Source organism: Phaenicophaeus curvirostris, chromosome 3 (assembly GCF_032191515.1).
Source record: "Phaenicophaeus curvirostris isolate KB17595 chromosome 3, BPBGC_Pcur_1.0, whole genome shotgun sequence".
Taxonomy (NCBI): Eukaryota; Metazoa; Chordata; class Aves; order Cuculiformes; family Cuculidae; genus Phaenicophaeus; species Phaenicophaeus curvirostris.
This window is the reverse complement of record NC_091394.1, coordinates 33164096-33308274: the sequence shown is the minus strand read 5'-3', so window position 1 is coordinate 33308274 and position 144179 is coordinate 33164096. Positions and strand designations below refer to the sequence as shown.

The 144179-nt window shown below is 41.7% G+C and overlaps 1 protein-coding gene across 2 annotated transcripts; it reads left to right on the top strand.

Annotated features, from left to right (window-relative positions):
* The first annotated feature begins 64530 nt into the window (after positions 1–64530).
* On the top strand, positions 64531–140936 carry F13A1 (coagulation factor XIII A chain). 2 transcript variants are annotated; one of them, XM_069853587.1, is made up of 15 exons: positions 64531–66397; positions 76580–76728; positions 82522–82710; positions 95669–95920; positions 102536–102654; positions 108102–108209; positions 111272–111446; positions 115137–115275; positions 123097–123200; positions 124008–124096; positions 125030–125183; positions 125748–126035; positions 130067–130227; positions 133188–133324; positions 137223–140936. In XM_069853587.1, the coding sequence occupies exons 1-15, from the start codon at positions 66168–66170 to the stop codon at positions 137365–137367; spliced, it is 2439 nt and encodes an 812-aa protein (XP_069709688.1). In that variant the 5' UTR covers positions 64531–66167; the 3' UTR covers positions 137368–140936. The 2 variants fall into 2 exon arrangements, with proteins under 2 accessions (XP_069709688.1, XP_069709689.1); XM_069853588.1 differs by lacking the exon at positions 64531–66397 and adding an exon at positions 75439–75639.
* Positions 140937–144179: the final 3243 nt, after the last annotated feature.

Genomic DNA, 144179 nt, shown 5'->3' with positions numbered 1-144179 from the left:
TGTATGTTTCCTTTTGATAATGATTCCTTCCATCAACCTATTAATAGTAGAAGCAATGTTTAATGAACAGCTTTCCTACAGCCCCTGTCCTGCTCCAGTCTAACTCTGAGCTCAGTCACGGTGGCTTTCTCTCCTTTGTCCACTGAGACAGTGGTCTCTCACCATTCATTTGCCCTTCTGCAAATGAATGGTGAGCTATTGTTTCTATTAATATAATTTCTACCAGTATTTTGGCATCAGCTAAGGAGATAAACATGTAAGACAGTCCTCAGCCTCCTGGGTTTACTTCTCAAAGGTTAAAAATCGTCAGAAGTGTGTAAATAACACAGGCTACAAATTAAGGAAGTTGAGGTACTTAGAAGTCCAGATTTCACTGACAGTTGAAAACGAGGCTTCCAATTTTTTTTCAGGATACTGTACCTAATTGTAGATGTTTCTCCCATTCTCTAATCACAGGAAGGTGCAGACAAGTTTCACGTGTCCTCCACAAGGCGCAAAGACCTTTTCAGCAGTAGATTAATTTCATGGTGTAGACTATGCATTCTCTTTATTTTCTCCAATTTTCCCCTTTCAAAGTGTGCTGTTATAAATCCTGTGCAGTTCTGGATGTCGTTCCTTCAAGGGGCTGAATACTTATGTGAGGAACCCATCTGCAGTTACTGATCCTCAGATGCCTCCTTGTAAGATTCATGCGGCTTAGTGCATTCATGGTCACATTTTACCTCCTGTTTTGATTAACTCTCCCACTTTTTACTTTCTAGGTTGTGCTCTAAGTTTCAGGAATATTTGCTATTTGTGTCTATGCTGGTCCTACATTAAACTTAATTTTGTATAGATTTATTTCATTACCTTTTCCAGAAAACCTGCTATCCAATTTGTAATTGATAATGACCAGATAAAACCTCTCATTCTACTGATTAACTTTAGGCTTTCATAGTTTTACATGCAGACAGTTGTGGTTTGGAATCACCAATTTCCATGATAAATAATTTTTTCTACGTTGACGTTGCAAGTAACAATTGAAAAAGTTTGGAGACCTCATCTGTGCCTATAAGTATACCAAATGAATCTCTCTCAGCCTTTCTGAGGTCTTGTAACTTAAACTGTATGGTAAAATCCAACCACTGAGGATTTATGAAGCTTGGGTGATGGTAATTTATTGACTTCAGTGTTCTTGCTCATTTACAAAGACAGTCAGCTGAAGGAGAAGCATTCATACTTTATTACTCTTCCTTGAACAATGACATTTTTATTTCTCAAGAATTGTTTTTCATTTTAATTTAAAGGAAAAAAACACAATTTCCCTTAATATGACGTGTAACACAGGATGGGCCCGAGGTGCTTTGAACTCATTTTTTTTAATAATTACAAAATTCACCATCCAATCTTACTTTCTAATAACTGTAGGATTAAAAGTTGAAAAACAGACCACTGAGGAGTAGAAGTAATTGCTGAGATGTCACCATTACATTTTCTTCTACAATAAAATAGGTATTTTTGACTACTTCACAAATTATCTTAATTCTAGTCAATGCTCTACTATTTGCTGGGTCCTGCACTTGGGACACAACAACCCTGTGCAGTTCTACAGGCTCAGAGAAGCCTGGCTAAAAAGCTGCCTGGAGGAGAAGGACCTGGGGGTGTTGGTTGACAGCGACTGAACATGAGCCAGCAGTGTGCCCAGGTGGCCAAGAAGGCCAGTGGCATCTTGACTTGTGTCAGAAATGGCATGGCCAGCAGGTCCAGGGAGGTTATTCTGCCCCTGTAGTGGTCACACTGGTGAGACGGCACCTTGAATCCTGTGTTCAGTTCTGGGCCCCTCACCACAAGAAGGATGTTGAGGCTGTGGAGCGAGTCCAGAGAAGAGCAACAAAGCTGGTGAAGGGGCTGGAGAACAAGTCTTACGAGGAGAGGCTGAGGGAGCTGGGGTTGTTTAGCCTTGAGAGGAGGAGGCTGAGGGGAGACCTCATTGCTCTTTACAACTATCTGAAAGGAGGTTGTGGAGAGGAGGGAGCTGACCTCTTCTCCTAAGTGACAGGGGACAGGATGAGAGGGAATGGCCTCAAGCTCCGCCAGGGGAGGTTCAGGCTGGACATTAGAAAAAAATTTTTCATGGAAAGGGTCATTGGACACTGGAACAGGCTGCCCAAGGAGGTGGTTGAGTCACCATCCCTGGAGGTATTTAAAAGACAGGTGGATGAGGTGCTGAGGGGCATGGTTTAGTGATTGATAGGAATGGCTGGGCTTGATGATCCTGGGGGTCTTTTCCAACCTAATGATTCGGTGATTCTGTCATTACCAATACTTTAACAGAACAATAGAAACTGTTACAAGAATAGCAGAACTAAGTAAGCCCGGATGCCTATGAGTTTGTATCCTAATATTCTTTTGCAAAAATACCAGTTCATCTCTGTGTCCTTCTTAACTCTCTTGGGCAAGAAAAATTACCAGCTGTGCTAGTCTGCTGCTGAAAGTGTACGGGTTTGTTCCTTGTCTCAGGCCCGCTGGAATATATAGCGGCTGAATATTGTCTACTTTCCCTCAATGGAAAGTACTAATTTTGGTCTTTCTTCTCTCTCCAGCTGTCAGATCCTTGAAACTCATAGAAATATAATTATCTGTGAGATTCCAGCCCTTTCAAATTTGGTTAGAATTAGCTAAGGAGAAAATTCACTAAAGGGAGCTGACAGACAGGAATCAGGCCAAAAATATATCAGCCATCATGACATTTGTATGTGTCATGGGTAGCTGTTAAATTAATACTGAATTTCAACCAGACCAGCCTGTGGGGACAGCTACTCCATAGTCCAGGAGGTGTGATTATTCTGTGTCTATTGCAGTGAAGTGTTCCTTGGAAATGTTCAGGTCTCTCCCTTCCAAGCAGCACTCAGCACTAAGTATCATTGCACACTCTCAGAGGTGCTTGGCAGCCCAAGATTTTCCTATTCCTTGTGAATTTGAGGCAGTTCTGCACAAGGCAGATGGGAGTGCCCCATGGGCTTGTTTGTGGCTGTAGGTAAAACCAGCAACCAGGCTGTAACAGCAGAGGACTCCTCTCCGGAGGAAGACCTCAGTCCTCAGTGGGCAACAACCCTCTGTGCACAAGTAGGTGTTGCACTGTTGTTATGGGCAGAAAAAACCTTTCTCTCTGCATCAGAGCTAACACATTAAGTCCCTCTGCTCCAGCTATATTTTTCACTGTGCAAAATTCAGTCCAGCTCTTCTGTTTTGTGCCTGTGTGGAGTAAGGTGCATTCAAGTGTGCAGTAAGTGCTGTATCCAAGGTACAACACCCACTTGTGTTTGGCACTGTCACCCCAATAGCACAATATCTTGCACAGGCTCTGTTGAAAAGCTAGTTTTCGTTGTGTGGGGGCAGTACCAATTTAGGCCCTACTGATGCAGAAGACCCATATGCCTGGATTTAACTTTGTGCCTGAGAGCACTTCTGTGGAAAATTGGAGGCATATTCATCCATGCACATTTAAGCTGCGTAGGTTGTCCTGGCTGGGGTCTTTCTTTCTGCAAGGTATATTTAACACCCTATGTTTTCAAGGGTTCCACAGCCGCTATTCCATGGGTATAAGGGAGGTAAGAGTGTGTTACCTGCCTTTTCAAGGTGCCCCGCAGTGCTGAAGACTAAAAAAATATTTCTCCATTGCATAGTCCAATTTGGTGATGAGATTTCAGAGAGAGCTCTAAACTAGTTAGCTGTAAGTACCGTAAGCAATATAGCTGCATTAGCACAGAGCTCAGCTGGGTAAATTAGCATTGTGCAGCATAGACATACCCTAAATTTCTGGTATGGTTTCCTCAGTAACATTTTTTCAAGCCACAGCTTGAAAATAAACTATTTTTTTTGCATCTCCAAAACACTGTGCTAGGGAAGCTTGCATACATTTTTCTTTTTTATTATCTCACTATCTCCTCTTTTAAAATAAATTCTAACCTGACTGCCTCATTTTATTTCATTTTATTTTTTCGCTTTTATTGGTGGCATCCTCTCATTCATCTGAGCCTGGATCCCCTGTAACCAAAGCTGTTTCAGCTGGGACACAGAAGATAGTGCCTCTGCATTTTAAGAGCTATTGTTTCAGTTCCCTCATGACCTCATGGTGGAAGGCTAGACATAATCAGAAAGGGAACAGAGATCTAGCATAATTATGTTCCTATATAAATCTGTGCAGTTCAGATCACGCCATCTCAAACAGGAAGACCGGAAAGTGTTCAGAAAAGGGCAAGAAGGATGATAGATCCTGTAGCTTTTATAGCATGAGAATAAGTTGTGTTCTCCAGTCTAGGAAAAAAGGGTGACCGTGGAGAGATGGTTGAGGGGTGCTACAGAGGTCTGCTATGAATGGCATGAATACCACAATGCAAGAATACCAAGTGAAATTCACTGGGGGGGTCAGGTTTAAAGGTCTTTAAGGGACAATTCTCCTCATAGTGATTAATAAGGAGTGGAACTCATTGCCACAGCATGTGTGCAAGACCACATGTTTCAAAGGAGTTAAAGTGACATGGATGAAGGTAATTACCTTGATGGTAGTTCAGCAATAATTAAGAGGTTTGTAAGTGAAAATAAGGAAAGTAATAATTGGTTATTCAGCTCAAAGGGAGAATAAGAAGTTATTATCCTTTGTCCTTCTAAGAGTGTTTGCTGGAATCACTGTGTAACCCACTATGTTATTCTAGATACTAAGCTGGCTCTGCCTGTGGCAGCCAAACTACCATTTTATACAGTGTGGATTCCTAAGCTAAAGTGTTGAAGAGCAAAGGAGAGGCATAAACCAACACTGGCTGAGATATATTTTGCTCTCTCAATCTCCCAAAGGAAACGTAGCATCATAACCATACCTTTTTGAAAAGGCTGTAAGAAAATGAAAACTGCTATGATGTGTCAGAGATTGATGCTTACCTGGACATACCTCCCCTCACACAATCAGGCACTTAGGGAATTCCTGAGATTAAAGTTATATCAGGATTGCTCTGTTTAATCAATTACAGTGGCTATTTTAAACCAGGATCATAAGAACTTATATGATGCTTCAGTTCTGCCATTGTTTAAACATCCTGAACAAGTTTCTCTTTCAAGAAACGTGCTAAGGAGAAGGTATTTTTGCAAGGACAGAGAATGGACTACATTCAGCATTTGTTGAAGTGTTATGTTGCAGTTTTCAAGGGCATTTGTTTAATGGCTACATGGTGATTTTCTTCTTCCCAGCTCCATCATCCCAAGAATATGATGAAATAATAGAGTGAAAATCCTTGATTGTTGGTGTTTTTCCATCCTCCAAATTGATATAAGCAAAATTTTATGATTGATAAATGGATTTTGAAGTTGGTTTCACATTTGAGGAAGTATATAAGCAAAATTTTATGATCGATAAATGGATTTTGAAGTTGGTTTCACATTTGAGGAAGTAAATACGAAGGTTCTGGGATCAGATAATTTCTGGTGTCTGAATGCGCATTCTGGGGCGGAAAAATTACCAGGAACTGGCCTGCAGTCAGTGAAATATAGGTTTTGATGCACAGAGTCTGGAGTTGGCTGAAAAGGTAACATGACTGACATAAGAAATCTGATCCCTGTTCTTGGCTATGTTGCAAGCAATCAAAAATAGTGTTATTTTTGCTAGAAGAGTTTGTTCTGTCTCTGTCTTTATACCTGGCAGAGAGGCAGTAACTCCAAGGCACAAATCAGGAGCTCCCACGCACAGCCCTTGATTGCTTCTTTTTCAACTCACCATGCAGTTGCCATATGTGAATCTAGCAAGTGACACTTTCTAATGTAAAGCGCTATCACTTTCCTAAAAGTACAAGCTTAAATAGTCTATGTGATTGTGAAAACGAAATCAATACTAAGCCTAGAATGTGAAGAAGGACGGGCTTCTAATATGACAAGTGATTTCTTCTAATAACAAATGGTAGTTATTGGTACCGGTGGCAAAATACTTTGGATGTCACAGAAACCTGGACTCCTGTGTGCATGTGAAATGAAACCTGGTGAATTAAGGTTGTATTGAAACTCTGCTATAATGGTCAGGTGGTTCTTGTCCTTTTCTGTTTTCATCCTCTTTCTGTTCTGCTATTGACATAGTTAAAACACAGATCAGGGCAGAGCAGCAGGTAATCCCATCTGATCTTTCACTTAGTGCATCTTTTCCAGTACCTTAAGACCCATCTTTCACAGATCCTCTGTGCATCCCAGCAATTCACGTACAACATATAGAGGCTGTTTGCAGAAAGTAGAGAAAAAAAGTGAGGCAACCGGGGAAATGTCTGTCTTAGTCACCTACACGTTGAAACAACAGCCCTTCTTCAGAAAAGATCTAAAGCCAGCATGCACAGGCACTGCAGGGATAAGTAAAATGGATTTGAGTCTGGATCTCCAAAGCATGGCAAGTAAATTACAAAGGGCAGAATCTTCATTACTGATGATTTAGGAGGCATAAAGAGACACAACTTGATCTGTGGATTCCAAGTGTAGTTTTCAAGGCTGACAATTAATAATACAAAATCAAGTTGGAAATGGAATTAATCTGGCACAGGGTCATGGAGAGAAAATTAAATTTGAAATCACCAGTGCCATTTTTCTAGTCACTTGTGAAGAGTGTGGAACTGTGTTTGCAGATATTTTCCTGCTTCCCTCCTTCTGTGCTTTTCTCCTGCCCTCCCACCACAAAATTCAAGACTTTCTTTGAGGTTTTAAGTATTTAACTTCTTAATCTTGTAATCTGAAGTAACAAGACAGTTGGGTGACATTTTACAAGACGAAAACCATTGAGTCACCCTCTCAACTACACAACTGTTAAAATCCCCATATGACTAATCTCTAATTCCCAGCAGTCTACTGCAAATAAAATTATGTATTGAACTGTGCTACTTTAATATCCCAAATAAAGCTCCCACACAAATTCCAGTTCAGCTCAGAGGTTGGTTAGCTTAATACCATGGTGATGTTTATACATATTGCAGACTACATTAAATAAAACTCTCCCCATAAATGTTTGTGTGAGAGTACATTAAGATAAACAGTCCGTGATATCTCCTTAAAAATGCACGGTGCCTGGCATCTTGTGAAATGGAATTTAGGAAGATTAAGCCACAAGAGCACTTCTGAAAGTGCATCTTGACTCCTCCACAACTGATGGGAAAAAAGATTCTGACAAATTCTGGGAAAAATAAAAAAAAAGAGATTCCTTTGCCTATGCTGATTTTCAGCCCTGTACTTTCCAATTTGCATGCAAAGGGCCCTTTGGGAAGAGTCTTACTAGGTTTTCTCTCAGACACATATCCCTGGGCCCAGGAGATCTCCTTTGTGGATTCCTTTCCAACTAGCCGCTCACAGGTGATACTAGAGGATATGTGCTCTTTGCACCCTCTCAGTTTCTCCATTAGCTTTTAAAGTGATAGTACAATTTCTGAATTGGAGGTAAATGAAAAGATAGCAAGAATCAAATCTATGCTTCTGCAAAGAAAAGATGGGGCATGCCTATTTTTAGTAGCATCCAACTCAGAGGTGAGTAAGAAGCTGCTTCTGGGCTTCCTGGGCATTGCAAATTGTCACAGCGTATCTCCTCTGGGAAACAGGAACTTTCTTCTGTGTGAGAGAGCAAAGCATGGATTCTCTGCCTGCTTTTGGAAGGACAGGCAGCATCTTCATAAGAGCTGTGGCAAGGCTGGAATCCTCCAGGTCCCCAAAGGAGAGGGGATTGGGGATGGATCCAGCCTCTCAGGCATGGAGGCGTTTGATCGTGCGGTCCTGTGAGTGGGAGGCAGAACAAGAAGTAGGAGGTTGAAACATGGTAAATGAAGATTTTGCTAGGTGACTGGAGGGCCAGATCAGGAAGTCTGGCCCTTTCCTTTACCCACCTTTCACAGAATAGGTGTGGGTACAATGGTGGCACATTCTGGCCCTATAATACACACTGTATTTTCAAAAACAGATTGTGTTCACCTAAACCATAATTTTAGCACTTGGTAACACTCAATTTTTTTTACTAGTTACTGCACCAAGGAGGCTTCCAGCATGCAGTCAGAGCTGCCCTGGATGATACTACATGAGGCCCTGTGCATTTCTCTTCATTTAGCAAACACTGCTACTTGGAAGATGATGCCCTGTGCCTCTGTGGATTTTTGTAGTATTTTTATTGTGAAAAATACAAAAGGTGATCTTGGAAATGCTGCGCAATGTGCAGCCTACATGACTGCCTCAGTGATATGTTCCCATTACCCGAGGCAGGAAAGGGATATGCAAATAAAACATTTGTCTTCTCAGAAAATTCTCAGAACTGCTTGAATCAGAGGGAGAGGCTGGGTCTGCTCTGCAGATCAGAGCTCTCCTCTACTGATGCAGCAGAGAGCAGAATCTGCCTTTGCACTTCTTTACTGTTGGAACAAATTTGTAGTGCCTGCTCACCAGCTGATGACATGAGATGGTGGCTCCTGCCCCTGCCCGGGGGAGAGACCCTGCATATAATTAACTGATGGCTGCAAACATGGCACCTTTCAGCAGAGAAGATAAAAAAGGCAATGGCTCTGAGACCAAGCTCCACCTTCTGAGGTCCCTTTTCATCAGGCTGGTGTGGGGAGTGATACGCAGCACTGGTCACTGTGCTGCAGCTGCTCCGATTTCCAGCAAAGTGCTGCTTTGGGGTCCAGCACTTGTCATGGTCCCTGCATGGATGCAGACTTTTAAAAGGAGCTGTAAAATGTCAGGGATTTTATCCATGTGACCTTCTGCTGCTGTGCAGATCAGAGTCAATGTACAGTACAGAAATGCAGGTAATATGCAAATAAGCACACAGCATCACACAAGAACTTTTGTTGAATTTAATTATGAGAAAATGGTATTTTTAGGACAGATGTTTATTTCTAATGGCTATGCATATACCTGACCTCCTTGTGACAGAGAAGACCCCCTGATCTATCCAGGGTAGCTGCAGGGTTTTCATTCACTCTAGGCTGCTATGTTAGTATTTTTGTCTTAGCACCCCACCTGGCTATAGTGCTCAGCTGGAATTGTGTTCTCTTGTAAGGTGTATTGCCAATACTGTTCTGTAGATGACCAAGACAGGCAGCAGGACCACAGGCTGGAGAGGAGCACCTCTTCTCGTATCATTTTAAAAATTCTTACGAATTAACTTTCCAATGATTCCATTCTCCCACAAAACAGACCCCAGTTTATTGGTAATTGTAGTGAAATGCTGAGACAATCAAGAGGTGCCTGCAGAAAGAAAGGGAAAAACTTTGAAGTATGAAGTGACGTAAACATTTCGATTCCAGTCCTCTGTGTCTTTTCAGGTTTTTACTTTGTTTTTGTCACTCACACATTTTTTTTCTGAGACCACTTACGCTGCTAGTGAAAACTTAACTTGTTTTTCTTGGAAGCAAATATAGCCTAGTTTGATCAACACCGGTTGGATGTTTCTAGGTAGAAGGAAAATGGAAAAGGAAAAAATCTTTTTTGTTATTTAAAACATATTGTGTTCCCCACCCTCTGGCTTTTTAACAGATAAAATTGCTTAGAGAAGGAATATATTATTTGGCATGACTATAGACAACAAGAATAAGAAGAATAGCACCTTGAGTTTTTCCAAAATCTGAAGTCAGTTTTTACATGGCAGAGTTTTACGACCTGTGCATCTAGTGTATTTTCTGAGACACCAAGTCTTAGGTCTGTGTACACATTTCCACTTCTTAGGCTCAAAGACAACAATCAAAATTTTGTCCGTCACTTAGAGAAAGGCATCTGGCTTCATTGAAATTGGAATTTAAGGACTAAGCGTAATGCTTATTGACCTCATGCCATAGTGGCAAAAGATGCCATTTGTCCCCTGTATCTCAGTAGGGTGCTCATGTGAAAAGTCATAGTTCCAGTAGTACCTGCTGCTTTTCCTATCCCCAAAGGCAGGGACCTCTCACCCAACTGCTGCTTCTTGACTCTCAAAAAACCAAGAATAGCCTAAGTCTGGTCTTGACGTTTTGCCCTAGATCATCTACAAAGCTTTTATGCATAGAAACTATTAACATTTATATATAGACTATATAACATGGACTTCTGGAGCCCAGTTATTTCTTATGATGTAGGATTCTGATGTTGGTGGCTACAAAGAAGAGTTTGAGAATCAAAACTCATCAATGTAAAAAATCTGAAGACAAACAAATCTCCTCAGGATTCAGAAATGTTTTAAAACCTGTTCTATTTCTAAAGCAGTATGAGGAATGGAGTAATTAATTTTGAATGCTAATGGTTAGTGAATACTGGTGAGAAGACTGGGCATGCATTCCAATAAATTGGATATGGTTGAGTTTGATACTGATCAGAAGATCTAGAAACTGAAGGAAAACTGCTGCACATTTGGATTTTATTATAGGAAACCCTGCCATTATCCTATTGAGAAGTTTTTCAGCTGAAGAAGTGAGTGGGATGTTTTCATGGTGTCTCGCCAGACATGTAAAATACTGTATGAAAGAGCAGGGTAGAGGTAGGTAAAGACCAAGGAGTTGTTAATCATGTATATATGTTTCCTGGGGCAGTAAAAGTGAGGTGAGGGATCCCCTTTTGTTCTTGCCTGTGATTATGTCTAGGTTAAGGTGTGTGTTTAAACAGCTCTCAGTTTCTGGTATTGTTGAGCATTGCTTTTTAAAATTCTTTTTACAGTTTGCACGTGCTTTTACCTGGTTCTTTTCAAGCACATGAGTCCTCAAAAGCACAAAAAAATCTAATGCTTCTTTTAAGGTCCTAATGTTTTTTTTTGGGTTTTTTTTTTTTTTTTCAAAATAACAACAGAAAATACTGCAAGGAAATCCCATCTTGTGAAGTCTTTGGTTCAACTCATTTGCTGTTCCCTGATACGTTTTGTGAGGAACTACTATGAGTCATCTGATGACATCAAAGTGTATTTTCAAGCAACATTCATACAAAGGATCCCAATCAGACATAAGTGTGCCTGACTTTCTGTGCTAAGCTTAACAGCATAGAACAGCAGCTGCTCCAAAACAGAAGACTCCTTTGCATTTTTCCCATGTTTTTCCTTATGTCTTTGAAATGTAGAAAGTCATACTTCTTAACATGTTGAGAGATGTTTTAACTGAGATGTTTGAGGTAAGTGCGGTTAGAAGTGGAAACCTACCCAGGTGTCAATGCAGTACTTATCATACACAAGTTCCACAGAGTAGTTCATCCTTAATTTCGGGGTAGCTTTCGTAGTATGGATGTAATATGGACAATATTGGATCCATTATCAATCCATTCTTTGGATTGATGGGCTTAGTCCAGACTGCAGGATAAAGGTAATATTAAGGCCTAAGCTGTGGACCTCCAAAATCTTCCAGCATGCCAAGATTAAGTCAAGCACAGGGCAGAGGGATGGAAACCTGGAGGGAGATCCAGTGTGGCAAGTCTGGCAGCACAAAAGGAGAAAAATAATTTTTTTTGGTGATCAGGTGCACATAAGGAGTGGTGGGATTTATATAGATATTAGCACCTACCTAGGTTCCCAGGCAGAAGCTGAGCGTGCAGTATTTTTTCAATCTGTTCTGCTAAAGAATGATCTTGGCAGAGATACCACGTGCATGACATTGTATTAGAAGTAGGTTTGATTAATTCTTATGGCAATGGTAGAGCAATAGTTGCGGCAGTAGGAAGAAAAACAGTAAAATAAGTGTAAATGGAGGTTCATTTCAGTGATGTTCCTATTCTGCTGCTGCTTCTGCTTCTGGAGTAAAGGTGACTGAGAGATAACACAGGCATCACAGCAGCCTGTCAGCTACCTTTCTTCATTAACTTAGACTGCAATAAAACACAGCTTTTAAAAACAAAGTTCAAGTAGCCAGAGCCTCTCTGTGGAAATTAATTTGCTCTGGAAGCTAGTTTCATGTAACTCATCACCTACTTCATTGAACATTATTCAGCCCTGTCACTGGTAACAGAGCTGCTGGAAACTGGGTCATGTGGTGGATAAAACATAGCCTGCTTTCCTGGGCTGCTTTTAGCGTGGACCTCCTGAGATCATAGTAAATAATAAATACCTGTAGGCCACCAAAGGCACTTTGTGTGATGTTGCAGAGCTCATTTTCGGTCTACAAGTACAGGAAATCATATAGCAATATAAATCCATGAAGCAGGTATGCAGAGAGAAACTTTTGGCTGCCCATCTCCATTTCTGAGCTGTTACTGTACTGATTTTTTCCCCAAGTATGGGTAGGTGTATGCTATTGGATGATATAATTTGTGCCCTCATAGGCCTTCTTCATGGGTTAGGGATGACTATTGGATTAGGGATGATTATTGAGGACTTCTTTGTTGTGGTGATAGCAACTGTTGGTCATCAATGCCTCAGCAGTCAGTCGCACTGACAAGAGGAGTCCTGTGAGCACGGCTCCTGGGTAAACACACACCTATGCTTGATTGAAGAGAGAAACATTTAGCTGTGACAGCAGTGGTCTCTGCCAGAACAACCATTTCACGTCTTCCCCATAAGAAAAGGTTGTGAGCCATATGGAAGTTAATGTTTTTAAGAAGTCCCTATTAAAAGTGCAAAGCAGTGCTGTTACAGGCTTTTTAAAAGTTGTGTCTTTTACTTGAAAAGCAATCTGAAAAGAACGAAAAAAAAATTTAAATTTGTGATCTATTTTTGTGGTGCATAATGGTCTATTCCTCTCTTTTCCCTTTCCCTTTCCTATTCCTCCCTAAAAAGGTTAGGAGTTTTCCCAGTTACTGTTTAACAGCTTGTTATCCAGCCTGTAAATGCTGCATGTCAGTGCTTCCTCTCAGTGGAAGAACCAAATCACTGAATCATTAGCAAGGCTATCTTTTGTGCCAAATGATTGTTTGTGATCAGTGTTAAGCAGATTTTAAAAAAAAAAAATCCTCTCTACTAATACTGCAATTTTCTTCCACAAAAATGCATGTTTGGACAGCTCTATTCACATACAATTTTCTTTTTTCTGTCAGAGTACAGTCCAAAGAATTTTTACTCTTACTTCCTCACCATTCTGCTTGGATGTCTTCATAGTGATGGGAAACAACATCCGTGTGATCCCAAAGGTGAAGTTGCATGTTATGGCTGAGTCTTAAAATCAACTTACATCTTCAGAGGGGGAAAGGTCCTCTTTCTTCCTGTCCTCCCTTCCCTTGCTCTTGTTTTTTCTGAGATCATTTGCTCTTGGATTACTGGGTTGTATAAATTCCCAGAGGCTCCCAGCAAGCACCAGAACTGGTGGAAGGTAGGCAAGGGAGCACGCCTAAGAGTGATGGAGAGGGTGTAGAACTTCTCCTTTACAACAGCCACCGCAAAATGTTGGATGGGCTCAGCTGTCCTGTGCTGCGTCTCCATCAAGACAGAGTTACTCATCACGTGAGCCATAGTGACTCACTGTTTGTGGACTCCTAGGCTGCCTCAGAAGTGAAAGCTGGATGTGTTCACACAGAAATACTGTCCTGAACGTTCAGATGAGATAAGTGTTCCTGCTGTCTCTCAAGCCACATTTCATCAGGATGAGAGCTGTGGCCATTGATGTGAATGGGAGTATTCCTTCAGGAGATTTCTCAGGGTAAAGAAGGATGTGGATTTTGTGCTTCCAGAGGTTTTTTTGACAGTGATTGGTCCATGGTTAGCCTTGAGATGATGCTAGTCAGAAGAAAAAATGAAGAAGAGAACTGCCCATGTTGCAAGTGGAAAATAGAACTAGCAAATACAGATTGCAAAGGACTGCAGAGGTATGAAAGGCAATGCCTGTGGATCAGCTCCCATTAATCTTGCCATGCTATCAGCATTTCATCTCCATTGCCTGGCAGTTGCATCCAGATGTCTCCCAGTTCCCTGCGTATAGACAAGTGAGGAAGTAGAGATCCCTCCTGGGAAATGACACCTTTGATAGGCTTCTGTCTTGGTTGGTGCTACACAAAAGAAAAAAGCAGGAAGGGCTTTAACAACAAAACAGAGAGCACGAGCAGTCCGAGCAGCATGAACATTATGTTGGTAGATGGGCCCTGTTGCCTTTAATAGGTTATCTTTTTCCATTAGAAGACTGTTTAAATTTTTAAGTGGTGCACAAGCTCATAAGGGCTTTTACTGTGTGGGTTCCAATTTTCATTTGGATTTTGAATGTGCGGGAAAAGCTGATGCATTAAGAACTGCTCATGAATCTCCTCTATTTCCAGCCTTCCCCCTGGGAACTATTGATGGTCATTTCATCTTTCTTATGTGACTTTTAAGATCCTTTAAAAAAAGAAAAAGGAAATGGTTTTCTGGATACTTCCCAGTGGGATGTCTTACAAAGAAATACCAGGGCTGCAAATGAGAAGGAGAACATATATTCCAAACAGCTTATATTCAACTAAACCCACAGTCAAGATCCTGAGAATTTATTTCAATATAAGTTCCAAATAGAGTTAAAGTCCTGGAAAAGTAAAGAAAACAATAGCAGAAATGAATGTCAATTTTTATATCATGATGCTTAGTTGTGCTAATGTTCAGTATATCCAGCGATATAACTGGCTTTCAGGCAGGAGGTGAGGAAATGTATGAATGAATTATGGGTTTGATGAAAGGTCATTTTTTTTTCCTAACATATAGACTTCAGATCAGTCAGTGTGTCTCACTTGCTCTTTCTTCTAATCAGAATGCTGAATATTCAAAAATCTCTTTTCCCTGGTGTTTTGCAGCTAAAGTAGTTCCTAATTTGCTTTAAAAGTTGTTATAGGTATGGAGAGAAACTTAGTCATATTGAGAAAAACTGCTCACTTTGAAGATCTCATTTGAAGGGCTGATAGAGAAATGCCCTGAAAGTAAAGATATTTTCAGTTTCAGAGAACAAAGACGGGAGGCACACAGACCCGAGAAAGAAAGGTAAGAAACTTATCAGTTGGAGAAATTGCCTTGAAGTAAAGTGAAATTATTTCCCCAGAGATAATTTGGTCTTAGGAATCAAATTGTCGCTAAACAAAAAGCCAAATCAAGAGCAGCAAATTGATTTTTCTTCCAGTGTCTTTCCTTAATTTTTTCCCTAATTAAAAAGTTAAGAAAGGTGTGATAAATCCAACTATTTTTTTCCGCACTGTTACAGTCTGCCCTGAAGAATCTCTTCACTGTAACCATTTGACTGGGGAAGGTTGGTGGGGATGGAATGAAAGATCCTCAGTTATGTTTTCAGAGGTGAGCAGCCACATTTGGTTTAATTAGAAAAACAGTGGTTTTACAGACCATGAACACCTGCATCTCTGCCTGTAGTTAGGGAAAGCTGTAGGTCCAGCATCTATGAGAAAAGGGTCACATACATAGATGTGAAGTGTAAGTACACAGATCTGTGGTTTTGGTTTGAGTCATCTAGTCAAACATGTATGGAAACTCATGGTAGGAAGGGGAAATGAAAAGGGTTTTTAAAAAAAAATTAAAGGAATTCAAGTCTCTCTCTTCTTGACAGAAGTTTGCATGCGTGTCTTTTGTGATCATCTGTTTCCTCTCCCAGCACACATAGGGACTGCGTGTTTCTTCCTGCTTTTTATTCTTGCACAACTTTCCTTCACTGCTGCTGGACACCCAAAAGCATTTTGCAAAATACTTCCCTTTTGGCTTCTCATTTTCCTATATCTGATGCTAGCATTTCTCACCAGGTTCCTTCTTTCTGTTATTAATTTGTTAAATGAACACTTTCTCCTTTGAGTTAATCTTTTTTTCTTTTCTTGGAGGATGGATGGCAGGCACGCACAAAATACATCCAAGTGTTGCTTGTGTGTTCAGAGACAAGAAAAGCAAGGTGCCAACTCTAGGGGAAAGTCTAGGGGTTGTGCTGAGTAATTTATGTTTAATGCTGCAGCAGAATCTGTATTTTTTGTGTCTAGTTCTTCAAAGATGTAACTTCTGTGACAGGTTTTGCAGCTTCTCTTGTGCGTGAGAGGGTAAAGTACACTTTGACTCACTTGAGATCCGTAAAAAAGTTAAAAAAGAAAGATAAGAATAAAGTACAAGAAACACACTCATGGAACTGGTGAGGTGATGGAAGCAGCTGTCTTTTCATGTGTATCCTTTATTTTCCCTTCTCTCTTATAAAATTTAAAAGATCTAATCTTGTGAAGGATTAAAGCTGTAACGTCTCCATGCCATGTTTCCGTGTTCTGGGCTTTGCTCATGGATTAGCATTTAGAGCTGTAATGAGCTTTCAGGTTTGGTGGAAGCAAAGGATGCAACTATTTACACCTGAAATGGTAGAAGGTAGTGTTCATCTTACTTCAGTCATGATGAAATCCCTTCAGTCAGTAATATGACCCCTTGTAACACCTGGGAAATAGGATGTTTCATTTGAGTTCACTGAGACCTGATTTGCTTTTTCTGAGGGGGGGAACAGTGCTGATGCTGGAGAAGAGATGACAAGGACCCCGTTCTTATTCAGCATACCAAAAGCAATTCTGCTCTGCAGAGGCAATGGGTACACCTCTGTGTGGTGGTGTGCAAATCTCAATGGTTACTTCTTTAGCAATGCACAGGGGCTGGCACAGATAGTGCTTGTGCTGGGGCAGCTGGGGTCTCCTGCTATCCTTGCTGCCAAAAAGGGTGGCATTTGAGTTTCAGTGGGAACAAGGAACAACCTGGAGAGAATAAGACAAGGTACACAGAAAATTAGTGGACCGTTAGAGATGTGGAGAACATCATGCAGTGACCTGCTCTGGCAGTGAGCAGAAGAAACTTGTGCTGATGGAATAATCAGGAGCAATGCCTCCCCGGGAGGAGGAAAGAGAGTAAGAACAACATCAGGCAGACAGGAAATAACACCTATGATTTCTGGAGATGTGAAACAGTTTGCTGTGGGACTGGTTGGCTTGACTTTAGCCAGGGAAGGAAGTTACATCTTCTGGTTGTATTAGGGTCAAGAAGCTTCGTGTTGTAGCCTTCCTGTTACTACATAATGGGCTTCTTGGTGTTTGCATGTGTCTTGCAAAGTGAACATGAAACCTGCACATGGAAGATGCAGGGCTTTTTGACAGCCCTGCTCTACAGTGCCTATGATTTCTGCCCCAGTGATTGCCCAGTTGCTCCTTGCCCTGGCCATGCTGCATGCACAGAGCAGTCCCAGTTCCCCAAGTTTACATCACGGTGGTGACCAGGTCTATCATGCTAACAGGAGAGGAAGTCAGGAAACATGCCTGTGTTTCTGTTGTTGGTTAACAGTTTTTATAAACACCTTGGAGTCCATCCAAATCACACTGAAGTCAATAGAGTTCTTTTGAATCTGAGGAGCTGGGCCCATCCTGTTTGTAGCCACATACTATGAAAAGCCAGAAAGCCACATTCAGAGTGCACCTCCCTTGCACTCTAATACTTGTGAAACAAAGAAACTTATGCTTAACAGTTTAATTTAACCATTAAGCAGGTACACTTTATTCAGCACTGGAGAAGACTCGAGATTTATCCTCAGAGTGCTTCTGCCAAGCAGTGATTTCACAGAAAATTTATATACAGAATTGTTTTCAAATTAATATTCCCCCCCACCCCGAAATGACAAGCATACTTTATTCCTGGAACCTCATTGCATATCCAGGGGGAATGAAATCAAATCAGCTCAGAGTCGTTAAGGTATGGCCATATCTGTGTGGTCAATCTCAACGACGCTGGGTGACAAGAAGATAAGGGTCGTTATAGTTATCTTAGTGGTTTTATTGTTTCTAACACATTACAGTTGATGTTCCATCCCACCATTTACAAATCACCATTTCACTTGCTTCCATTATGAATTTCATTCAGTGTGTCTCTGTTTTCAGGCATGATAATTTGGCCCATGGTCCCTGCCTGAAGCCCTTTGCAATCCAGTATCGACCTAGTAATTTCCTGCTGTGACTAAGTTCAAAGAGCAGGCCTTAATCCGTCCTCTGTTCCATACTCTGTTGGGTTTACTCTGGGTTGAAATTGTCCTGAGTATAAATGTGTTGGTCATGAGGAGTCTGAACAATTCTCCGTAATGAGAGTGAATTGGCTGTGTCCTGCTCTGTAGGATTAAATATTCACATAGAGAAGTCCCTGAATTGAAATCCTCTCTTCCTGCAAGTACACAGCACAGACTCTGGCATCACAGCCTTCTTAACTGCTCCATGTGGGGAGAAGAGTTCACCCCTTTTTTGCAGTCCTTGTAGAAGTAGCTTGCAAAAAGTGACATTGAGTTCTAAGTGTAATGTGCTTAGAGGTCAGACATGGAAAGTACTGGCTCCTGAAACTGGCATTTAAAGGTCTCACTCACTCTGGTCTGACCTTCCTAGTTATTTGCAAGTGCAGTTTGACATTTGGATAATTAAGCACATAATTTATGGATGAAAAGGGAGGGAAGGGTTTTTTTTTCCTGGGATCTGACCCAAGATATGGATAGGTCACACTAATAGGAGTCCTTATATCTCTTTCTTGAGTAAACCCACCCAGAATAAGGTTATAAAACTTATATCAATAAATCTTGGCTCTGAGAAATAGCAGGTATGAACAATTTCTACTAAACTGAGTTGGTACTTGTAGTTAGCATGCTTCGTGATAGTCTCAAAGGGGACCCCACTATCCTTCTACTTGAAGATAATGCTTGTATTAAATATTTATATGGGTGGAAATATTTTCTTTGTGGTTGGCACAGTGGTTATACAATAGTAAGATAACCCGTGCAGTTCCTGTGAAACCACTGGTCTATCTAATTGACACAATATCCGCTGGGGTGAATATTAAGGATGGTCTGAATCTTAAATGGCTTGACAGATCATGGCTTTATCAGTCATGGCATGACCACATAGCTGGGATGGGGGGGGAACATTTCAGCATGCAACGGGAGCACAACAGCACAAGTAAACAAGCATCTCTTTTGTCATGAGAAGTCAGTTTTCTGGAGAGAACTTTCAACTTGCAGAAAGCCACTTTTTGCTGTATTTCGTAAGTTCCCACAATTTCTCTAAATTTAACAAGTATACACACGCAAAGACAAAATTAGTCCCTGCTGTAGCTTTATGGGAGCAGGAGAAGCTTTCATAAGTGATGAGCTGCCTCATACACAGCTCACCAACAGCAGCATGGCTGTGTGATGCTCACTCTTTTGTGCTGGTAATGGTCAGTATCTGCTGTGTGGCACTTGGCTGTGAGATGGTCTTGACTTCTGTCTCTGAGTGCCCTAGGTGGGTGCAAGGCAGTTGTTCTGCTGGAGCTGGAAGTAGCGTGTTTCAAAAGAAGACATCTACATTATGCTTGTCAGAAAAAGCTTTCTTGCTTACAACTTTTTGTATTGAACCCTCTTCGTATTAGTTTAGATTACAGTTGTACCGTGTGTGTCAGTGGTTGTAGAGAGGTGGGTGCTGGTCTCTTTGTGACAGGACAAAGGGGAATGGCTTCAAGGTCCACCAGGGGAGGTTCAGACCAGACATTAGGAAAAAAATTTTTCACCGAAAGGGTCATCAGGCATCAGGACTCGGGATTCATCCTCAGAATGCTTCTACCCAACAGTGATTTCAGAGAACTTTATATACATAGAGATGTTTTCATATTTTCCCCAAGAAGTGACAAACACACCTTATTCCTGGAACCTCATTGCATATCGAGGGGGTATGAAATCAATCCCATCCAGAGTCATAGAATCATAGAATCATAGAATAACCAGGTTGGAAGAGACCCACCGGATCATTGAGTCCAACCATTCCTATCAAACACTAAACCATGCCCCTTAGCACCTCGGACACCCGTGCCTTAAACACCTCCAGGGAAGGGGACTCAACCACCTCCCTGGGCAGCCTGTTCCAGTGCCCAATGACCCTTTCTGTGAAGAAATTTTTCCTAATGTCCAGCCTAAACCTCCCCTGGTGGAGCTTGAGGCCATTCCCTCTTGTCCTGTCCCCTGTCATTTGGGAGAAGAGGCCAGCACCCTCCTCTCTACAACCTCCTTTCAGGTAGTTGTAGAGAGCAATGAGGTCTCCCCTCAGCCTCCTCTTCTCCAGGCTAAACAACCCCAGCTCTCTCAGCCGCTCCTCATAAGACTTGTTCTCCAGCCCCTTCACCAGCTTTGTTGCTCTTCTCTGGACTCGCTCCAGAGCCTCAACATCCTTCTTGTGGTAGAGGGGCCCAGAACTGAACACAGTATTCGAGGAGCGGTCTCACCAGTGCCGAGTACAGAGAATAATCTCCCTGGACCTGCTGGTCACGCTGTTTCTGATGCAAGCCAAGATGCTCTTGGCCTTCTTGGCCACCTGGGCACACTGCTGGCTCATATTCAGTCGGCTGTCAACCAACACCCCCAGGTCCCTCTCCTCCAGGCAGCTTTCTAGACAGACTTCTCCTAGTATGTAGCACTGCACAGGGTTGTTGTGCTCCAAGTGCAGGACCCGGCATTTGGCCTTGTTAAACCTCATGCCATTGGACTCTGCCCAGCGGTCCAGCCTGTTCAGATCCCTTTGCAGAGCCTCCCTACCCTCCAGCAGATCAACACTTCCACCCAGCTTAGTGTCATCCGCAAACTTGCTAAGGGTGCACTCGATGCCTTCATCCAGGTCATTGATAAAGACATTGAACAGGGCTGGACCCAGCACCGAGCCCTGGGGAACCCCACTTGTCACTGGCCTCCAGCTGGATTTCACACCATTTACCACCACTCTCTGGGCCCAGCCATCCAACCAGTTTTCCACTCAGGAGAGTGTGCGCCTGTCCAGGCCAGAGGCTGACAGTTTCCAAAGCAGAATGCTGTGAGAAACTGTGTCAAAGGCTTTACTGAAGTCCAGGAAGACCACATCCACAGCCTTTCCCTCATCCAGCAGCCGAGTCACTTTGTCATAGAAGGCGATCAGGTTAGTTTGGCAAGACCTGCCTTTTGTGAACCCATGTTGTCATTAAGGTGTAGCCATATCTGAGTGGTTAATTTCAAGACTCTGGGTGACAAGGGTCCTTATCGTTGTCTTAGTCGTTAATCTTGTTTTAACACATTGCAGTTGACATTTGATCTTACCATTCACAAATCACGATTTCCATTGCATAAAAGATATAGATGTACTTGAATACCCAGATAGTTCACTCTGTGCCCACTGCTCAGAAGCATGTTTCTGTCACCACTTTGAATACAGTAGCTGTGTTTTTCCTGAGACCCTGTAAATTTCCTGCGATGACATCCAGGAAGATTTCTTAATCCAGACCTATAACGTCCGATGCTCTGTTTTGTGATACAGCTGTTATTTCATATGTTCCCAGTAGTGCAACTGGTTCCCCTCTCCCCATATTCCAGCAAGGAACCAGTCTTGTAAAACTTGCCACCAGAGTTTCTGCTTTCCCACTAGGATCATTTCAAGTAAAGGAAAAATGGGCTGGTTTAGGAGAATGGAGTGTTTTCTGCCACTCTAGAGGAAGAAAATGTTCCTGCCTTTCATAAGCGATGTTTTTTTGTAGCCAGTTTGGAGTCTCCTCTTTCTTGACCTGTCAGTGCATAAAGGTTAGAATGGAAAGAAAAAGTGGTGAGAATGAACTTTCTTCGCAGTATCTATTAAAGCTACAGTCTGGCCTTCTTACCAGTCCATGCTTTGCTTTGTGGGACCTGATCCTGTACTGACCTGCTGAACAAATATGATCAGGTCAAATGAAGGTCAAGATATGCCTCTTTGAAGAGTCATTTGCTTTGCAGGGACACGGAATATCTAGGTCTCAGCTGAAGGCTATTTTGAAGCATGCTGGTCTGGAGAAAGCACAACAGTTTCTCTCTTTTTCTGTTTTTCCCTTCTTATATTTCTCATCACCTGGAAAACCTGCAACTAGCTGAATGGTATTGAGTGTTTTTTAGACTCTAGAACTGAAAACACCCTCTGTAGTTGATGGTTTGTTTTAAGACCACAAGAAACTACTTGTCACTATCCATTAATGAGCACTTTGCTAGCTGTTTGCCATCTTAAGAAAAATAGATGATGAAGCAGAAAACCCCATCATCCACAGTCTGCTGTTTAGTCCCTCCATCAAACTAATCCTAAACTCTCTGCATAAAACACCATTTCCATTATCTGCACTATTTTTTCCCATCCTCATTAAAAGAGGAATAAGAAAAAATGAGCTGAATCTGCAGTGAACTCATTCTGTCTTGGGAGCAGGGAGACTGTTGCTCCTCTGGTGGTGGCCATGCAAGGCTGGACCCTATAGAGTGCAAGAGGAGGAATAGCTACCCTGGCATATCAGTAGGCATTTGTGGTGCCGGATGGGCTGTTTATTCTAGCTCATACGGGAAAGAGTGGTGGAAAAGACAGGAGCAGGAGACCTCAACCTGTGTTCACAACCTGAGCTTGCAGGCAGCATGGCAGCAACCTGATCCCAGCCCAACTGGTGTGTCTGGCTGCAACAGTGATGGAAATAATTTAACAGTGAGATTTATGGGCTTCTTTCTCATTGTGGTGTCTTAGATTGCATTTAATCATATTCACAAAGATAATGCCTTGAACTCACGTGTTAATGGCACGTTAATGTTTAAGACTGGAGATGACATCTTCAGGTCACTGATTAAAATGGAAAACCCCCCTTCTCTGAAAAAAGTGTGAAAGACTTTTTGGGGGGGAGAGAGTGTCAGCTTTTAAAAGACACAGTGGAATATCTCTATAGGTTGAATTGGCATCTGTTCAAATCCGAGGCTCTTTGGCTTTAGAAGCTCATTCTCACAGTAATCAGACCAGTGTCAGACTTGATAGTATACTCATACAGAGGAGGATATAACAATTGCTTTGTGAGTGGGAAAAATGGGGCTCTTGCTTGCGGATAACCTTTTTCTTTTTAAAAATTGGAAAAATTCCCTTTTTGTTTATTTGCTGCTCTGAATAATTGATGTTTTTCTGTTTTCCACAACCATTTTCTGACATGCAAACAGCAATTTATTTTTATGTCAGATAAATCCTTCCTGTGTGCTTCCCACTCTGTGAAATGGGATTGGGGGAAAATATGCCTTTTTCCATGAAAATACTAATGACTGAATTAAAGCATGACTCAAGTGGGCACTGTTCTAAGCAATAATATCAAAGTTGTCACAATTGTGTGTGGGCTTTAATTTTCCTGGATGGTACTTGCAATTAGTCTGCAGATCTATGAGTCAAAGCAACTGTTAAAATCTCTCTGAACCTTAGGTGGGGCCCAAATGACTTATTTTGAGGTGCTAATAGAGTCATTTGGAGATATAAGAGAGAACTGACTGCAAAACAGAGCCAGCTGGGAGCATAGGTGATACAGGCTGTTGCCTTGGGCAGCAAAAGCCTGCCAAGGGCATAGCAAAATGGTCACGTCTTCATTGCTTGCTCTGCCTCTGCCAGCAGCCAGGGAAATCAGGTTTGCTGCTCCTGCCAGGGCAGGGATCAGGATGTGTGAGATTGGGGCCAGCTGTTTTCGCTGGTGCTCCTGCCTGACAGCAGGAGCAGCCTGAGATGAGATGTAATGTATGGGTTCATGATCTAAGGGGATGCTTTCTCTTGATGGGCACATATATAATCCTTACCAGCCACAGTGCCTTGTTCAAATCCTGCAAGATTCGTAGTATTTGTGGGCCTGGGTCTCTGGTATGTCCCTGCTACCAGCTTGTGGTGGAGCCTGGCTGGATGCCATAATGTTTTTCATCCTTCTCTGTCCTCTGAGCTGGATTTTGTACAAGCCCCTGGTGTGGGATGGGATGTGATGATGCAGTTTGGAGCTCTGCTAATTCTGCAATGCATGCAGGGTAGTTATGTTTTCGAGTGCGTGGAGGTAAGGGTATGATTGTAACATTTTACAGTGAATTTCATTTGCAGTGCATAGAATTTGTCGTGCGAAGAAACTTCTAGTAAAGTTCAGGCCCCCAAGGACATGGGTCTGAGGCTCTGGAGTCAGTGTCTCTTGTGACTGAGAGGCTCCTTATTGCTTTGAGCCTCTCCATTCAGCTGATAAATCTCAATGATTTATCACGCTGATAAATCTCAATCAAATCAACTGCTTGACACACACCCCCCCCCTTTACAAAATGGTTGTGTCCTTCAGAAATGACAACATTGGGACTGTGCAGCAAGCAAGAGTTAAGGGAAATCTCTTCGTGGTTTCTGGAAACAGAAACCTCTGCAAAACATAAGCATTCAGTTCAGAGTGGCTTTCTAAAGTATGTGCCCAACTTTCACTACCTCCTTTCATGATTTCTCCCTTCAGTAAGGACTCTTAGTGAAACAGAAGTACAGTCCCAGCAGTGTCCTCAGAGGCTGAAGCAGAAAGCTAAACAGAACTGGGCAGAAAAGCATCATGTTCCAACTGGAAATGTGTTGCTTTTGGGTAGTTCTTATCCAGTGCCTACACATACTCTTCAGGCAGTTGTATTAGAAATAGTTGTGGATACTACAATATTGATTGCTTTCAGGAATAAAATGGAAAGCATTTCTTTGAGAGTTTGAAAGGTGGTAGTAAATAGCTCCTTTTCAAACTAGCAACCTGTCGTAAGTAGGGTTCTCCAGGGATCAATAGTGGGCCTAATGTGGTTTAGTATCTTCATAAGTGATCTGGAGGATGGGATCAAGCATACCCTGATGAAGTCTGCTGATGATACCAAACTGAGTGGGAAGTGGACACTTTGGAAGGGAGAGTCACCTCGCATATGAAGTTCATCAAGGACAAGTGTAAAGCTTTGCACCTTACAGCGCAAGACTGCACAGGTTGGAATCTACCTGGCTGGTGAGTGCTCTGTGGAAAAGGACCTTAAGGTGCTGGTGGAAAACAAGCTCAGTATCAGTGAAGGGGATGCTGCTGCAACAGAGAAAGCCAACAGGATGCTGGGTTGCATCAACAAAGGCATCACCAGCAGAGAGAAAGAAGTCATTATCCCACTCTACTCAGTGCTTGTCAGGCCACACTTAGTGTGTTTGGGTTTTGTCCCTGTTGTACAAAAGAGAAGTGGACAGGCTGGAGAGAATCCAGAGAAGGGCCACAAAGACGATAAAGAGTTGGAAGCTTACCATATAAGGAAAGGCTGAGAGAAGTGAGTTTGTTCAGCCTTGAGAAAAGAAGGCTCAGGGGGACCTAATCAACGTATTCCTGTATTTTAAAGGTGGTTACAAAGAAGATAAAGACTCCCTTTTTACAAGGAGTCATATAGAAAAGACAAGAAGTAATGGGTACAAGTTACTACTGGAAGATTCTGATTGGACACGAGGAAATTTTTTCACAATATGAACAATTAGCTGTTTTAATAATCTCCCCAGGGTAGTGGTGGATTCTGTAATGTTGGACCCTTTTAAGATACAGCTGGACAAGCAGCTGGGCCATCTTGTCTAGACCATGCTTTTGCCAGGGAAAGTTGGACCATTGGACCAGGTCATCCTTGAGGTCAATTCCAGCCTGGTATTCTATGATTTTATGCTTGGCTGCAGGATGGGTGTCATTACTTCTGAAAGCTGCAGCACAGGGCTATGTGACTAGCTTAGTGCAAACATCCCATGCAAGCTTAGTTCAGGTGATGATCGTTATAAGCACTTCCCATTTTTTCTCAGGATTGCAGATGTATATATACGGGGCAATGTGTTGGCCATTTTTAACCCAGATTCCTTTAATTACTGTCACAATAGTCATCTGACATTGCCATAGCGGTTTCACTGGCAGAAAGTGCTGTCGGTTTACCAGAGACTGGCAAATACAGGGTTATAAGTTAATTTCTTCTAGTAGTTAGAAAATGCAAAGATTCTTCCTTTGCTGTTCTAAAAGACAATGTTAGAGCCAGCATTGTTTTTAACCATCTTATGCTTCTGTGTTTTTGAGATGTATCTGTACAAGTGCAAATTATTATTTTTTTTGGCTGACCAAGTAAGCTCTGTCTTCTGTGTGTGACACTTCAGATATGAAGTGAAAAATTCAGGTCACTGAGGCTGTGTTGTTGACTATGGTGAGATTTCAGATTTAAGTGCTTCAGGGTTCTTGTATTTAAGTGGCTGAAGTAAGACCTTGTTCGGATCTGATCCATGATAGTAAACTCTCTGGTTTTGAATGTGACTGAGTAAACCCCACAAGAAAAAGAACTTTGGAAAAAATGTCTCTGTAGGATAACTAAAACTTGGCACCAATGTTTCCAGGCTCTCCAGCTACATGGTTAGCTCCCAATCCAGCACAAAGGCATTATCTTCCACTGACGCTCTATGACATGCCTATGCATTTATTAGTACCTCAGTAGTGAGAGAGGCAGTATATGTTTTTAAGTACATACATACATTTTTTTTACACAAAAAGGAACATATTTGATCTGTTACTTTGCAAAACTGGAGATTATAATATGCAAGGCTGAGACGCACTTACTTTTGAATGTGCAAGTGTTTTATAGTAGGAAGTGAGTATCTGGCTCAAAGTGGTTCCTCAAGCAAGTGGATGTCTCCTCTTAAAAAGTCTGTATACTTACAATGATCATACATAGAGCCTGCAAGCCCTCTGGAGTGCTGCAGATTGGAAGTTGACCTATCCTAGGAGCAAACTATTATTGACGACTATAGCATTGAAGGGGCTTCGGTACCTGGTGGTGAGCTTTAGGTCAAAGTGCTGCTTTAAATGAAAAGCAAGTGATTTTTCAAAGTATATATTCCTGGAAAATAAGTTCTGATTTATTGCCTTATTGCAGAGAGAAAGCTACTTTCAGTAATTCTAAGGCATTCTAAGCACTGGTACTGCCACTGCATTGTCTTATGGCAGCAGGAGCAAACCAATGAATGATGAATATTTAATGAAAAGCTTGACATAGATCTACAGTGAATTATTTGCTACAGAATTGTAAATAAAACAATATTTTTAATTCACTGCCTAGCGCTATTGAAGTATACCATGTATGAGTTATGTCCATAGGGGAGAGAAGCTCAGGTTAGAGTAACATGGGTTACATATTTGGTAGCATATAAATATATATTTCTATCTGGTGGCAGTAGCAGGTGTCTGGATCAATTTTTAACGTAGGTACGTGTGTGTTTGTGTGTCTTTGCACTGAAGGCTAAATGTTTACATGTTCCTGATTGAAATTCAGCTGTCCAAACCCCTGATTTGTCTCCTTATCCTTTTCCTCTGTTGTGTATGTCTTTGCTTTAAAGCATGCTGTATTTTCTCACTTTGGATTTCTCACCTCAGTCAAGATGAATGGTGCTTTTTCATTTCCGTTTATTCTCCTTTGCATTGCCTCTGAACCCTGCACTGAATACAGACTTTCCTCAGGGACTGCAAATACTCTGAGCAGAGTTCCTAAGCTGTTTGTGAACACAGGTGCCATTTCTGCCTGCAGCTAGCACTCCATGAGGTGAAGAGGTGCTAGCCCCATCCTATATATGGGCCTCTGAGGTGCAGGTGTTAAAGCCATTACTGCCTGATGTACCCAATCCTTTTGGATTCTGTATCTGGGCTATGGAGGACCAGGGTATGTAGCATTTGTTCTCTTCTTGTATTTGGATTTAAAATACAGCTCCCATTGACCTCCAGTGGGAAGTGGGTATTCTTATGCATTATCCATATACCGAATGTCCCAAACTGGGCACATGTAAAATAAACCATGGGTACATTTAAGATGCTGGCTTAGGAAAAGTCTTGGATGATTCAGTGATGTAGGAAAGCTGTGCCCAGAGAAGGGTGAAGAACTTGTTCTCCAGGGTAGCATAGAATTGCCATTACCACAAACCCACCCCTTTAAACCAGCATGCAAGACAGCTCAATCTTTCTGCCAAGCCTGCAGTTAGAATTACAGCTTGTCTCCATGTTAGTTGTGTTAGCTTTTTACTTTCAGCCCCTCTTTCCATTGCACAGTTTGAGCATGAGGACCTCTGGGCCTGAACACGAGAAGCTCCTCTGCAAAACCTAAAGCATTTCCATATCTTTCCTGTGGATTCCTTTCATACTTTTACCATCAGCCCTGGTGTTTCCAGTCTACTAGGGGTTTCTTAGTGCATAGGCAGTTTTTCCTTCCTGCTCTGAATAACCTTGCAAGATTTAGGGCAAGAAGAGGGGCTCTTGCTCTACACTGTGAAGTCTCCATCTCCTGTGTGGGTGTGCAGGAAGGCAATCCCTGATGCCTTCCACTTCTAAAACCAGCTTATCTCTAGGTTTATGATCAAAGGCAAGCACCACACATCTCCAGACTTCTTTAGCTGTGTGTCCTATTAGACTGGAGACCACTTTAATATGTCCTCTTTGTGCTCATTCTATATGCTGAACAAGGCTGGAAACTGGGGGAAAATACTGTAAAACTAAATATTGGATCCTGGAGTACAGAATCCATAGACATGAATTAACGTTTGCACAGACATCTCCTGTCTTTTGGGGGCTAGAATTTGCAACATGCTATTTCTTCGGACTGAGGATTATAGACTGTATGCCTAGTCTTTCTGAAAGGGAAGGGACTGCAGTCAGCAGAAAATGAGTCTTTGGTTCATTTTTTTTCTCTCTTTGGTTACGTGATTTCTTAAGACTGACTCTACTCCTGAACTTGAGCACCTTCCTTGACAAGTAGCCTCACAAGTTCAAAGCCATGTGCTACAAAACATCACCAGTATGGAGATTAGTGTCTGGGAAGACTGTTTTTTTTTTAAGTGCTGTAGAAAAGTAGCAAGAAAATAAGCATATGTGAGACCATAAGGCCATTTATCCTACTAACAATTCTCATATGTGCTCACTCAAGCTTACTGTGACATACCCTGGGGATTCAGCCTAATGGTAGAAATATTAAACTTTGGCATTAAGGGAATGGACTGTGTAAGTTGGTTGGAAGGATACCCGGGAGGTTTTATTATTTTTGCCTATGATATTTATGGTGACGCAGCTTCAGTTTTCTAGGAATGCATCTTATTTCCATTCCTTCTGAGATCTCTCTGTTATAAGAAGTGTTGATTTAAAGAAACTATACAGAAATAAGTAAACAGTAAATCTCTCAGAAGAGTTTCCATTCTGTTTTTCCAAATTTTGTAGGCATCTAAAAATCTCACATTGTTCTCAGAGACAGGATAAAAACTGAGCTGAAAACCAGTTTGGGGTTTTGGCAAAAAATACGTACTCACAGGGCCAAAGAGAGTGAGAATAACTTGATATCATACCAGCCAGAGCTCTCAGTTGTGAACAGAGATGCCCAGTTTAAATATGTTAGTTGAGGAGGAACCAAGTGAGATTCAAAAGCCAGAACCTCAGAGTTATCTAGCAAATGAGGAGGTTCCAGTCCTGCTCCTATTTCATTAGAAAGGAAAACACTGATCTGTAGTGTCCTAGATGGCTATCTTCATCACTGGAACTAGTGGGAAAAAGTCAGACTGCTCCCCTCTGCTGCTTTGGTGGTAAGTACATGTGTGAAAAGTTCCCCTTCCTCATTTTCAGAGTCCTCCAGCTTGGTTTCAGACATTAAGCCTGATTCCAGATTGATTCAATTTTCCTTTTTCCTGAATTTCAAAGTCTTTTCAAGGGGATTCCATAGCATTGTAATTGACTATCACTTCCTCAAGCCACTGACACAAGCCATTCCAGCACAGTTCCTTGCAGGGTTTGCTGAGCCCAGACAGGGTGGCAGTAAGAAAATCAACCAAAGCTGCCTTACACAACACTGCCTTTGAGCTATTACTGCTTCAGCTCTCAGCCTGACAGAATAACAAAGTGGAAATTAATCAGGAGTGTGAAGAAAAGTGGAGGTGCTCCTGGTACTGGCGGAAGAGGCAACCCAGGAGTCTTTGTCAGAGTATTAGAAATGTCAGCTTTTGTGTTTCCTCAGTGAATGCATCACTGTGGCTCTGTGCCCTCCCTTTTCACAAACAGCATTTTTTCCCTTTTCATAAGACTCCATGCAAATACTAACTTCAGATACATCCAAGTGGGCTTCTGCAAATCTGTATGAACTCTCTCTGCTTTGCTAGATGGAAGCCAGCTCTGACCCAGCAGCTATTTAGGCATGTTAGCATGGTCCAAAACATGGCCTGATCTCTCTGGCAGGGTTTAAAAGCTCAGGGTTGGGGTTTGCTAGCTGGTCTTTCATTATAATGGGGGATTCTTATGCATATGGATCAAACTAGAGGCAGATTGAGCTTGCAGTTACTTGAAGACAGACTTTATACCCTGAATTTGAAGTATAAGAGACAACAAACCTAAATAGTATGTCAGTTCCTGACTCCATTTTTCATGGCTTCTCCTGTTCTGAGGGAGCTGCTACCCTGTCAAAACACGATGTGTACAGGAGAAAATACCAAAAAGAAAATCAAGCAACATGTGGGATGTTCTCATCATGTTGAATTTTGTGATGAAAGATGTGACTGTTCCCTGTGATGCCACATAGTAGACGACACGCCATGGTGTACAACTTCAACTTCAGCTGCCAATTTTGTTGTGTCAGTGTTTGAGTGCTCTGCTGAGTTGGCACTGCCAGATGCAGATTGTTCCTTATCAAGTGCTGACAGGAAATGTTGCACCGGAAGGGTGGACACTGATACCCTAGCTGCTGAGCGCTTGCAAGGGGAGATAATTTTCTGAGAGGCATGAGAGAGCATGGTTTTTTCATCATATAAAAAGTCCAGCTCTTGCGGCATTTTCTTCTGATTGCTAAGTCCACTGCAGAAGGCTAGAAACATACGATGCTTAAAAATAGGATATATCCTGAAACATTACAAATGCCATCTGTTCTCAGAGAAACAACTGGTAGAAAAAAAAAATAACCTTTGGTTTAAACCCTGCATGAAGTTGCCATTTAAAATAAGTGGGGTTGGCTTTGTCATTTTTATGTTTTGGAGGTGTGGAGAAAGGGCTGTTTCATGGCAACTAAAAGAAAACAGAAATGTTGAACCAGAGTATGTTTGTTTCAGACATGTAGAGGAGTCGTGTTGTGAAGATCTGTTACATAGCAAACTCTGGGATCTAAAATCATAGTGACATTGGAAGGAATCCATGTACTGTTTTAAATCAGCTCATGCAGATGAATGTGGTAAGGTGTCTGCCCACCACCAGAAGGAGGTTTCTAGCAAAAATATCTGTATTACTAGTCACAAACAGAGAAAGCCCTAATTTTTCTATTGTGCCTGTTTCTCCAGTGAATAAAACGGCTTCCTCACCCACTCAAGCCCATGCAGTTTGGCAGTGAGGGGTGGATCAGTAGCTTAGGGAATACTGACTCCATCTCTATATGCTGCTCCCATCCCCAGAGCCATCACCTGTGGGAAAGTGTCTTTGGGCTTTGGCTGTTCCCAGCAGTCAGCAATGCTGCTTCTGGCCCCATTAATGTGTGATTACATGCTCAAAAAGAACTGAATTTTCACAGATGGGCAAGTTGCTGTGCCCTATGGAGCTGCACCAACCAGCCGTGCCACCTCCCCCAGGTCTGATGCAAAGTTCTGAAACTCCATTAGCAGTCTTGGTTGCTTGTGCTGGTTTTGGGTACCCTGCTGAGGAGTAAAGTGGGATACCTTTAATGCATTCCCATAATTTACTTTGGTACTGGGAAAGCCTGAAGGTGAACAGCCAGTTACCAAACTGAGGAGAGATTCACTTGCCTCCTTTTGCATGACCTCATGATTTCAGAGCATCTATGGGCTACTTGCCAATGTGGCAGCATATGAAATCAGCAGGCCACAGCAGGAGTCTTATACTGGTTAGAGATCTGACAATGGGATACTTGCTTTCCAAGGAGTTTGCTCATGTTCTACACTGATGTGAAGAGCAGCAGACTTGTACCGAAGACACGTGCCAGGAAACTGTACTTGAAGTAAAGGGAACAAACGCTTTAAGGTGTTTCTTTTAACATGATAGTTATGTTCAAAAGGAGCGTCCTAGTCCTGTCAACCTCACTGTTTTTACTAATCCCAAGTGGGACAGTGTGGTGAGGTAAGAAAAGGGTATTTTAATGAATAGATTTGATAGTGATATTTCTGATTCTCTCCTTTTCTTGCACCTCACAGCCTAAGAATAGCTGCATTTATGTAATGTTTCTATTTAGATTTTTTTTCAAAGCATGTTTTGAGTTTGGTGTCTCTGGCGTTGATAATTTTGCTTTGGAAATGAGTGCAGCTAAGGTAAAGACTGTGTGCGTGCATTTTCAGGCTCTGTCAGTCTCTCTGAATTTGGCCTGCTGTACTTCCAATCTTCCTACCTCCAGTCTGAGTGCTGGAAATTTTGAACAATACCAGCTAGTGCTCAGCCATTGATAAGCCGCTGAGGGATGGGGCAAATTAACAAATCACATCCTCTGCTGTGTGGGGGAATAAAACAATAACCTTCTTGCCAGTGTTTGGTCCTAGTAGACCTTATTCCTGAAGTTAGGACCTTTTAGTACTTGCCCCAGGGAAAGAGTGATTCTTTTGTGATGTGCTGTTACAGCACATTTCTGCATTCTGGGAATGTGTCTTCACTATGCTGCAGCAAAACCATGCCACATTGCCCCACAGTAGAGTCACAAAAAACTGCGATCTTGAGGATAAAACTCCCTGGAAGCACAAGGAGTGATGTGCCTGGCATAGTTCACAGTGGGTGGGAGAGCAGGCTTCTGGTTTCATGACTAACAGCAAGACAAATCCCTCAGTTTTGCAAATACTCTATTTTCTTGTTGAAAGTTTCATACTGGAATGGAGCAGCTAATTTACCAGCCCACAGGCAGAGGTAATGCTGAGCCCTTTTTAAAGAAAATACACCATTCTTGAAGCACATCTTGTATTTCTGGTTTCAAGCATTGCATGTGGGTCATTTAGAGTTAATGTTTTAATAATCTAGTAATAGTTCAGAAACACTCTGCTTTTGTCTACCAGCTTTTTCCATCTCTTGGCAATGATGGTCTTGATCCCCCATGACAGAAGTTTGATATCTCTCTGAAGTTGAGGTAAAATCTTCTGTGTTCTAGAATGCTAAATCAGCCTAACTTTTTTGTAACTGTTGAACTTAATGCATTTTTAAAGCATCTTCCTCCTACTTTAAGGTACAGCTAAAGTTGTGAAAAGTGAATATGTAATCATGCATATATATTTATTGTACATGTATCTGTTCATGAGAGACCTGGACTGAAAGCTAAGTTCTACCACCCCTATATTTGGTGGCCATTCAGCCCTGCTCACAGGTTTAGATATAACTGTGAAATTTGTAGCTTTGTGTATCTTTATGATGATTAAATAAAACCTGTGTTTTTAGGCAATACTAAATTTTGTCCCACAACATATGAGTTGGCTCACAGTATATTCCCACCATGGATTTCTATGCCTGTATCCTATCACGTTCTCTTCTGTGACTTCCACCTCATGTTTTCTGTGATGCTTAATATTTAAACAAGTTCATTAGATACGTCCGTGTTTTAAAAATATAAACCACATTTTTCAGGCTATGGACCAACATGTTAAAAACCATCTGTGATATCAATTGCTCAACTTATGCTCTCAAAAGAGCCTACTTTACTTAAGGCGAGTGCTCTGAGCTTACAGAAAATTAAGATGGTCATTAAGTATCTCAACTCACTTTTGAATATTTCAGCTAAGACTCTACCATTACGGATTTTATTGTACCTAATCCCGTGGGCCCTTTTGAAAATGTGTCAGAGTTCAGTGCTTCTGTCATTCATCTCTATTGTTTGTGAGCCCAAACATGGAGTTAGGTAACCGATTTCAAACACGTAACCTTGAAAACAGGTGCTGAAAGTGGTGAGTAAAAACTAAATGAAATTCCACAGACTGAGACTTAGGTAAAATGTCCCTTTGTCTGTTCAGGTTAATGTGATTATGAGGAGAGGCTTCTTTTCTTGTGAGGCATTTATTCCAGATCTGTTTCTTTAGTCCTCTGCTTTGCCTGGCTGACTGCAGCTCATCCTTGCTCTTCTGTATATAAATAAGTCAAATTGTTAGATGTCAAATTAGAAATTCTCTTCTGCTATTGGAATGGTCTCTAAAGAGGGTAAGAATACTTATGAGAAGAAAAAAATATTTATTTATAGGTTGGATTTTGTAAGCCATGCTGGTATGACCATGCTAGAGGTTACCTAAAATTGTAACCATTTAAAATGCATCCAGGCTAACATAAAAGTGCAGGGGGAAATGCATGTCATACAAAAATTCTGTTTACAAAGTGACTTTCTGCACTGCAGGGACACTTTAAAGAGGAACATTAAGGGAGATTAACCTTACTTCTAGAGCTCTTGTGAATTTTAGTTCTTTAATCATTTTTGATGATCAGTACTTTATGCAATGTGGGAACAGCAAAGAACTCCTCAAAACAGCAACGCTAAATACTGCCAGCTTGAGGTAAAAGATCTCTAACGCTTTCTCATTTCTTGCTCAGTTTGTGCCTCTCCGGCCTTCAGCCACTACAAGTGGTGTGCATCTTGATGTAACCATTCCGGTAGATGGGCTTTCTGCAGGTCACTAGGGGTTTCTACTCTGTCATTTAGTTCAGAGAGGGAAAAAGTAAAACCTCCCTCCTTTCCCCCAGCCTGGGCTTTGAGCTTTTTAGATTAATGCTTGGATGTACCCGTTGGCTAATGTAACCCTACATTCAGGTTCTTTGGTTGTGTCTTTTTTTTCCACCTAGAATTTGAAGACTTCTGACTTCTTCAAGAATTTCAAGTGGGTTTGTAGCTTTGCTGGAGCAAAAGCAATTGCAGCAACAAAAAGAGTTGTAACAGTTCCAACAAGACTGTGGACCGCGTGGAAATCTGCTGTGTGTCCTCTGTGGATGTGTAGACCCCTTATAGCAGCAGCACTGTTGCTCACTGTTCTGCCCGGATGCATCTCTGTGCATCCTGAAAGTGCTGTAATCATAATGCATGCCTCATGTTGTGTACATGCAAGTACCTCTGCTTGGGGAAGGTCTACCCTCTGCCCAAGCTTCCGAGTATGTGGCCATGAACACACATATTGTAAATTAATTTTCTTGTATTACAGCTGCTACAGTAAAAAATACTAATTCTCTGCTGGTCAGAAACCAAGACTGACCATAAAGATTTGTAGACTCACTTCTTATTTTTACACAGACCCTTTTCAATCCACTTGATAGGTTATCATCAACAGCTAAGGCCCTTTGCCCTTGCAAGAATGCTGCAATGAGTTTTGACATAACTAAGAACCAGGAGCTGAGTATCTCAGAGTGCTGAATGATTTATGAACATTTAGTTAAAGGAGAGATGACCACAGTGTTTACTGTTTCTCTAATGCATAGGTTTTTTTTACATTCAAAGAGTAAAATGTTGAATGAGGCAGGGTGTTTGAGGTCACACCTACATAAACTGGGCCTGACACCCTCACCTTCTCTGCCCACACTGAGCATGATGTAAATTCCATGCTGCTCCATGTCCAGCCAATGTGGAGTGTGGGCAGTGAAGTTTGAGTCTGCAACAGTCCGTGTACATATGCCCTTCTACATTTCTGAATTCACATCACGGCCTGGATTGCTCTCTTGCAAAGCTGCTGTCAGTCACTCAAAGAGGCCCATTCTTCCAGTTAATATTTTAAGTGACCAGAATATATGTCTTTTTATGCTGACTATTTCTTCTTGCAATTCTGGAAAATTCCAGTGTCTTTGTGCAAGCTCTACAGACCATTAAGGTTTGCGCAAGTTGTTGATTCATACTGTACCGGCTGTCCTCGGTCATGTCAGCTCTTGGCTGTTGCCTGGACTTTGCTCAAACACCTACTTCCACCAGTTTCTTTCTCGGAACTTCTCCTCAGGTTATCGCTTTGGTCAAGCAAGACTCTAGGCTTGTTTCTGTTCTTCTAGCTCTTCCTAAAAATACCGTTTTTCATGTGTGATTAGTCTGTAGTCAGTGTTCTGTGATTTGTTGTTAGTATCTTGTCATGTGGGAGACGAGCATTTTTTTGGCTCAGATTGGTCCATCGTTGATGGAATACAAAAATTAACACAATAATGTAAAACAGCTCTGTGCCAGGATTGGGATGGTTCCCACACTTTAAGTTATTATGATTGATGCGTACTTCTGTAGAAAAGAAACAGCTGAAAAATTTCACTAGCATACTTATTTCAGTTCTTACTTGCTACGTTTATTTCTCATGTGTTGGTTTGGATCACCTTAAAAACTCCGTTTTCCCTCTGGGTTCTCACCTTGCCATGTGAATATATCAGGATCAATAATAAGATACAAAGACATCATTTACACACTTTTCTTTATAAAATACTTGAGATTGTCAAATTCTGATGGTATAGTTGGTGATTGAGTTCCCAAGACAGCAAAGTTTCTCTAGAACAGATGTCTGCTGCTGTGCTTGGCTGATTAGCTCTCCCATTCTATGGCCACATAGTCATAGCTGAAATTAAAAAAGTTAAAGGAAAAATTTCCTCCTTCACTTAGCAAGCTCTTGTGGCAGAGTTAATCAGCTGCATGGATCTGCTGCATGGCACACACAAGGCACATCTGCCTGTTGTCACCTTTCAGGCCAGTGACGCTGCAGAGATACTGAACATCATTGTTGATAATGTTCCTACATTTGTTGCCATTATCACATTATCCTGCATACTGAACCGCATGTCAAACGTAACAGAAACATAAACCTCCTTTTATTAGCTGATGAAGTTGCCCAGGGTTCCCAGAAATAAAGGGGAATCTGAGAGTGTGATATTGCTAAGGAGGAGAAAAAACATAAGACTCAACCTATGCTCAGCTATGCTTTACCTAAGCAGCTGTTTCCATGTCTCTTTTAGTGTGGGCTGGAAAAACAGATTCTGGATAAAGATCTTAATTTTCCAAATTTTTTTTTTTTCGTCTAGTAAAAATCTGTATCCTTTGAAATTTGGATTATTTTTTTTGATGCTAATACATTTTCCAATAAAATATACAAAATGCTTTTTCTTAAATCAGCTTTGTTCCCTTCCAAATATGAATAAGGGAAATCACATGGTTCCAATGAAAAGATGGGAATAGGGCACTTGGTTGAAGTTGAATATGGTGTGGAAGCCCATTTCAGTAAAAGCATGAGAAAAAGTGTATTCCACTCAGCTCCTAGCCAGGAAAGAATGCCTTTGCAGAGAATCCCCTTTTCTTTTCACCTGCAGTATACAGTTTCAGATGATACTAATGACTCTTTACTACTTCTAGCTGGGAAGTGGAGACTTTAATATTATCCCAGAGAACTCACATCAGTGACTATAAATTACATGGTACTCTGGAAACACAGGAGAAGGTGTTGCCTTCCTTGGGCAGTTTAATACAGCACCTTCATGCCATACCGTGTTACCCACATTTAACTTGTGGTTTGAGTAATATCATTGTGTCAAGTGCCACTGCTGTGGAAGCTGTAGGACATGTCCTCCTGGATGGAGGGATGGCAGGAATACCTGTCCTTGTAGATGAACTGTCCCTCGTGGTTTGGGGCTTATCCTGTGTGAGAGCAATGAGACATAAGGTCTGCACTGAAATTTTTAGTCTCCCTAGGTTTTTACCTACTGTTTTTAACAAGATTTGTAGGGATTAACCCCTTCTCAGTCTTGACAAGATCTACTCTATTGCTTTTACTCACAGCAATATCAAAGGGTCAGAGAAGTTTCTTTTGCTTTATCTGGAGCCATTGTTTTAGGTGTGGGATGTTATCATTGGCAGTATGGGATTTTTTATAAATAACCATAGTATCATATTAAATACTTCATAGGTATTAAAAAAGGGCTTTGTCTGGACATCCTGTGTTCAATCTTAGGGAAAATGGTAGTTCAGCCAGGATTTTTGTTTTACTGGGGACCCTTGTAGGAGTTACTTCACCTAACAGTGGTGAACAGTGATGACTGTTATGCAATCAGGACAAATTAAGACCCATTTGCATAATGAGGATGTATTCAGCTGGAGCCAAGTCATTAACTGGTACTTAAATTCATATTACAGGATAAACTTTCACAATTTTCCAAATAAGTGCTAAATGAAGGTGCAAGGCAACAAATGTAATCTTTAATTGTTGATGATTTTTTTGCCATATTTATATCTCTCAACAACAATTTAGACCAAGATTTTTAGAAGATTTTCTTTTTTACAACTGTTAAAATAGAACAATTTACTGTTCATCAAGGTGCCTCAGTTCAGGTGATTTTATTGTATTGTTACTGTCAGGTAAAAGTACAGATTTTTTTTTTTTTTAAGTTGAGGGTTTTCTTTTGTGGGCAGTTTTCCCACACATTCTTGCAAAAGCTGTGACACAGTAGTGTTGTCTGATGTCTGTCACCTGGTAACCTCAGGCACCGGCTGGAGTAGTGGGTAGAGGAGACGATGTTCTCAGGTGCTGACTTGGGCTCCACATGTGGTCCCAGAAAACAATACCCAGCCTTTCCCTGGAATGGCGCTCATCTCATGGGGATGAGATGGGGGTGGGGAGGTACCTCAATGCACGTGGAAACAGAGGCACCAGAACACTGGGTCTGGGTGAAAAAGCTCTCAGAGAACTGGAGGAGTTGGTGCATCACACTGTATTTTCTTGAGGAGTGGCTACAGGGGTGGGACCTTCTCCACTGTTGCTTCTGTATCTCCAAGACAGATGGGGACAGAGCTGAGGTCTTAATGATGAAGTCGCTCAGCACTTCTACTACTTTTATCACCACCTAGATGTTGCCTGTGAAAAAACAAATCTTCCTGTTAAGACATCAACAGCTACCTGAAGCCTTTGAGTTTAAGGTAAAGAGAAACACAGAAGTTGTGTGTACGTGCACAGGTAAGGGCAGGGCTGTTGGGTAATCACAGTCTGTGTGATAAAATGAGTTCCAAGAAAAGTTACTGTGAAAAGTCTGACTTCGAACAGACCTGTGATGCCTCTCAAGTGGAATGTTCAGGTAACAGATGGTTTTGGCCACAAATATTTTCTGGCTGATATTTAGGATCAGGTACATTGGCTAATCATGAATAAGAACCATGAAACATCTTTTAAAAGATCATACATGTAGTCAGAGAAAAAGAGCCATAGTCTCTGTCTGCCACCTTAGATCAACAGCTTTGTTTTGAAGTACCACAGGTACAGCTCTGTGCCACCCTGAGACATCAGTCTTGTTTGGCTGATATTACTGAATTAGCCTCTATTTTGCCCTCAGAAGTTACTTGATTTGGTTTAACAAATAAAAAGTTTAGATAGATGGGTGCACTTGTTATATTGCTACTTGTATGCCGGTGAGGGCTTGTAAGCCCTTGCCCTTTTTAGGTTTTGGAAGATGCTGAGACAAAGGAAAAAAGATTTCCATCAAACATGCATCTCCATGGCACTTTGTTATGAGGTCAGTAGTGCTCCTATTTTTATTTACTGCGTCTTAATACTATAAAGCCATCCCAACTCTGAGTTACAAAAACAGGAGCCTGAGACCTGTGCTTGTCTCCCTGACAGGACAGGGCAAGGCTGGGTGTCCCCGTGGTCTAGGAGGATACACATAGGATGACATTTCTCAGCCTTGTTGCAGTGTGGTATCAGCTGGCAGAGCAGAGTGTTGCCAAAGGGCAGCATACCAGGTCTGAGGATTTTACACCCTCCTTCTCAGCCTGTGCTTTCGTTTATACATGTAGACGAACTACAGCCAAATGCTGCATTGCGGGTGGACACAGGGTCTCTCTGGGAGGCCCCGGAGGAAGGTGAGTAGGAGCCGAGGCATGGCTCTGAGTGTGTGCCAATAAATCGAGCTTCTCAGATCACCAGAGTTTATACCTGTGGCTAATAAATGAATGAGGCCAATAAATGAATAAATTCCATCTACACTGTGACAGGCAGTGACTGATTTCCTGCACTGTTTTGTTTTTCCACCTTGTAGTCTCTCTGCTGTATTGCCTGCTGCTGGTATCAAGGACCATAAACAAAGTGCAGGTCAGTCACTCAATTAGTCATGTTTTAAATGCAGCATGGAGAGAGTTTTTATCTGTCCAAATACCTTAACAGCTTCCTGAGCAAGCTCCTTAAAATACTGGAATTTACCTTGCTCAATGCATGTGGAACGTGACATGTAATTTAGAATGGAAACTCCTCTTTCTCCTTGACTGGAACCTCTTTAAAATCTCAGCACACCTACACACTGAAGGTCAGGCTCATTTGATGCATAACCAAGATCTCCCTGGGTGTTACAACACATTGCTGCCTCTGCACAGCTCTCCTTTTCATCTGCTGTGCTGGGCTTCTCAGCAGTGAAGTTATTGCAGTCTCTTAGAAGTACTTTACACTATTTCTGGAAGAGAAAGGGTGAGTTTAAAAAAAAGGATGTGCTGTCTGTCTTTCTAAACCAACATGGGATTTTGCTCCTGATGTGAATCTGCAGCCTTCACTGGAGTATATGTAATACGATACAGATATGAAGAGAGACATTTCCTATTATGAAACACAGACTGTCTTCTGTTTCTCCCTGTTATGGCAAGCCTTAAGTCCTGAAGTCCTGTTCAAATCCCCATTCTGGTTATCCAGCCTCCTTCTCAAAAATGCAATAATGTCAGAATACAGTAGAGGTAAATTGTTTTATAGCTGTCATAATGGAGGGCACTGTAAGTACTGTAATAATACAGTGATTCCTAGTTAGCAGAGTCAACACCTTCAGGGCTGAAATACAGCCTCTCTTGATAATATCTTCAAAGAGTGGATGAAGGATGAGGAAATGCCTTTATTTGGGTGAATTTCTTGCTAATTCTTTTTGCTGGAAGAGGACTATCTTAGCACTTTCTGTTTTGATTCAGTTTCATGGCTTGCTGCTTCTTGGTGCTCGCTCTCTGTTGGTGTTTTGGCACTGTTAACTGAGATAAATAAGTTATAGAAGAGAGAAAAGGAGAATGTAGCTGCTAGGGAACTTTGAAAATACATCAAGTCTTCAAAGCAAGTAAATCATGGAGAAGGAGGAGTTACAGAATATGGAAATGAGCAAAATGGGAAAAGGTGGTTAATTAATGGGGTTTATATTATATCCAAGGTTCACTAGATTCTGACCACATCAGTTTGTTTCCCTTGGTCCTTCACAAGTCAGAATAAAGTTCAGCCAATAAATTAAAGACTTAAGACAAGCCTACTAAAATGAAGTCTAAATGAAAAGAGAAATTTCTGTCATTCAGGATATCTGAATCTCCTTTTGTGTCCAGATCTACTTTGAGTCACATCACTCTCAAATCCAAGTATCTTTGTAATTACTAGGAGTCAGTGATGTAAATTTCCTTAGTCTGAAACTTTCTTGAAACTTGAGGGCTCTACTAGGTGTTCCAAGGTCTTTGCTTTAACCTTTCACAAGAATCTTATTGTATTGGCAGTCTTTGTGTTATATCTGTACCTACAAGTACTGAATTTTTTAAATATGTTATTGCTGGAGAAAAAAAAACCAAAGCCTTTTCCAGTGCAGCGCCATTTTTCAGTTCACTTGCAATGGTAATACTTCTCATGGTCACAAAGGAGAATTCAGCATCCCTTATCCTCTTCCTCAGATAATGAGTGGCCTGTTGGACTAAAGGACTTATGAAGGGCATCCATGGTAAAGTTCCTGTTCTGTGGCTCTCTCATGTCTATGTTGATTTCTCTGAAAATCAGCAAACAACTCCTACTCTCGAAGTCAAGAAATCCCACATGAGAAACCTTGATCGTTATTTTGTCAGAACTGGCATTTTCCTCTGAAATAGTTTTTGATGATCAGTTTGGTATATTCAAATAACGGGCCTTGTTCTGGAGAACTTTCTGGTAATCTCTCATATAAATAGCTTGTGTAAAGAGTTCTGGCCATAAATGGAAGGTGAGTTATAGTACCAGAAGATGAGAGATGTGGGGATGGATTGTAGTGGTTTTGGAGTGAGTTAGAATCAAATGCCCTGTACTCATTCCAAAGCAGACCTTTGCAATCCCAGCATTTGCTCACCTCTGAAGAAAAATAACAATTTCTGTCCTGATCAAACTCTTGTTCCAGCATGGCAGCATATCTCTAAATAATGCAAGCCGTGGAAGGTCTGAGCGTATCTTCAAACAATATCAAGCAGCATTGCCCCATGGAATAGCTGTGATTTAATGGCTTCTAGTTTCTAATTCAAGTCTCAGATATTTTGAAGATATTGACATCATTGAAGATGAAAGTTATAAATAATTTTGGGAGGAGCAGATTTAAAGTAAAGAAATGTTCTCTGAGGAGACAAATTTAGGAACATAAAATTGATAAACAGTGTCAAATGGATCTGAAATGTCTAAGCATATCCTGTTGAGTTTCCTCTTCTTGTATGAAATATAATCTTGTTTTTCTAGAATGCAGTAGCAAGGTAAAGAAAGCATGGCTACGGCATTTCTTAGTCTGGTAGTAACATAATAGCCTGAAGTCCCAATGGTGGCCACTGAATTGCTTCTTCAAACTTCTCTTTGGAACAGCTCTGCCTGTAATGACTGTAACAATCACACCTGGAGGTCTATGTGAGGGAAATACATCTATATAATAGATCAAATTGGAGTTCTGCTTCTCACATCTCTTCTAAATACACTTTAGAGCAGTAGTCACTGGGTAAATTTATCATGATAATCTATTAGTAAGAACCAGTAGATTATTGATACGAATGTTGCTTGATAAGGCTAGCTTTGTAGGGCTGGATTTCTGGTTGACCAAGTGATATTGTGTTAATGAAAAGAGTTCTTTTTACAGAAATTACATCTCTTGGCCTTTTGAGTGAAGAAAATAACAGGCTTCAAAGATTAGGCAAAAAAAAAAAGCAATTATCACAATGTGCAAGACTGCATTATTTAATATTACAATGTTCCACAGATGGAGAAAAATTACTGTCATGGATTGCTGAAAGAAAAAAACCAGATCTCTGCCACCTCTTCTGATCAACAATAATTTTTATCAAATCTCAGACAGGCAAAAATGTTGTCTCCAAAAGCTAAAGGAAAATAAGTAGGTGGTGAAATGAGGTAGCTTAGGTTTTCTGGAATTCTGTGGTAACACTTGTGTCTTAAATATTACTTATAAGCACCATATGTCAAGTCTCTTTGAGCAGCATCCTGTTACTGTCTCAATAAGTGTATTAGCCATGCTGTTATGCCTCTTCAGAGCAAAGGCACCTTCACAGACTTTACATGTCTCTTTTGAGTGGTGGCTTTGCAACACTATACACAGCTGCAGCCACAAGAGGTTTCCCTCAATCTTATTAACACCATGCCATTCAAAAAGTGTGTTTTTTTTCAGAAGCCACTGAAAGGAGCAGATTCAACCCTTGTCTAGAAGGTTGAGCTCAGCCGGGTTACATGTGGGACTAGGTGTTGTTAATGCTAGCATAGGCAAAAAGTCTCCATACCTTCTCACATCTGTTCTCTTAACCTCTCACAGGATGCTACCAGGCTTCTGACCAGCTAGCTTTCGTGGTGACTGTTTCCTTAACTCATGCTCTTATTTTTGGCAGATTCCAGGCCTTTTTCCTAAAATAACCTTCTCAATGCAGCCTGCCATTTCTTTCCTTCATGTCAAACCAAACTCTTAGCTCTAATATGTTACAGGTCCAAGCCCTCTCACCTCTCTGCATTTCAGTTCTGTTCCAGTGAAGCTGAGCAGTAAGCATGGCATAGGCTTTAGTATGCTTGCTCTTACATTTGACATAGCACTCCTTGCATTAAGGAGCTGTTTCCAGTGATGGCCTACATAGGGAATCTTTCGAAGAATTTGAAAAAGCATTTGACAAGGTGAAGCGAAAAACACTTCACGCTCTTCTGAGCAACAGAACTATAGCTTTTTTTCTTTAAGAGAGGTTATTTTAGAAAGTTTTCCTTTCGGTATCTTTAGATATTTGTATTGAAAATCAGACTCCAACATTATCTGTCTCTCTAAAAAAATCGATTTTGAATTTGAAAAAATATTTAAAGTGTTCTCTCACTTTTTTCCTGTGCTATCCTCTCTGTACATACATACATATATACATATGAAAATGAGAATGGAAAAATAAGCCTGAATCTTTTTGGTTTGGTTTCTTTTTCAATTTGAAGGAATGATGTCCATTTGACAAGATCTCTATTAAGATAAGAACTGATAAAAAAGGAATATTTTTCTTTATTAGTTCAAGTTCTTCTCATGAGAACATGAAACAAAATGTTTTTATAGTCTAGAGATTTTTGCAAAAGCCTATTTTTACAAATTCCCAAGAACGGAATAACAATAATTTGGCAATATTTCTTCAGAACTGAACAGTTGAAGGAATAAAAATGGGCTTATGTTATCTTTGGGTTTTAACTGTTACTTTGCCTAGGGATTAATTTATAAAATTCAGTTACCTTAAGAAGGTCTCACAATCATTATTAATTGCTCATCTGTTGTTACATGAACTGTTCATTCTGGCAGGTGTTAGTTATTATCCAGTATCTTTCATAAGTAATACTTGATCTTATTAAAAAACACAAAACAAAACAGAGATTCAAATCTTAAAACGTGGGGCGTTTAGGAACTGAAATTTCAATTCCACAGGAAATTCCATTATTTTTAATGCATCTGTTTGAACTTCAAAATAAAAGCCAAATATTGTGTATTTCTTGGAAAAAAAATTCTTGGTTTTCAGGTAAAGTGTATGAAAATATTTAGATATGACAATGCCAGATGTATCAAATTTTTACAGTGTTTTTGTTCATTCTGTATGTGTTTACTCTTAAGTTATAATCAGAGAGCAGTAATATTAGATGTATAGTAATAAAATAACCTAAATTAGGCTCTTTAAAATGAAAACTGTGTACGCACTTCACCAGCGCACTTCTTTCGGGATGCGACTACAGAAACAGTGTGGGTTGTTTTGGAACTTGATTTCATGGGCATTAGGAGCAGGAAAAGGGTCTTCCATGGACTAATGACATCTGGTAAAAATCTATGACTTGTAACAGAGAGGTGAGCAGATAGCTGCATCACTGGAGATCAGAAAGTAATTTGTGACATGCATATGAACTCATAATATGGTGTTTAAAATGACATGTTCATCCTGAAGTAAAAGATATTTCAGTAGTGTGCTGAAGAAATATTTCCATTCTCCTGCTGTAAAATATCTATAAACCAGCACTTTCTTATTTCTATGTGTCTTTTGAAATTTCTCTGTTCAGAACATCCCACAGCAGGAAAGGCACAGGTATGCCTACAACCCTCCAGAGGAGACAGAGTGATTCAGAGGCCCTTCTTAGACTGTGATGGGAACCAGACTTTAGGTGTAAACTGGAGAGGACTTTGCTGCCAGCAAGACGTCCTTTGAGGCAGTTGCAGCTCAAAGATTGTTGAAATGAGCAAAGCCAGAGTTTGACTAGAAGCCAAGAAAAAGAGTAGCTCAGGTCAGTCAATCTACTATGTTGCATGTGGGGGATCTATGATATGAGACTGTCTCTGACTGCTCTGAAATAGCATAATTGAAGGGTTAGAGTCTTCAAACAGATCTTTGCCTGAACGGTAGCTATTAGGTCTTGCTAGACACCACTGATGTAGGACTTGGGAAACTACCCCAGCAAAAACCACAGAACTCATGAGAGAAGTAGTTTGTGTAGCAGCTTGCAGAGCTCACAGGGAGGGGTCTTTGGAGAGAGATAAGAAAAGTATGGAGAGGGAGATCAAGCTGTTCAAAGGCATGAAACGGTTCTTGTACAAGCAGTAGCTGAATAGAGTTGAACTCCACCCTGTCAGTGATGTTGTACCAGGACAGATAATCATAAAATCATGAGTTTGAGCTTCTTGATGACTTGAAGGTGACTTCAATGTTTTTAATCTTAATTAACATTTAGACACCCCAAAACCAGAGCAAACCTCTCCTGTGTTTTACCCACAGCTTTCTCAACTCATCTCAGATACCGCTGAAGATACTTACTTTGCAGATACTTGTAAAATCATGTTAGGAAGGGATGAAGGAAGCAGAAATTTTCAAAACTAAAGGGACAATGGGGCTTGGAATAACAAGCATTCAAAGAGTTGAACTGAAACCATGGGCAACACATCTCAGTTCTGAAGAGATTTCAGTGCCACAGTGGTGGTATTTCAGTTCTCTGCTGATATGACAAAAACAAGCAGAGAGAACTGTATTTATTGAAAGAGGAAATGCCATGTGAGATTTTCTAGAAAAAAACCTCACTTTCTTGGAAATTATCCTTTCTGTATTTTACCCCCTTTCATCACACACTCACATCTACCTGCAGTCTCCTTTCCCAAATCCTAAAGGGTGAAGTCCTGAATGAATGATGAAGAAATGAAGAAGTTTGAGCCCAGTTGCGCAAAAGGATATTAGCTTGTGTCAAAATTCTTGTCTGGCATCCCAGCAAGGGTACAGGGTTGATGTATTTCTGGAAGATACCTCTGTGTTTTTCCTTTAACCTCCTGTGACTTCTGAGAACTCTTACATAATTGCTCATTTCACAAATCTCTGGCTGTACCAGAAAAATTTGTTGCCCTGAGGTCAAGATTCAGTTGTGTCGTGTCATTGTTGAAGCCTGTTCTCATTTCTGGTTCTGGCAGGCTGGCTACCTGCCTTCAATGAAGGTTATCTTTGTGAGCTCCAGTCCAGATCCAAAGACATAAGCAGAAAACTCACAGTGGTGAAACTGGATCATCTGAATGCAAACCTGAACCACACAACTACATTGCCATAGCTTATTCCACAGATTTTGTAAATGTGATAGATGTTTCCACTGAAAATTTCAGCTGATTCATAATGGTTACTGCTGTGGCTAACCAGGTTTGGAGTAGATTTGCTGACTGGATTTGTTGATCCCTTGAGCAATAAGCCTTGCACTAGAAACAAGCAGAAAGCAGAAGGATTCTAACAGAATTTCCACCTAGAAAATTTCATTTGAGTCAGGGAGACATGCACAGCCATGGAGAACCTGATCTTACAAAGAGCCCACTCCCTGTTTCCTTCCATTGTACTTGATGGTACCCAGCACTTTGTGTGTTCAGGTAATCATGGATTTCTTCATGTAAGTAAGAGACATCACTAGCCAAAATTCTCTTTCATAAGGAGTAATGTAGCTCAGAGTCCAAAATTAATCCCTTAATAACTGATGATCCAGTTGAAGTTGCTCTTTCAATGTTATTGTTACTGGTCCCATATTGGTGAAGCGAGCATTTACTCTGAACAAAATGACTCAGCTCCTTACAGACAAAAAATAAGAGCTCTGCCTGCCCTGTCATATGCAGGGGTTGTCATGGTGTGTCAAAAGATACAGGAGAATCTGTAACTCCTAAGTCATTTAGCAATAAGGAAACTGTCCTTTTAACATTACATTTTTTCTTAGCACTCTAGAACAAGCTCCACACATCTGAGAAATAGTTGCTTCTAATTTAAGAGTGAGAGGCAGGTTCATATTTATTTTATTAAACTCCTTTTAAATATGATGCAATTTCTTTTTCCAGTGTGGAGATAATAAGGCAAGGTGTGTTTCTTACAAAGTATATCTGTCCCAAGTCCCACTCTTGGGACATGTTAACCACGTCTGAATTGAATTCACATGGACTTTTCTCCTCTGTGAGTACTGGAATACATCACACTGAAATGTCAACAGCTGGAATTATACTTAATTTTCATCAAACATATTTCAATGATCTTCCCTAGCTTGGCGACAGCATCAACGCTCCTTGTTAGTCCCCACAAAACAATTTCTTCTATTGTGGTTTCATGGCTCCTTCACTTGTAAATCAGGCTAGGCCAAATTCTTACTCAGCTTTCATTTGGGAAAACACTCCCACAGAAATATCTTTGTGAACTTTTATAAATAAGGGCTCAGTAAAAATGTAAGCCAAAAGATTGGTCTGGTTAAAGAGCTGTAGAAATCTTCTTCTCTTAGTAGTCCCAACTCTCTACTATTACTGTTTTTCCTGAATTGCTAGTGATGAGCTTTTTTTTTGCATGCCCACTCTTTAAACTCTGGCATTCTTCCTTGAGTTCCTTCATAGCTGAGCATCAAGCTGAAACTTCTCCTATTCAAGACCCTTTACTACTACACTGCTGCTGATGTTACTGACCTTGCATCTCACTAACTGTCCTGCGCACTTCCATCCTCTTCTTAGGTGCTGTATTTGTAGGTCTCTTCTGGTCAGTACAATCTTATTGAAGCTGCTGAAGACTGTCTCTCCATGACTTCTTGTCTCTCAAGTCCTCTGTATTTTTTCCTCTGTGCCTCCAATTAGAGGACACAATAACTTCCTTTTTCATGTGTGCAGCAAGAGCTGTGGACTTATGGAATGGATGGCATCCACCAGGATAGGAAGATATCTGTCTCTCTTTGTCTATCTGTTCAAGGTGCCCTGATTTCCTGAGATACCCTGACTGCTGTCACACGAGTGTATCTCAGGAGGGCTCTGAAAGAGAAGCCAAGATGAGGTCACTGTGGGTTAGTCACCAGCCATGCATTTATATGTGGTCTGTATGGAAAGAGTTTTGATGCTGGGGTACTTTTCTCCTGTGTGTGTGTGTGCATGCAAACACAATTAATCAGAGACTGCATGGTGCTGTGGTTGGTGTAGCATTGTATGTATTATTTGGGCTGTGGCTTTGCCAGTTGTATGGCTTATGTGAATTTTCCTAGAACATAATTCATTAGAAGTAATCAAGAACTAATTTAGACAGATTTGGGAAAATACGTTGGAACTGTTTTTATCTGTTCATAAAGACAAATGCTTTAGTTAGAAGTTCTAATTTGTAGAATTAAAAGGTGACCATAAATTCCCAGAAAAAGTTAAATAACCTCATGATACTAAATGGAAGCCTCAGGACTTTCCAGAGCTTCAACTAAGTCCTTGATGCTCCCTGGAAAAACTGAAGATTTCCCATATCTTTTGTCACAGCGCTCTTATTTTGGTGTTGGCAGGATGAGAGAAGAAGAAGCAGCTACAAAATAGTCCTGTAGGTAGCTAATTTACAGCAAGAAGGAGATCTTTACCAAGTAGGTTGATTTATAAACTGCTGCTGTTTGGAGTTACCTGTAGGATAGGGATGTGTTATCCTGTAAATCCTGGAAAGATGGATGACTAGACAGAGGGCAGGGAAGCTGCAGGAGACATTCACTTATTAAAAATCTCTACGATTTATTATGTTTTGATCCCAGCTAAATTGATTGACATCACCTTCACATGGTAGCAAGGGTTGTGTAGTATGCAACTAGAAGGTTCCTGGGAATCTGAAAGGGAATGTTACTGGCAATTTTTCTCTCTCATTTACAAACACTTGTCCAAGAAAAGGAACTAAATATCTTTAAGTGAAGGCCTTTCATCTCTGGCAAAATATTTTAAAAAAACATATTTTGGGCAAATGCTATTCTAAATCTCCCTGGGTTATTTTCTTTCTTGTTTTGTGAGATTACTTTTTTATCTTTGTGGGCTTTTGTCAGTATAGGGTTTGTAGTTATAGTGAGGTAAGTGTCCTATGGTTAATACTTAATTCTGGCAAAGCTCAGATCAATTTGTTGTGCTCTCTCTTTTGTTTTTTTTTAATTTAATTTACTATAGGCTGTTTCTTTTCCAGGGTTAACAATTGGCTCCACAGTCTTTCTATCTAGAGGTCTTTGAAACTGATATAGTTTGTCTCTCATAACTTTTGACTTAATATTGACATTGTGACTTAGAACCAGAGCTCCAGGAGACGGCAAGATGAGGTGTCCAGCCTTTATTTGCTGTGCAGCCTATTTTGGCCTCTGTGTCTCAGCTCTTGTAACCTATGTGGATTCTGATTTGACCCCAGCTTGTCAGGAAAGCTGTAACCTTCCTGCACATCTTCAACCCCTCAAAGAATACTCAGGAGGAAACACAAGTAGGGAAAGAGAGTAAGGAATTTTTTAAAGGCAGGTACCTGGTGGAAAACTTCCTGTTGCAATGTTCAGCTGACAATTTGAAACATTTAACAGAAACATATATTGGCTTTATTGACATTTTCATTTCAGATATATTATATTATATTCCATTAATTTACGTAAAAATCAAAAAGATAATGATTTTATTTAAACAGTCCTTTCAGGCTTTCTGAAAAGCATTCAAATGAAATATTTATAGAGGATTTAGTTTCATGAAATATTTTAAGTATTGACTTTGAAAAGTTGTGTTTAAAGGGTTGGGTTATTTTGTCTTGAAGGAAAACTAGATGTTGGTATCTTGGAATTTATTGCATAATGGAAAAATCCATCTTTTAATTAACTATATTTATAATGAGGAAATTTCCCATCTCTTTTTTTTTTATAAGAATACCAGTGTTCCCGCTAGCTAAGTGACTACATTCCACTCTGCAGCTTTCACTAATTGAATGTGATACTCTTCTCTGCTTCTTTATCCATGATTATGTGTAGTTAAACAATGGTGGTATTTTGCCCATGAATTGAATGCATTTCAACTGAAGAGTAAATGAGTTGTTCTACATGGTGACACAGAAATTTTAGTATTCTATAGATGTTAAGAATACTGATGTACTAAAATTCAGAGCTGTGTAATTATGTGCATTTATTCTGTACCATTAAATACCCAATTTCTACTCAGTCTGAAACCTTCCAAGTCTCTCAAGAATCTTCGAATATCCAGAGTAAGAGCCAGAAATGGAAGTGTAATACAGCTGAAAAGCAGGGATTACCAGCATTACAACGTGTTGTACAGCTTTCGAATCATACTAGAATATTCTGAAACAGAATCTTAGTTGAGTCATTATTTTCTGATGTTTCTTCTATATCTTCCTCTTGCTCCTGCTAAGATCTGTAGAGTTGGTAAAACAAGCAGCATGTTGCAGAAATCATCCCAGTAAAACAAAAGTGATACTCTAAAAGACTTTCTTTGCTTAGTTCTTCTAGTTATGTATCTGGAATGTGCATATAAATTCTGGGGCATCTTAAAAGCTTTGCTGCAGATGCTTAGGGTGTTCTTCCTAATGGGTTGCACTTTTTGTGAGGAACATGATCAGATATCATAAACTGATTGCCGGTATAATTTTTCTGAGACTCTTGGTCTCAGGGATCCTGCAGCCCTCTGAATTGTGCTACAAGAAGAAGGGATCCAATGGGGGTCTCTTCGCCTGGGAAGGTACCATTGAAGAGAATTCAACTGTGGAAAAAAATGAGGGCTGATGCTTTCCAAAACCCCAAGCAGCATGACTGAAGGGATTGAAAAGCTCTCAGGAATGTAGGTCTTGACAGTTTTTGTGTTTTTTCATCATAAAGAGCTGCTTTGTAGTTTTCAGAGGATGACCTGAATGCAAGTGGATCTTTTGAACTGGCAAATGTTTGCCTGTAACCTTCTTAGCTAAACTTCAGGTTGGGCTTCTGTCTGTGCTTCTGAAATGGACTCTGCTGGAAGAAGAGCCAAAATACTCTGCTTCTCTTCCTGATTTTTATCTCCCTTTGCTGATTTTGTCATGAGGGTCTTCCATGCTGATTGCATTGCCTTGCTGCACCTCAGTGTAGCAGGCAGACCAGGACAGGCTACCAGACCTAGCCTGGTGCTCATCTTGTGCCTTGCTTTCCTCAGAGCTCTAAGAAGCAGCCCAAGAATATCCAAAGAGTGTTTGTGGCTCCATCCATTTGAAAACTTCTGTTGTGTAGACAAGCTGATGAGATTTTAAATAAACAAAGTGAGTGCAGGTAGTGATGGTTTTAATTTAGCTGCTCAGGACCATAAAAGTAGGAACAAGATGCAAGAATCAATAGTTTGAAATTATTTAAATGCTAAACGTACTAAAGTATTTGTGTGCCAAGTGGAACTGGAAACTTATATGTTCACTGACATTCCAAATATCCCTTGCAAAGGTATAAAATACTTAACTGGAATGAACCCTGATCCTTGGCTGTCACTGACTTCCCTGCAAGCAGGTTTGGCTTTGTGGTCTGGAACAATATGCAAGGTGGGCTTTTTAGTCAAGGATAAATTGCAAGTTTACCAGTTTCTTAGTTTCTCTTCTTTTTTTTTTTCCCCCAGCTCCTGACAGATTCATCATGGATAGACCTTCCCTTCCACCACTGGCAACACTGGCATGCTGAAAACTGCTCCTTCTTCAAGACTTCTAGTAAGCACAGGGATCACTCACTAGAAATCCCTTCCTAGTGGATGATACACAGCACTCCAGTAGGAAATACTTCATTCTCCTAGGTCAAATGGGATCCTATTGTTCTTATGCACGTGGCCAGGCTCTGTCCTTTGCTCTGCTGTTGCCTTCCACAGCACGTCAGTGAGGTGTGTGAGGGTGACCTTTCTGTTGTTCACTTTATGAGTGATAGCATGATTTTGCTAACAACCACGTGTGGCAACTCAGCATAGTATTGATTCATTATTTCAGTACTTACTTTTTCTCTGCCAGTATTGATAGTCTGACAACATATTTTGGTGATGTGTCATACAGACACTTTTTGTGTTTGCTCAGCGGGCAAGGCATTTATTGATTTGTTTGGGGTTTTAACAGTATTTTGGACAATGTCTGCCTAAAAAGCTGTACAAGGAGCATTAAAAGACCTGAAATAACTTTTAAATCTATTATCAGGACATGTCCTAAACCAAATTAATATCCTTTTAGATGGGCTTGGGAAATCAGGAGACAAGCTTGAATTATCTTGTGTTTATAAGCAGGACTCATTGTCAATGGAGATATGCAGTCTCTGATTTGACTGTGCATTGCTTCGGTTGGATTCAGAGGAAGGACATAAAGGAAAAATGAGACTATAGAAGTGGACATCAGTAAAGTCTTCAAGATTCCCACTTACATGCCTGGTAAGTGTAGGACTTATAATGAGCAGAGAGAGAAGAATCAAGGTGAGGAGGGAAACATGTATGAGACTATTAATGTGAAGCAGGCTTGAAAAAAAGCAGATTTTTTATTTATGTTGGAGACAATCTTTTCAGTGAATGTTTTGAAGATTGGGATGGGGAAATTGAAGATCAATCTAGATTTATGTCTTTTTATTAGTGTTATGTTTCTGTAAGAATACATTGAGATTTCTTTCTTATAATAGGCATTTTGTATCATGTGGAAAATGATCAAGAAAGGATTCCCTGCATACAGAAAACACTTACTTTCCAAACTCAAAAGTTCACTTGGCAAGGAGAAAGAATCAACTGGTGCTGTAATGACTTCCTGATTCTGAAAAAAGATTGGAAGGGCATGATGAACAAAGAAATGTTCATAAATCCAAGGTGTCCTTGAGGAAAACAAAGCTTCTAAAGCTTAGAAGATAAAGCAGCAAGCTCTGAGACTCACGGGGCCAGAAATTAATGGCAAACAGGAAAAGAATTAAAAGGCTTCAATCGTTAGTAGTTTCAAAGGAACTGTTTCCTTTGTTTTCCTTGCCTTAAATGGAGACTTATGTGGATCCTCAAGAACTAGGCTTAACCTTGATGCAGAGTCTGAAAAGAAGTTTGAAAGAAACATGTGTGGCTGTTGACCCCAATGGAAACCTAATACTGAGCATGATGTTGCACAGAACTGATGTCAGCCTCAGACTAGTGCTGAATATGCCCTTATGGTCTTCACAGTCTCCGAGGGACACCAGAAATCACCACCCCGCCATTCATCTTGAAAGGGATGATGGAAAGGAGAGGACATCTGGGATTCCAGAAGAGTGAAGCTCTTGATCAATCACTCAGTTTCTGTCTTTCAGAGCTTTATTATTATGGCTGTAAGGGTGCCACTGCTGAACTGTAGCCGTTGGAATGTTCAGCTTCTCATCTTAGAATATGCTGCCTTGTTCTCTATAAGGTGATGCATTCCCCCCTCAGTGATGCACCTGAATAAAGGGAAATGAACAGCCCTCAGGAACCGTCTCAATTTACTGCAGAGAAAGCATGGAAAAGTGGTATAGGTTATGCCAAAATCCTAGTTGTCTGTGGTCAGAGGAGAAACACCCAGCTCTCATTCACTTGGGCTAGGTCTGAGTATGATGAAAAAAAAGAAAAAAAGGAGGGCTACAATGAAAGCAGATGAGAAACTAAGAGGAAATAAAGACGACAGATCCTTACTACAGGCTCTGTAAGGCAGTCTGTGATGTGTGGATGTAACTGGGTTAAAGGTACTCACTGTGATACCATTGCCTGCTGAAACATGGCTATCCCAGAGGACACAGATAGTTATACAAGTTATACAAGTGATACAAGGAGATAGCAGAGGATGATATGAATGGCCACCACATCTCATTCCCTGGTGTCACTGGCTGTGATGAGCTCCAGGATGGGTGTCTAAGAGAAAGGCAAGTTGTAGGCAAAGAAGAGACAAACATCTGTGCTGACGAGGAGGGTGGACAGGATAGGAGGTGGAAGACTGAAGTGTCCAGTGAAGTGAGGAAAGTAAAAATGTGCAGCCTTCCTGAAGAAGCTTTCATCCAGCAGGGAAGTTAAAGCATGTCTAGCTAGGGGAAGTAATGTTTTATGTCCTGTATGAGGCCCCTAAAGTGACTTCAAGAAAGAGAGAGACAAGATATCAAAAATATTGTTGGGATCTGAGTCATTGGGCTGAAGTGCAAAGAGCTGAGTGGCCCTGAGAGAAAGCAGGAGGTCTCCAGCTTCAAGTTCTTGCTCTTCACAAGCATTGCTATATAAAGGGAGGACTGTACTTCTCCCTGGGAGAAGCAAAGTTGACTAGCCAAGTACCCTGTTAATTGCTGTCCTTTTGCCTGCGACCTCTTCTGCCAGTTACCATGTGAAATATGCTGCTGTTTCATTTCTTGGAAGTGGAAGATGTGCAAAGCCTGTTGAAGAATACATGCATTCCAGAGGTTTAGGTACCATTTGTGAGTTCTTTGATAATTTTTTGAATTTCTGAATATATCTACTTTTGTAACCATTCTACAAGTAAACCAAAAGATTCTACAGCAAGTGTTTATAATTCTCAAACAGTAAGATTGGGCAGCCAAAAATTTTTACAGAGTTCACATCACAATGAATTAGGCCAGTGGGAGGCTATGTTAGGGACATCTAGAGGTTTCTATTCTAATTTGGTAACAGTCTCTAAGTATATCTGATTGCTCTAATCCAAACCTATTACCTTGGACAAGAACCAACATGGCTGGTGATTCAACATTAGCTGCATCTATGTGAGTGGAGAAAGTAGATGAGGGTGATTTGGGCATAGTGATCCCTGGATGCTAATGAAAAGAGAAACATATTTGGCACCGTTACAAATCAGGCACTCTGAGGATTTCAAAATTGTGTCTTTTTTATAACAATAGTAAATTTGTCAGTTATGTGGGGAAACATTGTGAAAAATAAATGTCTTTTACTGCATTCAGAGCCATTGCTCCAAATCCAGTGAGATAACGACCAATAAAACTTTGAGCTGGGAGGTTGAGTTCTGCATTGCTAAGGTCTTCATTATGTGTGGTTTTAGAAAAAGTACACGTGCCAGAGTATCTCATTGTTCTTTTGGTTTTTTATTATTTTGTCAGCATGAAGTGGCTCTGATTCCAGCTATGAAATGCAAGCTTAGCTTATATGGATCCTGCTGCTTGTGTATAGGTCCTTAACAGAGTTGCAGGATGCTGTTAGGAGCAGTTAGGTTTTATTTGCAGGTTGTAACTGAGCCCCCCAATTTTTTTTAAAGCTTAGAGACAGTCAAGAGCCGACCTACTTGGGCATCCCAAGGGGAATGTGACTTTGCAGTGCTCAGGGCTGCATTGTTAAACGTCAATCTCTGCTGTGGGCCCATAGCATAGCATCCACTGTCTGACCAGACTGCTCTTGTCTTTGTTGTGTACTCCAGATTATTCATTAGGTGTTGAGCTTAAGCTCACTGTTAGGTTATCTGCTGCAGCTTCTGCGATAACACAGGTTTTGCAGTTTTTTGGGGTTTTTTACATCTTGAACAAACCTTTGACAACTCTCTGTTTTATGGAAGTTTACATTTGGCCAGGCTGGTATAAAATTAGGATCTCTTCTATAACCAGTTTCATCTTTCAGCACTCAGTTTAAAGATCATGTATACGCTAGCACCTTTCATCAGATCCTTGGAGGGACAGGGTTACAGACACAATGACTTCAAACAGCATTGAAATACTGCAGCCTTTAGGGTTGGATATTTGAGGTCAATTTGTAGTGCGATCAATGCTATGCTAGGAAAAATGTAACACCTCTGGAACAAAGCTGGAACAAAGCCAGTAGGCAAGGACACGTGCTTGCGTAAAAACTCTACCCAGACAAATCACAGAATATTTTAAACAGAAGAATAATGTGCTTCCTAAGAAACAAACTAAGAGATTGTTGGTTTTGTGTAAACCAGGCAATGTTCTGGCAAAACCAAGGGTCTTTCTTAGCAGAGACTTTGAGAACTGTATTAGTGCAGCATCATTAATGTATTTCATTAGACCCAAACTGAACTCCTTGAGGGACTATACCATGTATTTTCCCAGCATAGGTGGGAAAATTCTTCATGCAATTATGTTCATAGACAGCATTAAACCTTTGCAGGACAGACTGGGCACAAAGCGCATTATGAGTAAGATCTTACCATTTAAGACACTGTGCTGACTGGAGGGTGGGAAGCGAGCTTGGGTTAAGCTGGCTCCTACCATGCTCTGCTCCGATGGACGTTCCTTAGGTAAAGAAAGCTTGGTAGTGACAGCGGCATCTGCCATGGGATCAGAAAACGAAACTTGTAATTCTCTGCTACCTCTTTACTATCTTTGACACCTTGTCTGTAGTGCATAGTTTTAGCACAGGACTGTCATATATATAGGGCTGTGTAATGGGTGCACTGTACCAAAAGGATATAGAGTGATTTGCTGTTCTCCACAGCAGGTTATGACACAGATGCACCACTTTGCTGACGTTTATACATATCTGGAGTAATGCCATAGTCTTCAGTACTGTCCCCTACATGTATACAGCCAATGGTGGAGGATCAGACCCTTCTTTTTATCTAAGGAGTCAGAGACAATAGCAGTTAGAGGATTTTAAAGGACAGAACTGAAAACAAATAAGTTCTTTTGTTTTGTTTTTTTTAGAGAGAGATAAAGATTTTGAACTTACTATATTTGGCTGTTAGATGCAGTCAGGCTTACCATGCTTAATTTGAGAGAACTAAAATATAAACCAAAATCACATAAAACCAGAAACAATTTTCATCCTTTCCCAGACAGTATGTTTGTAAATGATACAGTATTACAATTTCTAATCATGTGTTACTGGTTCTCCTGTAAGGATGAACAAACATTTTCACTTATGGGGAGCAGCATTCCACTAAATATTTGCAGATAAACTGCAAAATGCAGAAAGAGGTTCAGATGGTTCCTTGACATCTGTATGCTTTTGATAACCCAGCGTTCTCCTTCTCCTCTATAGCCAGGGAAGTACTTCCTTAGTGTTCTGCTCCGTCCCCTACTGCTGTCCAGCAGGCTACAAGCCAAGCGTCCCTTTCTAGTTTACTCTCTGTTTGTGAAAAACTCTGGTACATCCAAGTGCTGCCAGAAGTCGTCTCTTCTCTTCCTACCCCCTCATCCTCATACTTCTTTCTAGGGTCAAACACAGGTGTTTTGAGGGCTTCACTTACCTGCTACTATGGCTTGCCTTTTTTTTACAGCCTCAGCTCTAGAAACAGCATCTGTAGAGGTGTGCTGCTGAAGTCCTGTCAGATGTTTTTGGCAAAGAAGCAATGGGGGACGGCTCAGTTTGAGTTTGGGACGTCTAAAGCTTCTGTGCTGGTCTCCAAAGTCTCTCCAGGACCCGGGCACTCAAATGGAAGCTTCATATGGTGTAGGTAGACTTGGGTCTGCACCAAATGAGAGTAGAGTGGTGGGAAGATGGAGAGGGCCTCAGATGGAGACATGCATCCTCTGTAGCTTGCTATGGGTTCATTGTTCTTTGCTGGAAGGTGAAATGTTCAACTCCCTCCTTTACTCTTTTCACAAATGCTTTGCCCACCGCTAATTTACATCTCAGGCATAAAAGAAATCTTTGTGTTCAAATGAAAAACATAAAGTTTCACTCTTGAGACGATTCAAAATGAACAGACAAAATATTATAATATACTGAACAACATTCAAATGCCTTTTAAACTTTTTTTCCAGAGAAACACTTTGGCAGATCTCTGTGCCATTGCAGAGATTGTTCTAGAGGGATTTGATCCTTCAAATAGAACAATATAATGACTTGATCTTTACTGAAGTGGTGAGAGAATGGAAATTAAAAAAAAAAAAGAAGAAAATCAGCACAGAAGGTAGAAATGGTCGAGAATACACCAGGAATTTCTGGAATATTTCACACTTTAAAAATGTACACTTATGGGTTGTGAACATCATAATTGATATAGAACCTGCCTCAAAACATCTGTTAGAAATTCCAAGGGACCAAGGCACTTATTTCTTTTTAGACCAGACTCTAACAGTAGAGCAAACCTGACAGAAAGGTTCCTGGGAGAGACCTGGTGAGACTCTGTCTTACCCCTCTCCTCCCAGTGTTCAATATCCTAGTGTTATGCCACATACACATTCAACCGATGGCAGGATAGAAAGACAGCGCCTGTGGTTCCCTATCTTTCACCTGAAAGCTGTCTATCTGGCTTAGGGGTAGTTTCTCAAAGATATGCCTCCTGCTTTTCTTATGGCCAAACTACACTAACCAGAAAAGATTTATTAAAACACGAACAGAAGAGAAGTGAGGGGGGCGGGGCTGGGATGGGGTAACTTTATCTTGAAATAGTGCAATTAGGTTGTGTTATGATTGGACTTTGTCGTGGAAGATTAGCCTTGAAAAGGAACTTAAGAGGAGCATCTTTCCCTCTGAAGGCAGATGTGACTGTATCAACATAATCTAACAGATGTGTATCTAACTCGTCCTTAAAGGTATCCAGAGATGGAGGCTTTAAGCAGAGGCCTCAAAGATTAAATAAGCATTAACAAGCTATAGCAATGAGCTGCTGCAATTGCTAGAATTAAGCCTGTATTCTAAGGAGCTGGAAAAATTAATCATAATTTAAAAATATCAGTGTGTCAGCTAATTAGCCAAGCCACAAAGCTAATTCAAAACTAAGCTCTGGAAAAAGGTGAGACAGTAAATATTGTAGTTTATTTTCCCCTGAAAATTAAGTGCTTTCTGTCCTCTCTATCTTTTATGATTCTGATTTGACTAAAGATGCATTAATGTCTTAATACCCTTTGTTAGTGGGGAAGGAGGAAAGAATGCAATCAGAGTAGAAGGAATTCACCATGGTTTTATCTGTGAGATGCCTTCTGCCTTCATTTCATGTAGGGTGGAGGTGAGCAGGTGGTGTGTGTTAAGGCAGTGACTAGTGAAGTAACTAGTCAACTTCTTACCTTCCTAGACTTAGGAGGTGCTAAGTTTCCCTCTGTGGGTTTGCAAAAACTGCTGCTGAAAGTCTGCTTGAGTTTATGTGTTTTAAATATCTGGCCAACTGTTTTGTCTTTTTTGTGCTTACTATGGCCTTCTTTTATCATCCTTTCTCTCCAAAATTGCTGAGGGATGCATAGAGAAAATTATGTGAACTGTATTCTTGACTTCAGAATTGGGTCGAGTTATTGCCGGAGAATTTGGTCCTTAAAACTGAACTGTCAGCAGGAATCATTGAAATGGCTAGGAAATATGCTGTTAAGAAAAATCAGTTTGCTTTTACCTGGACAAGCTCTTATCAAACTCTGCAGGGAATTGATTCCAAGTCCAGTATAGCTGAAGAATACTACTGTTTGTACTTCAGCAAGGCTGAGACTTGGACACTTTATGCTTGCTTTATAGCACAGACTTAATTCCATCACCTACCTTCATCTCTCTGATACTTCACTCCACAGCCGATGTAGTTAAGGCTATAGGGTTTTGAGCTGAGTGCATCCTTTACAGATATAAATCCCTTTTCTAAAACAGGAAAAACAGAAGTATATTGTGAATGACAGCTCAATCTGAGCTTTGCATCTAAGCAAAACCCCAGTCCACGTGCTAGGCAGGAAGTGAATTGCAGAGCTTCAGAAATAGCACAGAAACCTACATTCTCCTTGCAAATGTACCATTCATAGCTCCCGCAGGGGCTGTAGCTCAGCCCTCTGCAACACAGGCAGCAATCTTGGTGTGGAATAACATGTAACAAGCTACGTTATGATATGTACTCACAATAAGGCTGCCTTGCAGCAGGTAGGAAATCTTCTAATTGCTTGGAGAATGTATTGGAAGGTTGCCTTGATGTGGAGAGTTTGCATGGAAACAGAGCTGAGTGTGGCAGAGCAGGACTTTGAAGTCTCAGTCTGGTCCCATGCAGTTAGGTCAAGGCTTGGTGCATGCCAAAACAAAGTGAACCAAAATCCAGCACCTTCAACTGGGCGTGGGAAATGAGACCTGAAATTTATGGCTAACAAGAGGTGTCAAAGAAGCTATAGGCACACTGGGCTCTGTCCAAGAGAGTTTTTGCTTTGTTTTTATTTCTCATTCAACGGGACTGGGTTTAAATTACAGTGGGTCTGTGGAGTGAAACCTGACTCCTTTAAAATGACCCAGAAGAGAGGTTCAGCTGACCCAGCACACTTTTTCCCAGCTTTCAGGTCTGCCACTTCATTTCTTTGCAGAATTCTGTCATTTCTAAAACATAGTGTGGTCAAGAATACACACGTACACATTGTGCATAAAGGCATGCCCACAGATTACTCTGGTAGCAGTGGCATCACAGTATGGGAAAGGGCATAGAAAAAGCCAAGGTGAAATCAAGCAAGCTGTCAAACCCTGCCCTCCCCACACCACTGCATTAAGGTCACGAGCCCGTCTGTGGCCTGCACAGCTTGGTGAGTGATTTGATGTGGAGAAGCAACACACTGGCTGCAGCTGAGGCAGGCTTGCTAGCATCATGCGGATGAACACAAGCACAGCATTCCTGTTCAGCTACTGCATAGGATCCAGGACATCCCCAAAATATCATGCAGGATGCAGTCTAGGCATGTGCATGTGTCATTTGATCTGATGCATTGCCTCTAGGAATCAGTAGGAAGGTGAAGTCCAGGTGCCCTCTTTGGGAATGTATTAGAAGAGAGGTGGTGGGAAGCCATGTCTGAATTCCATCAGTGCAGCACAGGTTGGTTTTTTCCACCTCTGATGTGTTCTGTTGCATCAACAGACTTCTGAATCTACCAGCATCTATCCAGGGAGTGTTAGGACTGTGGAGGAAGGCATGAGCTTCTAGCACTTACTGAAAACTTGCAGATAAAATCATAAAAATCCTGACATTTTTACAGAAGCAGTGAGAAACAAAAGAGAGGCACATTCACACTGTGGTATTCTGTCATCATGTTTAATGCAGTTCATAGTGAATGCATGTGTGTGTCTGTGTATAAATAAATATATACACACCTGTTTGTCTAGCAGTTTCTCTACCTATGATTTTATTGTGAAAATGAAGGAAACATACAGTTTCACATCAACTGAATTTGCAATCCCATTGTAAAAGAAGTTTTGTGGTAGCTTCTGTTAGTGCACTTCAACAACATATATTCACAACTGGTTTATTTGGATACACCAAACACATTTGGTTGCAATGACAGAAATTATAAAACTTTTTGGAGTGTCACTCTTTATTTGCCTGAATGGAAAATAAACAAGCCTCTTGTTCATTCCCACCCCAAACAATAATAATCTGGAAATTGTTTTAAATGATGGGAAACACCTGTAGGAGATACAAAACGGAGAAACAGAATTGTAAGCTCTCCTAAATGATTGGTCCTCAATTTTAAAATAGACAAACAAAATTCATCTCAAACAACAATTTTCAGAAAATCATGACTAAATGAGAGAACAACTTTCCACTGGCCCAGTTTAGTCTATTTTCATTTATACCACATGGTATCCTTTTCCATGATTAATCCCACAGGAGAATTCAATGTAAAGCAGATTATAGAAAAGCAGTCTAATGAAAGTACTTTTGCAACTTTAAAAACACAACCATTCTCAGGACACTCTGTTTTGCTGTTAAGAGTGAAGGGAAGGAGACAAGAGCAGGATGCTTGAAGGCTGGACCTCTACCACCCATCAGCACTTCCTTGTGTGCTGTGGACCACTGCCAGGCAATGGCAGAGCTATAGGTCTGGGCTGGTAGTAGTGCTACCAACCTTACTTTGGCTAAGCTCTGCAAGGATATGTCCACAACCCAGGCCACAAACAGGAACAACTTATCATTAGCTATTTCCATCAGTAGGAGAAGTTTTGTACTTTTCTCACTGTGCTTAACAGTTCTCTCTGCCAACAGCTTCATTGATCAAGGTATAAATGAAGGTAGGGAGCTGACATTTGCCATCATCTCTGTAGAGAGGAATGCTGGCTCTGCAACCTCAGGAATGAAGGGAAAAAATGAAATCGCCTTGCTCCCCTTCTGCAGAGCAGTCATTAACCTTGCTAACAGGGAAGGAGGTAGCTTTTTTAAACTCCATGTCTGGGGAACTACACATGCAACTAGTCTTAACGTCACCCTTGATGTTTCTGAGCAAGTATGTACCCTCCTGAAAATGTAACTGAGGCGAGCAGAGGTTCTGACTGTGCATCCCAAGGGGATGAATCAAAAAAAGCATTACAAAATGAAGGCCAAACCCAGCTGTTTATGGTAAAGATTGCAGGGCATCTTTGGCTTTCACTGGCATCTCCTCTAGTTTGTTATTAAGAACAGTTTATGGTAAAATTGGTAGCTCTTCAATATTCTACTTTTGACTTTTTTAAGTGGAAATTTTAAAATTTGTTTGCCAATTCATTTGAGAAACTCTGTGGTCCTATCCACCCTTGGCTCTCTTTTCTGTCTTTTGATATCTACCACTTTGCTGTGCTCACTGTGGTTCCAGTGCTGACAGCCTGCTGAACTGCAGAGCCTTGCCACACGGCACGTGCTTTAGGGCAGGGTTTTGTGGTGGCTAGTGGTGACACTGAACCATAGCTGTGAGGAAAAGCTAACAGCAGCAGTTAATGAATCCTACATCATCCCAGAACAGAGACGGGAATCACAGAGCTCAAGGGGGTTTCATGTAGGTCTGCTGCAATCTTGATGTGTGAGTGACTAGAGGAGATGAAAGTACATTTGGATGACTAAGGAATACATATGCACTGGAATTTTTTTGCATTTTATTTACTGTAGTGCTTGCACTTAAGTGCTTTTTTCCCTGTCTCTTTTTAAAGTTCACTTGTTTTTCTGGATAAGGAAAGATATGCCTGGTGCATATGGTTAGATGAATGTCTACTATGATTCTCTTGTTGTATGCTGGACCTCTAAAAATAAAGCGTTCCCCAGACTGTGGTCTTGGAGGGATTTCAATGCATCAATGCAAGATAGCCCTTACAGTGAGTTACATGCTTGTTTTTCTCTTGTGTAGTTGTTATTTCTTTTCTTGCTTGTTCGATTTAATTTGAAACAAAAGTTATTCTCCTTGTAGGTAATTTTGATTTAGCTGTTCAGGAAATGGAACAGGATTAAGTCTGTGGAAAACATCACTGAGGAATCATGGAATGTTTTGGGTTGGAAGGAACCTTAAATATTATCCTGTTCCAACCCCCCTGCCATGGGCAGGGACACCTCCCACTAGATCAGGCTGCCCAAGGACCCATCCAGCCTGGCCTTGAACACTTCCAGGGAGGGGGCATCCACAACTTCTCTGGGCAACCTGTTCCAGTATTTCACCACCCTCATCATGAAGAATTTCTTCCTAATGTCTAATCTAACCTCTCTCCATTTTGTAGCCATTCCCCCTCATCCTATCACTACAAGTCTTTGTAAAAAGTTCCTCACCAGCTTTCTTGTAGCCCCTTCAGGTCCTGGAACACTGCTATAAGGTCTTCTCGGAGCATTCTCTTCTCCAGGCTGAACAAGCCCAACTCTCTCAGCCTGTCCTCATATGGGAGGTGCTCCAGCCCTCTGATCATCTTTGTAGCCCTCCTCTGGACCCATTCCAACAGTTCCATATCCTTCTTATGTTGAGGATTCCAGAACTGGACAAAATACTTAAGATGAGGTCTCACAAGAGAGTGGAATGGAGGGAGAGAATCACCTCCTTCGACCTGCTGGTTATGCTTCCTTTGATGAAGCCCAGGGTATGGTTGGCCTTCTGGGCTGTGAGTGCACGTTGCCAGCTCATGTTGGGCTTCTCATCAACCAGCACCCCCAAGTCCTTCTCTGCAGGACAGCTCTCAATCACATCACCCCCCCATCCTGTATTGAAATTGAGGATTACCCCGAACAAGGTGTAGGACCTTGCACTTGGCCTTATTGAACCTCATGAGGTTCAACCCTCATTAGGGTTAGGGTCACAGGCCCACTTCTCCAGCTGTCCAGATGCCTCTGGATGACACCCCGTCCTTCTGGTGTGAGGAAATCCTACAAGAACAGCATGTTATTTTACTCACTATCCTGTCAAAGCTAGGTCTGGTCAGGAAGTCTCCTCTGTACCACCCCAACCTACCTGTTACAAGGATAGATTCTGAACTGGATGATAATCCACGCTGATTTTCTTTCTCCTTTAAACTCTGTCCCTCCAAATAAGGTCTGTATACTATAACCAACACCCTGGTCTAGATGGCTGAATGGATTCCTAGCTGCAAGACTCATATCTATGTTCCTGATAATGAGACAATATCTAAGAAGCTACCAATTTCTTTCATCCAGATCTGCTGGGTGAGTCTCAGATATCAGGGATACATCTAGACCAGCTGTGAGACAGATGCTTCTAATTAATACATATTTTTGTCAAAGGATCAGCTCATTTGCATTATATTTTGGGAATGAAAGGCTCAGTAGCCTCTAAGTTGAATTTGGCCTCACAGAGTGGCTTCCTGGGGGGCTATTTTATTCCCCTTTGTTGTACCTCTTGTCAAATATGACAGGAAATCAATGATGACTAGGAGGTCCCTAATCTCCATGGATACTTTTCCCTTCATGGTGTCAAAATCTTAGTTGGCTGTTTATTTTGTCATATTTTGCATATGACTGATTAAATTAGGAAGGAGATGAGGAAAAATGAGGCTATTTGGGGTTGAAGTAAAAAATGGAAGAAAGGAAATTTGGCAGGTTCTCAGCTGGAGCTGATGGGAGGCCTCCAGAAACCTGTCCCATACGTCCATCCCCTGAGCTTGTCGTCAGCTCTCATGCTTTGTTCTGTGCTCACAGCAGGGTCTCAGGGGAACACAGCTGCTGCAGCTGCTCATAGACCAAAAGGTGACCTTTTGAGTTACTGAGGAATGATGTATTATTTAGTGTGTTCCTGGCTAAAATGGAAATTAAATGATTTTATGAGCAGAATGATTTTTTGTCCTTTCACTTGGATGCGTACTCTTTGCACCACACAATAGTGTGGCATGCACACCTCTCTTATGGTTTCTTCTGGGTAAAACTTTTGATAAGAAAGGTATTGTACTTTGAAAAAAACACTGTCTGTTAACTAGAAATACCTTACTAGCCAAAAGTAATAAAATTCATTTTAGAGGTACTAAGCTTGCAAAAACCAGCTCCTATTTAAATAATGTGTAGGAGTAAAAGTTTCCTGATGAAGTGCATGTCTCTAGACTATCAGCTGATACTGGTAAGTATCATAACCAGCTGTTATTTCAAATTGAAGTATTTTACTTCTTTCAATTAATCAAGAGTCTCTTGGAAGGTACCATCGTAGGACATTCATTATGAGGATGTTTAATGAATCAAATATTTGTCATTCTCATATTCAGAGGCTTAAGCAACTGCCTCCCAGTGATCTTTGATAACCAGGTACTTATGCACTTGGCATATCTGTTGGGGAAAGGAGAGGAGGCAGGTGGGAACAGTTTTTCACAATGTCTAAGTTTAAATTTTCTATGTGGTCTTCCAGACAGAGATTCAAAGAACCTGAGGCTGGGGCTTACCTCTCCTGCTGACTGTGAATGAAGACTGCATTATACTCTGCTGCAAGTCCACCTGCTCTTGAACTTTAATAACACTTTTAAAAAAATCCATCTAATATTGTAATTTCCTTTGAAGTTTCCAATGCCATTTATGAATGCTTGAAAGTGGTGTTATTCATGTTTCAGATGAAGAGAGCTGAATTGTCAAGGTAACAACAGATTCAAGATTGACCAGTTTTCCCTGAGAAATGAGCACTTGAAGGGATGTAGTGGAAGTGCTTATCAAGGATTTAATTGAGTTCAATAAGCTCTGAAACATAGGAAGGAGAAGAAACCTGTACAAATGAAGAGGTGGCCAGCAGGCTATGCTATCTCATTGGAGAACCAAATTCTCCATAAAATCATAGGCATGTGCTTCTATGGATTATTTTTATCAGTTCAAGATTAGAAGGAGTAAGGCAAGTAAACAGTGACTACGTAAATGCCTACAAGTATTTCAGTTGCTGTTTTGGCATTGTCTTAATTGCTACAACAAACAGCACAAGATGAGGAAAAATGACCTCCTTTCTACTCAGATTAGCTGCCTTTAAAAAAAAAAATGAAACCCAGCTCTATGATTTCTAGGATCCAAATTAATTGGAATGGGCATGACTGGAGAAGCACAAACACCTGGCCAGCTTTCAAGAGATGTTTCTGGTGTGTTCTTACTCACTCTGAGCCCTTATTTCCAACTACAGTGTCTGCTCATCCTGTTGCAGCACCCTTCAAACCAGCCTCCCCCACAGGATCCAGCAGACATGGTCTGAGAGAAGAGCTGAGCACAAGGTGGTAAGCATTCACTGCAGGGAGTTCTAAGTGCTGTGGGATTTAGACAAACATCTAAGTACAAGTTTCTACTATGACTCATCTGGTGTAAAACTAGTGCTAAGTATTGTACATAATTAAGACAAAATTATTACAGTGAGGTAGCACTTCTTTTTTTGGAATGGTTAAAGTCTTGAAAACGTGTAATATTTTCAGCCTTCAGAGCCGTGAAGAAGATGAATAGTTCTGATGGGAGTTCATTCTAAGAGATATCACGGCAACAGTGAGTTTAGATCATAATTTTGTTATTCCTGAAGCCCCGGATGCATATATCAGTGGCCTTCACGAAAGGCTGTTTTTTCTAAGGTTAAAGTTAACATCAAAGTAGTATTAATAAGATAAGTCTTGCAACAATAGTCTCTTTAGACATTCCAAGTGTTTGCTGGATTTCATTCTCAGAAATAATTTATATTATTCTGAGCCATAATTATTAAAGAGATGCTATTGGTATTTCAAGTTACAGGCACAAAAAACTATGTGGTCTGACAAACAAAAAAACCCAAAGACTAATCCTATAGCTTGGGAACCAAGAATGGGAGGGACGAGACAAAGGGATGGATATAGAACATGTTCTAATCTGTCACAGTGAGACAAAGTTAACTCGATCACTCAGTACAGGTGCACGTGTCTTCAAATATAGATGTTTTCTTGCCATCAGTTTGAAAATGTTGCTGTGTGCCAGCCCACAATGCTTTGTCTGTGAAGCAGTTTTTAGCTAATAACAACATCACCATATTTGAGCACCTACCCTATTTGCCAGATCTGGCTCCCTCTTCCCAAAGATCAAGTCGGTGCTCAAAGGAACCCATTTTTTTGTCAGCAGCAGATGTGAAAGTAAAGATGATGGAGATCCTCAACAGCCCTTCAGAAAATGATCTGTGGAATTGCTTTGAGCAGTGGCAGCATCATATACAGCTGTGTGTTAACTCAGAAGGGTACTATTGTGAAAGTGATCATAGTTAATTTTCTTAATTTGATAAATAAAAAGAATTACCGGCACAGTCTTGGGTTTTGTTTGTGTTGGACATCCTATATTTACACTGAATACAGTAGAAAATATTGGCAGCAGTATTGTCAGAGAGCTATAGATTCAGCATTTGAACACCAGCTGTCAGCAGGTATAAATGTATTAGTGAACCAATGGCCCTACCAATGCGAGAAGTTAAACAAGCAGGTCATTACAATTTGCCTACCTGCCCAAGCTTTTCCTTCAGAGATTCACAAATCAGCTTTCCTTTTTATGAATGCACATTTTGATTAAAATTTATTGTGCTATAATGCAAACAAATTCAGTTTATTGGTTGTTCAAAAGCCATTTATTCAGATTACTTTCTTCTCATTATCCTTAACCAGTAACTGCTTATTATGTTGTTATGACATTGTTTCTGTTCATTGATTATCTGTCTGTCTTGAAAGCAAGAGGTAGGAAATCAGACCGCAAGATGACATGGACAATTTCAGGACTTGAATGAACCCATTTCTACCTATATATTCTGATGGATGCCTTTGAAGCATGCTTATGCTCTTACTTGTCAGTTACTTCTTCAATCTAACATTATCACCACTTTTATTATACTTTCCTAACATGTTGCTTGTACCTCATTTTCATGCACATGTCCAAGGAATTATCCAAGTTCAGAGGAACTACAGGATTTCAGGAGGAATCCCAGGCAAAAAAGGCACTTGGATCAAGATAGCTGAGCCACAGCCAGATATCCCCTTTTTTTTTGTATGAGTTGAACAAACTGTACATTTTTACAAATCTGAAAATTAAGAATTCCAGAGGCCTTTCTGAGAAAATGATCAATTAATATTAAAGATAGGTCAATTCCCATATGTTTGCACTGCTGTTTTCTGGATGAGTTTCCAATCTGCTAGTGAAACAGTAAATGCTCCCCCAGCAACCAACCATAGATGTTCTGAAAGGAAATCAAAAGCAGTGTAAGGTTGTGGATGAAAATGTCTTGAAAGGAAAAGAGGGAAAGATCGTACCATTCCTATGACAGCTGCACAAGTTTGTGAAGATTACAGCAGAGAGATAGGCTAGAAAGAGATCAAGGAGTCAAGGAGAAGATATCTTCCTGCAGAGGTTTGTCCTGGTATGCCTTCTTGCAGGCTCACAGCCTAAAGCTTTGCAGATATTGATCTTTTAGGGTCACACAACCAGAGATGGAACTGCAGGAGATAGTGGATAAGCCTCAAATAAAGAAGGCACCTGTTGACTGTGGTTATTACCTTGCACTTTGTATAGCTTTGACAGGATTTACACAGCTTCTGGACATGTGAGAGAAGTACCGTGCACGTCTGTTCTTCATAACGTAGGGTTTTGACGTTAGCTGAGCAGTCAGGGACCTTGCTGTGCATGTGTACTGGAGTAGTCCTCCTGATGCAGTGCCTCTCAGCTGATCTGACTTTTGTGTTTACTACAACCATGAGCTCACTACAAGTGCAAAGGCAGAAGTATTTGTATTCCACTGTGCAAATTGACACTAATTTTGTGGACACAGCAGAGCACTATAGAAAGAGACAGGTATGTGGAGCATTTAGAAGTCATTAATTCCTTCTTACATCCTCCTTTTTCAAACCTCCTGCAAAAGGCTACAGTGGGAATAGCAAAGGGAAGAACTTGCAGACTTCACAAAAATCAAAGCCTACAGCTTGTGCTGGACGGGTATATTTGGCACACATCTGTGATTATGAAATTACTTTTAAATTGCTTTTGAACTTCATCTGGATAATGACTCATCCTTTCAATTTCCTTTCTCCATGCAGAACATCTGCCATTAACAGACCAGCCAGTTGTATGTTTTACGATCCACATTTCAACCTTCTTGTCAAACCATTGCACACTTCCTTAAATAAGCAATTACTCAGATCATTTGCAAAAAGATAAGGTCAGTTTTGGGACTAAAAGATGGATCAACAACCATCTTTGAAACAAGTCAAGAAAGAGTTGCACTAGAGACTTGTTATACTGCAACATCATGTTGTAGAAATGTGACATCAACAGGCAGCTTAAGTGTTTCTGTACAAACAGATATTATACAGCCTTGATTTGGTTGAGCTGAGTCCATTACAGGATTAAGGCATATGCCTAAGGATGGAATTACTTACACGACTGAAGTTAAGATGTGCTTAAGTGTTTTGTTGTGTATGGGCCTACACACTACATCTGTGTTTGTATTAAGAGGAAAAGCTGTTCCACAAGACATTCAGGCATTTTAAGATGTATTTTTGTTCCGAGCTGGAACAGGAAGCTTTGCCCTGAAACGAAATTTAGGAAATCTTTAATTCCAGAAATCTTGTAATTGAGCGTACTTGAAACATTGTGTGTCAGTAATGTTGAAATGCTTTGTGACATTAAGATTGAAACATTGCATGTCCACATATGTTACTAAATTAATTAGAACCAGTTGTCAACTAAGCATGCTGGGATTGCCTGGGTTGTGTTTTACTCACTCCCTGGTTGCTGGAAGAGCTCTGATCTGATCTAGCTTCTTGACTGAGGTGCAATGCTCCATGAACACTGTTGTTTAACCAAACAGTAAAACAAGGATATTCATCCATGCATGGTGTAGAACTGGACCTGTTAAACTCTGCTCAGCCCAGCTGGCTTTATGTAGGGACTTCTCAAGTGTCTTGTAACAGATCTTTGACACGAGTACTTCAGGGACGAAGTCTTGTGCTTGTAAGCAGTTTGGGTTTTGCTTGGTTTATCGATTCTGACCTGGATGTATCCAACATGACTCTGCACTGTCCAGGAGCCATGGTAGTTTGGGCACTGCACAAACGGATGGCCTTCATTTAAATCTGCTGCTGCATGTGACAGGTGAGCCCCTCTGGAGCTGCAGGCTGCAGCTCTGCAGCAGCCAGTCTAGGTGTAGGATTGAGCTGCAGATACTTAAACTCAGTCTGGGTCTTTGCCAAATATTTAAGGTTTCTTTCCCTCAACTCCCCAAGCATGTCCTCCCACTGACATCCCAGCATGCTGCATGTGGGGACTGCAGCCTTGCTGCAAACTTGAAAGTTAAGATGATTGAATCAAAGCTTTTAGTAACTTCTTACTAACTGTTTTACCATATTCAGTTGTCATTTTCTTGCAAAATGTTTTGATGTGGTGGAATTGGCATACCCTATAAGGAGACCGATACATTAGAAAAAAATCAAGCAGCTTTGTGACTATATAGCAAGAATGGTTGACAAAGTCTTATCAGACAGAATATATGGTTTGCTCTTCCTGTCTCTAGATACAATGGCTGTTAAAAGGGAGTAGGTGTCTGTCAACAGCTTCTGAAAGGAGATCATAAAAATAATGTTTCCCCTGCTCCTCAAGTTATCATTCCTTTTCTCAGTCTCACGGCCTGATGAACCAAGTAGTGTTGATCTCTAGGCCAAGAGCTGTTCTTTGGGCATGCAGGGTTGCAAAGTGATACTGAAGTGGTTGTTTTAGAGAAGTCTCTTTCTTTGGCCCAAACATATCACACGTGATGAAATTTATTCAGACTAATTCTTTATCTAAAATGGCTTTTCCTGCTTGTGTCTATGAGTAGCTATGGCTTTGACTTGATGTCTTGTCATTTTCTTTTGGGGTTGATATAAAAGTTTAAGATCCACAGCCTTCGTGTCTCTATCAGTTTCTGGGTCAGCTGGCCATAGCAGAAGTGTTGCCCAATCCCATTTATGAGAGCCTTTAAGGCTTCAGCTCCAGTAAAACATAAATCAGTAAACTTAGATATAGCCTGTGAATATTGTCTCTCATGAAAGACCCCTTTGCCCTAGCTTGACCTCTCTCTTACTCTTTCTGTAAGAAACTAGGACAGCCCCTAGTACCAAACCAACAGAACACTTCGGATTCAGATGTCAGTACAAATAGGAGTGGAAACTTGGATAGTATGTTCATAACAAATAATATGATTTTTTTTCTTTGTTTTTTTCAGTTACTACATGTACTCTTGCATTTCTATCTGAGGAACCAAAATGCCTTCATAGACAAGTACAAAGAGATGCATGTGTTTTCCAAAGACTGAACTCATGGGCTGGTACGTACTTTACTGTAATCTGACACTTATTGTAAGAAATATATTTTACAAAATTGACAGGCACACATTCTAAGAGAAAAAAGTGTATTGAACTGTATATTGTGTATCATTAATCATGATTTTCAGCAATATCTTCCATAAAAGAAAAGGAGAATTTATCACTTCAGAGCCAGGTCTCAAAACCAAAATAAATTCCTTTTATTTTTCCACATGTAGGCTAGGATTCATCTCATCTTACTGTAGACATTGGTGGCGTAGACACATATGGTAGGACGCATCACCCCAAGCTCCCTTTGCAGTCAATACAGGGAACAGGCACTTTTAGGCCATGATTCATCTGACCTATTTACATGTCTGCTGTAGGAGGAGATGAATCACTGCCTAGACTAGATCTGTGCGGAGGATAAAGGGAGTCTAAGATGGCCAGCTCAGATGTAGATGCTTCTATGGATCTATAGTTTGAATTTAGACTTGCAATTTGGAACAACAATTTTTCAGAGAGTTAAATTTCCTAAGCTACATTTTCCTGCCAGGATGTGTGTATGAATATATGTATGTGGCTTTTTTCTTCTTGCAACAGAAACATTTGCAACAATATCTTTTGAAAACTGGCCCTATATCCCTTTCTCCAAATGTTCCACCATCTGAAGAGCTACCATTTTGTCTCTCTCTGCCTCTGCCCCTCTTTCACACATATAGACATGTGTACACACGCCATGTTTCAGAGCTGGGCCTTCTAAATTTTCATCATTAACTCAAAATATATTCCTCTGTGTGTGGTAGCCAGAGCTGTTACACACAGAGAGATATATTAGCTGCTTTCATTTAAAAAAAAAAATCCAAAGCAAAATATGCAAACAAAACCACCAAATGAACATTTCTGAAATTTTCTTCTGTTTAAAAATGTCTTTTTAATTCATATTTTCTGCTTGAATCCACTCTACTCTGCCTGCAGCCTTGGTAAAGCAGGGCATAACAGGAAAAGCCACACTGGTTTCTGGGAGACAAGTACTCATGCATAAGGAGGGGGAGGACAGACTTAATTGTATAAGAAGGGGTGTAAGAAGTTCCCCTGTGATGCTCTGAGGAGCATCGTTTTAAAAGAGGAAAAGACCTGCATTTCAAAGAGGAAGAAAAGAAGTCACCCTATTGCAGATCATCATAATGCTCAGCTGCTGCTGAGGAGTGCATAGTATAGCTGCAGTAGTGGTAGGCAAAATATCCCTTCCATCCAGCTGCTGGCACGCAGCACAGCAACCCATTTATGTGAGCACCTGGTTGATCAGTTTGCTTGTGACAGATCTTGGCACACTGTCCCCTCTGGCTGTAAAGCTTTACTGACTCTTGTATTTTGCAGGGTTTTTTTCCCCACAAATTCTTGTCTGGCATGGGAGGACTTGGAACAGAGCGTTACAGGCTCTGGCAACAACAGCAAACTGCGTTTTGCATAACCCTTTACACTGCAAGCTTTCCAGACATTTAAGAGCTTTTCACTGGGGATCGGATGGAAAGGCTGTCCATCATCCAAAGCCCATTGCAATGAGTGGGAACAGTGTCCATGACTGCAAAAGTCTTTGGCAAAGGTCAGGAGCATCTGAAGGGTGCCTCTGAGAAATGGGTATGGGCCCATGGATCCCCACAGGGTGCAGTGCAGAAGCAACTTCAGGAAAAGCGTGTGCTTTTTCATCGGTCATCCCGGTGCATCATCCATTAAATATAAGGCCCTACAGAAAAAACAGGGCTTTGTGTTCTCTGTACCCCCTCCTGCATCAGCCCTGACGTCAGTAGTTTCAAACCATGGAAGTTAAATTAAGGCCAGCTTAGTCTAATAGGCAAGGGAGACCAAATGCTAAGAAGTCAAGGTAATGAGAAAATACCTGCCATCTGGAGCTGTCATAAGCACAAATTTACATCACTCCCCACAAAATAAATAAATTACAGTTTGCAGAACATTGCTTTCCCGAGATGGTAAGCCCTGTTTCTGCCTCTGCCACCAAAGCTTTTGGTCTCCCTTCTTCCCACATGATTGTCTGCTTCTGCCGAAAGCCCTGAAGAGACGCACACGGGCGCAGGGCAGACATCTGCAACTGCTGGTTGTTTGAGAGCAATGGCTGGAGTGAGATCTATTCGGCTGCAACCACTCACTCCCTGCCGTGCTCTGATGGAAAGTTTTCCTCCCAGCTCTGACAGCACCGCAGCCACTTGGGGAAGCACATGACTTCCTCAGGAGACAGCGTTTCTTATTTGTGTTGCAGGCCTCCAGCAGGCATGGCACTGAGGCAATATTTATATCAGTTTTTGTAACATCATCACAGCAGCTGCAATTTTGGGAACTGAAGTGCTGGCTGGCAGTGGAGAGAGAGGCACAAAGCACACCATGCCATGTAGAAATCAGGGTGGAAGGAAGAACAAAAAAAAAAAAAAAAAAAGGGAAAATCAGCAATCAGCCTCCTCCCCCAGAAAGCTCATTGTGTTCCTGGGTGCCAGGGGTGCTGGTTGCCCTCCAGATGGTTACCACAGGGCACAGAGCCCATCTGTGTACAAGTGAGTCAATAGAAATCGCAACTCAGGATGCCAGTGATGAGACCAGTTCTCTCCCCATGGGGTGCCTGCAGTCCCAGGGGAGTCGGGCAGGGGAAGGGGAGTTCCCCAGCTATGTAGGTGGCTTTCTGTGCTACGTGCCTAACAGCCTCCTGGGGAAAGCAGGGGAAAGTGTGGGCTTTTTGGCTGTGAGACAGTACAGAGCAATACTTGCATGCAGGTAGTGAGGCTGCCTCCAAAACCACTGCAGCCTTGTGCCGTGCCTTGGCAATCTGCCCTCGCAGGCTCCTTAGCCTGGCTACAATGCTGTGCTGGTGCAGCCATTCTGCTCCCAGGTCCCTATCTGACATCTCTGCCCTATGCTGTACAGGTATCCTGTGTGGTGGGGAGCTACCTCACTGTGGTCTCTGTTGGGAAATGTCCAGGGAACTAGGATGGGCATCCCTTCTTTCAGATTATTTACCTGCTGGTTCAAATTACAGGAATGTGACCTGATTCACCCTCTTCTGCCTCCTGGCTTTATTTCAGTAGTGTTTAGCCAGAAGAGGTTTGAGGCTTCACTGATACTGAAAGCCATAGCTGGCTGAAAGAGTATGGAGTCATCTTCACTGTGTCTTCTCGCTCCTTTGTCTACCCTGCAGCCAAGGCAATTAAGTGATCATGGCTTGTCCCATGTGTGTAAGAGGGGTTCTCCACTGCCCATGCGTGTAGGTAGGTAACTTGTACCTCTGCTGTCAAACAGCAGCAGCTGTCAGGATGGTGGACTTGGATGCTGCTTTTTCTCTGTGTAACTCCTCTGGTCTGTGGAGTTATGTTTGACAGAGGATGTGTCACACAGGCCCCAGTTATCTTCAGGCTTGGTGGAACTGAACAAAGTTGGCATGCAACTAAAATGTTTCTACCAGTTAGTGCCCTAGACCCTGGCTGTTACACGATGCACATTTTATCATGGGCAAAAGCTGAAAGTCATTTGCCCCAAACATAACTGTTCGGTGTAAAATGCCCTAATTCTCCTGAACTTCACAGAGTCTCAAGAAAAAAGGTCCCTTCCACTGCGCTACCAATGATCTCTCCACAACTACGTGCCCCACAGTCCACTGAAAGGACTACCACGAGGCTACCACGAGGCACCAAGAAGGACAAGCATCGTTGTGTCCCCTTGGGAGTATTCTGAAAACCAACACATAAAGTTGCATTGCAGGCACCCTGGGACTTGCAACATTGTGAGCATGGCTTCTTGGACTGTGTCCCTCAGGAAATCTCCTCCAGTCTCCCACTTCATATGCCCTTGTGCCATGAATAGCTCTACTCCACCTCACTGAGAACTGAAACTTCTGTACCCAAGATTTTTCCTTAGCCCAAGCACTCTGGAATGCTCCTGGTGAGCAGAGTTGGGGTAAGACAGGCAGGGAGAGGAAGGGAGTAAGCAAAGATGTGCCAGCAGTGGTGGCAGATCATCAGAGGTGGTGTGGGGAGGGCTTGGCAACCCTTTCAGCACTGTCCTATTGCAACAGGAAGGAGGAGGATATACAGAGGTTACTTAAAAGCCCCCAACTCTTTCCAGGCTTCTGTTGCACTTCAGAAATTCTGCAACGGAGAGGAAAAAAAAGACTATCTGAAAAGAAGGTACCCTTGCTAACTAAAAAAACTTCCTTTAAGAGCTTACTGCTTCTAAATAATTGCTACATTTTTAATTGCTGTTTTCAGGAGCTTTGGAAAGAAGTTATGTTCTCAACCATGAATATTTTCTTAGAAGCATGACATGGCTTTTTCACTGCTACATGCTTACACTGAAATAGATGTGAAAGTGATTTTGATTACCTCAAAGAAAAGTCTCTGATCAGCCTACATCTGAGATTTCCCTTAAGGTAGCTAGTGGGAGAGAAATAAGTGGATAAGCGCTTTTTTCTTCTCCCCTCCCCCCTCTTTTTTTTTTCTTTTCTTCCCAATCTCCTCTTCTCTCTTTTTCTCTCTCGTTCTCAAAAGTGGATTTTCTGGGCACAGGAGTTAGCCCTGTAGACACTAGGTGTTTGTGTGCGTCAGGAGAAAAATACAGTTATTCAGTATTCATCCACAGACTGTTATAAGCTGCAGTATTTGGGATGATTGCAGTATAATTTAGAATGTAATTTTTATCAGGAGGAGGTAGTATGTGGTGTATTTTGTGGAAATATAATTTGCTGTTTTGGATTCAATAATGTTGTTTTGGATAGTGGAGGGCTGAATGATTTTTCCTGTCCTTTTACCTGAAACTCTGTAATACTTTTAATGCCCTGCTTCTCCTAGGCAAATGCTTCTGTGTTAGGCTTCCTTCTCCCGCCTCCCCTTCTTCTCTTATTCATGTGTTTTGACAAACACAAAATGCCTTTCAATCCTTAGAGAGCTCTACTCCATCATTAGACTGATGCTTTCTGCCTCTCAGTTTTTATTTATGTGAGTTTAAAAATATGTAGCTCGCTGGCACCCCACACTGGTTTTGGTTTCTCCCATCCTACATGTGCCATACTGACTCGTGTTTGCTTTTGCCTTCCACTTCTTTCATGGTATGGCAAATTTTTTAATACAGGATGTCTGAAACAACGAGCACCAATGAAGAGAAGAAACCTCTTCTTAACGGGAGAAGAGCACTCCCATCAAACAACTCCAATGAGGAAGAAAATGAAGTCCCTGAGATGGAGGCTTTTGGACTGATACCTAGAGCATTTAATCCAAAAGGTACAGTGTACAGTTAAGCCGTCAGTTGATTTTTACATCTTCCATACTTACATCTGCCGAGATCTGTGAATTAAAACCAAACCACTTCTTGCTTAGTATTGTAATTTGTATCCTACATACTTCTAGAACTCCTCACACACTTTGATCCCAGATAGTTTTTTAGGGCTACTCATGCAAAAACCTACTAAAAACACCCATGTGAATGGAAATGTTACTGCAGGCTATGAGTAGGGAAAGTGAAGAGTGGAGAAGCCAAGTGACCAGTTTTCAGCTTGAACTGTGGAAATGGTTAGAAAAAAGGCAAGAATGCATTTTCCCAGTTTGATTACAATCTCAGAGTCACTTTAGAAAATGCTGGCTGCAGACATGGCTTTGGCAGCACTGGGGCAAAGGGGGCAGGAGGACCCTCCCCTCTTTATGGCCCTGCTGGTTTGTATGGCTTTAAAGTGACTGTGAAACTACTGCAAAATGCTGGCTGGCATTGAAAACTTTTGTTAGGTGTTCAGCTTGCTCATAAAAATGACCACAAAATTAAAAGGAATCTTCATATTTTTAGTTATTCTCCTGTGAAAACTATATCAGTCGTTTGGGTGGGAAGACAAAACAATATCATATAAGGGATGGGCAAGTCAAACCATATTCTCAGTGCCAAATCTTTGGAGTCAACTTGAAAAAAATAGGTAAGATTTGGCTTAAAATAAGTCAGGATTGGCTCCTGAATGTGTCACCAACTAAATGATATTTTTTTTGCCTATAGGAAATGAACAGCAGAGCTTGTTAAATGTGGCAACTAGGTAGCCAGAGGCAATAATGCTCATATGGTACTTTTCATTCAAGGTTGAAAGAGTGCTTAATAAATGTGAGCAAGCACCAATTACTACATTTTACACATTGGGAAACAGGGAAGGATATTTTAAGTGACAAGTTGAAATTTTTATTGCAAAGCATTATTTCTGTAATCCTAATCATCTGCCTTAGTCACATGTGTGTGGTTGTGCCCCCTTCCCCCCATCCCCATTTTAATACACACACATTCCTTTAAAAAACATTTATTTTAAAAATGCCTGAGCAAACCTGGCATGTTAAGACTGTTGAAAAATTGCTTGAACATTTTTGAGAAGCCCTGTAGCTCTTGGGCAAGTATGTGTGTTTAAATTTTCAAATGTAATGCAGTACAGGTCCTAACTAGATATCATCTTAGAACCAGCATGTTCACAGAAACCGGAGATATGTAAGGGCGTGGGATATCTTAGAAGGAATGCAGCCTGTAGCTAAAGCCCACCACTACCAGGAGAAAGATTCCTATTGCTTTTTGATGTGCTTCGCATCAAATTCCGAAAGAAGTGTGGTGCTAGTGAGTGGGAGCCTCTTGCTTTTCAGAAATGCAGTAGGAACAGGAGTGTCAGGTCAAGTGACTTGAGGCAGGAACTCAACATATGCTTAAGTGATGCTGCTGGAGAGAAAAACAGCCCTTGTCCAAAGCAAGAGTTTGTGTGGCCATAGGATAAACCTGGCTGTGGGCTGAAAAATAAATTTATGCATAACAACAAAACTTTTTTTGTCCAGCTGGATCAGCTCTGCTGCGCAGTTCATCTCTGCTGTACTGTTCAGCACTGCAATATTTGCAGCAACAACATGCAGGCGTGACCTGAAAGGAAAGGACTGCAGCAGCATTCCTGTTTCAGTGCACATTAGTTGTGATGTAAGCCTGTGACACCAGCTGACATAAGTGTGGTCCCTGGACACAGTGTTTTCAGGTGGGCTGCTTCAGTCACCTATCAGACCACGCTGAAGGTTTATAGCCCAGTGTAACTCAGACGGGGATGTACATTTGGGAGCCGAGCCTGCCTGAGGCATTCATAGTGTTGTGCTTGGGGGATAAAGTGAGTGTCTGCAGACAGAGCAGGAACAGCAGAGTACAGCAGGGCTCTAGCGCCCTGAGCACATCCTTGCAAAGGATTGCTTGTGACACCTTCTTCCCCTTCTCCTGCACACCTCTGCACTTCTGGATTGTCCAAATTTTTTTGCAGTAGTTGCCACATTCCTTTGCCATAACACAGTGAAAAAAACATGCAAATGCTTTTATCCCTGTTGTTACAACTGAGGTGTTTTCTAGCCTTTGGGGTAGGATTGAACACCTGTTATAAACATCTGAACATCAGTGTCCTCACCTTTGTCAGATCATAGTCAACACAGAGGGAGCCAGTAAGTGGATGCAAGAGCACAGGCTGTCCAGAGAGGCAGTGGGTGTCACTTCCAGGGTGATCTGTACCCTTCTTTCTGCTCCACTGGCTGCAGCAACCAGCCACCGACTGCCTGTAATAAGAGGTTACATACCAGGCTCACATCATTTAGATGCCTAAATTTAACTGAATCCTGCCCTTGATCCGTGCAGTGTAGGTGTCTATAGCTCAGCTACTCACCCTCATTTCTCTTGACAGCCAACAGAGAGAAACACGCATTTTTAGGGTGTGATTCATTTGACCTATTTTAGCTACTACTCGAGGATGAGGTAAAACCCTGTGCTTGACTAGCTCTCTGCTGACACCCACTTCTACTCAGCTGAATCACAGCCGGAATGAGTGGTGGGGGCTGCCGGGGATGATGCTTCCCCAGACCAGCCAGAGGGCTGCCTGCTGCAGGAGGAGATGCTCAGTGAGGAGAGTGCGCAGCCCCCAAGTGCTTCTTCAGCAAGAAGTCTGTGTCTCTGAGAATTTGCCAGTGCAGTGTCCTCCCTCTGGCTCTTCCCAGCCAGCCCAGCTCACCACAATGTGTTAGGAGTGGGTTACAGTCGCTCAGTGGGAGGACACAGCCTTGCTGCCCCTCAGTCTGCAAACTCCCCACGCAGCCTACTTTGCAAAGTTCTGTGACTTGCCAGGGAATCGTGCTTCCCCTGTCGGCAGAGTGATGGGCACCTTATTTGGAAACTCATGCTATTCAGTTCTGTTTCTTTCTGATCCTCCACAAAAGCCTGATGTTTGAAGGCTATTCTTGTTATTTGAAAACAGCTCAAGCTTGTGCTCATTTATTTCCATGCAAGCTTAACATTGCAACAGCTTTAAGAAAGCATCAGACTGCTGCCTCCCAAGAAGCAAACCTGCTTGCACTAAATAGCAGACCAGGCTATGGGCAAACTGTTAAATGGACCTAACTTCAAAGGAGCTCTTGATGGCAACCTGTCCCTTGCAAAGAGATGAGCAGTGACATGTGCAAGTGCCTGGACCTTTCCTTTTCATCGCAACCTGGTGATGGAGTTAGCACATCCTATTACCCTGCTCATGTTTTGTTTTCCATAATAACCATTGCTGTAATTAACATAGGCTCACTCACAGGTTATCTTCACCTGGCAAGCTCAAGGTACATTTTAACACTGAGAATGAAAGTGAAATGTGTTTTCTGCAGAAGTGTTTGGCTGAATTTGACAGGAGCCGTGTTAAGTCCTGAGATAAAATGAAGCAAATACTGAACTGACACGCCAGGGTGGCTTACCTTTGCAGTTCCTTGAAGGGGCTGGCACACAAACGAAGGGCGGGGTGACAGCTGCCTTTTATTTCAGAACATGAGATCAAAATACAGCAAAGTCTCAACTCTGTTTTTATGCCTCCTTGGAAGGAAGGAGAAGCTAAGCCAAACTTACTGATGGCTTCATCCCTCTCAGAACCCCAAGTTATGTAGCTTATACATGTACTGCTTTCAGCCTGGGAGGGGCTGGGAGAGATAGCAGGAGACACTTTCCCCTGCCCCTGCATTTACCCTGGTCCAGGAAATTCCTGCCTCACGTAATTTAACTGTGAGCTTAACCAGCACTGCCGTGAGTGAGCATTGGTAAGTTTGGCAGGAAAGAAAGACGTGCCCCACTTCACAGAGGGGCAATGAGAATGATTTCTGAGCAAAATACATCTAATGTTTCTCACAAAAGCCATCTCTGTAACTTAATCCACTGCTAAAAACAGTGGAGATCTACAGAAGCTACTCCAGAAGCCTGGCAAGTCGAGAGGAGAATAACAGTAACATTGCCATGGAGCTTTAAGCCTGCCTCCTGTTTGAACAGGGTATTCCAGCCTTTCTGCAGATTAGGGCTAACAGGAGGCAGATGGTTTGGGGTTTGGTTCTCCGGGGCTTTTCCATGACAGGATCCTCCTCTTGATGTGTCCTGAGGCAGTTTCCTTTCCTCTGTTTCCCACCAGGCAGGGCTAGGCAGCTGCTGGTGACAATGCAGAAGCAGGACCTGCTTTGCATTGGCTGTTGCCCAGAGCCCAGGCTAAGTGGCTTAGCTGGGGCAGGAGAAGCACCGTGCTGGTGTCCAGAGGAGTTGGTGCCTGCAGGGCTCTGCTGATGTCTTGAACACACCCCAGCAGAAGGGCAGGGCTAATGCACACACTGCTGTAGCCTGGAGGCTACGCATCTGAGAAGGAGATGTTCTGCCTCTTGTCCAGAGCTGGCTGCTATGCAGTGCCTCCCTGCCTTCAAGTAAAAACAGTGTGAAAAGCTGTTGTCTGAGCTTCTGTGAAATGGACAGTGTTTAGCCCTCAGCGACTTGAATATCCGACTCATTCGCGGAGCACATCTTTCCTACTCACAGTGTACTCGGTAGCAGGCCAAATTAGCTACCATCATAAGTACACACAGCTCCATCAGCTGCTGTAAAAGCGCACCTCTTTTTGCCAGGCATGTGTTTGGTTCTATCATCATCAGTATAAAATGCAGAAATTATCTAGTTCCTAACTGTCCGCACCTGGAAAGACAATCTGGGAGCTGCAAATCAAGCTTGACTCTTCTGTCTCAATCCTGGTAGTGAGCAGCAATGGTCCTCCTGCCAGAGGGTTCATGATGCCCAAGCATGTAAGGGAAAGAATGATATCCAGTTAATTTTCATGTGATTACTCTTTCTATGAGAAATTCCCATTGTGAATATTCCTATTAAGTCACGTGGCTTGTGGTGATCACAAGTGCCTTTGGCTATCCCGATGCCAGTCCACGCTGGGCATTGGCTGAGCATTGACTTCTAGCAGTGGTAGGCTATTCTAGGTAGCCTGAATTTGAAGGCAGTGAAGCTTTGCCCTTGCGTGTTATAGATGCTACTGCTGTTTGCCTATAACTCTATACTGTAATTACATACTGTAATGTTATATTTAGTTTTCCTAAGAAGACAGTAATAGCAGTGGGGGTGTACTGAGAAGCTGAGTCTAGACACATACAATACTCCAAAATCTTATTTAATACAGACAATCAAAGTTCTTATCTGAATGCAAGATCATTAACTGCCTCTCAGGCTCTTCAGCACTCAATAGTACTAGAGCTTTGCAAACATTAATGTATTTAATCATCACAAAGCCCCAGTGAATTTGCATTTTACAAATGGAGGGCTGCAAGAAGGCAGTCATGAAGCCACAGCTGTCAAATACCCACTGACTGTACTGCTAAACTTGTGACAGCAAGGCCCATACTTGCAGAAAGCTGATGCCAAAGGAAAGTTGGAGCCCAGCTCTCCTTGGGTACATGTAGCTTTCCACCAGTAGCATCCTGCTCTTTCTGCAATTGCTATCACCATTCACTAGAAGCCTTGCAGCATCTGTGAAAATGGCAAGTGGACAGAGAATTGTCAGTCCATAAGTCCATGCTCAACTCTGAATGTGTAAGGCCCAAGCAGATCCAGCATGTTCCATTGCATGGTGTTCCTTGATGAGGCAACCTGGGGTAGGGGACGACAGGGCCTCTAATGATTTTGATATCAGTAATGACATTACAACATACTGACTCCTTCCCTCTCTGTTCAATTATGTGTCTCTGCAGATTACCTGCGTGTTGTGGACATTCATATGTTCAAGGACCCCCATGAGGCTAACAAGCAGCAGCATCACACTGACAAGTATTATAACCCCAAGCTGATAGTGCGTCGGGGACAGCCTTTCCAAATCCAGATTGACTTCAACCGACCCTACAATCCAGAGACAGACCAGTTCTGGCTGGAGTATTTGATAGGTAAGTGCCTGGCAAAGGCTACGTCATATCAGCAGTAAGGTTGAAAAGACTTTCATAAACAGTAACATGGAAGTTCTTAATGTCTGAATCTTTTTCTATTTCAACTGATAAACCATAAAATCAGGCTCAAACATAGACAAGGAAGTGCTTTTCTACTTAGGATCTGAATCATTACTCAAGTCAGCAGAATTTCTTGTGAGAGGAGAAGGAGCTGTATTTGGGGATTTCTGTTTAGCAAGAAGCTGTGCTTCATTGAGGTATCGAAGTTATCTCTGGTTACTGTTGTAAGACAAGGCTGAATGGTAGGTGGAATGGGAAACATCTTTTACAAGTGTTTAGGGGATGCCAACAGGAGTCTATTGCCTGAGGTGGGAGAGATGACTATGTATGAACTGGGATAACAAGAAGTTGAGTATTCAAAGGAGGGAAATTACACAAGGTGAAAGAATAGGAGCCCTTGCAATTTTGCAGCCTGTATTTACAGCCATCTTGGTAAAAAGGGAAAAGGTTCAGCGATTATAGCTTTGGACCAGAGACTTAGTCAGAGACACATCAGAGGCTTTCTTTATTTATTGCAAAAAGAGCAAGAAAACATTTTTCCTCTCACTGAGAGTTCTTCATCAGAGACTTAAGTTCTAATGTACCTGTTGTCTTATTGAAGGCAAAGGATTAGAGAAGGGCATAACCTTGTTAGAGAAGGGGTAAAGCAAGCGACAGAGTACACCTTCCTGCTGTGCTCCAAAGATGGCCCCACTGAACTCTGTTCCTTACATCACAACTCTGGGAAAGCCCCAGCTTTGCCTACGATGATCTGGGAGTTTCTGTGTTAAGACATCAATGTTCCCGTTATAAACTCTTTAAAGTGGGTTTGAATTGATGTTTTAATTTACTGTCCTGAGAGATGCAGTTCTGAAATTTGTATCATTGATTTTTTTTCCACCATTGAATTATGATGATGTGGCCATTTATTAGATTTGTTGCCTTTTAAACCTAGACAGGCGTTTATCTCTTAAACATATGTGCAGTGAAAAGGTTACTGTCTGCATATTTTTTTTCATGGGTGTCTTCTTTCTAATTTAAATTAGGGTTGGAAGGCATGTTATGACAGTCTAGTGAATGATTGGCTGAACAGCCACAAGTGCCTTTAAAAATTTAATATGCATAAATATCATTAGTTCTTTTGGGATTTAATTAGATTCAAGACTGTTCCCTTAATCTTTATATGTTTAAAACAAACAGCTGTGGCAAGAAGGAGTAGAAAATGGAACATTTGTTTTTTATTGTATTGTGTTCAGTTTGCATTTATTTTAATGAGATATTCTATATTGGAAGAAGAAATTTAACACTTCTTTTGATGTTGCAGTCCACTTAAAAGAACAGATTCACTTACCTTTCTCTTGCTCTTTTCTAACACATATGTCCATGGTTTGTACCTTGAACCTTTGTATGTATTTTGTACCTTGTGTGGCCAGCAGGTTGAGGGAGGTGAATCTGCCCCTCTGCTCTGATCTGGTGAGAACCCACCTGGAGTATTGCATCCAGCTCTGGAAGCCTCAGCACAGGAAAGACATAGGACTCTTGGAGAAGGTCCAGAGGAAGGCCACAAAAGTGATCAGAGGGGTGGAACACCTCTCCTATGGAGAGTGGCTGAGAGAGTTGGGGTTGTTCATCCTGGAGAAGGGTCTGAGGAGACTTTATTGAGGCCTTTTGATACTTAAAGGGAGCTTATAAGAATGATCAGGACAAACTTTTTAGCAGGGTTGATTGTGACAGGACAAGAGATAATAGTTTTAAACTAAAAGGGGGTAGATTTACACTAGATATAAGAGAGAAATTTTTTATGATGAAGGTGGTGAAACACTGGAGCAGGTTGCCTAGAGAGGTGTTCCCATCCCTGGAAACATCCAAAGTCAAGTTGAACGGGGACCTGAGCAACCTAATCTAGTTGAAGTCCTTGCTTATTGCAGGGGAGCTGGACAAGATGGCCTTTAAAGGTCTCTTCCAACCCAAACTATGATTCTGATCTCTAAGCATGGATAAAAATCCCTTCATCCTCAGCCACAGTAGGAATCATGGAATCACAGAATCACTAGGTTGGAAAAGACCTGCTAGATCATCGAGTCCAGTCATTCCTATCTGCCACTAAACCATGTCCCTCAACACCTCATCCACCTGTCCTGCTGGTCACGCAAGAGGGAATGGCCTCAAGCTCTGACAGGGGAGGTTCAGACTTGACATCAGGAAAGGGTCATTGGGCACTGGAACAGGCTGCCCAGGGAGATGGTTGAGTCACCTTCCCTGGAGGTGTTTAAGGGATGGGTGGACGAGGTGCTGAGGAACATGGTTTAGTCTTTGATAGGGATGGTTGGACTTGATGATCCGATGGGTCTTTTCCAACCTGGTGATTCTATGATTCTGTGAATATCTACCTTCTTGTGGGCTCCTCTGATTTTTACCCACAGGCACTCGATCCTGTCATCACCATAATCAAGCTCAAGGGTATCAAAGCACTTTCTAACATAGGGGCCACCCCACCACCTCTCCTACCCTTCCTGTCCCGCCTGAAGAGTTTATACACCACCATAGCTGCACTCTAGTTATACGAGTCATCACGTTTTCGTGATGGCAATGACATTGTAGTCTTCTTGCCCTACAACACCTTCCAACTTCTCCTGCTTATTGCCCATGCTGTGTGCATTGGTGTAAATGCACTTCAGCTGGGCTGGCGAACCTTCAGCTCTCATAAAGGGAATAAGCTTAAAATGCAGTCTGAGCTAGGAGAATCTACAACAAACTCACTTCTGAATGATGACTTTGGTGTCAGCCCTGAGTCTGTGGTTGAGTTCTCCTCCTCCACATTCTTCACTGTTACTGTCCTTCCTGTGAAATGAGAACAGTAATGCTGATGTACCCTGTGTGGTGGCTGGCAAGCAGCTGAAGGGAAGTGTGGTGTATATAGGATAGCATACAATGTTATTATCGTTCTTTTCCAGTGTCTGCTTCTGTGAGCACCACCACCTTCCTGCTACATGGAACTTAGCTTACAGAGTCTCAACTGGAAGAAGAGATGTTGAAGCTCCTCTTCTTAGAACTGGTTAATATTCAGGGCTCCACAAATGTTTCTTTTTACACACATCTGGCAAAAACACAGTAGATTTGTTCTTAAGGCTAGCAACAGAAAGCAAAACAGAAACAGTCCACAAGGGTGGAGGAAACTATTCAGAGATTATCTGCTTGACTCCTGCTACTTCTTCTACTGGCAAGTCCAATGTTTAATGCTCTGAATGGGAGAAAGACTTTTCTTTTACTTAGGAAAGGGCACTGAGTGTGCAAGGTTTCGGTGCTGTGCTCTCAAACTTTTGTCACATTGAGACATGGCCATTTACATCCATTTTTTTTCTGTTTGTCTACCTGAAGAGTAACAATCACCTTTCATAATTCCAGCTGCCTAAAAACCAGAGCCCAGACCAAAAACTCTTGCCTAGGCTGCCCCTGTGTGCAGAGGAGGGAAGCAGGAACCTCCAGGTGGCAGCTTAGCCCTGCTGTCTTAAAATGGGATGAACGCTCTTCTGGATGTTTTGCTTTCCACCTTTAACTCTCCCTCCTAGATGAGACTCTGACTTCTAGATCACCAAAGGCAAAGGAGGCAAATCTTACCCTTCGGTACTGCCATGCAGGAACTACAGCTAGGGACTGGTTCAGGCAACAGCCATACAGCAGAGGCAGCTTGAGCTCAGGGAAGCTTTTTGCGCTGAAACAGGGTGTATACTTCTTAAGAAAGTGCTGACTTTGAGAGATTAAAATGACAGACACAAAGAAATATCAGCAGGTTGTTGTAAAATGACATTACTAAAGAGCTGAGCAGTGGATTTCAAATGGTCCAGCAGAACTGCGGAATGACGTAGATTGGTGGGACCAATCTGAAGGTCCCACGTCCAAGCTATTGATCAAAGCAGGTCCAGATTCCTCAGGTTTCTCAGCATCATGACCTGGGGATAGTCATTGCATATCTCCAAGGTGGGGAAGGTTACCCCAAGCAATGTGAACCAGGCTGTCCATGAGTGAGAGAAACTTTTGGATGTGTCAAGGTCCTATTCTTATAAGGTACAAAGATTCTTCCAGTAGGGATGGCTGTCCTTGTCTTCCAAGGAATTCAGATGGAGCTAGGAAAACTCAACATTTCTTTTTGCAGGGCTGTGCCTACAGTGAGGACTGTTTATATAACAGTACTGTATAAAGCTATTCAGAAATTATTAGTTCCCAGAACTGGCAATTTGCCAGCATTGATGTTAATCCATCATAGATTTTTTATCCATTAAAGAGTAATTTTGCCCCTGAAAAATGTGACAATGGTAATGACTTGATCTTCTCTTTGTGCAAAACCATTCTGTTTCCTTTATTCACAAAAATTTAGTTTGACTTCTCTCTTTTTTTTCTTTCCCTGGCTCCTATTTTTGCTTCTTTTGCATCATTAAAAAGATGATTAATGAAGCAAGTAGAGACTGCTTAATCCTTATAGTTGATAATGAATCAGGGGTACCTGGGACAAATGCTTCTTGTGTCATGTGAAACTAGGTCTGAAACACTCACAGAACAATCTTTAGTAACATTTTTTAATCCACAGTCCATTTAAAGGCCACTTACACAGAGTTTAGAATTCATGGGCTAAATTGTATAAACAAATATATGTACGTCAATATATAAATAGTTCACTCCGATCTCTAGAAAGTCACTTTTACTGATACTCTCCTGAGATGGTTCTTTATAACTAAAGTAATTTTTGCTTTAACAGACTGTTTTCCGTTTCCGTAGAGTCATAATCTGTGAAACTGATTGAAGTGCTAACATGTGAATTATTGTAATTCAGTTTTACACTTAATGCTGCATTAAATAAGGATCATACTTGACTGCCAAAGCATGGAAAACAATAAATGTGCCAAAAAATCCACATGGAAAAACATCCACTTATGAAGAGTAATGGGATGTCATTCCAATTTTTGTGCTGGACTGCAGCCCTATCTCAGTACCTGCGGTCTGAGAGCTGCTCCATCACCATGTATTTCCTTCCTCGCAGCCCACTTCCTGGCTTTAATGAGAGGAATGGTGAGCATCACCACTTGGGAAATACTCATTTTATTGGTCTGGGGTTGGGCTGAAAGAGCCACAAGAGAAGTGTAAATGCTGTCATTACACCCAGTTCCTACAATGGAAACAATTTCAGTTTGTCTGGAGCCCCAAGTAGCCTAGAGGAGCCAATGACTCCTTATCCCATCTTGATCTCTCCTGACTACTGCCTTCTTGGTGATGAGGATACTTTGCGCTGCTCTTGGCTTTCCACAGTGTGGGGCTCAACCTGCCTAAGCATGGTTCCTGCACCTGGGTCAGCCAGCCTGTCACAAGAGCTGCAAAGTTTCACAGTCACTGCTGCACTGCTAGCGATTTCTCTGAAAAGCAGATATATGATTAGATGGGTTTATATGGCCTTCAGTTTTGCTTTTAGTAGTAGTTTCCTGTACATGGCTGTAAATCCTAGAGTGGTTGATGAGTTTACATGATGCATCCTTACTCTCATGATATATTTCCCCATATCCTCATAAATTGTTGTCTATTTGTATTTCCCTTAAATGGCTTATTAAATTCATGTATATTGGTCTAGCTCTAAATATTATTACAAACGTTTTATTCATTGACATACTTCTGGAATGATCATAAATCCCAGCCCTCCAGGCTACTATCACCTTTCCACATGTGTGCATGCATGGACATCCGTGCATCCGCACTCCTCAAACTTCTACAAGTCACTGGCAGTTGGCCTGAGAAAAGAGCAGAAACTTAGGGCTCCTCTTTATACAGTCTTCCCAGGCCTTCTCCAGGAGAATAATTATAAACACATAAAAGCAGCTAAGAACATAAAGATGTTAGAGTTAATCCCATAGGGCTTATTTAGGTGACACCAAACTCCCCCCCAGGAACATCTGAGTAAAACTAACCATTTAGGACACCCACATCACAATCTATGGAGCTCTTCATACAGACCTGGAGTGTCCACAGCCTTTCCTTAATTCCACAGCATTGTTGGGACATGGGCTATTCCAGGAAGGTTGAGACTTTATTCCTTTTATCAGCTAGTAAATCTGTCTTAGTAGGAGGTATTGCTACCCCTGCTGTCACCTGTCCTCCTGTAGCAGCTCTGGAGCAGGGGAGGTGGCAGCTATTGGAGTGGCTGGGACATGAGGTATCCCCTGGCACCATGGATGGGATTTTGAGCTGTATTCTGCCTCTGGGGAAAAACTTACTGATTGGAAAAAGTTGGATCTTGAATTTTTTTAGGACATTTGGCACTGTACAAGAGTGACTAACCCTGATGCTGTGGACAAACTCTGTTCCTGTTGGTACGTAACCCAATGCAGAGAGTTTATTAAATCATTATATCCCTGTTTAACAGACAGCTACAAAACCTGAACAAAAATAAAGAAACATCTGATGGTTTGAACATGGGGGCCCATTTTAGGAGACAAAAAATAATTTATGAACAGTAGAACCCATTTCCTAGAAATTGACTCCAAACAGAGAAGGTATCTGTTTTCTAGCTGTTAGAAAACAACAAACCTCTCCACTTTCTGAACTTGGATTATTTTTTAATCCCCTCTGGAATTCCCAGCCAGCCCTCAGAGGAATAGAGAGGAGAGGGCCCCTCAAGGCGCTCCATGAAGTCAGTATTTCATGAAAAGGAATCTTTATTATATTCTCCCTTTGCACTGCTGTAGCAGCATCAAGTGGCACATAAAATCTAGCTGTATTTTTTATTAGTTTTTAATAGATAAGGCACATGACACTGATGCGTGTTTTACAACTGTAAAGTACTAGAAACATTCACTTCCTGAGGCAGAGTGGTCAAATGTTAAGGATTACTAACTGAAGCCATAAGCAAAAATTATTTCAAGCTATTTGGTTTCCTACATTTCCAACTTTGTACGCAGCACTTCTAAAGGCAATAGAATTTCAGGGTGGGAGGAACCCAGAGGTGATATTAAAGCAGTGGCTGGAAGAAAGCCCTGGTTTTTACAAAAATTTGTTTCTCCCTCTTGCTTGTTTTGATTGTTTGGGATTTTATTAGAACATCTCTCTCCTTTCTTTTTTTTCTTTATTTTAGTTTTCCTTTTTTCTCTTCATTTTAGTTTTCCTCTCCTCTCCTCTCCTCTCCTCTCCTCTCCTCTCCTCTCCTCTCCTCTCCTCTCCTCTCCTCTCCTCTCCTCTCCTCTCCTCTCCTCTCCTCTCCTCTCCTCTCCTCTCCTCTCCTCTCCTCTCCTCTCCTCTCCTCTCCTCTCCTCTCCTCTCCTCTCCTCTCCTCTCCTCTCCTCTCCTCTCCTCTCCTCTCCTCTCCTCTCCTCTCCTCTCCTCTCCTCTTCCTCTCCTCTCCTCTCCTCTCTCTCCTCTCCTCTCCTCTCCTCTCCTCTCCTCTCCTCTCCTCTCCTCTCCTCTCCTCTCCTCTCCTCCTCTCCTCTCCTCTCCTCTCCTCTCCTCTCCTCTCCTCTCCTCTCCTCTCCTCTCCTCTCCTCTCCCCTCCCCTCCCCTCCCCTCCCCTCCCCTCCCCTCCCCTCCCCTCCCCTCCCCTCCCCTCCCTCCCTCCCCTCCCCTCCCCTCCCTCCCCTCCCCTCCCCTCCCCTCCCCTCCCCTCCCCTCCCCTCCCCTCCCCTCCCCTCCTTCCTTCCTTCCTTCCTTCCTTCCTTCCTTCCTTCCTTCCTTCCTTCCTTCCTTCCTTCCTTCCTTCCTTCCTTCCTTCCTTCTTTCTTTCCTTCCTTCCTTCTTTCCTTCCTTCTTTCCTTCCTTCTTTCCTTCTTTCCTTCTTTCCTTCCTTCTCTCTTTCTCTCTTTCTCTCTCTTTCTCTCTTCTCTCTTCTTCTCTCTTTCTCTCTTTCTCTCTTCTCCTTCTTTCTCTTTTTCTTCTTTCTCTTCTTCTTTCTCTTTTTCTTCCTTATTCCTTTTTCCTTTTCTGGCATGTGTGACATAATTCATCGTGATTGATAAGGTGTGGTCCCAGTGTACTAACACCCATCCCTAGGCTCCTTGCTACAATAAGACTTAACTCTGCTACTCACCTACTGTACTGTAGCTTCCAGCTTCAATTTATTTATCAACCTGTCTCAATTACTATACTTCCAGGGCTGGTGTTGAAATAGACTCTTTACCCTTTGTACTGAAGAGTGTATCTAGGTAAAAAAATTAATCTAATGGGAAATCTGTTAACCTTGCTGTGTGTAATGTATGTCCCAAAGGGAGACAGATTCCTTGACTCCTTTAAAAAATAATCTTCTAAGGTGGGTTTCTAATAAGACTGATGAGAAATAGCTTTGTTCACCTCCCTCTCTTCTGAGGTATCCCACTTGCATCAGAGAGGAAATGTCCTCTGAATCTCACATCTCTAATCTCTGTGCCACCAATTTTTCCCTCTTTCTTGTTAAAACTGAAACAGCTACAGATTTGTGTAGGGCCTATCCAAGAATATCTATCTGTCAGTCCCTGGGCTTGCTGTACTAACTCAGCAGTGGATGTTCAGGAGCTGTTTAATGCGTGCATGCATACAGCACTCTGTATGTTCACTGGGGATCAAAGGAAAAACTAAACTAGATGGAGGTGGGAGCTTCCAGGGTTTGGGCAGGGGAGGAAGAGAAGGAGGAAGAGTATCATCTGAGCAATCCCTGGTCCCTGTTAGTCACTGGGAAGGATCAGCAGCAGAACTGGATATCTGGAGGAAGAGCAGTGGTGCTTTGCCAACTGAACTTACTGTACCTAACTCTCGTCCTCTTTCTGTTGCTGTAGAACTCTCTCTGGAATGTCTGTTCTACCCATAATTAAACACAGCTTGCCTCCATGCCTGGTGGGTCTGGACCTGACATGCTAAGGAGCTGAGGCATATGTTAAAAATAACACTTTGTGAATCTGTGTGGCCACAGTTCTGTTTCACGCAGCTCATTCTTTTGCTGCTGTGTAAATAGATTTTGGCAAGCCTTAGCAAACCCACACTCTGCCCCTGTAAAGGCAGAGGGGGCATCTTGCACATGCCCATATCCACACGTTTCAGTCATGGTGCATTTCACCATGTAGAACTTCGCTCACATTTATTTACTTTCAAAGCCTTGTGATGCAGTACTAAGGGAGACCTGAGCTCCTTTAAAAGCAACAGCAGCTATTTTTCTTCTCTTTTCCTGGATGCCTGGAAATCCCAGGAGATGTAGTACTGATCTCAGCTGCAACTGAAGTGAGCAGAAGCTTTAGGAGCCCGTTTTGGATAGCTACAGGAACCAAGGTGGGATAAGAATGGATAAGAAGTGTTGCTGGCCTGTGCACTGTGCAGCAGGCGAAGTAGATACATTTGTGCCATTAAACATGTTGTACAAGGGAGGTATCTGTAAAAATGATGTCTTCTGGCAGTATTACAGCTCAGTACCCCACTTTGAAATGCAAAGAGTTGGAGAGCCACGAGGAAAAGTCACTGTCACTCTTCTGTCCTCTCCTGCCCTGAAGGCAGGACAGTCAGCAGCCCGTTCAGTTCCTGATAACTTCAAAACTGCAAAATGAGCCTGTAACAAAATTCACATTTTGCCTGGTGGTAACAGTGCAGCAACCTCCCAGCTTTCTGTTTTCTCAGACTAGATTTTCCCATTTCCATGTGCTGTTTTAGAGAACAGATGGGGATATCCAAAAACATTATGTCATACAATGACTTTTGTCTTTCCCGGAGCAATTGGCTGTAAAATGTCCTCATATGAGGGCCAGGGCCTCCTACACCAAAAGCACACGTGAATACTGGAAACTACCACAAAGAACTGGCTGCGGACTGGTGTTTAGGCTGCCAACTCCTGGAGCAAATCAGAGTGAGAGGGATCCTGAGCCAGCTGATGCTGCTGGCAGAAGCACCCTCCTGTCAGCATAAAATCAGTTTATCTTCTCTACATGGCTCCTGGTCCTGACATGCACCCAAACAACCTCCTGCCTCTCTGTGGGTTGGGTTAGCACCAGAGTGGGTTGGGTAGCACTCCTACAAAGAGTGCTCGGCCAGGCGATCACAGGCATTTGGTAATGAGTCTTTGGATAACATTGAATCTTCTTCCTTAGGGACTCTGAGCTGAATGGAATCACCATTGTGTATTATTCCTTCTGAAAAAGGGCAGGCATTACAGATATCGCGTGAGCAGAAGATGGCCCTACTTTTCCACTGCAGCCAGAAATTTGTGTTCAAGATGTAGATAAAAGTCAAGTGGCCCAGCCATCCTGAGAGGATTTCCCCACAATGTTGATAAACATACTACTGAACCTACATAAGGATTCTTTTGCCAGCAACCTTAGCATGCAATGTCAGAGTTATTCAGCTTTATAGCACTCTAGTATCCAGACAAAAGATATGTGGGTACAAACCTAGAGTGGCTTCTGCTATCGGGTGTGTAGATGAGTGGTTATGATTCAACTCCCTGCTCATCTGTCAGAAGCAAACAATGTTCTCTTGTGTTTACTATTATAATATCTGCAAATCCTGACTTCTAGGATAGCCCTTCCCTGGCATTCTGCTTGGTCTGCAGGGATGCAGGCAATACCCCTGAGCACCTCCTCACAGGTGAGCAAGATAATGCAGTGGTCTGACTCTTACTATATGGGAGCAGCTGCACAGGGCATACACAGGCTCTGGGGTGAAATGACCTGGCATACTCCTCAGCAACAGCTACAAAACAATTTGAGAGGGCAAACAGGTTTTGCATGTTGCAGCTTCAGAGAAGTAAGAATGTCAGAGGCTTGGCACTTTGCTGATACTGCTGTAAATGCCGGTGAGGGGAGTCTTCATAAGGTTATCTGGCAAGTGTCCCATGGCCTCTCTGGGATCCTACCTGTTTCCTATACGCAAACTTACTGGGGAGTGATTTGCAGCCTCACAATGTGCATGTGGCATACACAGACGTGGTGCAAAGCCCCTGCCACAGCACAGCACCTTCTGTCCCCATGGCCTCTTACATGGATGCACACCTTCCAGTAAAGATGACAGCGTTCCTAACCACATCAAAATAGTAATCTCTCCCCTTCCCAAATTTCTGAAGGAGGTATGGGAGGTATTTTTAAAAGTATCACTTTTTAACAGTTTTCAAGGATATCAGTTCAATTACTTGGTTTGTTCTGCTGTTTTGTTTGCATGGACTGCTTTTTAAAAAAGAATAAAATTATGTCAAAACTAGAAAGAAACTTTCAACTGCAGAGGCAAGCTGGGTCATACCCTGTTGCACTACAAAGAAGAAGAATATGCTCAGCTCTTAGATCACAATTGTTAGCTGGCATAAGACTCTCATCTTTGTTACCTCCATAGGCTCTTCTCTCTACACTGGCTTTCCTTTGATGGCTTGTATTTGAAGTGTCCAGTGCTTTATCTTCTAGTATTTTCTATTGATTTTGGTTTCTTATTCTAGTCCTTTTTTCTTCTGTAGGTCTTTCCCTTCTGTTGCATCCCTCACTGGTCTGAATGGATTTTATGGGTTACAGCATCCCTGGTCAACAGGGGAAAGTGGGCTGTTTATGTGCATAGACCATCTGCAAAGCAGTAGTTCATGTGCACTGAATAATCTCTTGGATGAAGCATGGTAGCCCCAGATTTCTTAGAAACACAAGTTTCATGGCAGCTCGCAAGCTTTGAATTCAAAGCTAGAGTTGTCCTTTCCCAGAATGCAGCAGTGTTCAGATCTGGGATTATCTCTACATCAGTTGTATAAAAATAAGCAAGCAGGAAAATCAAAGCCCTTGTGAATATAATTTGGAAGCTCTTAAGTAGCAGGAATGAAAAATATAGAAGTCTGTCTCTCTGTCTCTCATCGTTGCTTTGTACCCTATTTATGAATGAGTCTGACTTTCATCCTAAAATATGAAATGAAGAATAGATTTGAGAATGAGATAAGGAATTCAGCCTTCACACAAGTGTCTTTTCTGTCTATGCTGCTGGTTTCCTTCCAGATACAGTTTGGCTCTACCTCAGGCTCAAAGGGTGGATCCTCACACAACTTTGAATCCTGGCAGTGTACATGTTTGCATGAAGTCTATCTGTCTAGATGCTTTTTTATAGTTGTCAGAGTAAAAGAGGCTTCTCTAGGGTGTGATTGGTCTTACTATGATGTAGATTATCATGTATGGTACTTCTGAGGTGTGTTGTACCTTGGAGGTGAGTCATACTTCGGGACCCATTGCTTGCAGAGAAAGTTTGGCTGTCCAGCCCAGATGTACTCCTTATATTCTGGGTGTCCAGTGTTGGTTCCTACTCTGTCCATGAGGAGCGGACACTCAGGAACTGAGTGTTAAGTTATCTGCTGCTGGACTGACTGTGTTTCCTCCATCAACGTGGACTTGCATAGAAGACCGCTTTGTTTCTCTTTGCCAGCACAGTAGTGCAGTGAGAAGAATGAGGTTCTGCTCTGCTAAAGAGCCCTAAACCCAATCTCTGTGCTTTGGTGGGCACTTGCATGCTAATGACAAGAGTGGTGGATGCATCTGAATTGGAGAAGGGACTCTTACCAGAACTTACCAACAGTGTAGATGGCACCAAAGCAAGGAGCAAGCTGGAATGCAGCTTGCTGCACTAGGAAAAATTGTGGTGAGCAAGGAAAGCCTGGGACAATCCCTGCTCATGCTGTAAGGGCTACACTCCTAGAAGTGTCCAAACCAGAGATACGTAAACTTGCTGGAGTAGAGATGAGTGGGGTTGTTGGCACAGGCTGCCTGCTAGGAGGTATTGCTTGTATTCGTGTGGCTGTACTGCCAAGTGACCAAGCACTGTGTGAAGCAATGAGGGAGGAAGATGGTTTCCACCGACTAAAACTTGCCACTTCTGTTCAAAATAGGCAAAGGGATAGTGGACTGCCAGAAACTATGAAGAGACTGTCAAAACAAGGTGAATATCTTCATGGAGTTATCTCCTCCTCTCTCCCCAGGTCGCTACCCACAGCAAAACAAGGGCACCTACATCCCAATCCTAGTAGGTGATGTGCTCAAACCTGGTGAGTGGGGAGCCAAGATAACCCACAAGGAGAACAATTCCATTCGCCTGTCCATCATGTCCTCTGCCACCTGCATCATTGGGAAGTTTCGCTTGTATGTTGCTGTCTGGACTCCTTTTGGCATCCTCCGGACACACAGAAACCCAGCGACCGACACTTACATCCTGTTCAATCCCTGGTGCCAGCGTAAGTACTTTACCAGAATCAAAAGTTCACACTTTTTGCTGGGCTCATTGGGTTTTGGGAGGGAGTGGTCCAGGAAGGGGAGCTTGGTATCAAGGAGGTTGGAGATACACCAGTTTGGGTCTGGAAATCATAGAGTAACTCTGTCAAGAGGCAAGTCTCTCGGGCTGGGGAATAGCCTCTGTGTGAATGGGGCTCCATGCTGCCGAACTCTGCCTGTGCTGTAGCTGCATTCTGCAGTTTTATGAGACTAAGCCTGTGTTTACCAGCTCAGGCAGTGCGATGATGCTCCATAGCAGTGAATATACCCCAAGTCTTTGCTCTGATTTTATTAGGCATTAACGTGAGCCTCCTGCCTGCCTGTCCCTTAAACTGACAAGGCATGGTAATTTTCCAGGATTTGGTGTGGGGCAGGATATTGCAGAGTCCCATATTCTGTTGAATTACATTGCTGATTGCCACATGTATGATCGCATGTCTGCAGCCGGAAGCCTGCAGGATTTCAATGGGAGCTGCTGCTTCTGCGGTTGGATGGAGCCGATCTGTTGTGCCATCACTGGTGGTGCCTTCCCGCTGCTACATGACATTTGCCCTTATAACTTCCCTTTAACTGGTGACTAATTAGCAACAATCCTGTTTTCTGCGAGGAACCGAACATTTTGCAAATGAGCCTTTTTTTTATAATCCAGTGAGATGAAGAACAATTTTTTTTAAGTCTTCATGGATCCCAGGTAAAATCAGCCCTTATGCTGACAGAATTGTATTTTACCTACTGAACTTCATGCGCAGCTTTAAGGAGAGGGCAAGGTGTACTGGTGAGGTCTGGCTCAATCATGTGACAAGCTGTAGCTCTGCTTCAGCTTCTGACACATTTAAGGCTCCAAGTCTGGCATATGTATTGCTACGTATTTAGGCCACCAGCTAAACTTAATATTCTCCCACCACCCTTCCCTCATCTTTCAATGTTTTTATCAGTGTATTTGCATCAAACAATCCCATACCAAGCAAGGGCCATCTTACCAAGTCACGAGTAAGCGTAATGTTATTAATAGAGCCCATTATTCAGCTGCACTCCTGTCACTACATCGAATGATTTTTGCTGAATTCATTACTTGCCCCTGGTCCAAGGGAATATAAGCAATGATTAGCTTATGCATTATTTAGGAAGATACATGTTAATGCTGAGTAAAGTGGAGTTAGTTAAGCAGGAACAGGAGGGAAGGGCATGGCCCAGGGCCCTGTGACTTCATGAGATTCTTCTGAAAGCAGCATAGAGGGAGATATCTCTTAGCAGCACACTAAGAGTTTATTGTAGGAGATGAAGGAGATTGCTTCACAGAAAGAAAGGAATCATTACTGAAGTTATGAACTGCTGTGAGCAGATCAAACTGCTCAAGGTTTGTGAAGGCATTCAGCTAGGAAAGTGCAATTCTTCACCTCAAGCAGAGCATCCCTTGGCTTTAGTTATTAGTGTCATAACAGCCAATTTGCTAGCCAGTGTGGTGACCATGCAGTAGCTCAGCACCTCCTTGAAAGAGATAAACCCCAAAGAATAAGCTTCTTAAATTACCTCAGGTAGCCTCATGACTAGAATCCAACCAGCTAGGGCTGTATGCAGTCATCATGTGGAGGAAAATTACGATGTTGGGGGCTTGGCTGCCCCACTGTGGTGTGACTGGGACCAGACAGGCTGAATCAATATGTTAGGGAGTGAAAGGGGAAAAATCAATCCCTTCTCACCTCCTTTCCCCTGTCAGCTCTGTGTGCTGACTGGTCCAAATCTCTTCATGACACGTGGGCATTTTGCTCTCCTGCACACTCTGCCTCTCACATTTGAGCTGAATGGGGCCAAAATCCAGCAAGCTTAAAACCACAGTGTGTGAGAAAACTCTTAGGGAGCAAGGCATGTATCAGTTGCCTCCAGCAGCAGTCATCGGCAAAGCCAATGGAAAATCTCTGCTTCAGGAAAGCAGAAGTAGAGAGTCACCAGGCAGCAAAGATGTGCTGTGTGCTCCCATGCACAGGGGAGGCAACTTGGGGTCAACCCTAGAAGACCACATCTTTGTCTCCAGATTACTTGTTCAGGTGCGTCTCAATGACTCCAGGTCCTGAGCCACTGATGACTATTGTAGTTTTTGCTTTCTGCACATTTCATTTGGATTTGGATTTATTTTCATTTCTTGCCCTGACTTTTACTCCTAGGTAGTTTGGGCAAATTGGCTCCTATATCTGCCTTTCCACCCTTCCTTGTGTTAGAAAACCAGGGACTGTTTCTCCGTAGTTTATTCCCTGGCTAGAAAAGATTATTCAGTGAAATGACAAAAGGGTATAAAAGCTCAGGCAGTTAAAGTGTAGAGAAAACAATAGTTTGAAAATCTCCTAGACTTGTTTGCTGGGTTAGTAGCTAAGCAGAAAAATCTGAGTGAAAAGCCTCATTAAAAAGAGAGAAGGCTGATGCCAGGAATGAATGGGGATTGTTATAGCAGGGAACAGAGTACGGGCTCTGTCAGTGTCTAGTGAAGCTTTCCGACTCATCATTTTGGAGAAACTTCAGTGTGTTGGTATGAGCTTTTCTTTAAGATGGAGGCATTTGTGCCCTTTTTATTACTACTTTTCTGACTGTTGTTCAATTTCGACATATCTTCCTAGCCAGAGATATGAGGGTTTTTTCTGCTGGTTTAGAACAAGTTTGAATACTTTACCAGTCAAGCTACAGTGTACTTTGCTTCCAAAATCATCAAATGCTTTTGTATGTTTTAATCTTCTTAGCTATATTTAAGGCTGATCATCAAGAATACTTTAAAGATGCAGATGTAGAGCCTGATCCTGCAAAATTATTTACACCGGTCCCAAACATCTGGGGATTCAGCAAGCTAGTGGATTGAGATTTCAGGTACTCAGGTGAAATCTGCATTACTTAATAAGGAAGATAAAGCCTGTGAGGAAAGGCAGCATCCTTTCTTCAGGTAGCTGACTTAATTGGGAAAGCAGATGTGCTTTTGTGCATGCAGAGCCCTCTTCAGTTCTGGAACAGGAGATACAAATGGCAAGAAGTTAAGGATAACTTCTTGGAGTTGAACTTAGCAGTTTAACTGATAATTAGCAGTATCAGACTACATAAAAGCATACAAGGGCTCCTTTGATCTGGATACTGTGAGCTCTTTCCAAGGAGGTGCTGAGCCCCAGTAACTTTCTGCTGGTGAACATTCAGTGCGTATTATGAAAAGATCTTTCACTGACTTGTGTGGCTCGCTCACAGGAGATGCACAGTATATTTGAGTAAGTTGCAGACTGTGTGGGCTAAGAGCTATGTTCCATTCACCCAAACCTCCTTCAAGGTGTATTGTATTTAAGCAATTAAATATATTGCAACTTTATTGAGTCGCTTTCACATTTCTTTAACTTATGCGCCTCAAATGTCCTAATGCAGTTTGAGGTTTAGTAACATCTGGTTGACTTTGGACTCCTCTTACATGTTATCAGTCATCCAAATCTGTCCCAATAATGTTCTTTGGCATTTGTAGCTAAATCTTAAATTTGAACTCTGGTATCATAGATTCCATGTAGGTGAGATTCGTATAGAGCAACACTAGTGTAGGCAAGCAGTAGCAGTTGCAGGGCAGCATACTGAGCTTGGTCCTAGGTAGAGTGAGTTCTGTAGATAACTGTATTTATCTCTTGCAGTTCCATGTTTGTTCCAGTCCTGTCTTTTTCCCAGTAAGAGCCCCAAGAACTCTGTGCTTCCAGCAAAGCCCAGCCTTGCATTCTTGGATTCCCACAGGAGTGCATTGAAGGGAGGCTTGGTGCTCAAGGCAAGCCTGTTGCCTCTATCTCCACTCATCTGCTGTTGTGGCTGTGCTCAGTGTTCACTGTCTGCATGAAGAAATAGCATTCCCAGCTCCCACCAGTTGCTGTGCTGGAAATGGGACCTCTCCTACTTGATTGTCTTCCCACATAGAAAGGGCTTCTTTGCACTCCTTACCTCTTTTACAAGGAGTCAGTATCCAGTGGAATTCCTTGCCTGCAATACTGTCTTCATGTGAAGTGTATTTTCACCTTAGTCATCTTCAGATAGAGAACCATCGAGGCTAATTCACTTCTTTGTAGCATTGCTACTGTCTTAGTAATTTCCTAGGATAAAAGAAGTGAGTAAAAAATCTGGTAGAGAAAAAGAACAGACAAACCCAGCACATTTCCATGAAATTCTTCTGTTTGTCAGATGTGAGCCTCCACTTGAACAAAATAATTAGGAGTTGTACTACGTAGAGCATGCTTAGCATTGAAGTAGTCACAAATGCCTCATATTTTCCTCTAAACAGTCTCAAGAGTAGTGAGAGCTGTCAAAAATCAAAGCATCTGGCTTCTCTGTGAAATACAGAAGTTGGTTTTTTTATTTCATAAAGAACACAAATATTTTTAAATAATTGACAGAGAAGTTAATCAATTTTCATCTGATTTAGCAAATATCATGCAGTCTGAAAATAACATAAGCATCTCAATTGATCCTAACCAGACCAATATTGATATTTTTACTCCCTGAAAGAAAACAGCAGCTGTCAAGAAGGCATATGCATGCACTCCACTGAATGCATAACTGTAGGGAAGAAGGTGTAAGTTTTCCTTTTTTAAATGCATTCTCTGTGCCATTTGTACAGATGTACTTTAATAAAATCCAAAGCTCAGTGAGTGTGTCTAGTTGTTCAATCAGCAGATGAGGCAGATCCAGCCTAGCGAAACAGAGCTTATATGGTCTGTAGTATCTGCAGCATTTTTGGTGGGGTATTATGCAGAACTTGTTTAGAGCTGGGCCTTGAAAAAGTCATGTAATATACCGTTTCATAAGTTTAAGAGTTCCTTCTGGCATAAACAACTACAGCTTGTTGATTCAATGTCAAGTTTTAACACTCTGCTTCACCCCGCCTCTGAATATAAGAAACCTGTGATCTTCCACTTTGTGCCTGGGTGCAGGCTGGCTAGGTCACAGGTAGCGACTACTCTATAAAGAAAATAAAGAAAATTCTTGATGACACAGCCTTTAGAAGGCAAGTGAATACTACCATCCCACCAAACGCAAAACCAGATCTCTGGCCTGCCCTCCATAGAGAAAACCCGATGAGCCCTGACACTTCTTCATTCACTTGGATTCAGACATAGCAAAGCCTGTACAACAACCCTTTCAAAAGCATGATGGCAAGAGCTGATCTCCTCAAATGCCATAAAGGCTTTTTACACCTAACACCTGCTTCTCCACCATTCCTCGCACACCAGTGTGCAGATCGTTATGTTCCATGCCCCTTCTGTGTGTATAGACATGGAGATATAAACATATCTTCACAGAAAACAAAACGTGCAGCAGGATCATGTGTTTAATATGGAAAAAGACTTCACCTAGCTGAAGATGGTGTGAGTTTTGCCATTGATATTTTCAGAGGGCTCAGATTTTAGTTTATTTCCAGCCAAACCAATTTTATGGGAAAATGAACAAGCTTTTGAGGATGAGTTTTACAAGGAATTACAAATCTGATTTGCATTTCAACAAAATAAAACAAATCAATAAGCTTTTAATAGTGAAATGATCCTCTAGTAATTTGTAGCAGGATGCTGAAGAAATCCACTATGGCAGTAGTGAGTGGTAGTTTTGTACTTGCTTGTATAAAACTATCAGAGGTTATTGCTTCCCTTTAATTTCCTGTCTGGTACCACATTACTGATTTCCTCAAATTAATTAGTTCCCCTACCATTAATTGGTAAGCTGTATCTCTTAGTCTCAAAATGCAAGCATTGGCACAGGAAAGAAATCCTCAATTGTTTTAGCATCACAGAATCACAATCAGCTTCATACGTACCTGTGAAATTCTGAACAGTTTCATGTCATTCAGGCTTATTTCCAAATGTTAATAATGTGTTATTTACATATGTGGACCATGTTAAAAGGGTAAGGGTCCATGCACATGCTCTTGACTCCTAATATGAGACCAACCTAGGTAGCCTTAGTGCATGTTTTGAGAAGATCTCTTCCAATTGATTCCAGTTTTCACTTGGACACTTGAATTTTTCATCATATTAGCTGGTCAGTCAAACTACATGGGGGAAGGATACTCCAATCAATAACTTATGTACCGAAAAAGCAAACAAACTCATGTAAATACACTATAAAAACAGTATTCCAATTTTTTAATGCACTACAGATTTTTCTTTAGATCTCTTGACTTGAGCTGTTTTCCATTAACATTAATAGGTTTGAAATTGTTCTTTGATTTGTTTGTATGGATGCAGAATTGCGTCACTGTGCTCCAACTATTAAATTAGTGGTACACAATAATCATAAAATTCTTGATAAGATGTGACATTGTAATCATACTTCACAGATCCTGAAAAAACAGGCAGGAGTTGTCAGCATTTTTGCATCTTGCCTGCTTTTAAGTTGTGTGTCATATTCCTAACTGGGGGTCACAGCCTCCTTATTCTTGTACTCTGTTGAGGGAAGTAAGGCTTTGTTTGATGGAAGAGGGGTACTTTTCATCAAAGATGGTTGTATTATATGCTAAGACTTTTTATCTGTCCTTTATAAAAACTTAAGTAGCTGTGTTAACGTTTACTTTTGGTAAACTGATGCAGAGGATGCTGTGTATCTGGATGACGAGAAGGAAAGGGAAGAATACGTCCTGAATGATGTTGGTATTGTTTTCCATGGAAACATCAACGACATAAGATTGAGAAGCTGGAGTTATGGTCAGGTGAGCTATTTAGAACTTCTCTGGCTGCTCCCAACAGAACAGCAAAGGAGTTTAATTGACACCAGACTGTGGTTGAGATTGTGGGCTCTGGAGTGCATTATTGGTGTCTCCTTCAGAAAAACAAGGGGTATAATTTTAAAATTGTATGAAGTGGGTATATGCCTGGTCCAGAAAAGCAATGTTATAGTTGCTAATATTTAAAGATCTTATTTTAGGTATGTATTTCAGATACTAAGAGGCTGCCTGTTGAAAGTTAGCTGAGGTTTCCACAGTGTAGCAGTATTTCTGCTGCTATGCTGTGGCTGCTTCAGGATCAAACTTATTCGGTGAAAGAGTAAAGATATTTTTTATTATTATTTTTCAGCAATATGCTGTATTGCTTTATTATTCCTTCTATGAATTTTAGACACTTGGTGGAACTTATTCTTACCTGCTGAGGAACAGGGGTGGCTGGTGGTGGTGGTGGTGTCAGTTTGTCACAGACTTCCTAGGGCAAACTGGGATTTAATCGCAGAATTTTAAATTTCCTTGCCGCAGTGACAAAAGGGAATCTCTCCCTTTGCTCCCTGAATTTGATAATATGAGTCTCCAGTGGCCTCTTGCAGCCTGAGGGACACACCCCCACCAGGATGCTGCACAGTGTTGGTGTGCCTTCTTTACACCAGACCCTTCCCTCTTGCTTGCCTGTTTTACCTCAAACACTAACCAGCCGCAAAGTCCCTATGGGATGAAAGAGTTAAATAGTTGTTTGAGAACAGAGAAAAGGTATTAAAGAGCAGAATCAAACCAAGCAAAACTAACCGTAGCCATCAGTCAGAGGAACAGTAATTGGACATTGTGAATTCTGCTCAACTCACCTCCTGGATTTTCACCACAGCACAATTAAGAAAGTACAGAATTATTTCCTTAATGTTATGCTGATGGATCCATTCAGTTTTTGTGGCCCCTCCCCACTGCAGCCTTCCTGCTTTGCTTTCTTTCCCTCAACTAAATACAATCTCAAAGCTCGAGCTGGATAGATTGCCAGGGTACTTGCCCTGGAGAGCTCTTTGAACTCACATCTCTCTTGTTTCCTTATTGAAGGGTACAATTTCATCTTTTTTTCCTGTGGCAGTGCTGCCTTAGGGAGTTCCTGCCTCTGCACCATTCCTTTGGTTGTGTCAGCACCTTTGTTTGCAGGGTCTGATTGTCATCCTGGCTGAGACAAAAATAACCCTTAAATAAGGGGCAGGGGCAATTCCATAGCCTTAACCAGATCCTGAGGCCAAAGCTGGGTGTACATTTAAGTTGACCAAAAATGCCCCCTCCTGGCCCTTTCTACCCCCTGCAAGTGCTTGTGCAGTGACTCAGACTGGAGAGCTGATCTAGCTGAATAATCATCACCTTGATTTTTTTCTCCTATATTATTTTTCGAGGTTACTCATTTCCCAGATTTAGGATTCACTCCATGACAGATGTAAGGGGAAGGGAGGGAGGGAAATGAGTGACTGGAGGTGGATGGTGCTGCCTAAACCAGATGCTGGATTCATGTCTTAAGATGCTGAATTTATGGCGTATGGTGTCTTGGCCTGAGGTGCTTATATTCAGCAAATCTGGCACCTTCCTGACATAAACATCAGCCTCTCTTGAGAAACTGCATTATTTATTTGGTTTTGCTAGAAGGTAGTTCAGTCTGGGAGATTAGGGCATTTCTATAGCTCTTTGTTATACGCTTTCATTCCTGTATTGTCTGAAATTGGAGGATCTGGTTTCCACACTGTGCTGTGGTACACCTTTTGTTACCACTTGCCTGTGTAGAGACAGAACGTGGCAGGTGCATCTGAGGGGACCCAAGCCAGGAGTTTTGATGAGCTCAGTCATTTTGTCTGGGTCTAATAGGCATCTCAGACTTCAAAGCAATGGAGAAACTTTCTTGTTCCCTCACTTTCAGTGAGATGGAGGATGTGATGATGTTCCTGATCTTACCCTGACTATTTCCAACCTTGGTTCTTCCTCATTTTCAGCAATCCTGGATGTTAAGAGTAAGAGCATTGCTGCGAGTGTGTAGAAGTACTAGCAGCTAAGCCAATATTATGGGTAAATCATACTTGTGTGTGTTTTGTATTTATGACATATAGCCCTGTACAACAGCATAAGTAAAAAGGGAAAGGCCACATGCAATCATAGAAGCGAAAGCTATATGGCTGTGCACAAAAATACAGATGTACTGGGGTACAGCAATACCCTTAAGTTAAAAAAATTGTTTTGAGCAGTGACAGCTGGAAGGTCTAACTCAGGTTGTGGATTAAAAAGGAACATGCAGTTTGAAACTGGGTTGCTAGTGGGAGATAATTCTCACAGCTGCTGTCTTGAATGAGCAGCATCAACATGAGAGGAGGAAAAGCAAGAAAAATGGACTGAGGAAGAAAAAACAGCAGACCAGTTGAAACATGGCTGTAAGGAATGAGGACGGAGGGGCAACTTGTAATATGACTGTGATTCTTTTCTTCAACAAGAGCATAAACAGCCAGACACTCAGAAAAACCCTCAGGAGACTAAGAGGAAGTTTGGCTTTGGAAGAAATCTATGCATATAGGAATTCTCTAGCTGAGAAATATCAGAAGTTGGATGCTATGTTGATCATTCAAAGTTGATTTTTTTGGTAAGATAAATATAATAAAACAGGTGGGCATAGAGTTCTTGTTACCATCATAAGTTGTCTCATGTCTTGTCTATACATTGAGCTGCATTAGCTTTGCAGCCCACTGTGCAAAAATATAATTTTATGGCACGTGCATTTGGTCAGATCAGACCACAAGCAGCGTGAGATCACATCTGCCTGCAACTGACTGTGAGATATACAGCCCTAATTCATCCAGTGCAAAAGGGGATACAGCATCTCTTACTTTGATTTAAATGGAAGGTCATCTATTAGAAACAGGTTAGCATGGAAGAGGATGCCCACTGAAGGCCAATCTGACTAAATGCATTGCTTAGTAATGCAAGGCACGTCTGTGTGCAAACCAAACCCTTTTGCCAGTGTGTTTTTTCATGCCTTGTTTTCCATCTGCAGTCTTTCCTAGATGGTTCTGCTGAGGTTTCTTGGTCTTGAATTTAGTTTATTTCAATTTCAGCTTGTGCTGAGCAGTCAGTGCCTGAGCCTGGCCCAAGTTCACTCACCTGTCCTGCCTGTCTACTGCCACTGTCTCCCCTGACATTTCAGGCGTGTTCAGCCTTGCAAGTCCTATGTTTCTATTCCACTTGCTTCTATTTAGTATTTTCATGCCAAGATTGAGAGCAGGAAACCAATTTAGTTTTATTTAATGTTTTTAAATCTCTGGATAGTGAAGAAGGGCAAAACTGGCTTTAGTGTTAAGGCTACTCTGGATCTTATGCTACTGCAGAAGTGTAAAGCAGCTAGACTTTACAGCTTGTCCTGTTTATCTTCTTCTGTTAATCCAGTCATTTCACAAGCATTCATGTAATTTTGTAAATGCTAAAGTGGAAAGCAACAACCCTGAAAGCAATTTCTTCCCTCTTTATTCTTCCTATACATGCTGGCAAGATTGACAGTGTCTCATAAACTGTAGATGAGAAAGATTTAATTTGCAGGATAAACTTCTTATTGATTTAACTCCAATCTTAGGCACTTCTGTTGACTTGAAGTGCAAAAAGTAGATTTCAATCCTGGTGAAAGTGATAAATCATGGGGCCAGACCAGGAGAAAATTGAACTTGAAGCAGGAAGGACGGCTATGTGGGCCCAGAGTTTACTCTCTCTGGTATGAGGATTGTCCTTGGGAAGGACAATCTCCACAGCATGGTTATTCACTCAACAATATTTACATCACATACCAGTAGAGTGGGCTGGAGAGTCTACCGTGCAATTTTTCTGCTTCCCAAGGATGGTACAATATTAGGAGTATGTACCTCGAAAACCCTGACCCCTCTTACCCTATTGGCCCAAATACCATGTCTTACTCAGACGATAAGGTGTTAGTTGCTGGTGAATGTCTGCTTCAGGGAAAGTAATTCAATACAAGTGTGGGGGAAGAAAAGAGAGGTGTGCTGTCTCGGAGGAAGTTTGCTAAAAAGAATCCACACAGTACTGGAACCTTGAGTAATGAGAGACAGGCAGGCTTGAGGCAGAGACAAGGAGAAGGACTTTCCTTGGCCAGGAAATGGCTGGGAGTGGTGAAACATAGTGAAACATTTCACTTTCTTGGCTTATGCCAGAGCTCAGCTACTGCCTGGGACGTCACCTCCATCTTTCCCGTATTCCCTGCAGCATCAGCAGCAACCATGACTCTTTGGAAATTACTTTTTGCATCTCTTGCCTCACTCTTCCTTCTTCTCTACCTGTCCCTGGGAGGCCGAAGCAGCAGCTTGGCCTGGGCTCTTGCTAACTTTCTTCAGGAGGCAAAACACACATTGCCCCTATCTGCCAAGGAGCCCTAAGTCAGGCTGGATACAGTTGCAAAATCAATTCAACTCTAGTAGCAGCATGAAAGCAAAAATACTGTTAACTTGAAGAATGTAAGCATAGAACATAAAGCAAAGGGTCGAGCTCTGTGGAGTTTCTGCAGAAGCCTTGAATATTAATATAAGATTTTGTATCTAGAAGGTATTTGTTCTATTAATGTGCATTTCCCTGTCTCCTACCTTTTCCCTGTCTCCTACCTTTTTCCAGGGGACAAAGGTATTTTCCTTTGCTATGCAGTTTCTCCTAAGGAAAATGAAATACAACATAGGGCAAGCTCTGTGACAAATGGTTTCTGGTCTATTTAGGCACCTCTGCCCTCAATTCATTCTTGTGCTTGTTCATGCTGGATCGAAGAAACTGTACCTTTTCACTCTGTTTTTGAAGAAGACTGCTTTAGGTCACTTGGTATTTTTGAAGTCTAGTTTCATAGACCAATCTAAATCCCTATAATCAGCTTTTGGTTTGTCAATTTTAAACATAATTAAAAATTAATTTTAAAATGTAAGTGTCTTCAAATTAAATTTGTGAAACTATTTGTTGTTCAGCTTCCCAGCATTGCACTGGCTGTGTCAGAGAAGTCCTGAAATTAACAGGTCTGGAATCTGTGAAGGACATTAAGTCCTTCATGAGCAGACTAGTTTCTTGTAGTTATTATTATAATATCTTCCTATTATATACTTGTTAGCACTTAAAATTTTATGTCCTGTAGGAAAGACTGTGTTGTCATTTTAACCTTCTGGAAACTGGACTGAGGTTGAATTGAAAATGACACTCTCTTTTCCCTCACAGCATCTCACAGGGTTTCATAGATTGGCTGTTATTCTAGAAGAAAACTTGCATTTTTAGACAGAAAACTTTGCCTTGACCAGCTACTTTTGAAGCTAATCAGCTATTATAACAATAATGAAAGATAAGTTTCCATTGCTTTCCAGAACAAAAAGTGACTCTATTTTCCATCTGTTTTCCTTTTATTTTCTTCTATCTAGTTTGAAGAAAACATTCTGGATGCTTGCCTGTTCCTGATGGACAAAGCAGAACTGGAACTCTCTGGGCGAGGAAACCCTATCAAAATCTGCCGTGTTGCCTCTGCAGTGGTATGTAATAGATGCCTAAGATGTGTCAGAAGAAACTCATAAATGGAAATTAGGCTGATTTTACTGGCCCTCATGTCCCTATGCACTCAATCCAACAGAGCCAGATCAACTGTCCATTCTGACTTCTGGCATCTGGCATTTTATTTTGCTCTTCTAAAGGTGAAATGTTTATGTCAGCTCATTGCCTTTTCCTGAGAGTGTAACTCATTGGTAAGAAAGCCACTTTTAAACATTGCACTCCAAGCATTGTAGCGTTTCCTGTGACACTTTGCTCCCTTTCTGACAGCTGAGATGACCAAGAAAACTGTTTCTGCCATGGATGGTGAGGTGGCATGATGGGTGGATTTTGGTATGGGGAATTGAGAGACTTTATATGGACTCCAGCACTAACCTCAAAGGGCTGTAAGACACAGTGGAGGTTACTGTGTCTGATTTTTAAGTCTCAGATGGCCTATTCAAGCTGATGACATTTACTTAACTTACCAAAAGAAAGCACTGTGAGAGATGTGCTCTTAAACATGGGGCCCACAAAACTTACTGTATTCAGAATGCAGATTCTTAAAATAATCAGAAGCAAGAAGTAAAGAGAAGACTTCCCACATCTCCATGCTTTCCACCTGCTAGGCGCCAGGAGTCATGCTGTGGGTACAACAGCAGCCCTGTCCCCAGTATGCAAGAGGAAAGACTTATCTAGGACATGAAAGGCAGAGGCTGCATCCTCTCCCCTGACTTATCAAGGTCTGAACGGATGGCTTCTGCTTCCCAGAATACCCTTGTCACCAAGCTAGCATCATTAGATGTTCTCCAAAGTCAGCTACTAAAATAAGACTGTCTGCAAAACATGGCTGCTGGAGATGGCCTTTAAGAGAATGAGCTCTTTGTCTTACACAATGCTGAAATTGTACCTCCAGCCTCTTAGTGCCATATGTTGATTTTTGCCTAACTTCGAGTTAAACAGAATAACTTTAGTAAGAAGTATTGAGAGCACACCCACTTCTCTTTTAAACTTTCAGTTAGTTCCTTCACCTGAGGCTTTAGAAATATGGTTTCAGACTTTCAGACAGAAGTAAGAATTGAATGTGGTTCCCTCATCAGGGACCCAGGAAGCCCTATGGGCAGAAGAGCACAAGGTGTCTGAAACCAAAGGGGGCTTGGATATTACTTAGCTTTTGAGCCACTCAGTCATTTTTGGGAGGTGGAGATGTTCGTCATTGGAAATCCAGGAGCTGTCACAGAAACATACAATGGTTTATGTTGGAAGGGAACATACAGATCACTTAGTTCCAACACCCCTGCCATGGGCAGGGACACCTTCCTGTAGACCAGGTTGCTCAAAGCCTCATCCAGTCTGGCCTTGAACACCTCCAGGGATGGAGCAACCCTGGGCAACCTGTGCCAGTGCCTCACCACTCTCACACTAAAAAATTTCTTCCTAATATCTAATCTAAATCTCCCCTCTTTCATCTTAAAACCATTACCCCTCATCCTATGACTGCAATCTCTGACAAAAAAATCCTCCTCAGCTTTCCTTGTGGCCTCCTTTAAATACTGGAAAGTTGCTACAAGGTCTCCATAGAGCCTTCTCTTCTATAGACTAAACGAGCCAAATGCTCTCAGCCTGTCTTCATATGGGAGGTGCTCCAGACCTCTGATCATCTTCGTGGCCCTCCTCTGGACTCACTCTAACACATCCATGTCCTTCCTGTGCTGAGGACTCCAAAACTGAACACAGTGCTTCAGGTGAGGTCTCACAAGAGTGGAGTAGAGGAGCAGAGTCACCTCCCTAGACCAGCTGGTAGTGCTTCTTCTGATGCAGACCAGTATACTGCACTGGTATCAAACATGTAGGTCTGGGTTGGATTAAGTTAATGGACTTTAGATCCAATCTGCAGGATTAGGCCATAGCTGTGTGGCAGTTTTAGCTGGCTGAAGTCTGACCTCAGTAAGAAGTAGCCAAGGTGTGTTGAAGTCCTGCTCATGTTCCTTACCCTCATTCTTGCTCAAGATGCGATGTGGCAGAGCTGAGTTCATCTGAGGATGTGCCCTGTGCTGGGATCCTTCTGAAAATTCTAGGCATTACAGAGCAGGATGAGGTGCCCCCCTCTTTGTCTCTTTACAGCCAGAGGAGAGCCTGAAGATCAAAATGCTGATCTGTCCTTGAAGTGCCTCTTTTCTTGGTATGTTTCCCATAACAGTGAGATGGGCACAACCCCTTAACCTTTTGGTTATGACTCTGAATACTTATCTTTATTCAGTCCTAGGGTTCACAGGAAGTCGATTTTCTAATTATAAAACAGTAGTTAATGCAGCCAAAAGCTTTTAAATGAGAATTGTGATTTATTTGGCTGATGTGTAGTTGTTCCACATTAGCATAATTAAAAGTAACGGAGAGAATGAGTTTTTTGCACAGGCTCAACTGGTTTGGTTCAAACTGCAGCTAGGAGATGTAGTGCTCATTAATGCCCATCAGTATAGCCATTAGTCAGCAAAACTCTTTGCTTTGTATAATCATAGCAGAGGAAAACTTAAACAGAAAATTCCTTCTTGTTTTCATGTGTGCTGGTCTGAAGAAATTAGTTTCTACTCTAAAAATAGCAATGGACTGGTTTTCCTCTCAATCTGCTGTAAATCAGGAGCGATTTTATTAAATGTCTGGGCTGATATGGACAGAAAAACCAGATTATATTAGGAAAGAGTCCAGCTTAGTATTTCTGAGGCTTGCTTATTGTTGTATAACTGATCATGTTTATTATAAGTACTGAGCAGTAAGCATGTTAATAAAACTTACTAAACTGGCAACATAGATACTCAGCATGATTTAATTTCTCCGTTATATTTAAATGTCTGACCTTCATTCAAAATTGTTCAGTGATGGAGAATCCATGGCCCTTAGCAAGATTGCTGCATTAATTTCCTACCTTCATAATTAAACATTTCTGTCTTACTTCTAGCCTATACCTGGCTATATTCAGTTTCTCCCATAGTAGTTTTGTCTGCTGCATTAAAGCAATCTTTATTATTCAGTCTCTGACATCCCTAATGCTCATTTCCTTTGTCTTTAGATCAACTCCAGGGATGATAACGGTGTGATTGCTGGATCTTGGGACAATACATACACTTATGGGGTCGCACCTTCAGCCTGGACAGGAAGCGTGGATATTCTTTTGGAGTATCACAGTTCCAAGCAACCCGTGCGATATGGCCAGTGCTGGGTCTTTGCTGGTGTCTTCAATACATGTACGTATCAGCAAGAAAAACTACCCACTGCTATGCAATTTTTGCACAATAGGGAGAGCTTTTAAACTAGCTAAAGTACTTCCTGGCTCTGTGATGTTCAGAAGTAAATAGTATAAATACTTAAAAATACATGGCTAAAATAGATGCTCTTTAAATAAACTTCTGGCATCTTTTTCTGTTCAGCTGCTCTTCCACATAAATCTGTTAACTATTTATTTGTTCAGTAAAATGTATTCAGTGACTCATGTGGGTAAGTTTGGGAGAGACAAAGTAATTCTTCTGGCACAGTCCACATTTCTGTTAGAAAATGTGAGATGATCAGGGAGCTTCTTATCTAGACCAGCAACATGAAACTATTGCCCAATATGGGATATGTGATTGTGTCTCTGCTTCAGAAAGGCCAGATCTCACCTAGGAAGTGTTGTTCCTAGCAAGACTGACATGCACTCTTCCACTATATATCTACTGAGAACTGTTAACATTTTCTATGGCGTTTGTGAGCAAGAGCAATGAGGAAAATGTTGGTTGATTTATGAATTGTCCAGCACTACAAAGTCTGAACACACCTGCTAGAACTAGAGTTCCAATGTTGCAGCAAATGGAGTGTTGCAGGTTGTAAAACTTAGCAGGGAAAACAGTGTTGGATTGGTTCAATGTTTTTACTATCTTACAGTTGCCAACAACAGCATCCTAAATGAACACTTCTGATACACCAGAACACACTGCAGCATATTGGGAGTCAAAAAAGACACCAGGAGTGTAAAAAAAAGTGCACTATACAGATAACACCGAACAGACATTGGAAGGAATGTTTATGTCAAGTGCCAATATAGAGCCAGTCAGGCAGTTCCTATGCTTATGGCACTGGTCAATAGAAGAAGCTGAACAGAAACTACAAGTATCTTTCTTAAGCCCGTATGATATTCCTTAGAGGCACTTACAACATATGCATCTAAGTGTCAAACTAGGGCAGACCAGATCAGCTCGGAACCAGATCAGCTTAGTACCAAGTGGACACAACAGGTATTTCTACAGGCTTGAAGCCTACTTTCTACCAAGTACTTCTATCCACAACTGAGGGTCTAAGTTTTGGTCCTCATAGGTGTGAAAAGGAAATTATAGAAAAACTCTCTGTGAAATGTTTCCAGTTTTCATTTATCTTAATACTGTCACATGTTGCTGTCTCAAGGAATAGCATTATACTTCTTTTTGCAGTGTAGTTCTACCAAAAATGAAGGGTATTAATCACTCATCTTCTGCAACAAACATGGAAATTTAATAATTAGTGACAAGTTACAGGACTGATTCTTCACCCTCAGACAGACTTGGACATCTCTGAGTTTTCACTTAATTTTTTCCTGCTCTGTACATGTATGTTTGTACATAATCTTTCTCCAGTCTGGATAGTTGAACTTCATAACTCATTTTGGTTACATGAGGTAGTTCAAAAGCTATTCAAAACAGTAAAGGCCTCAGAAATAAAGCTATCTTCTGACCATCTAGTCTTCCACTGGCACATGCTTCTCACAGCTGCAGCAGGGGATGCAGTTTCAGATTTCTCTGCTTCTCTTTCATAAATCTAGAAAGGTTCCTGTTTTGATTTGGGGAGGTGCTGGTAAATGTTCTGTCCTTCAACACATGAACTGGTTCATTTTATTACTAAGTAGGATAATCAGCAATCACCCGCTTCCAAAGAACCTGAAAAACATCTACCAACCTCACTGCCTAAGGTCACATGATCTGTACTTGGTGCTCCTCAGCTTCTACACAATACAATGGGTTTGAAAAAGTTCTTGGAAATGTTTCCTGTGGATGCAATTCCTTGCAGTGGCTTCCACAGGCCACTTTGTCTTCCCTACCCGTTGCCTTATCTGGATTTCTTTAGATCACAAACACACACACTAGTTCTCCCACCTTTCCCGTGCCCTGGCCCCAGATCACTGCTGCATGGTGTTTTGCTTCAGGCTGCTGTGAAACTGGGGTGACACTGCAGAGGCCTGGAGCCTACTGTGTTAAATGGAGAGGCGTATTTATCTGGGGCAAAACTAGACTTGGTTTGCTGACTAAGGTAGTCTAGTCAGAGACCTGGCACTTCATACTGCTGCAAGAATTGCTGAAGTATAAAGTTTCTTGAGCAGTATGAAATAAAAATTTTGTCCAGTGGCTGATTTGATATGTAGCCACTTGCACATCCAGCTGCTGACCACTCCACAGAGAGGACAGCAAAGGTCCAAACAACCGTGTGCAACTAAAAGGGTTGTTTTGAGCTGATTTTAAGTCTTTCTCAAATGCCAGTGCTTTAACGTTATGACCAGGCCAGCTTTCCAAGGTTACTACATTGTACATTCTGGATAGCCATCCATTAAAAATGCTAAAACATTCTGAAAAATGGTCATTAATCTTGAAATTGTCAGACAAATTATTTTCAATGAGCCCTGATGGCTCATGTGCTGGAAGCCTGGGAGGGTGCTTGAATTAAGTTTAATCAATAGGTACATATGGTATTGGATGCATCCAGGTAATTTATCATCCAGGAACTTGAAGTGAATGTGCAGTGCTACACTTTATTGGGAGTCACAGTAGTGACAGTAATGAATATACAAAACCCAGCAATAGCTGCAAGGACCATTCAACATTGCAGCATTGGAACTATTTTTAAAAATTATTTTCAATAAAAACGTTTTTCCTTTCCAAAAAATCCCCTCTGTTTTCTGGCCTCCTAAACTGAAAAACAGGAACTTTTTTTGGCTGAGAGACAAAATCTTTCATATATAGAAGCTGAGATGATGTGTCGCCCTGCAGCCCCACTACCCTCTTGGGGCTGTGTTCCATACCTATTTATCAGCCCAGGCACACCACAAACACAGAAGCCTAATGATGTACTACTGCACTTCAGACACAGCCATAGCTTTTCCACATATCCCAAATTTACCAGTTGTCAAATGGATAGAAGAGTCATAAGCGCTACATTGTGATGGTTTGAGATTTAGGTGTAGGGGCTTTTTTTTGATCTTCCTTTTAAGATCCTTTATAGGAAGGGATTGTTGACTCTAAAATACTATTACTTAGGAATCAATACAAATTACGTAATGCATTTTGTTCAGGCTCTTTAGCTGTGACATTTCACTTGCACATAATGCAGCTTTCCCCCCTTATTAGAAATAGTTTTCTGCTTTATTCTTTGTCTTCTCCAGATCCCTTGTGATGGCAACTGTCAAGCAGGAAGGCTCCAAATCAACCAAAAGGAAACACTTTTTATTAATTTTCTTTTTTAACACAGTCTCCTAATTCTCCTGTTTTAGTAATGCCAGGAGACCTAATATGTTTTGCATTTCTTGGAAGCTCAAACTTACTTTTCTTTTATATCACATTTGGTCATGCAGTGGACCCATTGCACCCACATTTGCCCTGAAAAGCTACAGTACAGTCACTATGCAAGACTCTTCTAAAACAGCTGGTGACCAGCTGCTTAGGTTATAACCATTGTGCCATTACAGATCTTGAAGGCTCATCATTATAAGCTCAAATAAAATATTTAATATATTCTATACAGGAGGCATTATTTGGATTTATTTGACTGAATTTTCCCATTTTATTCTAGTTATTAGATGTCTCTCTCTCCTCATCATGTGATCCATGAGCACAATCTTCATATTTGTCCTTCTCATCATGCTTCTCTCTTTGCCACAGTTCTGAGGTGCTTGGGGATACCTGCAAGACTCATTACCAACTATTCTTCTGCCCATGATAACAATGCCAACTTACAGCTGGATTTCTTTCTGGATGATGAAGGGAAAATGGACACCAAACTTACAAAAGACTCTGTATGGTGAGTTCTTCCTGCTAATGCCTTTAGTGTCAACTATATAGGTATTAAAAAGCATGATGGTAATGTCTCTAGTTTATTTATTTCTCTGTTCATTAAAGAACATTGCTAGTTTATGTAAAACAGAATGAATGGGTTGTTAGTAGGCTGACTAATACGAAGTGCTTGTTATGTAAAGAGGCAAACCTGAGGGGATCTGTGAGATCACTAATAATGTTAACATGCTTAAGTGTTACCTTACAGTGTACGTTTAAGCACACTGGAGGAGAGCTGAAATGGGTTTGTGCCCCTTTGGCCCAGGCTGTTGCTCAGAATGGAAAGGGGTAGAGTGGGCACTTCCATCAGTTTGGAGCCAGGCTGAAACGAATACCTCAATATCTATGGAAAAACACCTTTCTTGTTCTACTCCTGTCCGGCTCCCATATTTGTAGGCTGGTTGTATATTGTGTAGGTGCAGCCACTGTAGCAAATAGGTACTTCCCGAAAAAAAAATAAAAGTCCAGTTCGGCTGAAAAAGAAAGCCAGGGTATCATAAAAGTCACTGCAATGCTGTTACCAGATTTATAAAAAGAAAACCTCTTAGGAACAAGAAACAGAGAATACATATTCTTTTGGAGAAGACACAGTTCTAACTTCCTCCTCAAACTCTTACTGTCTCCTGTCTGACAGAAGTATAGCACGTATTGATTACATGCTCTGTTCAGTAGAAATTATGTGTGGTTTACTGAGACTCAAGCCTCTCCTCCTCAGAGTGAAACAGTGAATGTGACCTCATAAATATTCCTATATTCATAGAATAGTTTGGGTTGGAAGGGACCTTAAAGATCATCTAGTTCCAACACCCCTGCCATGGGCAGGGACACATCCCACTAGATCAGGCTGCCCAAGGCCCCACCCAACCTGGCCTTGAACACCTCCAGGGATGGGGCAGCCACAGCTTCCCTGGACAACGTGTGCCAGTGCCTCACCACTCTCATACTGAAGAAATCCTTCCTTATGTCTAATCTAAATCTGCCCCTCTCCAGTTTATACTCATTGCCCCTAGTCCTATCACCACAAGCCTTTGTAAATAGTCCCTCCTTAGCTTTCTTGTAGACCCTTCAGGTACTGGAAGATTTCTATAAGATCTCCTCAGAGCCTTCTCTTCTCCAGGCTGAACAACCCCAACTCTCTCAGCCTGTCCTTGTATGGAAGGTGCTCCAGCCCTTGGATCATCTTTGTAGTACTCCTCTGGACCTGTCCCGACAGTTCCATATCCTTCTTAGGTTGAGGATTCCAGAACTGGACAAAATACTCCAGATGAGATCTCACAAGAGAGGAATAGGGGGGCAGAATCACTTCCCTTGACCTGCTGCCCATGCTTCTTTTGATGCAGCCCAGATATGGTTGGCCTTCTGGGCTGCGAGCACACACTGTCAAGCTTCTCATCAACCAGCATCCCCAAGTCCTTCCCCACAGGGCTGTTCTCAATCATGTTGTCCCCCATCCTGTACTGAAACCAGAGATTGTCCCAACCCAGGTGTAGGACCTTGCACTTGACCTTGTAGAACCTCATGAGGTTTGCCCAGGCCTAATTCTCCAGCTTGTCCTGGTCCCTCAAGATGATGTCCCGGTCCCTCAAGATGACATCCCATCCTTCTGGTGTGGCAACTGTACCACTTAGCTTGGTGTCACCTGCAAACTTGCTGATGGTGCACTCAATCTCACTGTCAATATCGTTGATGAAGATATTAAACAGCACTGGTCCCAGTATGAACCCGTGAGAGACACCATTTGGCACGGATCTCCATCTGGACTTCAAGCCATTGACCGCTACTCTCTGAATACAACCATCCAACCAGTTTTTTATCCAATGAACAGTCCACCCATCAAGTCCGTATCTCTCCAATTTAGAGAGAAGGATGTTGTGGGGGACCATGTCAAAGGCTTTACTGAAGTCCAGATAGATCACGTCTGTTGGTTTACCTGTGTCCACTGCTGTGGTTACCCTATCATAGAAAGATGCTAAGTTGGCCAAACAGGACTTGTCCCTGGTGAAGCCATGCTGGCTGCCATTAATCACCTCCCCATCCTCCGTGTGCTTTAGCATGGCTTCTAGGAGGATCTGTTCCATGATCTTCCCAGGCACAGAGGTGAGGCTGACAGGTCAGTAGTTCCCAGGGTCACCCTGCTACCCTTTTTAAAAATGGGCACAATGTTACCCTTCTTCCAGTCATATATTCAGGAGACACTTGTCCTATTCAGTGTTAACATGCCTGATTTATGTAAATGATCTCTTCATCTCATCAGCATAGATGCTCATCAGCAAGTTTCATTAACAACTTAATCTCTGTAAGTCTTTACATTAAATCTGTAATAAACCCATTCTGTGGTGGAGGAAATGACTGAACCTTTTTGCTTTAACCTCCTTTATGTGATTTCCATAAACTGCTACTGAGAGGGAATCTAAGGAAAAAAAATGAGGTTCGTTTACATCTGAAGTCTGTACCACAGCATCACAGAATAGTCAAATATGGAAGGATCCCTTAGAAGGCATCCAGCCCTCCAGGGTCAGCTAGAGCAAACTTCTTGAGGCTATATCTAATTGAGTTTTTAATATCTCCAAGGATGGGCACTCTGCAACCCCTTTGGTCAACCTGTACCAGTGCTTAACTACCCATGCAATAAAAAAGCATTTCTTGATGTGCAGACAGAATTTCCTGTGCTTCAGTTTGTGCCCATTGCTTCTTGTCCTGTCATTGGGGGCCAATGAGAAGAGTCTGTTTCTGTCTTTCCTCTCCCCAGCTTCCTAATCATGTATTTACACACATGCAAAAGAGCCTACTGAGCTTTCCTGTCTCCAGGCTGAACAGTTCCAGCTTTCTCGGCCCCACCTTTTTTCAGCCTCTCCTTGTGTACATACGATACTGTATCAGCCATTCTTTCCAAATTTCTGTATCTACAAACATGCTGAAGGTGTGGTAGGTCTCATCATACATGTCGTTAATGAAGATGTTAAACACTATTGGATGCAGCATCAATCCCTTGGGTAAAAAGCTGGTGACTAGGCTCCAGATGGAGTTCATGCCACAGATGACAATCATCTGATTCCAGTTCAGTCAGTTTTCGAAACACCTTACTGTTGACATATCTAGTCTACACTTTAATAGTTCGTCTATGAGGACGTTCTGGGAGATAGTGCTAAAGTCAAAAAAAATGGAAACAATCTCCATGCATTGGTCTCCCCTTGTCTACTCATTCATGTCATCAGAGAAGGCTATCAGGTTGATCAGACATGGCTATCCCCTTCTATATCCATGCTGACCACTGCCAATCACCTTGTCCTTAATCAGTCTGGAAATGTTTTCTAGAATAATTTGCTTTATAACCTTCCCAGAGATCAATGTGAGGCTGACAAGCCTGTAGTTCCCTTTGTCCTCCTTCTTTTTCTTGAAGAAAGGAGTGATATTTTCTTTCTTCCAGTCCTGAGGAACCTCCCCCAGTCACCATGACCTTCTGAAGATAAATGGAAGTGGTCTTACAATGACATTGGCAAGGTCCATCAACATTTGGGGGTCTACCCCATCAGATCCATTGGACTTCTCTGGGTCCGGTTTGTCTAAACATCTCTAACGTGTTCCTCATCTACTGATGGTAAAATTTCATTACTCTCAACTTCCGTACTGCACACAAGGGCCTTCTTGAGTGCAAATCTTAGCAGTAAAAACCAAGACAAAGACACTGAGTACTTTGGCCTTTCCTTAGTCCTTTGCCATCAGGACCCCTTCCTCACTCAACAGCAGATCTACATTTTTCCATAGTCCATTTTTGATACTCATACCTGCTATTGTTATTGACTCTCATGTCACTTGATGTCTTCTTTTCAGTTTCAGTTTTGGCTTTCCTAAACCTGTCTTTGCATGCTCAGAGAGTGACTTTATATTCTCCCTGGTGACCTGCCCCTGCTTCCACCTTTTGCGCACCATTTTTTATGTTTGAATTTAGGTGGAACCACCTTGCTCACCACGTAGGTCTTGTGCTGCTTTTTGCTGATGGATCATTCTTCAGCTTGGAGGTGGTCATCCTTGCAAAATAAGCAGCTCTCCTGGACTCATCTTCTATCCAGAACTGCCTCCCATGGTATTCTTCCTAGCAGGACATTAAACAGGCCAAAGCCTACTTTCTCGAAGTCCAGGGTTGTGGTCTTACTATTTGCCTTGTTCCTTCCTGTCAGGATCTTTCAGTGTCTCCAGTCTGCTGATCTAAATCTGGTCTATGTAACAGCAGGACCTCAGCAGGTTTCATGGGGCTGGTCCTTCTGTGGCTCACAGAGCAGTAAAGGAACAGCTGCTCTACTGAAACCTCCTCTGTTTGTAAATGGTATAAAACAAGACCAAATGACTGCCTGCCTGACTGCTTAGTCCATGAACACTCAGTAATGGATCACTGCAACACTTCAGACTTTTCACTGTGTCATTTCTTCTTCTCCTTCCCCATTCTCCTAACCTGTTCCATGAAATAACTCTCACCCACTTCTGACATTTCCTTTTACTTCTCTATCTCTCCACTTCCCCAGCTGTTTTCTTAATCAGTCCTGGTTTTTTTCCATTCCTTTGGGGCAGGACTAGATCATCCAAAACTATCCTTGCTCCATTGAAATATGTAAGCAAGTTCGCACCACCACCTCATCCTCCCATCCTAGGTTTGGGGTTTTTTTTGGCTTGATTATTTTTTGAATAGCCTTGTTCATCCTTTTATCCTCCTTTTGTTAATACATGGTGCACATAACCCTTTGGGCATGACTTAATACATAACACATCATCTCTTCATTTCTGCTCTGTCCTTTCTTTTGATTATTCTGTAACACTCCATGGTAGCCCATATGCTGACTTTAGGATGCTTGTGTTTTAACCTTGATTTTATTTTTAACGTCTTTTCTATTTTGTTTCTTTCTTTCTTCTTTTTTTTTTATTTAAAGAGGACAAGGTCAAGGTATTCATAATGATTTTTTTTAAATGTATTTCTCACTTTTATTTATAATCTCATGGAAACTGGAAGCAAAGCTTTTTTTCTTTATTAATATATCATTTCTGTTGTCACATACTGCTGGAGCTGATCTGTCCTTAGGTTTTAAATATCCTCAGACTTCAGGGATACTTGGAGCCAGGATTTTTAGTCCAATCAATCTCTCAGTTTGGGGCTCCCTCTCAATGTTATCTGACATTTATTTATCTATTTTTATTAAAGACCATCTTCTCCCTCAGGATAGGAAACAACAACAACAACAACAACAACAAGACATATATACAAAATTACACAGACTTTGCAAAAAGTTATTTTTATAAAGCTGGCCGGATTTGGGCCCATCAGTACTGACTCTGTCCCCTTACTTTGTTCTCCTTGTCTTTCTTAATGATGATATAAAGACACTTAAGGAATATTACTCTTGGATGGGAATCAAGACTCACTCCTACTGTAAGGTCCAAACAGACCAACGTCAGTACCTCAGTAGAAACTTCCTCGAAGTCACCCAGCCCCATTGGAGTTCATCCAAGTCTAAGCCTGTGGTGAAAGACCTTCTGAGACCTCTACTTTCCAAGTCACTTCCAGCTGGCTCTTCTCTAAATTCTTGTTAATGTTATAGTGCCTCTCTCAACCTCAGTGCCCGGGATTAATAGCTAATGAAAGAGCACCAGCTGTTTTAGCATGTGCCTGTCTCATAAGCAATACGAAGTACCCTTCCTAAATTGTCTTCCAGGCATAAAACCCACCTGGTCATCTTTTATTAATTTGCCCATCACTTTGTTTAGTCTATTCGTAATTATCTCTGTAAATATTTAATGGTCACTACATTGATCTGTGTAGCCATTCTTGCTTTCTTTGATATCTCAGGCTTGCTGAAGAACACAAGAACTACAGAATCAGTTTAACAAATTATGGCTACAGAGCCAGGTTCTCCCTACGAGAGAGAAGTTTCTACTACATTTTAGAGAGGCAAACGTTCCCCTCATTCTCCTTTCCTGAATGCTCACATGCCTTACAAGAAACATCTTGCTATCTATTCACACTCAGTATCCTTAAGTGTATGTGTACGGCAGCAGACCTAAAGAAATAACTGTTCTTCTGTGCCCAGTGATACACTTACAGAAACCAGTATGAAAGGTCCTGCTCTTCCCTGGGTTGAATATAGAAAAAAAATATAGAAGAAACTGCATTATAGAATTAAAGCAGAGATGCTATTTGCTACAGCTATCCCCCTCTTGGTTTTATCATCCTTCCCTCCTGCCTGCTTTTCAGGTTCATCTTTTGCAGAACACAAAGCAAATGAAACATCTGAGTTTGATTCAAAGTGAACCAGTGAAGGCTTCTGAGCAGGGATTGTCTCTCTCAAATGTTGGCATAACAGTTTTCAAAAGCCCATCTACCATGAAGTGTGTCCCCATTCTCTGGTAGCCCTAAGCAAAGCTCTGCAATCATGATTCAGCATTGACTACTCTCAGCAGTATCAAAAATTCTCTGAGTGTGCGTCATTTTCCTTGAATAATTCCTTTTTCTGTAGTGCTGCTTCATTAACTCTCCTAACTGACAAGTTTTACCCTGATCTAAGCTTTCATTTCCACTTTGAAATGTCTTGTTAGACAAGCCTCGTATCCTTCTGACTCTGCTCCATGGTTGGTTTTCACGTATTATTAATGAAATTCTCAGAGTTTAACAATCCCCATTTTGGTTGCTAATATCATTGCATGTACTAGGGGCTGTATCAGCAGCTACACAGATATAATTTTATTCCTATCTGCTGTAGGATATGTATAATTTGCAAGCAAAATTTCCCCTTTCTCTACTCCTTCCTTCTTTCATTTTTTACAGTAATGAAATTCAAACACTTCTCTGGCTTTACTGCAAGACCCTCTTTCTATATTTTCTCTTTCCTTGCTTGTGCTCTCTCTTGAGCACTGGTAGCATTTCAGGAAGTTACAACACCTTTCTTTTCTGCTGTTCTTTGAAACATCCTAGACATAGTATGAAGATGCTGTACTGTTTTATTTCTTTTCCTGAGAACCCTGCCAACTAAGGGCATTTCAACCCTGAGCACCTAGATGAACCTCTCACAGAAATTTTGGCATTCTATCCTGGGCCCTAAAGGCAAGACTTGGCCCTCAGTGGTTGTAGGTGGGTTTTATGGAAAGCTGTATGTCCTAGATCTGATCTCCCTCATTGACATGACAGACTGGGAAGACTTTATAAGGAATCCACAATGAAGACAGTCTTATAAAGTCTGTGCAGGGCCTTTTTCTCAACCAACATGGAAATTAGCTAAACATGTTTGGTTTGAGCTATGAAAAAAGCTACATACTGTGTGTTATGGAGTTGATCCTGAAATCTCTTCAGAAGAGGCATCATATCTTCAGTCTTCATAGTTATAAAGCAGATCATGCTTCAATTACTTGAAGAAGATTGCAAGTTTGCTTTTGCAGGCAAAGTGAAGTGGAAGTGTCTGGCTGGAAAGGGATTTTAGGTTGTGTACATCTTCAAACAACTCAATAATCTCCAGGCTCTGCAAAGTTTTCTGAGAGACATTTGCATTCAGAACACAGCAGAAGAATGAAAAACCTTCTTCAGCTTGGAGTCAAGAAACTACAATGAAGAATTATGGCCTTCAGATTTTAACAGATAGATATCAAACTTTTAGACCTAAAAAACTATTCTCTAGAAAGAGCTGACTTTTTCACCTCTAAATTGGCAAATGTTGTTATTGAAGCAATGGCAGGACATAAATACATAGGTTGTTTAGTCAGCATGTTTCTTTCCAAGAATTTAATAGTCTGGCCTCATTTTTTGTCTAAGGAACTATCATTGCTGGAATGAAGCTTGGATGACCAGACCCGATCTTCCTGTTGGTTTTGGAGGATGGCAGGTTGTTGATGCAACACCCCAAGAAACCAGTGATGGTAACATTGTTTGAAGTCCTCCTTAGCTTTCTTTGTAATGCTTGGGTCCTTTGTGGTAAATAATGAAGTGACATTAGCTGAGCCAGTGCAACCGTATGGCTAGTGACAACTTCTTTTACCTGATATCCACACTCACTTGTGCTCAGGGCCACCTTCTGATTTGTTTCGAGCTCTAAAGTAAATCTGTCCTCATTATAATACCGCTCATGATGCATGTGCACAAAATCCTGCATAAGAAGGGCTGTGCTTTGTACTAAAGGCACGTAGTTTTGTTGCCAGAAGATGGCTTCTAAAACTTTAGAGAACCTGCATAGCAGCCTGACCAAATTAATTCTCCCTCTTTATATATCATCCAGTTTCTGCAGCCCTTGATAAACTTCCTGAGCAGGCAGAAGGCAGGAAAGAAAAAGTGAAAAGTCACTACTATTTCTACCCAGTCCTTTATTTTCCAGTGCTTAAAAGGCGTTCTTAGCAAATTTGCAGTGAGATCTTTCACAGTCTGTGGTATGAGCCCTCCCAAAATTATTTTCTTTAAGTAAAATCAGCTTTAACTGCATTACAAGCACTTAAGACTTAGAGTGGAATTTACGGTGCCATCAAGGTACCAGACCATTATGTTGTTTTAGACTGAATTTGTGTTGTTTAGAGGGCTGACAACAGTATTAAGCTTTTCACTCCTTGGTCAGAAGTTTCTGTAAACTTTTGAAAGGGTTCAGAAACACCAAGAATCCTTTCACTTTCAGAAAATGCAACATTTTGACATGATTTTTAATGAATTTAATTTCTCAATTTATCTTCTTTCCACAGGTATGTACAGGTGTGGCCCAACCTCAGTTCAAGCCATTAAGCATGGTCATGTTTGCTTCCAATTTGATGCTCCTTTTGTCTATGCTGAGGTACCTACCTGAAAATTTTTAGTGTGTTGAGTGATATCACTGCTACCACAGATGAGAAAGAAGATATGGCTCCACTGCAACTTATTACTTCATGTATACTTCACATCAGAGTAACTGTATTTTGACATGCAGGCCAGTAGGTGTGGTAGGGCTCTAATGAATGACAGAGATGTCTCTAACCTCAACTATGTATGAAGCAGTAAAAGCTTCTCTGGCTCTGATGAAACTTCAGGCTGTTGTCATTTATACTTCCCAGATTCCAGCTAGGCTGGCAAATAAGTAACTAGCTCTAGCTGCTCATCTTCATCCCTTGTTAGCTGTAACCTCCTTCTCAGGCTTGCCAGCAAAGCTGCTTATGTTAAGGCTCCCTTGCTTGTTTCAGTCAAAATAGATGCAGTGATTTTAAAGAGGTCTTTGCTCAACACGTTAATTTTGTCTGCAGTGGATCAAGGAGAGCTCACATGGATGTTTTGAATGCCAGATCTGAAAGGAAAAAATCTCCATGAGGAGCAAAAGGGTCTGGAGTTTTAACCTCTTGCACCACCAGAGCTGTTATGCCCAGAATTGCAGCAGCTGTAGAGCAAGTCTCTCCTTAATTAAATTGTATATAGCTTAGGACAGAAGGAAATAAAGATATTTTATCTATGAAGCATTCCTGTCTCTATAGTTTAAAGCTTTCTGCTGCAAGGAATGTGCTTCCAAGTCCAAACAGTACCTCTGTGCCTACTCAAGTTTACACTGTCTGTTGTTCCGGTGCTGCAAACAGTGAAATTAATCTAGTTGTTATTATAATGTATGACTAATTCTAAACATGGGACGTCGATGCAAGTGGGACTTTAAGTCAGCGTGTCATTGTTTTGAGGGTAACTAGGCTGGGTTTGCTTCCTTTCTCTACTTCCATGTATCTTAGTAATTTTTCATTTAATTTTGTAGGTCAATAGTGATATTGTTTACTCAAGAAGGGAGAGAAATGGAGCCCAAGTGATAGAAAAAATTGATACAAACCATATTGGCCAGCTGATTGTGACCAAGGAAGTCGGGCGTGATGGAATGTTGGACATTACTGAGGAGTACAAGTTCCGAGAAGGTAATCTGAAATTGGATGGGATGGTGCTAGTGTAGATTTACCTCAGTCAGGTCTTGGATGGTGAATTTAAAGACCTTTGGCACTGAAGGAGCTACATGAAAAGCTGCCAAGGTGCCCTCTGGAACTCCATCCCAGAAACTCTGTAGATGCCTTGATAACAGCACAGACTTTGCTGCTCAGAAATGCTTTGGACTGAGTAAGGTGTAGTGAAAATAAAGGGTAGTCATGGAGAAACTCAAAGCATTCAAAATAATTCAAGGCTTTCTGTGCAGCTGTTTAGACATTCCTTGCTCAGGCCAGATGTTTGCACAGAGTAAATCAGTGTAGATCTATTAATATCAATTAAACTAGGTTGATTTATCTGACATGGCTAAAATCTTTAAGACCAGCTCACTCAGAAGTTGTGAAGTTCTACTAATATTGTCTTCACCACAGGAAGGTTCATCATCCTCATCAATTCATTTCAGCTGCCATAAACCATGGAAAATGCACCCTTGTGATTGGTGAGTGGGCTTATGCAGTATCCCTGCTTCTCATCTAAATTTGATTTTCATTCATTTCTAGGCTCAGAGGAGGAGAGACTGGCACTTGAAACTGCTGTAATGTATGGTGTTAAAAAGCAAACGACCCAAGATACCGTGTATCAGCCACAGAAAGATGTTGACATGGACTTCCAAGTGCAAAAAGCAATCCTTGGCAGTGACTTTAAAGTCACTATAACTTTCAGGAACAAAAGTGGCAACAACTACACTGCTAATACATACCTTTCAGGCAACATAGTATTTTATACAGGAGTCACAAAAAATGAATTCAAGAGACACTCTTTCAGTGCAAAACTGGAACCTTTTTCAAGTAAGACTTGTATAGTTGCTTTTAAACCTGCTAGCTTTTTTTGCTTTATATTGTTAACTGTCAACAATGTCTCTAACCAATGCTCTCTAATCACAGCTAATTCTACTAGCTAGGGCTAGAATACTTTGCTGGGTATCAGAAGGCTTCACTCCCAACTCTGGCCCTGCTACCAGTGTCATTTAGAGCTCAGGCTGTTTTATTCGGGCTGTTGTTCCCTACGTAATGCTCTCTTATATCAAGCTGCAGGTCTAGGAACTTTCATGTTTCTTCTTTAATACAAAAGAAAGGAGTGCAGGTATTAAGCTGCAAAGTATCATTTTTCATAACTTTAGTCTTCTAACAGTATCTCAGCCAGTGAGGGAAAAGTTCGAATTCCCTAGGGTGTCATTTACAGGAATGAAAAAGTGAATATCTTGTCTTGCCTGAAACAAGCTGACAAGCTGAGTGGATCCAAGTGAACTTTGGGCTTTGGAGGACTGGGAGGTTCAGGATTTTGTATTTACAGTGATCTAAAAAATTGATCTCTAACTAGAAAGTGCCACTATAGAGCTGGGACATTTGTCAGCTGGGCAGGCAGCCCAAAGTTGAGTTATTTTTACAGATGCAGGGTTCGCTTTTCCTAGTGCCCCCTGGACTGCAGTGAGAAGATCCTGCCCTGTCTTCTCATGAGAAAAGCAGTTCACGGCAGCCTTGCTTATGTGTCTGAGGGCAGGATTTTGCATTGTTTAAAGTACAGAAGAGGAATCTTCTCTTTTTTTAAAATTTTGGATATAACCGATTTACTTCCTGTCAGCCATGGCAGCCTCATTTGGAAAACGGTCAGCAAGTATCAAGGACCTGCTGAACTCCAAAGCAGCATGGAGCAGGCTGGTTGTAGATGCCTGGCTTCTTCAGTAAGGAGTAATTGCCAATCACTTGTTTTTCCGTTTGGCCTGTGCTCCTGGGTCAGTGCCTCCAGCTCAGCAAAATTGATGAGAATGTGTTCTTATGGGGGCTTAGTCAGAGGATCCTCTTCTTGAGCTCCCTACTGAGAAAGTCAGGAACAATCATTTTACCTTCTTGATGCTGCTACTGGGCAAAAGCAATCTGTGCTGAGCACAGCAGGGGTGGCAGGACTCTAGGAGGCCAAAGTATGGGCTTCCTGATCTGGGTCTGGTGCTGGATCATAGCAACCTTGGCTGACCCCGAGCTTTTCATCTGTCTTGTCTATCTCATCCCAGCTCAGGAGACACTGTAAGACCTCCCTCCTCAAAGAGGATGGGTTTTCTCTCTGTGAGAAGCTTCCATAGAATCACAGTTCCCACTGTGCCATGAAAAGAAATCCTCCACTTTGAGCTTCATCTAAACCTGGATATTTTGGTCTGGAGTTGATTAATCTCCATAAAGCAGGAGTCCACTTATAGGCATCTATAGAAGAAGGTTAATAAAAATTCTCTCTTGTCTATAGCAAAGCCCTGACAGCTGCTTGCTGGTTCTTTCTAACTCTCCAGCTCATTTGCAAATGGTCTGGAAATGGTCTGACTTCGAGTTGACTTGAGTTGTTCGAACACAGCCTATTAAAACACAGGGTAGGGTTATTGCTTTACATCCATTACTAAATATTTGACCTGAAATACCGCAAAAGTTTTTTGAGACTTGGCTAGATACAGTAAAAAAAAAAATAAATCATTTTCAACTTCTTGGTCTAAATTCTATGTCACTACTTTGACAGGGAAAAATTCAGTCTGCTTTTACACCAAAAGTTTGTCTAAGGTACCATTACCTAAAACACAACCTCTGCAGTGCTTTGAGGCTCATCTATCTCTTCTGTGCAAGAAATGAAATGAATAGATGATGTTTAAGCATCACTGAGCCTCATAATTATTTTTAATAAGTTAAGTAAACGGTTTGTAAAAAGTGTCTTGAAATTGTGCTGGAAACTCTGAATTGACTGATGGCAAGTGAACACAGAGTAGTGACAGGCATCAGAGAGAACAGAACATTTTTTTTTTTTTTTTTGTGCTTATGTACCAGAAATATGTCCCCATCACTGTCTGTGGCCTAAGAGGCACATTTTCAGATATTACCGTCTTCCAGGGTGGAAATCAGCGTATAGCTGAGCTGCGATGAAGCACTCTGTCCCACAAAAGGGCAAAAACCACCTCACCAGTTATGCCATCTTTGAAGGTGATACGTAAAACTTGAACTTGAATTCTTTTAGCTTTGCCTTGGAAAGAAGTATGTGTGCACTCAGGAAGAGTGTTTGAGCAGATGGGCAGTGCAAAGGAAGGCAGTGTGATAATTTGCAGCTGTGGGAGAACACCTTGTCAGGGGTATGATGGTAGCATACTTTCTGAGGCAGATTTTGTGGGTTTGTTCATGGCAAGAGGTGTGTCTATACTTACAGAGGTAACAAAAAAAATACAGTATAATAAAGATGTGTCAAATGCATTCTTCTACCTATGCTGTTGAAAGAATGAAGCAAACTAAGTTTTCAAACAGGGAAGGAATGCATGATTTTCAGAACATTGATTAAAGGAATTGTGTGGGCTGAAAACATCTTTGAGGATTTGAATGGCTTAAACTTTCCAGTGCTTTCAAAGGTGCTCTTGTATCTACTCAGTTATATTTAGTTCCCTCTGTTTTTCTGAAAGGCTGTAAAGCAGCTTGGTGTTGTGTCTCCCTTGGCTTTCCCAGGTGCAATAAGTAGTGCTGTCAACTTACCAGCAGAGTCAGTGCTAAGGAAATGGAAGACTAATATTCCTTTTATTTCCCACCCCTGAAGTGATTAGATTTAAACAGAAAAGTTCATCTTTCTTTCCACTGCCATGTAAATTTCTCCTAGTCTATAGTATTTTTATTTGTTTATGTACTCTGCTTTAAATAGATGATAAATGCCTTGCCTGATTTATAATTTACAGTTTGGGGTACAATGGTAAATTCTTTTACAAGAGATACAGAGACAGACAGAAGGAGGGACAGGGGGCACATGCAGTAAATTTAAGGTCGGCCTGGTAAATCCAGGTCAGGTGGTCACCAAGGGAATAGCTTTGAAACCAACTCAAGGAACTGGTTTTGATGTGAATGATCAAAAGAGTGAGAAGGGGTAAATGTCATTTCCCTGACTGAGTTTAGTTATCTCAGTGTGTACAGTGTATCTCACAAACACAATACTAACAATGGATAACAACAATAATTATACTTAACAGATGAGGGATCTTGGTATCTTTACTAGGGTTATAGTGAATGTTTATAGAGGCAAGAGCTCCAGATTTACGTATTCTGCCTGGTCACTTAGTTAGCACGTCTGCTTCTCTGCAACACATTCACACACTGTTGTTGGCCTGGGAATTGCAGTTCAATATAATTAAAATTAATGATTCCCTGCATCTCCTTCCTTCCAATAATTATCATCAGGGAGCACATGAAAGCTCTCTGGAGGGCATGCTGGTGACAGGAGGACCTTCTGGCTAAATTTTGCAGGCACATCCAGTGTAGAACAAAGGCAGATATCCAGATGTGTCTTGCAAAGCAGGTGGTCTCCCAGGGAACCTACATGGGCTCACAACCTGCAGTGACTGCACTGGTGGCATCCCTGGTGGCATTCATCTGCCACAAAATGAGGCAAAGAAAATGCAGGAATAAAGTGAAAGAACAGGTATTTACAGGAGTGACACTCAAAAAGCTGATTCGGACCTACATGCCTAGTAGATATTTATTGCCAGTCTTGCTTTTCACTTATTTTGTGGTAATGCCTAGAGACCTTCAGCAGGGACCTGGGTCCATGGTAATGGACACTGGGTAGAGCCTATGCACAAACCCAGCCCTTACTCCACAGAGCTCATGGCCTAAAAGGAATGAGAGCAGGATAAGAGGGGAATGATGTGGTAAAGAATTTAAGATAGTTTGGACAAAAAAATCAAAGTCATTCTTTGGTGCTGGGACACTTTTATTCCAAGGCACTCATGCAGCTACCACTAGCCATGAGGGGAGGGATGGTTAACCATTAGATTGCTTCAGTTGTCTTTTTTCTTCTTTCTTTTTCCCCTCAGACAGAGCTTTTGATGTTGTGGTCAAATCAAGCGAGTATCTGGGTGACCTGCTGGACCAAGCGTCCTTTCATTTCTTTGTGACAACACGGATCAATGAAACAGGGAAGATTCTGGCCATGCAGAAGGCGACAATCCTGGAAATTCCAACCCTGCGAATCAAGGTAGCTCAGGACTGAGGTGGAAGGGAGTGACCACTATGTTGCATGTGGGCTGTTCTCTACGAGATTGTCATGTTGAATTCTGGAATGGGGGATGTAATTGTGTGTGTGCATGTTAGACCTTCAGCCTAGCAAGGGCCTCATAAAGCAGGAGCTGCCTGGAATGCACATGGTTGTATAGGTATGTTGTATATTGTGCTAAATATCCCTCCATTAAGGTCTGAAGCTGACAGCATCACTGGTGGTGGAGAGCTGAAGTAAGCAGGGAGGGTAAAATATCTGAGAAAGCTGAAGAAACTCAAAGGGTAAGAGCAATTGCTTACTCAAGTCATTCAAGTCTTTACTTCAGAAGTCTATTGTATTCAAAGCAACACAACACAGAGGCCTCTTGCTGAAGAATAAAGGGCACAGCTGTTGAGGTGAATTTGCTTGGAAAGCTCCTGCAGGTGTCGTGGGAAGTTTCTCCAGACTTGGATGGGCAGCATCGATTTCAAACAATGCTTTCAGGATTCCAGTGCTTTGCTGTCACTCTGTGAATGTACTGTCAGTGGAGTTCCTATAAGTTCAAGCAATTCTACAGACGGTGCCGTGGTACCTATGAAAATGTAGAGGTTTAATGCTTTTGATAGGACAAGGATCCTATCATGTATAATGAAAGCAGGACTGAGATTTAGAGTTCTCAACTCATAATTTGGCATCCAAATAAATTGCCTCTTTTTCAAAAGTGCTGAGCCTTCATCTGCTTTGAATGATGTCATTTATATCTGCTTTTCTCCTAATACTTAAAAAAAAAATCAGAACACCTGTTCAGGAAGCTTTATATAAATTTGAATGCAGCCCCTAAAATTCAGGACCTTGAAATAAATCCAAGTTTATAGACTTATTTCTCCCTGTATATTTGTTTGAAGCAATGTTCAGATCTCCATATAATAATTTATGTAGTAGCTGCACTCTTCCATAGAAAAACACTTTTTAAAAAACATAGATTCAAACTATAGTGAAGTTTGCAAAAAAATCCACTCCATTTCATGGTCTGCAGAAATGTCACAATGATCTGATCAGATTGTTGGGATTTTCAAACCAAAGTTTTTGGTTTACTGAGCATGCTAGAGAAGGCAAACAATTTAGATAAAATCCACTTCAATAACCACATTTTAAAAGCAGAGGGTTCTTTCAATTCAATACTTAAAACAAAACATCTTCTGCAGCATTCCCAATTTCAGCTTCAAAGTAGTGTATCCTGCCTGCTGTTATGAAGAAAGGATGTTTAGTATATAGGATAGGTTGTTGTACAATAACCATGGTTTCTAGGAAAACTGAGTTTGTCTCTTCTCTGCTTCATTGTGATGTATAAAAAATATGCTGAAATTTTAATATTTTTTTAAGAGAGTGTGTATGCACATGTATATACCTATGTATTCATATAGGAAACTTTGCTTCATTGCTTTTTTAAGAAATCTGAGGAAGCTTGTCTCCCTAGTTTTCTTGTCAGATTTCTTCATTGAATGTGACTGACAGATTGGAGTTCTTGGTATAAGAGTAAGAGAGAAAAATGAAAAACAATATTTCCCTTCATGTCTTCAGGTGCCCTTTTGATCTTTCTCTTGGGCTAAGGAGATTGTCAGAGTTAACAGTTGAGGAAATTATGCCCTATTCTAATTTAGCTTGAGACCAGCTAACAAAAATAAGTTCAGCTAATACATATCATAGTCTCAGTTGCATGTGTGGGAGTTCAGGATGATTTTGAATCTTCCCATGAAATGATGATCTTAAATGTGCAATTAAGATAAGGGGGACATAAGAGCTCTAGTTGTGCAAGGACTTTTGAAAATGCCACTCATGTGCTTTTGCAAATTCAGGAGGCTAAATGCTGTTGAGAGCTTACCTGTGAGTGTCTTATCTTTGGCTCCAGTCAATATATTGATATCTGATGCATAGTGATCCCTTAGACCAGGGTATTTCCAGCTTTTTGCAGCTGTCATGTGCCTTCAAAATTTGCCATAAGGCTGCAGACCCTGGCAGAGCACTTTAAATCTGTTGACAAGATCCTTTTTTTTCTTAGTTACCTTTCTCAAAGCCCTTTTAAGTAGTCCATGGACCAGCTGCCAGCGAAAGGTTGAAAACCCTTGCCCGAGCTTTTTCTATTCTTGGAAAAATGTTGTGTTTGGGGGGAAGGGGGGCAGAGGAAAAAATTCTCCATTCATGTATTCTTTGTTTAAAACCACGCTGGTTTGGAGATGTTTTCTAGGCAGCTGTACTACTGATGCTGATCTGAAGGCACAGACAGATTCCTTCAGCTGTGTACTGTAACACATGTGGAAGTCAATGTGATCACTGTTTGTTAGTTTCATGGTTTAATATTTTTCATAGCAAAATGTGTTGCTTTTTTGCTGGCTTTTGGGTCTACATGAGTGCACGCACAAGGTTAGAAACCTCTCAGAGCATAAGAGGTGGTTGCAAGGCAGGAAGAAGATGAGCACAACACTTTTGGGGGATGCAAGCAATGGGACCTGCTGTTTCTAATTCAGGGGAAGACCTGCCTTTCTCTTCTGGTTCTTACATGTTGAGCATGCTGTGCACTTCGTGGTGGTTGGGAGCCTCGGAAAGGAGGCAGAATCTGGGAGAGAGGCTCCTTCAGCCAGACTCGCCCTCAGCTGAACGCTCAGCTCCAGGAGTGTGCACACAAGTTTCTGTTTTTCCTATAGAAATGAAGGTCTGCCTCTTGACCTGTCATGTGGCTTGAGGGAAAACTACAATAGGTAGAAAAATTTGCAGTGGTACTTATAGGCCCATTCAACAGTTTTCTCCTGCCTAGGCATCCTATGCTCATGCTGCTTTGCTGTGTGCTCCATTCCTTCTCCTCTTCTTCCTAGCAAGTACTGTGTAATTAACCCTGCAGATTTCTCCATGGAGCATTTTATTATTATCAAATTTTTGAGAGTTGCTCTTCCCATGTCTTGCAGACCCAAGGTGAGACAGTAGCTGGTAAAGAAATGTCTGTGACTGTGGAATTCACCAATCCTCTGAGACAAACCCTGGAAGACGTCACACTTCGCCTCGAGGGACCGGGCCTGCTGACAACAGTGAAAAAGAAGTTCAGGTAGGGAAGAAAGCACAACTACCTGGAAGCTTGTCCCCCTGCTTGCTCACAAGAGGAAGCTTACGAGAGACACTTAACTAACACTGCACTGAGTAATTCAATTTAGACACCCTCTCCTTACTTTAAAATTCAATACACAGGAGAGCTATAGTCTCAATAGTCAGAAGAAGTCAGGCTGTCAAGAGAGGCTGTGCAGAGAGACTATGAGAGCATTTCACCAGTGTTGGAGGAAGGGGTAATGAGACTGGGTAGTACCTAATGCAGCCTGAGTTTGCTTTCTGACTGTACTACATTATTTTTTAGCTCTTGACAATAACACCTACAAGTCGCTATCACAGAAAGAAAGACAGATTTATCCTACACATGAAGTATTTACTGCCACTCGCTCAGCATGTGCAAATCAAGTCCTGTGCTGTTTTTCAAAAAGGGCTTTTCTCTGCTCATGTTAATCATGATTATACAAGACATTCAGATACCTCAGATGATCTTTGCGAGGTTATGTCAAGACACAAAATGTGTGTTGGATGCAGCAGAGCCTGCTGGGATGGCTGCAGTGGGTGAGCACACAGCTCCCCCAGGTAGCGCCACAGAGGGCTGCCCTGGCATAGAGGTGTGCTCCAACATAGAGTGCTTCCAAACCTGAAGAACACTAAAGTCCTTCTGCCACCTTCACTACGCTCACAGTTGCACCTCTCAATGACACAATGATACCCATATGCTAAGCAAGCTGTTTCCTAAACCCTCTTTTCGTTTGAGTTCAGTGTTACAAGCTCAGTATTAGCTAGTTCCAGGATATATTACTGAGACCCTCAGAAAATTTCACAGCCATTGCTCAGTCTTGGGCAGCCGAAGCAATGTTATCTATCATTGCCTGAGCTGATGGTCCCCAGGTGTGTGCAAAAGAAGTTTGAAGAATTGCCTATGCTTCAGCAGCTGCATAAATTGTCAGCATTATCTGCAGCCAGCAGGGGAGGTCTAAGTCTGATTGCACCTGGGCCACGGATAAAAAGATCAAAACCAGTCCCCAGAGTGGAACTGGATAAAAAAAAAGATGACTATGAAGGGGCATCACACTGCGCTTGCTTTGTGCGCGTGGTATGCCACAGATACTGCTGAACATGACTCAGCACGGTCCACACGAGTTACACAAGCTGCAGCAATAGCCCTCGTTGCTGCCTGTCCGTGCTTGCCTCCCCTGTTCTGCATCCTTCTTGATCCCAAAGCTGCCGTGGGCTGCTCTCACTTCAAGGATGCAGAAGTTGTCAGGCGCATCACAGGCACTAGAGCTAAGGAGAAAAATGACTCACAGAAGAGACGTCATCGTGTTTTCCCCTTTTCAGTAGTGCCCTTGGCATCATTTAAAATGGAAATGGATCAGCTTAGTCACTGTAAGATTTAACTTCTCTGAGATGAATGAAGGCTGCAGGTTATACACATGGAGGACAGAGCAGGGGGCAGTTGTAGTTTATTTAAATAATAATGCCTCTGTGCATTCAGAGTGATAAATGGCTCCAGTGGTGATGGCTCAGCATATTACACGGAACCATTCATCACTGAATTCTCCCCACGGAAAATGAGATTAGGGCAGCTTTACTCCATTTGCAAAGAGAATTAAACTTATCCCAGGCTTTTCCCACCCTTCCACCACTTCCTTGTCCATTGAGGACTGTGGAATGTGGGATGTGCCTTTTGTAATATTTTTGAAGATGAGACTTTTTACCTCTCTATTTTTAAGGTAGCTTTTCTGTATCATGTGAGCAACTCCACACAACAAGAATGCATGATCCAGCTGACAGCACATTATTCTGAGAATGAAGTGGCTTGGGGATTTCAGTATTGACCATTCAAAAGAGCTGTATATAGATTAATATTTAGCTATTAGCCTGAGACTGATGATAAGCATAACTTATAGATGAGCTTTTGGCAGCAGCAGTTGCTACATGGTACATAGTCTTTACATGGCAAATAAGAATTAACCAGACAGTGGTAGATATTGTTAAAGCATTTTAGCCAAGCATGCATTCATACTAGCAGATAACTAATTTAGTGTTTCTACATGTCAAAGCTCAGCTAGTATTAGCATTTGTAGAGAGAAGGAAGTTGTTTTAGAAGTATTACAGTAGAGAAAAAGGTAGGCTTTTGTTTCCCAGCACTCCCATTTTCTTCCTGCACACACACATATATGTATATAAAAAATGTATGTGAGCAGACATGATAGTATTTTAAATCAGAGATGGTAACACTACCATCTCTCACTGGGGCACTGTGAAGATGTGGTCTGGAAACCTTCATCCTTACAGAATCTGGCCCCTAAGTGCTAAAGTAGACCAAACCTTGTTGCCCAGCCAATTTGTTTATTATCTTCCTCACTTTCCAGACAGATCATCCCTTGCAGATAGTTCCCAACAACTCTAATTTTTAAAAAGTATTTAGCTTTATGAAGCAATGGAAGTCATTGCTTTATCTAGCTACCATTTTAGTGGGCATTTGGTGGAGCAAGCAGGCCAGCTGATTGGAACAGAATATGTCTCTTTAAGAACAAAGATAAAGAGAGGGAAGGCGCTTGGTGGAATCAGTCTACACATGCTCAAACTGAAAATATGTTCTTCTTCTGCTTCTTCTTTTGTAAAAATGGGTACATGTTGCAGAGTAACTATGAGTGTATGCAATGCAGTGCCACATGAAGATACCTAAGCTAACATCTAAGAACCTAGAATATCTCTCATTTTAGTAGGGGAAGATTTGCACTGAAACAAACATTCAGCTGGAAGGATCCCAGGTTAACTAATAAAGGTTTCTTGTTTTGTAGTGACTTGGCTAAGCCTGAGCAGTCATTTCTCTCCAGACTCTGGCATAGGACATAGCATCTAAGAGCCAAATCCTGACAGATGAGAATTTGAAACAATGACCAAAGTTTAGGCTTCCTTTACTCTCACTTGATTCAGTTGTTTGCAGAATACCATAGCCACATGAGAGGAGAACATTGGTTAAGTTCATAATCTTCTTAATGCTGAGGAAAAGAACATTCATTTTTATAAATAGCTTCCCTTCTACTCCAACTTCTCCATCAGCTCCTTTGGAGCAGCTGTATCCTGACATCCCCCAGACATAATCAATCAGTATCAGCCTTCAAAATCTGCATGCAGAACGTAGTGAAATCATTGAGAAAACATAGAAACCCAGTACCTGAGGCCCTCCATGCATCTTAATTGTAGCAAAAATTGAAAATCAAGAGCAGCACACAATACAGGTGCTCCATAGTATGAGTTATGAATAGTATGAGTTATCAAGTCTAATACATAATGTAAAAGAGTAATTGCTAACATCAGGACTCCCAAGAACACATTGGCTTATTTGTATGGACATGAAGATGTCATCTGAACTGTCCAGTTGGGAGATCCTCTGTTGTTACAAATGCAATAGGGTGCTACAGGGTAGGAGCTGGTGATGGGCTCAGTATCTCATCAGCACTGCACCAGATTTACATGGAAACTCCCTAGACATTTCAAAACATGGACTTATTTAACCATTTAAGAAATCACTAACAGGCTATAGGCTATAATAAAGAGGTAAAATGAAATTATAAAGTAGAAAAAAAAGTCAGCTATAAAGAAGATCATTCTGAAAGTGGTCACAAGAAGAAGTGACAGGAGGCAGAGGAAAATTGCTTCATTTTGGAAATCTAAAATTAGCCTGGAGGAAAGGCTAGAAAAGGCATTGAAAAAGTCAGTTCTGTGAGGAACAGAAGATGTAAGTAATAATTTATAGAACACTTAGAGAACGAGTGAAACACAAAAAATCTGAGATGTGTTATACTGTCCACCTTCTGTTTCTCCAGTTGTGGGTCAGGTTGAGAGCACTGACTGACTGATCACAATACTTTCATTTTTCCTTACAGGCAAATCCCAATGAACTCTACCTTGACCTGGGAAGTAAAATTCATCCCCAAACGAGCAGGGTTACGGAAGCTGATTGCTAGCCTGAATTGTGATGTTTTGAGGCATGTGTATGGCGAGCTGGATGTCCAGATTCAGAAACAATGAACGAAGGTGCTGCCTTAGTCTCTCATTAAGCTGTATTTCAAAATATCACATTAGAGGGGAGGAAAAACAAAAAAAAAGCTAGACATCTACTTACTGTTCATTTGGTCATCCTTGTGCTGAACAAAATTTGATAAAGAAAAGTAATCAGTAACACTAGAGAGAACTTGAAGAAGCACCTGGATAGTGAATGATTTAAAATTAGATAAATGTAATTAAAGAAAACTCTAGGCCACATTATTCCTATAGTTCTCTTGTATTTAGTCTTCTGCATTAGTGCTGCAAGGGAATCTGGAAAGTTCTATTCACCAAAGAAGTCTGAACTTTAATTTTAATTAGGACCCAATATTTCACTGAAAAGGATAAAGAAAGAATCCAGTGTTATAAATTCTTAGACTGAATCACACAGCCTTCATAGAATCATAGAATTGTTTGGGTTGAAAGGGCCCTTAAAGATTATCTGGTTCCTGCCAAGGGCAGGGACACCTCCCACTACACCAGTTTGATCAAAACCCCACCCAACTCGGCCTTGAGCAACTCCAGGGATGGGGCACCCACAACTTCCCTGGGCAAGCTGTTCTAGTGCCTCACCACCACTGTAGTTAAGAATTTTTTCCTTATATCTAATCTAAATCTACCTTCTTTCAGTTTAAAGCCATTAGCCCTTTTCTTGTCACTACAAGCCCTTGTAAAAAGTTCCTCCCGAGCTTTCTTGTAGGCCTCCTTCAGGTACAAAAAGGCCTCTATAAGGTGTCCCAAGAGCCTTCTTTTCTCCAGGCTGAATAACCCCAAGTTTCTCAACCTGTCTTCATAGGAGAGACATTCTATCTTTGTGGCCCTCCTCTGGACCTAGTCCATCAGGTCCATGTCCTTCCTGTGCTTAGGGTTTGAGAGCTGGATGGAGTACTCCAGGGGAGGGAGGTCTCATCAAAGTGGAGTAGAGGGGCAAAGTCACCTCCCTCGACCTGCTGGCCAGGCATCTTTTGATGCAGACCAGGATATGGTTGGCCTTCCAAGCTGCTAGTGCACATTATCAGCTAATCTCCAGCTTTTCATCCACCAGAGCCCCAAAGTCATTCTCGGCAGGGTTGCTCTCAATTCCTTCATACCCTGGACTGTAGTGATACTGGGGATTGCCCTGATCCAGACACAGGACCTTGTACTTGGCTTTGAACTTCATGAAATTCCCACAGGCCCACTTCTCAAGCCTGTCAAGGTTCATCTGGATGGCATTCCGGCCCTCCAGGATGTCAACTACTCCGCACAGTTTGTTGTCATCAGCAAACTTGCTGAGGGTGTGCTCAATCCCACTGTCTGTGTCGCTGACAAAGATATTAAATGCCAGTCCTAATACTGATCCCTGAGGAATGCCACTCATCACCTGTCTCCACTTGGACATTGAGCTGTTGACTGCAACTCTTTGAGTAAAACCATCCAGTTGATTCCGTATCCACCAAGTTGTCCACCCACCAAATCCATGTCTGTCCAATTAAAGACAAGAGTGTCATGCAGGACAGTGCAAATGCTTTGCACAGGTCTGAGTAGATGACACAGGTTGCTCTTTTCCTATCCAGCAATCTGTAACCCCATTGTAGGTCACCAAATTCGTCAGTCATGATTTACCCTTAGTGAAGACATGTTCGCTTTCACCAGTCACCTCCTCATTTTCCATGTGCCTTAGCAGAGTTTCCAGAAGGATCCACTCCATGATCTTGCCTGGCACAGAGGTGAGATTGACTGGCCTGTAGCTTCCCAGCTCATCCTTTTTTCTGCTTTTTAAAAGTGGGAGTTATGGTTTCGCTTTTCCAGTTAGTGGGAACTTCACCAGACTGTCATGGCTTCTCAGATATGATGGATATCGACATAACAATTTCATCTGCCAGTTACCTCAAGACCCGTGGATGCATCACATCAGTTTCTATGGATTTGTGCACCTTCGTGTTCCTTACATGGTCTTGAACCTGATCTTCTCCTACAGTGGGCGTTTTTTTGATCTTCTGGTCCCTGCCTTTGCTTCCTTTGACTTGGGTGGTATGGCTTGAGCCCTTGTCAGTGAAGACTGAGGCATAAAAATCATTAAGGAGCTGAGTTTTTCTCCATATCCCAAATAATCAGGTCTCTGACTCCTTCTGGAGAGAGCCCACATTTTCCCTAGTCTTCCTTTTATCACCAGCATACCTGTAGAAGCTTTTCTCATTGCTCTCAACATCCCTGGCCAGATTTAATGCTATCAGGGCATTAGCTTTTCTAATCTGATACCTGGCTGCTTTAACAATTTCTCCATATTTCTCCCAGACTATCTGCCATTGCTTCCGCCCTCTGTAGGCTTCCTTTTTATGTCTGGGTTGGTCCAGGAGCGCCTTCTTCAATGATGTAGGCCTCATGGTGGTTTTGCTTGACCTTATGGTAGATCATTCGGGCTGCAATAAAAACAGGTATTTCTAGCTAAAGGGACTGCTTTATCTTAAAAGAGTATAATGTTTGAGTTTACGGAGAGCTCACTTTGCTGGAAGCATCCCAGTACATGTTATGTCCAGAATCATGGCTATTGCAGAATGAAGTCCTGTTTTATGAGCAACCCCAAGAAGATACAGGCTCAGAAACTCAGCTGCAAAAGTAATAAAGATGTGTTTTGAGAATCAGCAAAGTCTCAGAGCATATTCCTCTGTGCGATGCAACAAGGCTTCCTAAGGCATCACTCCTTCCCTGAGGACCTTCTGGTCCAGAGGCTGCTCTGAATCTTTGGTTTCCATTAATCTTCCACGCAGGGTACTGTTCCATCCTACACCACGTACCCTGTTATGCTAGAGTGTGCATCTGTATTTGAGTGTTCATTCCTTGTCTACGCTGAAATCCTTCTTGGGATCTTTTCCCATGAGGCAAAGATGCTCGTGCTACAAGCTGCGGCAACTCCTCTCCACTGACCACAGTGTGTAAGAGCGTGAACATTATTCACAGCACAGTTGAGCTAACTAAGCTTTACAAAAAGTTCAAAGGATCCTCATGCTCATCAAACACTGAGGCTTTATTGTGCTTCTGGTCATGTCATTTTGTGGTCTGGCTAGTGAGAATACAAGGGAGATGACTTACCTTCTGCTTCTCTTCTTGCCACTCATTGCCTCACAAAAAACCTGTGACCAGGTGTTAAAAGTAAGCAAGTCTTTGGAGGAGAGAAATGCAGGCTGCTCTTTTGCTGAAGTATATAGAACAAAGCAAAGATTCACACCACCTCACATGGTCACTGAGTACCCCTGGATCCAGAAACACCAGACTTCTGAGGACTTTCACTTCAGGCATGGACACGCGCTCATTTTGTACAGCTTATATGACCACATTAGAAATTCTGCAATGTCAAGTCTCACATATAAGTCCTCTGGTGTACAAGGGACTGAACAGTGTGTTGTAAATGCAAGGTGACCACCGCTGTTAAGTAATTAAGCAGGCTTACTAGAGCCTACATCATCTAATAAAATCATCCATTTTTTTTCTCTTTTCTATAAACCTGCTTTCCATTCCAGGCTTTTTATAACCACAGTGTAATAAGAATTTGAAATAAAGTATCTCTGATTGCACTTGTGTCTTGTGTTGTGTATTTCGATCTACTTCTATGTAGCAACACTATAGGCACCACTTGCTTCATCTTAATTGCAGAAGTTAAAAAATTCACTTCTGAGCCATGCTAATAAAGGGGCTTCTTTTTTTGGTGCTAAGGAGAAAATCCTATCTTTATATAAATGAACAAAAAAGGAAAAAAATACAGGCTTAGTTTAATGATTCACCTTTGTCTTTCCTTCTGTTTTAACAACTGACTACCTAATGTATTGGAGAAGGTGACAGTTTCCAGAGCACATCACAGTGCCAGCAAAGAGAATCCTCAAATTCCCCTGGAAATTACTTCAACATGTCAGAGCCCATTAAGTGACCAGTATGCCCCTAATGAAACTTTACCTACAAGTGTGCTTCTATCAGCTAACTATTTCAAGGCATTTTACTAACAGTTGTTAAGCCAAATGATGTTCATCAGGAGATATGAAGTATTTTCATTGATAGTTTGTAGAACGGTATACTGAAGAAAAGAGAAGTTCAATGATGACTGTGAAGGAGGCCTGGAAATAGAGGCCAAGGATGTCAACAGCTCTTGGCATTGCCAATGATGTTGCTCTGTACAGAGCTGCTCACAAAAAAAAAAAAGTACAAAATGAGGACAGCCTCTGTGATTTCAACCACTCATCACCCTGTGGATAGGCTGTTGCATGAATCATGGGCAAAATCTAACTGAATCAAGTGTTGTGATAGCACTGTATGTACGCATAGGAAGTAATCAATAATAAGGTCAGAGATAGAGGATCTTTGAACCTGAAAAGAGTTGGAGGTCAAACTTTTCATCTGAGGGTCTCTTCTGAGTGGGGTGTCCTCAACACAAATATTACATCTCAGAGCCACATTGGGGAGGAAATTTTCAAAACTACAGATCCCACATTCCAGGTGCTCAGAGAAGTCAAGTACAAAAATGTCTTCATTCCTGAAAGCTCACTTCATTAGTTACCAACTTGTTACATCCTGCTACAGAGCAGGTTGCTTCAATTCCCAACAATTTGTCATATTCAAAATGTTGTTACTAGAAAAGGAAATGCACTTTACACGCAGACCTAGGAAGAACATATTTTCAGTCTATCAGGTAAAATTGATACACATTTCTAGCACAGTCCCTTTTCTCTGCTTTTATATGTACCAGTATACTGCCCCTCTGACATCTTCAGTCTGGGGTAGTGGCATGTATAAGAGCCAGTCATCAGTGTCACAGGCCCTCCACCAAACACAATCTGATGCTAGAAGTGAGGGCTTCTCTTCCTCTTTGCTGGGATAGGCACAACTGAAAATTTGTCCCTCCTCACCATATGATCCACTAGGGGTCATTTTTACATGCTTACTAAGACTCTCCATATCCTGTTCTTTCTTCATTGGTTCACAGCTCCACAGTAGCTATTTGGGATTTGCTATAAGGGATGCATGTTACATGTGTCAGGTCCTTGTCACTTTTTCTCCTTTGTTACATCAATCTATTGCTTTCACGTTTGTCCTTGTTTCCCTGGAGCTGGTGGAGGCTGCTGGTGCTGGCTTCTGAACTTGGGTGGTGGTGTGATGGAGGAAGATGACCAGGCCAGAGAGGGTGGGAAAAGTGTCTGAGCTTGTTGAAACCAAAATTAATAGCCCCATTATGAAAGAGAAAAGCCAAAGTATACTGTGAGTGCTGATGAAAGGAGGGGGCTTGTCCCATAAGTTGGAGCTGGCATGAGAGCTGGTACCAGGTAGGGATACAATATGCACACTGGAGTAGCACCTGTAGTGGAAAACAGCACTTAAGAAAAGCTAAGAGGTTTTGACACACAGATGAGAAGAATTTAATCAATGCTTAAAGGCAAAGCTGAAAAATTGAGTTGAATATTAAGAAAGAAAACAAGAACTGCATGCTAAAGAGGGAAAACATGACCAAAATGATGCAGAAGGGAAGATTCCTGGTGGGGACAGGTTAGGAGAAGAGCAGAGTGTAAGAGAGGAAGGTCTCAAGACTGTGTTGCCTTATGCAGGGAACTGACAGGATATACTGGCAGTGGTGCCAGTAGGCAGATCTCCTGGCAGTCGCTGGAGTTGGATGTGGCCTGGCAGCACAGGGATTCATCCTCTCTGCAGGTAGTTCTGTACCTATGCTGAGGGCTGTGCCTAGGCTCAGGAGCAAGCTCTGTCCACAAGGCTGGCAAATCAAGGGGAAAGGAAAGTCAGGAAGTGGGTTGGGTGCTGGAAGCCCGGGCACTGTGAGGCAATCAGCAGCTGCAAACAAAGTGGTCAATGTGTGCTATGGGAGATCCAGGCTGGGCTCAGCATTTTCCTTAAGTCACCAGCAATTCAGCCCATACAACGATACTGTTGTATTTATCTTGCCTCCACAGTATTAGTCTGGGAATAAAAGGGATCCCTCACAACTGCCCACTCAATTCCTGCTCAGATTTTGGCTAATACACAGCTCATGCTAAGGTCTGATTTTGCTGGGAACAGTGCCATTAGGTCCAAGAAAGAACAATTCATAGGTAGGATACCCTGGACAGGGAGAGCAAGAGGTCATGATGCAGTTGTTATCAGCTGTACCTTGCTGTCTCCTGCAGCTGTAATATTCATGTATTGACTGTATGACAATTTCTTCAGAATCTACTAACTTACGGGAAAAGTGTAGATCAAATTTCCAACTTGAAAGTTATAAACACATCAACTTACCCAAAAGTCTTTTGGAGTAGATCCAACAGTAGCCAGAATGATAAGGCTTTAATGCTTCCAGGTGTGATACAGGGGATACACACAAGGTGATGGTAGAGGAAGAAGGAGCACTTCTACCCTTGACTAGGTAACTGTTTTACTTACATGTGCATAAGCCGCAAGTTATGAATTAGAGAAATTGTGAGTTAGAAATCTCGTTAATTAAGTGATGAATTGATGAACTCTTATGTTATACTAGTTTATACAAAGGGGATTTAGCCTTGTTTTAAGTGTTTATTTTCTTTCCTAGCGTGTTCATTAAATAAAGTTGAATTTACAGGGTATGTTGTCCTGTAAATTTTGAGTGACCCAAATGGATTATAGCACCCCTGATCACAAGAAGTGGGAAATATCTGGTCTAATGAAAGCTGTAGTATCAATGAGTGGCACTGCAGATGCAGATAATTTGCTTATGCTACAGTGGGCTCCTTAGTGGGCACACATGCAGCATGGTCTCCCTGGTAGCTTTGATGGCTTTTTCTTTTGTGAGCTTTTGCAGCTTTGTT

Bases quoted from the DNA above. Each gene is read 5' to 3' on its own strand.
- F13A1 (XM_069853587.1), top strand. From the start codon at position 66,168: ATGAAACCCAGCTCTATGATTTCTAGGATCCAAATTAATTGGAATGGG. The intron at 76,729-82,521 runs GTACAGTGTACA...GTGTCTCTGCAG, and splicing joins TAGAGCATTTAATCCAAAAG to ATTACCTGCGTGTTGTGGAC. The intron at 111,447-115,136 runs GTACGTATCAGC...TCTTTGCCACAG, and splicing joins TGCTGGTGTCTTCAATACAT to TTCTGAGGTGCTTGGGGATA.